Consider the following 144,179-nt stretch of genomic DNA (forward strand, 5'->3'; position numbering starts at 1 on the left):
CTCGAGGCTGCCCAGGGTCCCTGGGAGCCAGACGCAGCAGGGAGCCGAGCTGGCCGCCTGCTTTGAGGCCTGGGGCGGGCGCTCCCCTGGGGGCAGGCCCGGGGCCAGCTCTAACATCCCACATTCCTGCCCGTTGGGGCTGCAAGGATTCACTCCCAGTCACTCAAACAAAAGGGCTGATTCTAGGGCTGTGTGTGGACCAGGGACTGCTGCCTTGACACATGGGCCCCTGACTGGTCCTGTCTCTCCCGTCCCTTCCCACACTCAGACATGGCCACTCAGCCTTTCTGTGTCAGATGCTCTGCAGGCCACGGGGAGGCCAGGACAGGCACGGCCTGCTCCTCCTCCCAAACTGTGTGATCACAGTCGTCAGGGCCTCACCGCTGGACTGGTTCAGAAGGGCCTGCTGGTACGGGCCCCGTGTGCGTCCTGCGCATGCGTCCTCTGTGCTGTGGCCGGGCGAGGAGGTGCTCTGCAGGATGGCCAGCCGCCCCCACAGCCACCCGCCTTGCTTCTCAGTTCTGGCGGCCCTCGAGCACCACGCGCCTACGGACAGAGCACACGGGCGCACGACCATTCATGAACAAATCGTGACTTTCAGGGAGGCAAGGGGCCACTGTGGCTCAAAGGAAAACCCGGGCGAGGGTGAACCCAGGCAGTGGGGGCCCCTGCCACGCCGGGGACACCCACCGATGGCTGCAGCTACATCTTGCGGACACGCAATCGCCAGTGGTGCCTCCGACCCGCCTCACCTGGCGGCTCACTTGCCCGCTTCAGCTCAGAGCAGGGCCACCCGACCATCCAGCCTCCCAGCAGGGGAGCACAGGGCCCAGGCGTCTGGTGGGCACCTGTGCTAGTAGTGCTCCACGGTGTTTCTGGTTCCACACACACGCAGAACCCCAGTGGGGAGGTGCTGGTGCAAGTCATCCGTTGTTCTGATTTCCCGCCCTACCTCCGGCCCGCCTCTGCATGGCAGGCCAGGAACAGTGTGTCCCAGGGAATCCCAGACACGCCCATCTAAGAGGACTGTCAGTCCCCTGGGCTCAGATGGGGCTCACTGCTCATCACACCCGGCAATATGAGGCCACCTGCTGGTGGTGCTTCTTCAACCATTGCTTTTAGTCCATGACTCAGAAAAACACAGGATTTTAATGTTAACGAAACATGGAGGTATACCAAGTAGTGGAATGCAATGATTTCAACTTCTTGGGGGGAGGGAGGCTTAAACGCCAGGGTTCAGCTCTTGCACCCTCCCACGGCCATCAAAAAACAAGCCCAGACGAGCAGCACGCAGTGGAGAGGTCTATGTCCCCCCACCCAGAACACGTGCATCTGTGAGCAAGTGGGGCCGAGGGCCAGCAGAGCTGCCACTCCAAGCCTTCATCAGCCAGTCCTGATGTGTGATTGTCACATCAAGCCAGTGAGTTTTGAATGGTTACACGGAAACAGCAGAGCATGACCCTAGTTCTTCCAAATTTTCTAGGCCAGTGCTGTGCTAAAAAGCATACTCAGTAAATATTTCATCAATTTAACAAACATTTATTGAGCACCTGCCATGTTGCAGACAGTGTCCTAAGAACAGGGGATACAAAGGCGATTGGGATGGGCTCACTTCCTGCCTTCATAGAGCACACTGAATTACAACTGTGAGGAGTTCCATGAAAGAAGTTCCTAGCAACGCAGAATGATGGCTGGATGAAAGCCAACGGGGTCAGCAAAGAAACAGAACTACAGACAGTAATGAAGGGAGCACCTAGACAACATGCATGCATCTGTGGGGACTCCGCAAGTAACAAGTGTGGCATCACCCACCATGGAGAAATAACAAACCAGAGACCCTCCGTATGGCGAGCGTAGAATTAGGCTGTGACCCAGACCACACACGCACATCCAGGCCAACAATTCCAGATGGACTGCACGCACACACGCACGCATGCGCACGCACACATACAGATTATCTTTACGCCTATAGAGTAGGGAAATACTTCAGAAACAAGACCAAGACGCTAGAACCACAAAGGAGAAGGATAAATTTTACTACATGATCATCAAAAACTGTAAGATAAAACATACTCTAAAAAAGTTAAGACAACTGGTAGGGATTGAAGAGAAGTATTTGTAACATACATAACACACAAAGAGTTAGTAGCCCAAACAGATCAGGAACACCACGTCAGTGAAAAAAAGGGGAAAGGAAATGAACAGGCAGTTCACAGACGAGGAAAATCAGTCAATTGACATCAAAGCAGACCATCCGTGCCCCAAATCAATAATCTACTAAGCGGTTCATCCACCTGCAGCCTTGAGCGGCGCTGGCATCACCAGTATTTAGGAGTGAGTCAATTACTTTGTTTCTGAGGCTCACGTCTGATCTGAAAACCACAAGGACCCATCATCAAGTGACTCTATGGGAACATTGCACAGAGACAGGCCATTTAACACAAGCAACGGAAGATCCCGAGATCAGGGTATTTAGCTCCGTGGTAAATCCTGGATTCAATGCACTGCTCCCCCGAATGCCTGAGACCACTATGCCGACTGGGGGCCCCTCACGCTGCAGACGCTCAGAGCCTTGATAATCCAAACACCAGTTGGAGGCAACCACATTCCATTCTCATGTACACTGATAGGAAGAGACAAGAATTATTTTTTAAAAAGATGTATTCTTGAAGGAATTAATTAAAAAAAAAAATCAAAAGAAAAACTGCAACAGTGCCTAAATCTTTATTTTTCATAACCTACATTTTTTTCAAATTAGACAGTTTTACACTGAATGACACAAAAGGAAACTTAAATTATCAATAGTTTACACGTAAGCTTGATTCCAGTCTTAATGAAAAGAAGTAGAACAAAAACAAAGGCCCTCAAGAAAGCTTCCGTAGCACGTCCCGCTCGGCGGACTGGCGGCTGCTGGCTCTGCTTCTGACTTGGATTGTCTGCGGCACCCAGGGTGACAGGCCACGAAGCACACGAGCCCCCAAACGCAGCTCGCTGGTGGCGGGCACAGACACGCGCCTTCCTCACCCGCTGCCCCTGTAACAAACTGAACTGGCTTTGAAATGTAAACTGCGTGATCCTGGCTAACAGAGCCGCTGGAAGCACCTTCTGCCACCGCCAGTGACAATCAGTGATGCTGGGACAGGCGGGCCAGGCCAGGAACATCAGGACACCAACTCTTAAAAACAACTACTCTACTGGAAATTCATGTCTGGTGAAATGGGGCCAGATTCTCATCCCGCTATTTCCAAATTATAAGTATCCTCACACAATTTTACAAGTTAAAATGTCATTTGTGATTGCTGTATCTCTGATTCTACACCTGAGCTACTGCTGGGGGAAGGAAAGACTTCCGTTTCTACAACTGGACAAAAGCCCCCACCAGCTGTGGCTGCTCGTGCCAGAGCCACCGTCTCCGTGCCGCGTCCCAGGCTCCCTTCTCTTCTGTGAGGGGAAAATCTCACCGTGATCTCAGAAAGGTGGGGTTTGGGACATTATATAGCTATTTGGCGTATCATCGTTGCTTAATTAAAAAGGGTGCTATAAAAATCCCACCAGAGCGAGGTTGCAACTCTGGCTGCAACCGATGTGGGCCGCAGGGACAGGGGTTGCAGTGCGGCGAGCGGCACGGAGGCTGCAGGACCGCCAGGCCACGCCCCTCCCGCGCACTGGCCGCCCCCGCTCCCGGCTGTGCCCCATTGCTGTCACGAGTGACCCCCTTCGTCCAGCCGGCCGTGGACGGCTACGGCTGGCTCTAGCACACAGCCTGCCACCAGGGCAAGGATCTATCATTCCTGAAAACCAGTGTGTCAGCTCCACACAGGGTTTGCGGCCCGGGGGGGGGGGGGGGGGGGGGGCGGGTGACCAAGGCTGACCGCATCCGCTCCCTCCTCCAGCAAAGACTGCCACAGTAAGCACTTCCTGGGGCTTGCCTTTCCAGCTCTTCTTACAGTACTCATGAGATGGGGCGTCAGAGGTCAACTAATTCCTGATTTTTTAAGTCAGCAATCCCTCACCTCCAAAAAAAGAAATCCCCCTGTTCCTTTTACACTAGCACTGTGTACTCGTAGATGGTGAGTCCTGGCGGCTTCTCTGAAGGAGACGGTCAAGCGCACCAGGGTCGGCTCTCCTCTGGCAGTTAGGATTCTAAGTAGATTATCTTTTGCTTTCTCCTGAAGCTCCTGCCAGTTTCTGCTTCCTACATTATGCTTTCACATTAGCTATGATTAGTACATATTTACAGACTTGTGAGAAGAGCATGAAAACGTCGGAAGGCTTTGCTAGGACTTTCCATTTCCCTTCTGCAGCAGCAAAGAGGCAGAATCAGCCCAACACACCAGCATCAGAGAAAAAGAAAAACACCTCAACAAATTAAAATAATATTCAAACCACAACATTTAGTTTATCTACATCCAGCTCAATAGCAACATTTATAATATATCAATAATTTTTATCAGATTTTTCTCTTTAGGGTACCTTTTTAATATGTTCTGATTATTTACAACTGTACAAGCAAAGCACACACTCCCAAGTGCACATATTTAATACAGTATCGACTATTTGCATTTACAGGATTTCTGAACAATCTGAAGAAGGTCAACTGTTGAAGATCTTCAGGGTGTATTGCAGACACCACTGCCAGGCCCTGTGTTACAGAACGCTAGCTTGGGGACACCCGCGGCGGCAGCCCCACCAGACTGAGCAGCTCTGTACCCCTCGTGCCAACCCAGGGGCCAGTCTCCACCAACTCTAAGCTGTCTTATACAAAAGTTAAGGCAAAGTCATTTTCAAGTTTAAATAAAATTCAAGTCTTTAAATATTGGATGGAAATAATGTTTTTAAAAAGAACCCTCAGTCTTGTTAAATAACCTTTTGTGGAATAAACTGTATGGTTACATTTAGCAGGAAATGTTTTAATGTCTGCTGCTTAGAATACTTCAAGAAAAAATTTAGGCATTTTAAAACAAAATAATTTATATTTAACTTTATTATGAACCACTAGCGTTAGTGCATGCGCGTTCTTCGGAGTGCAGCACTTCCGGAAGGGGATCAGTGAGACCCTCGTCTGGGAGGGACTGTCAGCCTCACCACCGAGCCCCCCGCAGACTCCACTCCCTCACGACTTAAGCAACGCTTCCACTGCGGGCCGATGCGGAGCCACGGGAAGGCGCCCATGCAGCGGCTAACGCGGGGGAGCCACAGGGGCCACAGGGGCTCCCATGCCCTCCCGCCAGCTCTCGGGAGCAAGACAACATCAGGGTACATTTTTGTGGGGACACGTGAGTGGGCAACCAGGTTTATGTTTTCATTTAAGTTCTATTCACAATGTGCTTTGACTCTGTCTTACACAACAATCACTTGAGACAGGAGTGAGAGGCTGGTTACTTGCTTGCAGCACATCAAAACTCAAGGTTTCAGGGCTCTCTGGGGTGCATCTCGCCCAGTAGGTCAAAAACGGGCTGTATTTTTTTAAAAAACAAAAACAAAAACAAAACCACTAGCGTCACTTGCTAAGATTCTGAATGAAGTACAACTCCCAAGCCAGCGAGGGCGTGACCTGACCCCTCTCTTCTCCAGGCCACACTGACCGAGTCGCCTCCAACCTCGATCCCAGCGGTCTTCAGCCCACCCATCGGTCTGGACATCTCAAAGGAATGCACTTGCTAACCAGTTATTTTAAAAAATGAAGTAGCATAGTTCCGCTTAATTTAGAAAAACTCACTATATATAGCTTGCATTCATAGCCACATGGAGGCTTAATAAAAATATCAATTTGTTAGGATAAATGCATTTTCTATCCTGAAAAAAATCAGACTTATGCATCACCTCCAGTTAAGCACCAACCTAAAATAAGGTTTATATTAATTAAATCCTGAAAAATAGATTTTTTTCAAGAGGGGGAAAATCCGACTCATGGAAGAAAAACCACTTGCAGGCACCTCACCGGCCTTGTCTACGCTGCAAGCCCCTAACCAGCGGCTCATTCTTGGCCCCGAGTGGGACAGTGCTTAGTTGTGGCGACCCCAGCTCCTCACAGCCCTCCCAGACCTCGGCGCTCACTGAGGGGACTTGGGAGGGGTGCTCTGTTCTCTGTGTGGACGCTTCCCGGCGGCCGGGGGCGAGGGCCGGCGGCCTGGCGGCCTCCTCTGGTCTTTAGGTGGTCCCGGGTTGGACTTGGGGGCAGGGGGCTCTCTCTCGGCGAGCTTCTTTTCTTCCTTCCCACAACCAACAGCGTTGGGCTTTTGTTCTTTTGGGGGCTGCAACGGGGAAGACGGAGGCTCTCTACTCGTCCTCTGACAAATCTCCGCATAGCTGGGTTTTCGCAATTCCTGGGAAACAGACACAATGCTGGGATTACGTGCACAAAAGGACATCTCCAAATGTGTGAAAATGAGTTCACTTCAGGTAAAAGTGAACAATGTTTTCAGCGGGTGCTCAATTCCACACTCAAAAGTGCTGTCACTTGTAAAAGTTCATAAATTTCAACAAGTTTTGTTTCCCCTGCAGCACAAGGCTCCCTCCAAGACACTCTAGGAACATCTTATAAAAATGGATAAAACCAGAAAAGGTCCTGAGATATGCAGTGCCAGCCTCTGCACTCTAGAGTCACATGGAAGCCCTAAAAAAAGGTGTGAGAAAAGGTGCCCCTGGAAAGAGCCAGAAGCAGCATCTACCTCCTCCGCCCACACGTCCTTGCAAACACCCTCACGTCGCACAGCATGGGCTTCCTGGAACACCTGAACCATGCAGCCCATCACTTACCAAGAAGCTTCAAATAATGTCTGTGCCCATTTCAAACCACCAGAGGCTGGTGGTGTAGATTCAGGAAAGGTGAAGACAGTTAAAAACTTTTTTTAAAAAGTTAATTTTTCAGGTAAGTGGAAGCTTGAAGGCTAAATAACAGAAGAGAAACTTAAAACTATTTCACCTCCATAAGCCAATACTAACTTAAAAGTAACTAATCTATAAAAAACGTTTCCTTTAAAGATGCAACCTTATAGATAGGATTTAATTCCCAAATCTAAACGACAAAAGTTCACTGAATCAGAATAAACCAGGTTGGCTGCACCAAGGGGGAAGGAGGCAGGCAGAGGAGGTGGAGGGGGGCCTGCAGCCAGGACGGAGCCGCCCGGGTGGGAGCAGGTGGGGAGGGGTGGCGTGGCTTCTTCCCGATGTCCACTGGGACAAGTGATCGGAATCCATGCAGAACACGGGGCTGCAGTCTTGAGACTTCAAAAGACAACTTGGCTCAGCCAACAGTGAAATAAGAAGCCCCCAGGGTGGCGGCAATGAGAAATAACCAGGACACTCAGTGGGAAGTCAGCAGCCAATACTCAAGGTACTCGGTGAGGAAAGCACAGCACCTACACACGTAAAAAACCCAGCAAACCAGACTTCACTGAAAATAAGCTGACACAGAAAAGGAACACCATGCCCCTCCTCCCCGGGGCGGGAAGAGCGGCCAGGACACGTACCGTGGCAGCGCCGTTCACCTGCACTGATTTACTCGCCGTTGTAGTTAGGGCAGAAGGAAGTCTGTCCACACTCGAGGCTTCTCTCTGCTTCTCCACCACCTTGGGATCCCTGTAAAAATGCCACCCAAGGTCTGAATCTCCCACTCACGACAAGCAAGGGCAGTCCGACAACATGGAGGCTCGGCAGAAGGCGGTACTTACTCGGGCAGACAGGCCGGGGAGGGAGAGCGCCCATAGGCTGCGGACACAGCACTGGGAGCCGGCACCAAGGGCTCTCTGGGGCTCACCGCGGGGAGCGTGTTCGTGCTTACATCCGCGTTTAGGCTCTGAAAACCAGGGGAAGGACAGTTCAATGCAGGGAGAGACACAGCCCTCAGATTTCTGTCCTAATGACCTTAGACACACCAACAAAGGTCCCAGTCTGAACGACAAAGAGGCTTCCCGCCTTCCTCCTGGGGGCACCGGGGTCACTCTGCTGGGGCTGGAAGCATGGCCTCTACCAAGGGGAGCAACCAGCAGTGAGAGGAAACAGAGCCCTGCCTGTCCTCCAGGACGCTCCCCCACTGCCCGCAAACACCTCACACCCCTTGTGCGACTCGGGCCCCCCTCTGGGCCTTCACTTTCGTTGTCCACAAGCTTGTTTTCTCCACAGAATAAATATCAAAGGCATCTTATTCCTGACACCCCAATGCCTAGCACAGCCTGGCATATGATGAACCCTCAAATTTGTTAAATGTGGAATTCCCAGTCTAATTCCGTGTGGCTCCTTCTTGTAACTAAAATCAAAAAGATCGACACTTCCACACAGACATAAATGTGGGTGCTTCAAGGTGGGTGGCAGGTGTTGGCAGTTCCCAGCCCTGGAAGCAGGTGTAATTATTCCCAGTTTAACAGCCGAGGAGATGGAAGCTTGGAACATGGACATTAAATCTGTCCTCGGTCATGGGACAAAGACGTGAGTACCACCAGCTGCTCTTACTCCAGACAGCGCCCCCCACACAGCGGCAGTTCACCAGGGCAGTCTTCCTCGTGCCAGGTGATGAACACATCACTGGAAGTCAGCATGCGCACAAAGAACGCTTTCTTACAATTCTACTTTCAGAGCAGGTCAAAGGTTCAGCTGCAGACTGAACTGAGAACATCTAGAGGGAGCAAAGCGGGCGGGACGGCACCGTCTATGCCCTCTGCCCCTGGCGCTGTGGCCCTGCCACAGAACCAGACTCTTCACAAGTCCATGCTCAGCTGAAGGAAGCCAGGCTGGTGGGAAGGTGCGAGTGGAAAATGCCTCCTTTCTGTAAAGGTTCATTTACTCCAGGGTATGGTCTTGTCTTGCTGTGCCGGAGTGCAGACAGCAGCCAGCGTGACCCAGCTCCCTTCTGGGGACGAGCTGCCAAGCACCACCCCCCCCCCCCGAGCAGCTCCCACACTCAAGCGCCAAGGCAACAGAAAAAGCTGTTGCAGGGGGCCCACTGAGAAGCTATGACTCCCCGGGCTGTGGAATCCAGCTCAGACTTGTTAAGCAAGCATTCATGGAGACTCGAAATGTAAAAAATAGTAGTTGCTGCTTTTGGAGCGGGGTGGAGGCTAGCCTGTTCGCCCCCTGTGCCTGACACCAAGGGGAGTAAGGCCAGGGGGTCACTGGAAGTCAAGGCCCCTCAACCGCACTGACTCTAACATCACTGGAGAGAGGCAGCTGTAGCCCAGAGACTACTGTCTGAAAGTTTAAGACTTAAAATAATGCACAAGATGTGCCAAATGTACGTAGTATGTGATTGTTACTGTAATGTACAGTCCTGCAGTCTACCCCAGCGCAAAGGTTAACAACAGGAGCAGGGAGCATGCAGCAGCAGGACGAGGACTGGACGTGGCGCTTTATAAATCCCTCCTTGAGCCCTGTATTACATTAGGGTGTTTCCGGGCTCCTTGTTGTGGCATAGATCACTAAAAATTCTCATCACTTCTGTTGTAACTCAGATTTCTGTTTTATTTTGCAGACTTGTAAAATAAAGGCAGGTCCTGAATAACAACAATAAAAGTGCCATCTGAGCCTCGGGGTGACAGAGAGCATCTGTATGGCACACGATGCCAGTTTCCACCCCTGACCTTGGCAGACAGTAAGGGAATTAACAGAGAAGGTCTAGTCCTAGGTTCAAGTCTGACCCTACCACTCCAAATCCACGTGGCCTCTGCATCACTCACCCTCTCTGAAACTCTTCCACATAAGAAGACTGCCTGTATGAAGAGTGTGGCAGAGAGCCTGGTGCAAACTTGGCACTAGGCAAACATTCGCGGTATGTGTCTTACCCTTTCTTTTGAGGACCCTATTAACAAGCTAGACAGCCTGTTTTCAAAGAGGTCCTCTGTCTTCAGGTGGCCTGCTGCCCCAGGCAACGGAGGGAAGTTGGACAGTCCTAATTCGAAGCTCGGGGACGGGGGCTTTGGTGGCGTTGGAGACTGAGTTTGACTCCTCTGAAAGAGAACAACACCGTCATGTTGCAGAAGCATAGACCGTCCGATACTAAGACACAGCAGAAGAGTAAGGCAAACAATCCGTTCCAGCTTCTGATCTCCGTCTCTGTCTGAATACAGAGAGGTCTCCCAATGACCGCAACACTTCGTCATTTAAACAAAGGTCATTTATTAGGCAACTGTAACCATCAGGAGCACAGTTATAAAGCCGAACCCTCTTGAGGCTGCCACCGGCTGTATGGAGCTACCTCTCTGCGATGCCAAGACCGTCCGGTTCCCAGTCCATAGTCGGCCAACACAAACCAGGGGTACACAGGCATGCGGCTGAGCACAGCACAGAGGCATTGGATGGACAAGCGAGGGAGGCAAACTCAACCCCACCGGTCGAACACCACAACAGCCTGAGTATAGCCGCTGACCATACTCCTCTCCAGACAAGAATTGTGTTATTACCAGAGAGCCTGCCATCCAACTTATAAAGGAGATAGTGAAATAAAAAAATGCCACTCTGAACTCCCTGAAACTTATGTAAGAAATTTTACAAAGATTTCCATTAAAAAATAGTTTAAGAAGGGGGAAGGGACTTCAGTTATCTGAAACCTAATTTATTCACTTTATATTTTAAAATCACTATGTAAAAACATGGTTATTTCATGACAGATTTTTATCAGGTTCCTTGAGTTTGGTTTCTTCATAATAATATCCAAGAGTAATTTATAAACCCAAGATCCCACAAGAAAGGCAATGATGTATTTTGATTAAAAAATTAACAGAGCAACTTGCTTTAACAAGCTAGAGTCATACTGTGAATATCCAGTTCCTTGGAGAAGATAAGGAACAGAAGGGGGATAGTTATCTGGGTGGAAGTTAGGCTACTCTGACTGTAAACAATGCTTTCATGGGGCTCACGTAGCTGCAAAGGACCAACATTGCCCAGCAACTTATACCAACAGGAAGATGATTCCCTACAGAGGTAGAATCTGGAGAAAATCTGTTAGAACTCAAGAGACAGCAGGTTAAAGAGTGAAAAGGGACCCACGCTGACAAAAATCCCACTGTCTCTTGGGGGAATTCATCCCAAACCACAGAACAACGTAAGACCACAGCCAGAGATCTAAGCGAAACAGATATAATATGCTTGATAGAGAACTTAAAATAATGATAAGGATACTCACTGAGCTTGAGAAAAGAAGACATCAGAGAGACCCTTACCACAGAGATAAAAGAGCAAAAACAAAAACAATCGATCAGAGATGATGAGCACAATAAACAAAATTGGAAACAGGCTTGATGCAATGAACCTCAGGCTGGAAGAAACAGAGAAACAAATTAGTGACCTAGAAGATGAAGTAATGGAAACTAATGAAGCTGAACAAAAGAAAGGATTATGGAACATGAGAATAGACTCAGGGAACTCAGTGACTCTATCAAACATAACAACATTCTTATCACACGAGTCCCAGAAGAAGAGAGAAAAGGGGGCAGAAAGTTTATTTGAGGAAGTGACAACTGAAAACTTCCCTAATCTGGGATCCAGGAGGCAAAAAGAACTCCCATCAAAATCAACAAAAACAGGACAACCCCAAGACATACTGTAATTAAATCTGCAAAATACAGTGATAAAGAAAAAGTCTTAAAAGCACCAAGACAAAAGAAGTCATTAACTTACAAAGGAAGACCCGTAAGATTTTAGCTGGAGATTTCTCAACAGAAACCTGGCAAGGCAGAAGAGAGTGGAATGACATATTCAGTGTGCTGAATGGGAAAAATCTGCATCTAAGAACACTATATCCAGCAAGGCTATCTATCATTCAGGATAGGAGAGACAAAGGGTTTCCCAGACCAACAAAACCTAAAGAAGTTCATGACCACTATACCAGCCCTGCAAGAAATATTAAGGGGACTCTTTGAGGGGAAAAGAGATGGACCAAAAATGACAAAGACAGGAAAAGATCAGAGAAAATCTCCAGAAACAACAAAACAAGTAATAAAATGGCACTAAATATATACCTATCAACAATCACTCTGAACGTAAATGGATTAAATGCTCCAATCAAAAGACAAGGGGCATAAAAACAGATTTAAAAAAAGCAAGATCCATGTATGTGCTGCCTATGAGAGACTCATTTTAGACCCAAAGACACCTCCAGATTGAAAGTGAGGGGGTGGAGAACCATTTATCAAGCAAATGGATATCAAAGAAAGCCAGAGTAGCAATCCTTATAACAGACAATCTAGATTTTAAACCAAAGACTCTAACAAGAGATCAAAAAGGGCATTATATCATAGTAAAAGGGACAATCCAACAAGATCTAAAAATTGTATTTATGCACCCAACATGGGAGCACCCAAATATATAAACCAATTAATAACAAACATAAACATACTGGTGATAACACATAATAATAGTAGGGGACTTTCACACCCCACTCACAGCAATGGACAGATCATCTAATCAGCAAATCAACAAGGAAACAATGGCTTTGAATGATACAATGGAGCAGAAGGACTTAACAGATATATTCAGAACATTTCTAACACAGCAGAATACACATTCTTTTCAAGTGCACACGGGATATTCTCTAGAATAGATCACATATTAGGTCACAAAGCAGGCCTCAACAAGTACAAAAAGACTGAGATCATACCATGCATATTTTCAGACCACAAGGCTATGAAATTTAAAGTCAACCACAAGAAAAAATCTGGAAAGACCACAAATACATGGAGGTTAAACAACATGCTACTAAACAATGAATGAACGGGTCAACCAGGAAATCAAATAAGAAATAAACACATTGAAACAAATGAAGATGAAAACACAATGCTCCAAAACCTCTGGGATGCAGCACAAGCTGTTCTAAGAACAAAGTATAGAGCAATACAGGCCTACCTCAAGAAGCAAGAAAAATCTCAAATAGACAACCTAATCTTACACCTAAAAGAGCTAGAAAAAGAAAAACAAAGCCTAAAGCCAGCAGAAGGAAGAAAATAATAAAGATAGAGCAGAAATAAGTGATATAGAAACTAAAGAAAACAATAGATCAATGAAACCAGGAGCTGGTTCTTTGAAAAAACTAATAAAATTGATAAACCCCTAGCCAGACCTATCAAAAAGAAAAGAGAAAGGACCCTAAATAAATAAAATCACAAATGAGAGAGGAGAAATAACGACCAACACCACAGAAATACAAACAATAAGAGGATATCATAAAAAACTATATGCCAAAAAAATGGACAACTTGGAAGAAATAGATAAATTCCTAGAAACATATAATCCACCCAAACTGAAACAGAGAGAAATAGAAAATTTGAACAGACCGATAACCAGCAAAGAAACTGAATCAGTAATCAAAAACTCCCAACAAACAAAAGTCCAGGGCCTAATGGCTTCCCAGGGGAATTCTACCAGCATTATCCTAATTCCAAAATCAGATAAAGACTCCACTTAAAAAAGAGAACTTCAGGCCAATAGCCCTGATGAACACGGATGCAAAAATTCTCAATAAAATACTAGCAAACCAAATCCAATAATACATTAAAAAAAAAAAAAATCATTCACTACAATCAAGTGGGATTTATTCCTGGACTGCAAGTGTGGTTCAATATTCACAAATCAATCAACATGATTTACCACATTAATAAAAAAAAGGATAAAAACCATGACCATTTCAGTAGATGCAGACAAAGCACAATACCCATTCATGATAAAAACCCTCAACAAAGCAGGTATAGAGGGAACATACCTCAATATATAATAAAGGCCATCTATGAAAAACCCACAGCATCTTCAATGGGGAAAAAATGAGAGCTTTTCCTGTATGGTCAGGAACACGACAGGGATGTCTGCTCTCACCAGTGTTACTTAATATAGTACTGGAAGTCCTGGCCTCAGCAATCAGACAACAGAAAGAAATAAATGTCATCCAAATCGGCAAGGAAGAAGTCAACACTTCCACTATTTGCAGACGACATGATAGCCTATATGGAAAACTGGAAAGATTCTACCAAAAAACTGCTAGAACTGATACACGAATTCAGTAAAGTCACAGGTTACAAAATCAATGTATAGAAAAATCTTTTGCATATCTATACACCAATAATGAAGCGGCAGAAAGAGAAATTAAGGAATCAATTCCATTTATAACTGCACCAAAAACAGTTAAGATACCTAGGAATAAGCCTGACCAAACAGGTGAAAGACCTGTACACTCTGAAAACTATAAAACACTGATGAAAGAAATTGAAGATGACACAAAGAAATGAAAAGGCATTCCATGTTCATGATTGGAAGAACAAATATTGTGAAAATGTCTATATGACCCAAAGCAATCTACACATTTAATGCAATCCCTATCAAAATACCCACAGAATTTTTCACAGAGCTAGAACAAACAATCCTAAAATTTGTATGGAACCACAAAAGACCCTGAATAGGCAGAGCAGTCTTGAGAAAGAAAAAAAAGCTGGAAGCATAACAATTCCAGACTTCAAGCTCTTATTACGAAGCTGTAATCAAGATAGTGTGGTACTGGCACAGAAACAGACACATAAATCAGTGGAACAGAGTAGAGAACCCAGAAATGGACCTTCAACTCTATGGTCAACTCATCTTCGACAAAGCAGGAAAGAATATCCAATGGAAAAAAGATAGTCTCTTCAACAAATGATGTTGGGAAAACTGGACAGCCACATGCATAAGAATGAAACTAGACCACTTTCTTACACCATATACAAAAATAAATTCAAAATGGATCAGAGACCTAAATGTGACACCTGAAACCATAAAAATCCTAAAGAGAACACAGGCAGTAATTTCTCTGACAGTGGCAGTAGCAACTTCTTTCTTGGTATGTCCTCAAAAGCAAGGGAAACAAAAGCAAAAATGAACTACTGGGACTTCATCAAGACAAAAAGGTTCTGCACAGCAAAGGAAACAATCAACAAAACTAAAAGGCAACTTTTGGAACAGGAGAAGATATATGCAAATGATGTATCTAATAAAGGGTTAGTATTCAAAATACATAAAGAAGTTATAAAACCCAACACCCCACAAATGCATAGTCCTATTAAAAAATAGGCAGAAAATGTGAACAGACATTTCTCCAAAGATATCTGGAGAGCGAACAGACACATGAAAAGATGCTCAACATCACCCATCATCAAGGAAATGCAAATTAAAACCACAATGAGATAAAACATCACACCTGTCAGAATGACTAAAGTTAACAAGACAGGAAACAACAAATGTTGGAGAGAGGATCTGGAGAAAGGGGAACCCTCATGCACTGTTGGTGGGAATGCAAACTGGTGCAGCCACTCTGGAAAACAGTATGGAGGTTCCTCAAGAAGTTAAAAATAGAAGTACCCTGTGATCCAGCAATCAAACTACTGGGTATTTACCCAAAGCATACAAGAACACTAATTCAAAGGGATACATGCACCCCAATGTTTATTTACAATAGCAAAACTATGAAATCAGCCCAGCTATCCATCAACTGATAAACAGATAAAGAAGATACGGTATATATGTACAACGGAATATTACTCAGCCATCAAAAAGAATGAAATCTTGTCATTACATGGATGGAGCTAGAGAGTATGACGCTAAGTGAAATAAGTCAGAGAAAGACAAATACCATATGATTTCACTCATATGTAGAACTGAAGAAACAAAACAGATGGCAAGGGGAAAAGAGAGAGAGAGAGAAACCAAGAAATAGACTCTTCACTCTAGAGAACACACTGCTGGTCACCAGAGGGGAGGGGGCTGGGGGGGTGGGTGAACAGGTGATCAGTATGAAGGAGCGCACTTGCTGTGATGAGCACTGGTGACATATGGAAGCGCTGAATCACTACACTGTACACTAATGTTACACTGTGTTGACTAACTGGAATTGAAAACTTTTAAAAATAAATAAAACTCAATAGGAAGTTAAAAATATCAATCCCACTGTGTCTTTCTGGCACCCCTGCCGGTTTCTCACCTTTATCACGGTGCAGGTACCTGACGTTCAGCTCAGTTTCGGGAGTGACGTGCCCTCAGAAGTAAGCTCCCATTTACTCCACTCAGCCCCTCCATGCTTCGGTAACTCAGCAAGGCTCCAAGTTATGCACAGACCTATCGTCTCAAAGTCGTTCTCAGGGGCTTTAAACATCCGCATTTTTCTGAGGTGAACCCAGGTTTTCAGAAGACCACATTTCCAGGCATTCAAACGTCACAAAAATTTACTAAATCTTGAGTTTTTAGGAATTAGAGAGGCAGGCAACTGCCTAGATGCAGGAGTTACAGAACGGCAGCGCCTACATATGAGCTCTGATCTTGAACGCAGTGTTTAACATTTTTTAGGATTTGCATGGCTTGAGGTGAGGTACGAACTGGCCCTGGTCCCACAGCCTCGCTGGGCCAAGTGAGCACACGCTATTATCCATCTCCAAGTTCCAGAAGTCACCAGAATGTCCCAAGGCAGCCAAAGATGCACTCCCCTTAAGAAATTTACCTGCATCATGTGCCTGGCCTTCCAAGTGGCCAAAGGTAAGACCACGTGAGTCAGGAACACAAAATGTAACAGAGATGGCAATGGGAAGAAATGTCACCTCTACAGGTAATTTAGTAACCAAGGAGAATAATTCATTTAAGGTAACTAGTTAAGTGACAACCTCTCTTGTTAGTCCAAATGTTACAGGAACTCATTAATTCCAACTGTAATCAACCAATATAAATGACCTTACCAAAGGGTTCACCAAAAACCAGACTAAACTGACCAACAAGGTAGAACTATGGGTATTTTAGTAACTAATAATTCGTACTTTCAAGACAGAGAAAATAGATCTTTTTTAACGGGAGAGCACATACCCACTGGCTCAGGGGGCTGGACCAAGAATTTACTCCAGGTCTTTCTAGTCCTCCAAGTGTCAATGTCTACATCCTTCCTCCCACACGTCCACACACGCTACTAACTGCGCATACTTCGTGTGGAAACACACCAGATCCATCCCCACACCAGAGCTCGGCAGAAGCATTATCCATAGGAGGAACTTTTACGTAACCCCAGCAAATGTGGCCATGCCTCAGGTACTTAGCACTCACATGAGCCCACTCCTTATTCTTGGGTTTGTTCCAACCTTTTTTTTTTTTTTTTTTTAAGAGAGACAGAGAGCACAAGCAGGGGGAAAGGCAGAGGGAGAGGGAGAAGGAGACTTCTGCTGAGCTTGGAGCCCGACATGGGGCTCGATCCCAGGACCTGGAGATCATGACCTGAGCCGAAGGCAGACGCTTAACCATCTGAGCTACCCAGGTGCCCTGGCAGTAATGTTTTCTACATAGGGGATACAAGTTAAACGTTCTGAATAAAAAATACCAATGAATTAATTCCTACCGTTCAGTTAATTTCACTTGTACTGCACAGTCACCCACATAGAGAGAACTCATCTCAAAGTGTGCATAGACCACTGTGTGTGCACACTAGGTTCTCGGCTGTGCCCACCGCACAGCGCGTGCACATGGAGACACCAGGTGTCGACACTCCCAGAGACTCGTCAGCAACCAGCACTTCTACAGAATCGCCTCTAGCTTCTCTTCAGGCTGCCACGTTGGTTACCACCTGATGCTCATCACATTAAGAGAAAACCTCTTCTGAAAAGCTCCACACGTCTTAACCTTCATTCATGTAGTTAAATCTCACATTTGTTTAGTAACAATTAGGTTGAAAAGTCTTATAATAGTATCAAGGGCTGAATGTACTCACTGTCAGCTTCTCCTCCCGTTTCTTCCGGTAGCCAAAGGAATTCTTCCTAGACAAGAGGAAAGCAAAAGACTGTGAATTTTTTCCCACTTGGAAGGTTTTTCATTGAACACATGTATGTGCACACATAGTCTTTCTTACTTTGTAATCTGTTACAGTTGACTTTTGATTGCAAAATCCCAACCTTAGGAAGTATAAGCAAAACAAAAATTTTATAGTAAAAGACTAAAAGTAATGTCTAGATTTAAAAAAAAAAAAAAAAGAAAAACATTTACTGACAGAATTTTCCTAGTGGTCATTTAGAATTTTTGTTACAGAAACACTTGAATGTCCATTCAGTTGCAATGATGAGATATATAAAATCAGACAATGAGCTAACAGGTGAACTGTTAAACACTGCTAATGAAAATACATCAGGTTAATCATCGAAGTGGAAAGACCCAGAAGCAGGCTGGTGTGCTCTCACGCCCTCCCTCAGCCCTGACATGACTTCGCCAGCCCACTCCCGCTACCCCCCGGCTGGCAGCAGGGTTTCCAAGCCCCGGGAACCAGTGATACCAGCTTCTGGCTGCGTGCACAGGGCTCTAGATTTCTGGGGGCCAGCACCATGCCCGGCACTGAAGCAACAAACACCAACAGAGTGGCCAAGGCCCAGCAGGCCCTGAGGCCATATGCCTCAGACAGGCATGCCCCGGACAGGCTTCCGTGGCCTAACAGCCCACAAGCTAATTCTATTCCATAATATTTGTTTTAATTTACTTATCCCTTTGTTATTTCAACTGAATACACTGGTACTGTGTAAGCTGGAAAGGAGTTCAAAGAAGTAATCTTGACTGATTCCTTTACTTTACAGAAAACCTATAAGCAGTCTTGCCCAAGATGGCCTAACGAGCTTAGAGCTTAGGGCCCTCGTCTGTGATGTATTTGAAAATAACAATTATAAAACATGCCTAAATTGATGGAATTTGAAAACACTAATAACTTATTAGGACAGGTAGGTCGTAGCTGTCTGACAGCAGCTCTGAAGGACTCACCTCCCTCTCCCTAAGCCAGGAGGCGACTCCGCACTGCTCTGCTCCACTCGACCAGACCCAACCTCCCTCTTGGTGTAGGTTGGAGGATTCTGTATCCGTGTTCTAGGCTGACCTGTCTGCCGTGTTTGTGGGCTTCGAACACCATTAATTAGCCGGTCTGCAGTGAAGTTAAATATTGAAGGGCTTTCTAATAGCCCAGCTCCTCTCTCTGCACTGGGAATGGTGTGGCGTAGATGAGATTTACTAGGATTCCTGTAAACAAAAGGTTTGCAAACATTCAGTTATAATGCGATCATGGCATCCTAAAATGAGACTGCTAATATATGAATGTCTCAGCTAAAATGTGCTGTTTAGAAAAATATTAAAAACATTGCACATTGTGTCTGAGAGTGCAAATCTATGAAGTATCAATGTCCTGCTTAGCGGCAGTGCGAGCCCACATTAAAGGCAGACACACGCAGATACAAGCTGCAGAGAATCTGTAGGCACTCCGACACACATTTCAGGGGTTCCTCTCACAGAATGTCATTCTATGCCTCGAGCAGTTTGATCTGCACTGGTCCAACAAATCCCAACAGATCATCAGAAGCAGCTTCTTCACTTAGTAAAAGTGACTCGTGCGTGTGGTGAGGATTGCCAGGTTTAACACCATCTGTCCTGCTTTGCTGTTCGAGAACACACCGTGGCAGTGTCCCGTTACCACAAACCCCAGACAACCGCAGCATTTCAACCGCTCATGGAACTTGCCTGCTTCTTGGAGGGTACTGTCTGAGCGAAGTCAGAGGAGATGCTGCAGGTTTGAAGGTTGGAGACGTAAACCCATTTATAAATCCAGTATTTGGAAATGGAGTTACCTAGATTCATTAAAAACAAACACGTCAACAAGCCATAAACAGACCTGGAATTGGCTAACACTGTACGCACCTTGTGGTTGCCTGGGTTGTTTCTCGACATTGTATTCCATTTTATACTGAAAATATTCCCAGGCTGAAAAGAACATGGTGTTAGATCATTGCCAATGACCAGTATTTCCTGAGCCAGGCTGGGGGCTAAGACCTTTTTCTGGGCCGACTTGGGTGATCTTCCCACAGCAGCCTGCCAAGGAAGCCAACTGACACCTGTGCGGAGGCTATACCTGAGAACAAGCTGTGACAGAAAACGGATGTTAGGGACAGCGTAGGACCAAAAATTGTTGATTTAAAAAAAAAAGCAACAGAGGGGAAACTTTGGGGCAGAAAGATACCCTTGGGACTTTGTGAGAATCCTCAACGTATGTTTGAGAACAGCTCCCAGAGTCAGACTGTTTAAAAATGGATCAACCAGAACCAGATTCTGAAGATTGTAAACCATGCTAAGATCACCCATGACAAATCATTTCCTTTTACATACACAACTCTGGTATTTGCATTAATTGTGCTTAAGAGTTTAAAAAATAAATCAGTTCCTAACCCAATAATTTAACACGACTTGCTGAGAATTCACAGGCACTATATCTTCACATCTGCTCAAAATGACACGGTATGCTTTAAAGCAAGCAAAAAGCTTCACATGCCCACCCCCAAACCAGGATCAAAGGAACCCTCCTCAATGGCCAGACAACTGACCTCAGGTGCCAACGGCCCCTGCTCCAGGACGGATACGGGGCCGATTAGAGAAATGAGAGAAGTGACTCAAGAGGAACTGAACAGCACAAGCGTGGCGGCTAGCCTCCGTGGGGAGAAATTCTTTAACACAAGAGTTTAAGGACTCTATCTCCCTTGCAGGTTCTCTCATCATGTATCAGGCTACATGGCTGTTGGCACACTTACAGAAAGGAGCAAAGATTTCAAAAAAGTAGTGCATTATCAGGATTCCCTCTGAAGAGAGAAGCAACTCTGAATGACAGCACCTGTCTGCTAACTGCCCCCTGCCCCCACTGCGGTGGTTCTAGACCTCGGGGCTCTGCCAGCGCCCAAGGACCTCTCCTCACCCTTCCCCATCTGCCCTTCTCACGTCCCCTAAGCTACGGGCCAAAACCACACGCCCCAGGGCCCATTTAAGAAGCTGTACAGTTCTGTCTCCCAGTTCCCCGCCTCAGCCTCTGGGTCAGCTCAGAGATACCCACAATGCCACCCCCCCCCCCCCAGTGCCTCGGCACACGCTGCCCACTCTCCTGCAGCCCCTCTCCCTCCCACCCCTTCTGATAAGCTCAACAGAAGAGGACATAACAGCTGAAAAACCCCTAATTATAAGTTCCATAGTATTCGGTCCCATTTCCTCAATTATTGCCTGTTTGACGGACATCGTTTGTCTTCCAGGCCACATTCTTTCACAGACATCTCTTTACGTGTCAGTATGAAACAGGCACCAACCGTCCCAGCTGAGGCGATGCTCTTCTCCCCAGCTCACCCCCTTCAGTCAACATCCTCTTTCTACCATGAGTGGTAACGAGAGCCCCAGATAACATCCCCACATCCCCCACCTGACCTGAGCACCACACAACTGGCCCTGACTCGGTCCACAGCCGTATCCTCAAAGTCATTAACTCAACTCCTGCTTTCTGACCACGACCTTCCACACCCTCCACCTTCTCGCTCTCTGGTTCCAACGAAAGCTGCCCTGCAACCTCGGGTGCACCTGTCCATCAGTCCATCCCCACTGTCTCAGGTGGGAGGCCAACAGACTGGGGCTGATCAGACCAGTCCTGACTCTCACATCCCACACTCCACCGAGCTCATGCCAGTGCCCAGGCAGGGTGCACCTGACCTCTCTAACCCCTCCAGCAGCACAACTGGAGAAAAGCGACTAGATCCACTACACAGGCCAGCCAACTCTGGGGCTGGTGTGAGAAAAAAAGCTTGTAGGTCTTCTACTTGTCCTCAACTGTTAAAGTCTATTAAAACACCTCTGTCTCCTTAAAAGCATCTCTCCTTGCAAGCCCCCCATGCTCAGGCATAACCCAGGGATCCCAGACTTAGGATCACATTTTGTGCTTTACTGGGGATTACACAGCTTAGGAAGGTACTGCTATACAGGAGGGCAGGGGGACTGGGCCAAGGATCAATATGACAGTCTATGAAGGTTTTTTTTTTTTAAATGTACACAGCTGCGTATCGATCTCCCAATTAAGTTTAAATCCACAAAAGAACCTGAAGGTCTGTTTTACCATGGCAAACTGTCTGTGTACCTGGTTCCCCCACTACAACATCTCTATCCTTCCAAGCACCTCATGCAGTGTCCACAACGTCCTGCCGCACAAGCTCCACGTAAGGACAGGACTCACCAGGGGCGGATCGAGATAGCTGTGTGTTGCCGACCACGTCTGGGGGGCGATCAGGCTGTATAGGGGGAGCTGCTGCTGGGGGCTGTAGACGGGAGGTAAGTAAAAGGAGGCTGTGTAGCGCTGCTGCGCGTAAAGGCTCATGTCCAGAGGTCTAAATCCGTTCTTTGGCAAAAATGTGTTTATAGCTATTGCCTTTGCTTTTATCCGTGCCTGTTTGGGAATACAGAAATTTCTATCAGAATACTCAAGAACTGACTGGCAAGTAAAGAAAGTATAACCCATGGTCTTGCTTACCTTAATTGGTTTTCCTTGAAAAGTTTTCACTTCTTCTCGCAGATACTTGTAAGCCTGAGGGCAAAATCACCCAAAGTACCAGTGTTAATCTTATAAATAAGATGAACTGACAGTTAACTCAGGACCTTGAATAAGGAATGGTATAGTTAAAATATGAGGGACAAGACCTAGAACCTACTTTGGGTCACAGATTCCTTAAAAGAACCTCTAGGAGCTAAGGAGCCTCTAGCAAAAAATCTCATGAACAACATTTGCATACAATTCTTTTAGTATTAACAGATACCACAAAAGCCTCCCACAACCACAGGCTAAGGATCCTGACCTGGGGAAAATAATGGACACTACGCCCCTAACACTAAACCCCAGTTTGAAAATGGAATTGCACAGTTCAAGAGAGGGAAACATTCAGATTGCAGTATTTCTGCAGCTCCTTATTCTTCTCCAAAGTGCCCTCCCTAACTGGGAAGGCTCTGCGCCACCTGCCCTGACCTTGGCCTACCGCCCCCCGTCCTGGTGAGGAGTGCTGGCACCCGCCCCACTGACAAGACTCTGCTCGTCCCCCACCGCCCAGCCCTCCTGTGCCCTTTCCCTCCATCCCACTCAAACCCATCCTTCAGATGGCTGTTTCTCTCGTCTCAACTTCCCAGCATCCACATCACCTACCACTTAACACCGTACAGCTGACCCTTGAACAACACGGGTTTGAACTGCAAGGGTCCACTTATATGTGGACTTCTTTCGATAAACACAGGACAGTACAATGAACGTATTTTCTCCTGATTTTCTTCACAGTATTTTCTTTTCTCTAGCTTACTGTATTGTAAGAACACAGTATATAATAAAAACAACATACAAAACGTGTTGATTGTTGCTGTTATCAGTAAGGCTTCAGGTAGGTGAGCGGTAGACCATTAATAGTTCAGATGTGGGGAGTCCATAGTTCTACGTGGATTCCTCCCTGCATGGGGTCAGCATCCCCAACTCCCCTGCTGCTCAGGGGCCAACTGTACTGGCATTCCTGGAAGCATGTTAATGTTTCCCCCAAATAAGATTCCACCTTTAGGTCAGGGAGACCATCTTCACTCCTTGCTTCTCCTCACAGAGCTTCCCCAGGGCCTTTTCAACTATCTGACACACACAATGATGCCTTGTGAAACTTAAAATTATGTTCAAATTTCCCAGACACTTTCCAAATATTAAAACTTTCTCTACCCAGATGAAACAACAGAATTCATTTTCATGGGCTGCTTGTCTTACATGTCCTTAGAAAATAATGTCATATGCTTTACTGCTACAAAAACTGTCTTCACAAACACCTATTTCAGTTTCTATAACCTGATTTCCTCTGCATTTTAAAATCAAATTTAGGACCACCATGCAGTAGTAATCTCCAGGCCCCAATTTAGCGCCCTCCACATACTACTTGTGAAGTATGGATAACGCTGAGCTCCATGGGGTTGGGAACAGCTTACCTGCTGTGCATCAGCTTCGGTTTCAAATGTAATAAACCAATTATCATTATAGGCAAATTCACAGTTTATAAATTTCGGTAAATTGTCTCCTTTAAATAGTGCTTCTACTTCCTACAGGAAATAGAGATGTAGAAATTAATTCTCGACTACGCCACATTTGTCCTCACCAAGTAGAAAGGACGCATACACTCAAGGACAGATCCTTAGACAAAGAGTCCAACGTACGGACAGCTAGTAAGCCTCTTTCAGAAGAGCTGAGGAGCTGACTGGCACAGAAAATAAGTCCACAACTTATTGATAGCTTTTCTTTGTACACCAAGGTACCATGAAGCTAAATTAATGTGAAAATATCATATCACTCTACCAGAAAGCTGATAACTTACACAATTGGGGAACGAGGTGGTGGTGTGAGAAATTTAAACATTAGCTGAACTTTTGTTTCTGGCCAAGATGGACCAGATTTATCTTCCCATTGAAACAATTATATGAAAGAACAGTTTTAGACAGCAGAGCTCAGGCCATGCAGGGCATGTGAGCCTGGGGTGCCCATGGGGGCCCCACAGCCCCCCAGTGCCAGGGAGGTGAGCATGACCCGGCCGCACACGAGCAGGGCTCTCACGGGGTCTCCCACGGCACAGCATGCATAAACGGCCCCTGCAATGATTACAGGGAACAGCTGCAGCACTCACAGGGACAGGAGGTGTGTCTGCCCCCACCGGGCCGAGCAGAAAACACTCCCAATGCACAGGGGCTCAGGCACAGTGTGCAGAAGGGCACTGCTCTGGCGTGGGCAAGAACAGGCCCTGCAGTCATGTGGCCCTACTTCCGCCTGACAACACTCCTAAAGGGTCAAACTGAACCTCAAATAAAGCTCAACATCAGTTCCAAGAAATAATACAAAAACATTTAGTACTCAATAAAGTAAAATCCAAAATGCCTGGCATCCATTCAAAATTCACCGGGCGCACAAAGAAACAGAAAAATAAGACCTGAAGGAGAAAAAAAATCAATCAAATTAGGCCCAGAAATGATACAAATGATAGAATAAAAATGCAAGAATATTAAAATAGTTCTTAGATATGTATCCTATATTCAAAAAGGTAAGACTGAGCACGTTAAATAGAAACACAGAAGAGGAAAGAAACAAAGACCCAAAAAGAACTCCGGAATGAAAAATGCACTACGTTGCATTAGCAGTTAGTTAGGAACTTTGAAAAGAGAAGGGAGAAGAGAAAAAGTGCATGAAGAAATAACACCTCAGGAAACTTCCGTTCAAGAAACTCACAAGCTACATCAAGGGGTATCACCATCAAATTGCTTAAAATCTTCAAAGCACTGAGAAAAAGGGAGCCGTGCCGACATGCAGAGGAACAAAGACCAGAATGACAGACCAGCCCCAGAAACAACGCACACCAGAACACAGGCGAACAGCATCTTTAGATACAGGAAGGGAACACAAGCCTATAATCCTGAGTTCTACACCCGGAGAAAATAGCTTCCATGAATGAAGGCAAAATAAAGATTTTCTCAAAAAGAATGAATAAATAAAAGAAAAAAGAAAAAAATTTCTCAAACACACAAAAGCTGAAAAACCTCCCTGCCAGGAGAGCCGCACCACAAGAAATAAAGGATGAAACAGGCAGAAAGGAGGCCAGAGGAAGTGTAGACTTGAACACGGGCATGAAAAGCACTGTAAATTGTAAATACTGGATAAACAGGAAACACATTTTTCTTACTTTTAATCTCTTGAAAAGAAAACTAACTTGTTGGAAGCAAACATAACCAAGTCCTGTGTGGTTTAGGACTACCCAGCGTGCCCGCCAGGCTCAGGAGGTGGAGCGAGCCTCGGAAGGGGGAGCAGTGGGGCACTATTAACTACAGGCAGACGCGGACCAGCTGAACGTGTCACTACAAACCCTAAAAGCAGCCACTAAAACAAAGAGTTATATCTAATAAGCCAAAAAAGGAAACAAAAATAATGAATTTAACCCAAGTAGAAAGGGAGGCATGGAAAGAAAGGAAAATGAGGAACAGGACAAAGAGAAAACAAGCAGCAAGGTGGCAAATTTAAACCCAATCACATTACTGATCACTTACATGTGACCGGTCCAAACTCCCCACTCAGAAGGCAGAGAACTTCAGACTGGCTCAGAAAAGCAGGACCCAACTCTAGGCAGCCCACAAGAAGTCCACTCAAAACCCTGGGGTGGCGCCCCTGACACCACAGTCGATTCAAAGCAAAATGTCACCAGGGGATTGGGGCCATTTTATGAAAGACTATTAATCAACCAAATGAACTACAATTTAAAGAATTTTCCAACCACTGACAAGCACGGGGCTGCACTGAAACAGGAAGAGCGTTCTGAAGCCCCTGGGGCAGGGGGCGCCAGCCTGAGCAGAGGGGCTCTGTGTGCTCAGTGCTCCGCAGGCTTCCTGTCCTCTCATTCAGCTTGCGCCGCTTCCCCCACCCCTTTCTGTTTCAACTCTTAGTTTACTAAAAAAACTAAAAAACTTCCATGGTTCAAGTTTTACAACAGACATAGGGTGTGCCGTTTGGAATAATATAAATATACCAAGATCAATGTCTGCAGCTAAAAGTAGAAAATTCTTCTTGGTTAGTCCTTACAAATATTTCAAAGCACCTATGTGTTAAATATCATTGTGAGTTAGTAAAGACATCCAGATTGGTAGAAAGGAATAAGATATTTCATATTTAGAACCTTAAAAAAAAAGGGACAAAAAAATTCATTCCTAATTTCTTTTTCTTCACATATAATATAGAACTAGTAAAAACAGCCTCAGCTGAACAGGAAGTAAAACTTGCTAGAACAATGCCATACTCAAGAAGGGTGTAATTTCTTATCCTAGGCTTGTTAGAACCCTCACCTTTGGTACACTACACCAAGAAGTGTCCTTCATACACCCACACACACACTAACCGATTTCCTCTGCAGAGACGGCTCTGAGAATGTCCGCGGCCCGAGTCCCTCGGGCCTACACCTCACGGAAGACGCGTGACTGACAAAGCAAACTTCCTAGGGTCTCGAAGAAGAGTCCCCGCAGCAGTGAACTGCCACGCTCTACACAGGTCAAGGGCTGACTCTATCGGAGCCTCACACAAAAGCTCTTGTGCAACCACCAGGTTTTCAATACACAACGCACCTCAGTTTAAGTGTCTGTACAGGTAACATTGTACAGCAAAGCAGGAACTGTAGACGACTTTTCAGGACTCTGACACTATCAAATACTGTGGTTTCCTAAAATTACTGCCTAAGTTGGTACTTTTCTTTTTTATTTTATTTATTTGAGATAGAGTGAGAGAGAGCAAGCACAAGTGGGCAGAGGGAGAGGGAGAAGCAGACTTTCCCCCCCGAGCAGGGAGTCCGATCTGGGGCTCGATCCCAGGACCCTGAGATCATGACCTGAGCCAAAGGCAGACGCTTCACCGACTGAGCCACCCAGGCTTCCCTGCCTCTTCAGTATTTTTTAATGTGAAGTATATAATGGAGTTCTGAGACCAAAAAATTTGAGTACCACTCTTACAAATGAATCACACTGCAACTAACAGTGTGTAAATCCTGGGAAGAAAGTGTTACTATGAGTATTCTTTACAATACACCCTCTAAAAAACAAAGAAGTAAACAGAAATAAACAAAAACCCACAAAAGACGTCCAACCGCCCTTCTGAGGAGACTTACTTCTACAGGAGTGGACTCAGGTATTTCACGCAGGATCACAATGCAACGACTCTGATTTGGCCTTACTTTTTCTCCCTTCTCATCCACTTGGACTAAAGGTAAAGCTACAAAGAGAAGAAAAATGAAGGGTAAAATACAAATATTAAAACAAATCATTTGCATTCTAGTTATGACATAATATAGACACTCCAGTGTGATGTGCTACATTGTATTTACTTAACACAATGAAGACACCTATATACAGTGGGATACCGTAACACAAGCCATCAGAAGGTTTTACACCCATCCCTCAGGTTAAATTTCTCAAAACTAAGGAGCACAGGAATTTTAAAAAGTCCTTTAAGAGCTAGAATAAATTTAACACCATGAAACAAGGATTCTCAACAGCCCAACCGACATGTAGATTACAACTCAAGAGCTACTGGCTTGTTCTTTTCTATGAGCGCCTAACGTAAAATAATTTTCCGTCCTATTACGACTTATTTTGAACTCACAACAAGGTGCCATGTGCGCCCCACACAGCCCTTCCCAGTGGTGACGTCCTCCACAACCGCAGCCCACGGTCTACATAAGGAGGGTGGTGCTGGGACAACAGTGCTAACACAGGGACAGGCTGGATTCAGACCTCACAAGTTTTTACATACACTCCTTTTTGTGATGTTCTGTTCTGGTGTCAGGTCTATGAAACCGTATCATGTATAGATTGCAGTCACAACACAACCATGACCACAATCAGGGCTCAGAGCTGTCCACCCCCACAAAGACATGTTATCAACATCAGGAATGAAGACTGACTTCACTACAGGTTCTACTAGTATTGAAAGGACCTAAGGGAGTATCATGAAAAAGTTCCTGCTAATAAACATTAAGTTAGACAACTTACACGAAACAGAAACATCCTTAAAGACACACGCTACCAAAGCTCGCTCTAAGATGACGGTCACCAACACAGACCCAGATCTAGGAGAGAAAAGAAAACTCAAGGCACACACGGTGTCCTCAGAGAATCCTACCAAACGCTTAAGAGAATACACTCCAATTCCACCTATGAAGCCAGAAGCTCTCTGATATCCAAACTAAACAAAAACAACACAAAGCAAGAAAACTATAGACCAATATCCCTGTGAACACAGATCAAAAATTCTTACCAAATTTTGCCAAATCAAATCCCACAATATATAAAAATAGTAATAAATCATGACAAGTGGGGTTTATCTCAGTAATGAAAGGTTGGTTTACCAATCGAAAATTAAGCAATGTAATTCACATTAATGGACTAAAAAACAAAAAAACATACCACTACCTCACAGATGCAGACAAAGTATTTGGCAAAATCCAACATTCCTGAAAAAAATTCTCAGCAAATTAGGAATGGAAGGGAAACCTCCTTACTTAGGAAAAATCAGCATCTAGCATCCTTACTGATCCTTACTGAAGACAGGACAAAGCAAAAACACCGACTCTCTCCACTTCCGGTCAACACTGTACTGGAGGTTTAAGCCAGGGCAATAATGCAAGAAAAAGAAACTGAACGCACCCAGACTGGGTATAAAGAGGTAAAACTTTCCATTCATAGGCAATAAGCTTATTTCTATGTAGAAAATCTGAAAAAATTTCCCAAAAAACTAGAATTGAGGAGTTCAACAAAGTTTTAGTATACAAAATCAACATACAAAAGAGAATCGTATTTTTACATACTAGCACTGATGAAAATTGAAATAAAAACATTATTTAAAATTGTGTCAAAAACAGGAAATAGTTATAAATCTGTTAAGATACAGACGACCTGTACATTGAAAACTGCAGAACATTACCAAGAGAAAATTATAAAAGATGTAAATAAATGGAGAGATACTGTGTTCACTACTGTTATGATGTCAATTCTCCCCCAAATTGATTTACAGATTCAATGCAATCCCAATAAAAATGTTTTTGAAAAACTGACACGTTGATTCTAAAATTCATATGGAAACGCAAAGCACTTAGAAGAGCCAAAACAAAGTTGAGAGATTCTGCACCTACTTGAAGACTTCTTACAAAGCCAGACTAATCAAGACACTGAAGTGCAAGTGTCAAAACAGAGAAGCAGATCAAGGACACAGAGCCCAGAGATAAACCCGCAGTGTGGGGACAGATGATCCCAACAACAGCACCAAGTCCAACTCAGTGGAGAAGGGAGAGTCTTTCCAGCTAACGGTGCTGGAACAGTTGCATACCCACATGTGAGGGGGCAGAGAACTTAGATTCATACCTCAAACCACGTACAAAGATTAGCTTAAAATGGACCACAGACCTAAATATGTAAACCCTAAAACTATAAAACTTCTGGGAGAAAACCTCCATGACTTTGGATTAAGAACAGATTTCTTAGATACAACACCAAAAGCAAGATCCATAAAAGAAAAAAATTAATGAATTGGACTATACAAAAAATTCAGTACTGCGTTCTTCAAAAAATACTGTTACTAGCAGAATAAAAAAGAGAAGCTAGAGACCAGGAGAATGCAAATCATATACCCGATTAACAGCTTATATCCAGGACATAGATAATACAGTATTTCAAATCACACACACACCCCCTCAAACCTCAATTGTAAGGAAACTAATAAAAAGGTGGGCTGGAGGGCACACGAACAGACATTTCATCAAAGATAAAAGGAGAGCAAACAAGCAGATGAAAAGATTGTCTGGTGTCACCAGGCATTAGGCAAACAGAAATTAAAACAGCAATGAGATAAAACTAGAAAATCTGCAAGTAAAATGCCCGTGCACAGCAAGTGCTTGCAAGGGTGTGGAGCAATGGAGGCCGCATCAGCCCACTCTGGAGACCCGCAGGCAATTTCACAAGTTAAAATACACCTACCATACCATCCCAACTACTGACCCCGAGAGAAATGGAAGCCTCTGTGCACACTGAGACTTTCACACCAATGCTCATGGCACGTTATTTGTAGTCAAAACCTGGCAATAACCAAGTCTATCAACTGCGGGGTGAATAAACCAAATGTGGTCTATCTACTGAATGGGATAGGACTCAGCCATAAAAAGCTATAAGCTATTGATAGACTCAACAATAATTATAAGAAACCAGATCCTCCCCCCTCCCAAAAAGGCTATTGCATGATTGATTCCATTTACATAAAGTTTTCAGAAAATGTAGACTAAGGTACAGCGACAAAAAGCAGACGAGTGGTTGCCTGAAGCAGGAGGAAACTCTCGGGGGCGACAGTATGTTCATTATCTTCATTACAGTAGTTCCACGTGTGTATAAAGATGTCATAATTTAACAAATGTACATGTAAACCACGTGTAATTTAAGGTGTGTAAATTCTGCCTCAAGAAAGCTGTAAAAACAAAACAACAAACAGGGATTGGCGAAACTCTCCGCGCCTCTCATCCCCCAGTTTTGTCCCCATGTTTGTGTGCTCCCCATAACGTTCACCTTTAGTCAGGACAGTCAGTCCCACTCAGGTCTTTATACTCATATCTAAACTCTGTACAGACATTATCATTTTGTACATATGTAAAATAGGCTTTTGTATTCAGCATTACGATTTTAAAATGGATTCTTGTTGAAAATGTAGCCTAGTTCGTTTTATTTGTTCTAGTATTCACCGTGAGGCTCTATCACAATGTATTTATATCTGAGTCTATTTTTAAATTAGCAATTTCAACTATATTTAAAGTGTAAAAACAAAGCATTTGAATCAGACATTCTGTACCACGCACTACGTACCACATGTATTATGACACAAAAACATAATTTACGCAATTCAATCAACACTAGAGTTTTGGTGTTGTACCAGGGAATATTCAAATTAAAATAAAATGTTATCAAGTGTCTACTGTGTATCTAATGTTCTATGTGAGGCATTTTTGGGGATGGGGATAAGATTTAAACAGGAGATCTCTGCTCACAGAGGCTTATTTATGTCACCCTGCCCAGAACTACAACTAATACGCTAACTACACTCTGTTCATTAGGTTACTACATATGCACATATATTTCTGTCTACAACTGGAGTGAAAAGAAGCAATCAGACACTCAAGAGCTGAAGGCAGATGGACAGGAGGTACCACTACAACTGCAGACCCCCCCGCACTGAGACGGTACTGGCAGGGAAGGCAGAAGAAGGGTGGGGAGGGTGGCAGGGCTGTGGGTCCACGGGGAGAAGTGGCTCCCTGCAGCAACCACACAGGGCACAGGGCAATTCAACATCCTCGTGCTCTGCATGAAGACTCCTAGCCAGCAAGCATCAACCGAGAAATCATCCACGGGGCAGCCAAGTTTCCAAGGAATGCCTAAAAGAAATAACTACATCTGGGATTCCTAACAATAACCAAAGAATGTTAACTGGGTAAAGTGTTTTTTAGGTTAGGAAAGCCACTGGCCTTTATAAGTGGGTCAGACAGAACCACACTCAACCAATCCATCGAACAGATTTCTGTTCTGGAGTGTCAAAAACAAAGCAATGCTGGAAAGCGTAAAGCTATCTTATCTTGGGACAGTGGTTATAATTTTCAGAATTCAAACTTCATAGATTATGTCTGCTCATTTCTTCACCATCTGCTCCAATAATTTAATGACCTTACAAAATCTGCCTAGGAACAGAAAGTAGAGAACTTTTATTTGTGAATAGAAATCCAACTAAGTTTTAAGATAAGACGTTCACCTATTCTTCTACGAAGTCAAATGCACACAAGAAAAAATCATCACTACCTGTCAGCCACGCCAGGGAGAGTACGGAAGCACTGCTGCCTAAGTGTCAGTGACGGAAAGTCACAGTGCTGACACGGGGAAATGGGGTTTTAATTCTGGCACGATGGATGTCCCCTTACTTAGAAATATTTGGGGCGGGGGGACACAATGTATGCTGTGTTCTTTGTGAAGGACTCAGAGCAGCCCTGAGAAGGGAGACTACAGAAATAATCCATCTGGTACTTGCAGTCCTATTACAGAAAGTGACTCTTTATAATTAAAAACAATCCCATTTAAAAAGATATCCAATGTATTGTACACTGAATTTCAAACTCATCCCCAGGGAAGCCATCCTGGGTGGCAGGGAGAACTGGAAGCAGTACAAAGGCCCTCAGAAAACTGTGGGCAGTGATGGTTTCGCAGATGTACACCGAGGTCCACACTGACCCTGCCGTGCACTGCACACACATGCAGCGCAGCTCCCTGGACGTCAGTTATAACCTCGGTCAAATGGTGTCTTCAAAAACATACGACAAAGTGGTTAGGTTGCAGGCGCTTCACCCTTAAAGGCCCACAGTCCCCAAACCCCTGCAGGTCTGATGTAATGTTTAAACCTTCCTCTGATGCTGCCAAATGTCCAAGAAACAACTTCACTCACAATACCCTTTTAAAGAAAACCAGTCCTATTTCACCTTTCAAACTTTAGCAGGAAGTTGAAATTTAAAGAAGCCCTTTTTGTTGCTGGAATGCTAATGAAAATGCATTGTACTTTCCATCAAAGACGGTCATCTCCTGTGTATTTCACCAACATCCCAGCAGTTGTCCCTCTCTGTGGCAGCCTTTCTTAGGCCCACTCCCTGTGACGTGGCATATGCGGGGTCTGAGTTACGGAGCCCATCGACGCCCCTCACCAGACACGGGGGCCAGTCAGAGAGGTAGGAAGGTGAAAGAAGACCCCACTTGCCTTCAAGTACCTAAATGACTGGCTATGGACCTGAAGGGCCACACCGCTGCGAGACCACGTACGCGCCCGCCCAGACTGCCGTTTACTTACACCTCAGCACTTCCACGATCAAGTTCATGTCAGTACTGAGCTTCTTGACGTGCTCCAGGTTAGCTACCGTGGTGATTGGCACATACTGATCACTGTCCATCTGCGATATAAGGTACATGTCACTAGCAAGGTTCTCCCTGCAGAAAGAAGACAAGAACTTTTAGTGACTCCTCCTTTAAAAGGACGCTTCCAAAGAGGGCGAGCAAGGCACAGCACTGCTTCAGAGTTATATCAGACTTCCAACCCCATCTGTTTCTTGTCAGCTCTCTGACCTTAGGGGAAGTTTTGGGAGAGCAAAAATATAGTGCACCTTTTACAGTCACAATGAATGAGTGGGTAATCCCTTAAAAATGTATTTATAGCTTATCTTTGTTCTAAAAAGTGTTTGAGTAGCTTATTAAAAATACAAACACAGTTTTTTAGGTTAAGACAATCCAGCTGAAAGAACACAAAGCTAAGAAAGCTATGGAAAGGCCAGGAAAGGCTGGTGCCACGTGCCGTCTGGAACACATGCGGCCAGAATTACAGAGAAGGACACGTGACCAGTAACACAGGTGTGGGGTCACGGCAGGTAAGCTGCAGGCACCAGCAGCTCGGGGGAAGGTGAGCCACTTGCTGGTCTATGGCCTATGGTGATGCTCCTAATAAGAAGCCTCCATAAACAGGACAATGTGCTCGGAACATCTCAACACAGACACAATGGTCCCAGGGAAAGCCGAGGACAGTCTCCAAGATCCGCAGAGGGCAATGCTGCTCTGTCCCCACCACCTGTCAGGTAGCGCAAGAGGGACAGAGCGGAGCTTGTGAGAGGTGCAGACCCCCCTCTTCCACCTCACAGCCTCAGGGCAGAAGCTCTCCCTTTCAGAGCATGCCCTGAGGCCTGGTGCCGGGGCCTAACTGGGGAGGTGTGGGCCAGGAAGGCAAGCTGGGGTACCCGTCCCTCCCCACCCCTCCCCTCCATGCAGCCCCACAGTCTCTAGAGCGGCCCTCCTCAGACACTCTGTGAAAGTCTGAAGGCAGGCCCAAAGAAACAGTTGAAAAATCTCCATCACTGAGAGAAAATCTTCCACATGGCCCCTCAGTTATCATCGCACTCAAATAAAATTACATTTAACCCAATCCCATCTTCCTGTATGTATCGTTCTGCCATTTTGAACTTTAAAGGTTCTACTCCATTTGTCAAGAGAAAAGGTACTACTCAGGATAAAGGAACAACTAAACATACGAGCGGTACATACACAGAACAATTTGCTACTATAGGGTTTGGCACACTGGGAGAACTAAGATAGGAAATGTGTTCTCAAACTTCACTGTACTCAAGAATGTTTCTGCAAGGGACGCCTGGGTGGCTCACTCAGTGAAGCGTCTGCCTTCGGCTCAGGTCATGATCCCAGCGTCCTGGGATCGAGTCCCACATCGGGCTCCCTGCTCAGTGGGGAGTCTGCTTCTCCCTCTGCCTGCCGTTCCCCCTGCTTGTGCGCTCACTCTCTCTGACAAATAAATAAATAACATCTTTTTAAAAAATGAAATAAAATAAAAAATGTGGGGGGACCTCTGTGGCTCAGTCGGTTAAAGCGTCCGAGTCTTGGTTTCAGCTCAGGTCATGGTCTCATGGGTCATGGGATCGAGCCCCGCAGCAGGCTCCTTGCTCAGCGGGGAGCCTGCTTCTCCCTCTGCCTCTCCCCGTCTTGTGCTCATTCTCTCTCTCGCTCACTCTCTCTCTCAAAATAAATAAAATCTTAAAAAAAAAAAAAAAGTCTCTGTCAGACTGATGACCTGAGGCCCCACCCTCAGAGTCTGATTCCGTGGTATTGGGGGCGGGAGGTCGCGGCCAGGACTCTGAATTCCAAAAAGCAACCCAGGTAATGATCATAATGATGAATCTGTGGAGAACTGTGGGGAACACTGGCTTAGCTGATTCGTTTTGGTTCTCTACCATGTCAAAAAGACTACTGCTACTCTATATTCTCCATGTCCTATGAAGATATCAACAGATCTCTACCCCTTCTCTATAGTATCACATCTGTACATAATAGCTAGTGCAGAACACCTGAGACAGCAGGTACCAGAAAAACCATCGGCATCCTTACCTAGATAAGCAGAATTCCAATGTCTTTTTAAGTATTTCTCGGGGGTCCTCCTGGCTTTCCGGCTGAGACTCATTACCTCCTACATAAAAGAAATGATCAACTCAGGAAAAATGGCTTAAAATTTACCAAGCAGATGACTCAGCATGGTGATTCTCATGTTTTCAATATACATATTAATTCATCTACACTGTGCACAGACAGTAAGAAAATCACTATTTTACCTACTAAGAAAAGGAAATCAGAGGCAAAAAACTTAAAATCCCCTCTCCCTTAAACAAAAACAATAGTTTCAAAAATAATCTGAGGAGTAAGATTTATTACCAACGTTTAGAGGTCCTTCTTTCCCTCCCAGAAAAAAAGTTAAGTTTATGTAATACCTTGTCTCAATTCAAAAAGGACTTTCAGGTAGCCTACAAGAACACAGAATACTAAATAAGGAAAAGATAAATAAAGGCCAGAAAGATAAAGGCTGGGGATTCTGAGCACACAGGCCATAAGGACTACGCAGTCTCTACACTAGAGCCTTATGAACTTGCTCTTAAATGTCCAGGCAGTCAAAGCTACAGGTGGGAAGTGCTGTGCTTCAGAGACCCTACGGGAGAATACCAAGTAAGCAGAGAGGCTGGCACCAGCTTCTAGCAGAGATGTCCCCTAAGATGCCAGAGAGCACAGTGGGTGACATCTGAGCGTGTGTCCCACGAGGCAAGGTCACAGACCAGACAGTGAGCTGGAGCTCAGGGTAAGGCCCTGGCACCCCCAGCACCCACACACCGTGAGAGCAGGATTTTCATACTGGAGTTTGGGGTGAGGCCCCTGCTCTCCCCCTGGACTCTGCACACCAGGTGAGGACCCTGTTTTTAGGCGGCCAGGCTATCAAAGGCACCGAAACACGAAGAACTAACAGTTTTCCATACACTTCTACATAGATGTGCATAATCCTATATGTGGAATTTTCTGAGAAGAAACACTTAAATTTTAAAAGTCAAAGACCATCAAAAAGTAAGGACAAAGTAGGGCATTTATTAACAAATAAGGACAGAGAGCTTGTGCCTGTTTTATATAGAGCTTTAACAAAATCCACCCCCAACCAGCAAAAGCAAGCAAACAATAAAACAAAGCAAAAAAACCCCCAACCAACCCAAAACAACAAAATCAAACCAATGGACTTGATGAGGCTGGAAATTACAAATGGCCCTTGAAACACAATCTAATGTCATTCCTTTATCCAGAAAGGCCTCTCCTGAGCACTCATTTAAATTCACATTCCACCACAGATTTCAGACATGTCCTGTCTCCTGCATGCCAGGCACTCTCGCAACACTGTTTACTCAGCCTAAAGAAGGCAAACTCTCTGCTCATAGTGAGAGAGGCAATCCACAGTTGAATAAATAAACATTTAACATAAAGTCAGGTAGAATCAGACACAAAGGAGAATACCACAAGGCATGGTGAGAGCATGCCAGAGCTGCTCCAGACATGCCAGCCAGAGGGGTGCTGCTCCAGAGGAGGCACGGAGCAGAGCCCGATGGAGGAGACAGCAGGCCTGTCAGGGATCTGGGGGAGCACATTGTCTAGCAGGGGGTGCAAGTGCACAGGGGAACACCGCAGAATGAGGCCACACTGGCAGGGAGGGTGGCTGTCACATCCAGCAGGCCAGCTACAATGAGGACATGAGAATTCTAACCTAAATGTGACAGGAAGCCAAATTATATCTTGGAACGATTGCTCTGCTCTGTGCTGAAGACAGACAGTGAAGGCACAAGAGGGAGGCAAAGAGCCTAGTTAGGATGCCAATGCAACAATGCCAATGCAAACAATTAGGATAGACTAATATTTGCGACATTCTAGGTGAAGGGTGAGACTTGAGCCAAGAATAGAGCCGAGGTCTAGGACTGACCCCGGGGCATGCCAATCTCCTAAGGAAAACTGAGAGGACAGGGCGAGGAAGACAGGACATCGAGTCAGCAGGAAACAGAGGACACGGCAAGGTCAGGTGAGGGAAGACATGGGTTCCCCGCTCGGTCTGGCGGCACCACATCACTGGAGGCCTGGATAAAGGCAGTGCTGGTGATGAGGCTGGGGCAACAGTCCACCGGGACGGGGCTTGAAGTCGCAGGGGAGGTGAGCACAAAGAGGCAGCTGGTCCAGACGCTGCTTCTGGAGAGTTCTGGTGGAGGGAGACAGGATGTCCAAGGCAGTCTCATGTAACATAAGAGAGGACAGAGCTATGTGGAAGACTCCTCACAGAGCTGAGGAAGGGTCCCTTGTGAACACAGGAGTCTCTGGGGTCACAGACAGAGGATGTGAGACGTCCAGGTGGCAGGGTGTACTCTTCTGACAGCTCCAGTCCTCACAATTAAGACACAGACATGAGGTCATCTGCTTCTAGGCAAGACAGAACAACCAGCAAAACAGCTGGAAATGGAGAGGGAGTGCCACTAGCAAGATGGTGGAACAGGAGGTCCCCACTCAAGTGCCCCTCAGCAACAATCCGGCATCCATCCTCAGACAAAAATGCCCAATGGGAGCTCTGGCATCCAGGGAGGAGACTGAAACCTGGGTACAGTCCAAGGCTAAGCCAGGCCCTGCATCCAGGCAGCTGGCTTGCCAGAGGCCCCAGCTACAGACCCAGAAACGCTCTGCCCCCTAAGGACTCAGCTACAGCCCTGTTTGGCTTGGTCCTGTCCCCAACATCATCATCACTAACCATTAGGGAAATGCAAATCAAAACCACAGTGAGATATCACCTCATACCTGTTGGGATGGTTATCATCAAAAAACAAAGATAACAAGTGTTGGCAAGGATGTGAAGAAAAAGGAACTGCTGGTAGGAATGCAAACTGGGGCAGCCACTGTGGAAACCAGTATGGAAGGAAGTTCCTCATAAAGTTAAAAACAGAGCTACCCTATGACCCAGCAATCCCACTCTTGGGCATATATCCAAAGGCAATAATCAGTACCTTGAAGAGCTATCTGCGCTCCCGTGTTCACTGCAGCTCTACTCACAGTAGCCAAGACAGAGGAGCCACCTAAGCGGCGGTCCACAGACAAATGGATAAAGAAGATGTGATGTGTACACACACTGGGGTATTAGCCATAAATCCTGCCATTTGAGACAACGTGAGCACTGAGGCACTATGCTGACATAAGTCAGACAGAGAAAGAGAAAAACTACGTGATCTTACCTGTATGTGGAATCTAAAAAGTCAAAATCATACAACCAGAGGGTAGACCCATGGCTGGAAAGTGGGGACAATAGGGAGATGTTGGTCACAGGATACAAACTTTCAATTATCAGATGAATGAAGTTCTGGGGATCTCAGGTACAGCATGGTGACTATAGTTAACAATACTGTATTGTATACTTGAAACTTGCTAAGAGAGTACATCATAAGTGTTCTCAGCATACCAAGACCAGAAAAACAAAAACACTCTGTGAGGTAATGGATGTGTTAATTAGCTTGATTATAGTAATCATTTCACAGTGACTATGTAATATCAAATGATCAACGTTGGATACCTTAAATATATTGAATTTTTACTTGTCAATTACACCTCAATAAAGCTAGAAAAAATTGTAACCTTACCCCATCTTCCTTACGCTTTTGTCTTTTCTATTGTATTACCATCCCCTTACCTTATCTATCACAAACTTATTTATTATGTGTATTAGTAACTGTCTGTCTGCCAAACAGATGTAAGCTCTCGTAAAGCAGGGGCTCTCATCAGTTATGCTCACTGATGTATCCCAAGTAAATGGGGCACATGGTGCGTTCTGAATAAATAGCTTTTGAATGGAAAAACAAAACAGAGTAAATGAAACAAGTTTTCCAGGTATAGGAACATCAGTCCCATACAACTTTCCCAAGCCCGGGCTCAGAAAGTGGGACGGGAAGCCAGGAAGAAGTCGGTGGGCATGCTGGACTGAGAGGCACAGGAGAGGGTGCCAGGATAGGATGTACTGGGAGGGGGTCGACAGAGAGCTGCAGATGGCCTCTCAAGCAGGCACAAATGTCACCACTTCGGTGTGACGCAATCCCTGAAGTGGGGAAGAACCGCCCGGAAGGATGAGAAACAGCATGCATCCCTCCCTCACATAGGGCTGGAAGGAACGCCTGTTCCCACCAGCTGGACCAGAACACCACAGGTGCACAGAGTATGGGGTCTTGCCTTGGGGGTGGGAAGTAACCGGCCCCTGACTAAGCACCATTCCACTCCTGCCTAACAACTCTTAAAACAAGATGTAAAAGGATCAAACTGTTTCCAAGTCAGTTAGATGCATCCTGGAACAATACTCAAACTATTTAAAGAAAGAAATACAAAAACATTACGCACCCAACCAAAAATGACTATGAATGTCAAGCAAGAAAACTGACCCATTAACTAACAGCGACCCACCCAGAACAGTCGACACAGGTGTTAACACTAACTGACTGAGACATTATAATGGCAACTGTCCACATGCTTCAAAAGAAACATGAAAAATATTTAAAAGACCCAAATCGGATTTCTACAGATGAAAACTACAATGTCTGATATTAAAAATATACTTGATGGAATTAACAACAGATTAGACATTGTAGAAGACTAATGAATTTGAAGATACACCAGAAACTTTCCAAAATGAAACCAAGAAATAAGAATTTTTAAAAAGGACAGAGGATGGGGCACCTGGGTGGCTCAGTAGGTTAAGCATCTGTCTTCGGCTCAGGTCATGATCTCAGGGTCCTGGGATCGAGCCCCACATCAGGCTCCCTGTTCTGTGGGGAGTCTGCTTCTCCCTCTCCCTCTGTCCCTCCCCCCCCCCCGCCTTGTGCTATCGCTGTCAAATAAATAAAATCTTTAAAATATATATATTTTTAAAAAAAGGGAGAGAGATAAGGAGAGAGGAGAGAGGATCAGGGAGCTCTGGGACAACTTCAAGGGTGTTAGTAGAGGAATAGCCAGAGATTAAGAAAGAAAAGAAGTGGCCAGGGGGGGCACTGGGGCTGGAGCAACATTTGAAGAAATTATGCCCCAATTTTTCCAAGTCTGGTGAAAACATTTATAAATCACAGATTGAAGAAGCTCAATGAACACCTACCACAGAAACATAAAGACTGCTTTTAAGTTGCATCATAATCAAAATGCCCAAAACCACTGATAAAGAAAAAGGGCTTGACAAAAAAAATCTGACAACAGAGAATTCTATACGAAGCAAAAATGAATGTAAAATAAAGATGGTCTTGGATACACAAAAGCTGAAACAATCCGTCACAGCAGATCTGCACTACAAGAAACATTCCAGTCCTTTAGGTGGAAGCAAAAGGATACCAGAAGGAAGTCTGGATTTACAAACGAATGAAGACCACCAGAAGTGGTAACTACAGAGCATCCCCCTAACAAGAGCGAAATACACATTCTTCTCAAGGGCAAAGGGAACATGTACTAAGATGGCCCAGATTCTGGGCCACAGTACAAATCTTAATAAATTTAAAGGGATTCAAGTCATACGAATTATGTCCCATGACTATAAGGAGATTAAAATAGAAACCAATAAAAGAAAGTTCCCTGGAAAATCCCCAAATATTTGGAAACTAAATACCAGACTTCTAAATTACCCATGGATCAAAGAAAAAATAAATAAAAAAAGAAATCAGAGACAATTCTGAACTGAACTTTTTTTTAAAACCACACCCACAATATATCAGAATTTGTGAGACTGTGCTAAAAGAGGACTTTGGAGATTTATGGAAGTAAACAGCTACCTCAGAAAAGAAGAAATGCCTCCCATCAATGAGTTCGGTTTCCACTGCAAGACACTAGGAAAAAAAAATTAAACCCCAAGTAATGAAGAGAAAGTAGATTATACAGATCAGAGGAAAACCAAGGAAACAGGAAGGAGAAAAACAATGAAACCAACTACTGGTTCTTTCAGACATCAACAAAACTGACAAACCTCTACACAGATTCATTACGGGGGAGGGGGAGTGGACATGAATTACCAATAATAATAATGAATTATGTGACATTAGGTACAGATCCTACAGCGTGAATAAACACAGTATTATGAGCAATTCGAAGCAACCAAGTTGACACTTTAGATGAAGTGGACTGAATCTTTGTTAAGACCCAAGTAACAAACTCCCTCAGGAAGAAAACAGACAACCTGAGTAGCCCTACATAAAAAAAACAACTGTAGAGCCACCTGGGTGGCTCAGACGGTTGAGTGTCCAGCTTCCAGCTTCGGCTCAGGTCTTGGTGTCATGGTTGTAGGTTCCAGCCTCGCACTGGGCTCCGCGCTGGTGTGGAGCCTACTTACAAACAAACAAAAACTGTAGCTGAAAACTTTCCCTCACACAAAACCCTAGGCCCAGATGGCTCCACCTCTTCATTTAAAAGAGAAATGATAACCTCTTCCAAAAAAATCGCATAGGAGAGAATACATTGAAAACTACAGACCAACATGCCTCATGAACACAGGTATGAAAATTTTATGCAAAATTCTGGCCAACTTAAATCCAACAACTAATCAAAAGTGTGTTACATCATGACCCAGTGAAGCTTATCCCAGGAATGTAAGGTGTACTGAATACATGAAAAATCATCCTAACACTAAAAGAAAAGTATGATCACTGCCACAGATGGAGACAAAACCATGACAAATTCCAACAACCACTCCTTATAAAAACTCTCGGCAAACGTAACAGAAGGGCACCTCATGAACCTGATAAAGGTCAAGTACATAAAACCAAAACTAACATTACACTTACTGGTAAAATGGAATGTTTCTCCCCTATGATCAGTCAGATGTCTGCTCTCATGATCTGTTCACCTTTGTTTTTAAAATTTTTTTTCAAGATTTTATTTTTAAGTAATCCCTACACTCATCATGGGGCTTGAACTCACAACCCCGTACCAAGAGCCACACACTCCACTGACTGAGCCAGCCAGGTACCCCTCTGTTCACCTTTGTAATGATGGCTCTATCCAGGGCAATCAGGCAAGACAAAAAAGAGGGAAGGAAAGAAAGAAAGGAAAGAAAGGAAAGAAAGGAAGGAAAGGAAGGAAAGAAAGGAAAGAAAGGAAAGAAAGGAAAGAAAGGAAAGAAAGAAAGAAAGAAAGAAAGAGGTACCAGATTGGATAGGAAATAAAGCTGAATGTATTTACAATAAAGCTGAATGTAACATGACTGTCTATGTAGAAGATACGATGGATTCCACAAAAAGTTCCTACAACTAGTGAGCTTAACATGTTTCCAGAGAGTATCAATTTACAAAAATTATATTTCTATATACTATAATTCCAAATCAGATTTAAAAAAAAATCACAACAGCACCAAAAAAATATAAAATACTTAAGCACAAAAGATGTGGAAGACCAGTACACTGAAAAGTAAAAAATACAGCCAAGAGAAATTAAGGAAGACCTAACCAAGTGGAGACAATACAACAGCTCTTGCTCACCACATTAAAATGTCGTTTTTCTCCAATGACTCTATAGATTCAGTGCAATCCCAATAAAAATCTCACCATTTTGGAGATACTGACTAGGTCATTGTAACTTGTATGGAAATGAAAAGGAACTAGAATAGCCAAAATAATTCTGATAAAGAACAAAACTGGAAAGCTAACACCACCTGTTTTTTTTTTTTTTAAGATTTTATTTATTTGACAGCTAGATATAGCGAGAGAGGGAACACAAGCGGGGGTAGTGGGAGAGGGAGAAGCAGGCTTCCCGCGGAGCAGGGAGCCTGATGCGGGGCTCGATCCCAGGACCCTGGGATCATTACCTGAGCCGAAGGCAGATGCTTAACGACTGAGCCACCCAGGTGCCCCACACCACCTGCTTTTAAGAATTACTTACAGTAATCACAAGTGTGGCACTGTGTGAACAGAGATTTAACAGATGGGTGGAAAAGAAAGACACAGTCCCAGAGATAAACTGACACATGTAGGGACAAATGATCCGGATGACAACACAAAGACAGCTCAGTGGAAAAGGGGGAGTCTTTCCAGCAAACGGTGATACAACAGTTGCATACCTACACAAGTAAAAAAAACAAAAACAAAAACAAAAAAACTCTGCGGCTGTACCTCACATTATATACAACAATTAATTTAAAATGAGCCACAGACCTTAAAAATGTAAAATTTAAAATAATACAACCTCTGAGAGATCACCTTTGTGACTCTGGATTAAGCACAGATTTCTTAGGTACAAAACCAAGAGCAAGATCCATAAAAGAAAAAAAACCTGATAAACTAGACTATCTACAAAATTTAAAACTACTACTTTTCAAAAGATACTGTTAGAACAACAAAAGACAAGCCAAAGACTGAGAGAATGTATTTGCGATTATAAATCTGATAAGGACTTGTGTACAAAACATATGAAGAACTCCCAAAACTCAGTAATGAAATAACCCAATACAAAAATGGGCAGAACACCTGAACAGACCCTTCACCAAAATGGCAAATGCATATGGTAAGATGTCTGACACTATTAGTCATTAGGAAATACAAATTAAAACTACAATAAGATTCAACTACCTACCTTTTGAATGGCTAAATTAAAGGACCGATCACATCAAGTGTTGATGAGGACATGGAGCCACTGGGGCTTCAAACCCCAGTGACGCGCTTACAGAGGGCGCCATGATGGACCACAGCTCTACTGTTTCTTTCTTTCTTTCTTTCTTTTTTTAAAGATTTTATTTATTTGACAGAGACAGAGCGAGAGAGGGAACACAAGCAGGGGGAATGGGAGAGGGAGAAGCAGGCTTCCCGTGGAGCAGGGAGCCCGATGTGGGGCTGGATCCCAGGACCCTGGGATCATGACCTGAGCCGAAGGCAGACGCTTAACGACTAAGCCACCCAGGCGCCCCAGCTCTACTGTTTCTTAAGAAGATAAACCAACCGGATGATCCATCTATTCCATTCTTATGTATTTCCCCAAGAGAAATGAAAACGTACTTCTATACAAAGTCTTGCCTTATAAATGTTCACAGAAGCTTTATTGGTAATAGCCCCAAACTGGAAACACCCAGATATTCCTCACCAGGTGAATGGAAAAACAAACTGTGCCATAGGATGGGATGGAATACTGCTCAGAAACAGAGAAATGACCTATGAATGTTATGACATCAGTGAATCTCAAAATTAGTAAGCTAAGTAAAAGAAGCCTGACAGAAAGAGCACATGCCATAAAAATCTATTTATGTAAAAGTCTAGAAAATGCAAACTAACCTAGAGTGACAGAAAGCACATCAGTGGTTGCCTGGGGCAAGGAGAGGGCACGGGAAGCTTTTAGTGGTGACAGGTATGTTCCTGATCTTGATGGTGTTACAGGTATATACACATCTTACCAAATTTGGTAGAGGAATCAGTGTGGGAGTGGAGGAGTGAGCAAATCAACTCTATCATGCACTCAACGCTGTGCTCCAAAGCAGGGAAAATAAAACTTACAGAAAAGCTGGGATGCACTTCCAATACATGATGATTATTGTACATCAATGTACTGCTCTATACCCTCAAAAATGAAGAGGAGGGGAGTGCTAGGGTCTGAGAGAAAACAGAAGGCGCCATATGGCTATCCAGGAGCTCGGCCGCACCAGGCCCCATGGCAGCACTGTGGGGCTGTGCCGGGGGGCCAGCTGGGAGTTTGTAATCCCAAACTCAAAACGACAGCGTTCCACACACTACGTATTTTGTTCAGCCACCGTCGATCCGTTCAGGAACAGGCAGGCACATGGGAGGAGGAGAACTGATGGAAGGAAGTAACTGAGAAGAGGCTCTGGGTGACACAGGCAGAGGCGGGAAGGAGGGCGGGAGGGACGAGTGCCAGCAGGCACCGTGAAGGCAAGGTCATCACGGGGCTTGTCCTTTCAGGGAAAAACCAACATGGACACGCTGCTGTCCTATGGAAGTCTGTGGGCAATAGGTGCGAGAACATGTGTTAACAGACCGTCTCCTGGTAAGACCAGCGCAGCAATGTAGCGGGAAGGTGGGCCTTCCCTAACTCAAGTGTAGCTCCAGACCATCACCTGGGAGACCAAACACACTCCACATGCATCTGGTCTGCTTGATTAGCCAACTTCGGGCAGTTATTTCTCCCACTCAAGCTGCCCCATCCAGTCATTAATGATGCGAGTATAGCCCACCCCACAGTCTGCTGGAGCTTTACACTGTGGGTGGTCGTTTAGATGCAGGGGAACCAAACTCGAGGTAAGTCATCCACACCCATCACTCTGAAGTACTTCTACATCGGCCCAGAGCCTGGCCCCAAAGAGAACTGTTGTGTTCCCCCTGCTCTTTTTTTTCTTCTGAAAACAGCCTTAACTACTCCCTCCCTTTTTATGAAGAAGGACTTCAACACTAATGTTCCCTCTCTGCACTTTCAGAGACAACTCGCCCTCCAGTCCACCTTCCACTTCTCCCAATTAACCCAGACCCGCCTTTCAGGAACCGCTTGGATCTTCCACTCCCTGTGGCACCTTCCCGACCAGAACTCCTCATCTCCATGTCCACTTAAGGGGAATTTCAAGTAGAATCAAAGGAAGCAATCAAAGGCACAGTGTTTAGAGAAAGACAAGCTAAATTTTAAAAAGCAACATGAAAAAGCTCACACTCTACACAAAAATGAATTCATAAAATAGCTTTACCAGTCTCACTATTTTCAGGTGAAGATTCATGTTCTGAGCGATCCAGAGCCAAAGTGCTCCCAGCGGTTTGGTTTGACTCCTGCAAATCTGATAGTGCCACATTCTCATGACTTTTGTCATCATCGCCATTGGCATCCAATCCTGTAATTAGGAATTTTATCCCAAAAGGCAGAATTAGAAGAGTAACTTTCTCTTAAAACAAAACAAAATAAAAGCTTACAGTTGCAGTTACTTCAATTTTTTAACTTGACTATGACAGACCTCCTTGGCTCTTCAATACTGCAACAAACCATGACACAAATTTTAATTAGTAATTTCTTTTTTTAATTTTTTTTTTTTTTAAGTAGACTCCGTGCCCATGGCGGGCCTTGAGCTCACAACCCTGAAATCAAGAGTTGCATGCTCTACTAACTGAACCAGCCAGGTGCCCCAACTAGCAATTTCTTAAAGATGGGTTAAATGGGAACAAAGACAAAGCCTTGAGAGCAAAGGCGCTCCTCATCACAATCATGCTCATAACTCACCCTCCTGGCCGCAGTCTGTGCAAGGGCCCGACGGCTCCTCCCAGTCTGCACTCACACCGCCATCCGCTGCACTACCCTCTTCCAAATGCAGCACAGGAGTCCCCCACACTTTAGCATTAGGGTTTAGCTCCGAAACCTTGGCTGTCGGTACCTAGGGGAAAATGTGACAAACATTTGTATCCCAACTCCAATCAAAAACAATTTTACTTATTAATTCATACATGAAACACATCTGTGTGACAGAATTAGCCCAGAAAGGTGGAGTTTTATTTACGTGTATGCTGGGGATAAAATGTGGTGCAAAGTAACAAAAGTTGGTACACCAAGCTCAGCTTTATTCACCATCAGGCTCCTTAGTTCCTACTAAGCGGAAGGCTCTCCAGAAACTGCACGTGAAAGATGAGCTCCCTGCCTTCATGGACATTCAGTAAGTAACTGAGGATCTAACTGTCATCTCTGTTCTAGACACAATTCACAGATTTACAAATCTGAATAGAATGTAGATGGATAAAATTCTTAAATCTCAAACACTCATATAAGCAAAGGCTATAGACAACACAAGACCCTCGGAAGAACAAAGGTCTTCTAACGGGTTTGTCAGGCAGGGGCTTCGTGCTGCCTCTGCTTTGACCCTGCTCATGTCCAAGGATCCTGGCCTCCTTTCTGCTCCAACATGCTTGGCACTTTTGCTCCAAATGCTGTTTGTCCACAACACCCTCCCACAGTGTCCACAACATCCTCCCAGTGTCCACACACTCACACCTTCATTTCCTTTGGGGATAGGTGAGCTCTTTTCTGGTGTACCTAACTACCCCGATTTTTCTTCTCTTGCTCACAAACCTCAAGTGGATCCCTGAGTCTAAAGAAAAATCAACGTCTCTGGGACAGCTGCTCCCCCAACTAACTCCAGTTCATTGTCACAATTTTGTCAGCAAACCTAGCCAAATAATTTTCCTTTGCCTTGATACCACCATGCAGAGGTCAGAGCTTCCCAGGAGAGGGACAAGGGTCCTGGTCCCAGGAGCTCTCTGGGAATGCCAGGCAGGAGCCCTGAACTGGGAGGAGCCTCCCTGCATGACCCCTAAGTGCAGATGTTACCCAATACTGTCTCCAGGTGTGAAGAGGGTCAGGAAATATCATGATGAGCCATCAAGGACATGTGTGGATTCATCATCTTTACAAGACAGAATAAATTCATTCTGGCTGGGGTGATTAAGGCTTTGCAGTGAGAAACAAAACTCTGACACTGACAGGAGAGGCCCATGTGGTTAAACGAAGCATGCACTTTGTTCACACCTAAGAGGTGAGGGAGCCAAACAGCGCACCCACAGACCCAGATGCCTAAGTGAGGCCTCTGTGGGATTCTCTTTATGAAGCAGGGTTCCCCTTCTTTGGGAGCATCACACTCCAGAAGCACGGCTCTTCAGTCTCCCTTCCTATAGGACATCGAAACTGCCAGTTTGTTTCCAGTGCACTCTTGGTCTCTCTCCTCCCCGCATCTGTCCAGTAAATACTCCCTACATGCTCACTAAGCGCCAGTCCCAGTGCTCAGCAGTCAGGATAAAATGGTGAAGCAGACACAACCCCTGCCCTCCTGAGCAAAGAGAACGATACAGGAGACACTCCATATTTCAAAGACATCACTACCCTCCCTCAGCATCTACACAACTTCCATCTGTTTTTGTTTTTTATTTTGTTTTGTTTTGAACTCATGCCCCTTCCTCTTTCTTAGTCCAATGCTGCTATCAAGGCCTTTTTCTGATTGGACTCTCCACCATGCAACAACACACATCAAGCTTTCCCACACTACGGTATTCAACCCACTGCCATGGCCCCCTGACCTCAGGTACACACTACACATCCTCTAAGTTCCTACCACCCACTAACACAGGTCCTTCCCACTGTGAGCACCTTCTGCAGCTACCTGCACTGGAGCATTCCCAACACGGACTGCACGTCATACCAGGAGCACAGTGCCCGAAAGCAACCTCCTCAGAGCAAACGCAGGACTAGCCCTGCTACAGCACATCTGTCCTTCCCATTAGTCCATCAACTCTTGCATGGCCCTTTTGTTCGCCACTGTATCGCTAATACCTAGCAGCTCTGACCTCAGTACAGTCATGCCTGAGAAATATGCTCAAGGAATGAATGTTTAATAAAGCAACAACATAAAAAAACTGTATTTTCCACTATTGGACAAATGGTGCAAAAGTTTTATGCCACAACTGAATAGACACCTGTCCTTATGGGGGCGCCTGGGTGGCTCAGTCGTTAAGCGTCTGCCTTCAGCTCAGGTCGTGGTCCCAGGGTTCTGGGATCAAGCCCTGCAACGGGCTCACTGTTCCGTGGGGAGCCTGCTTCTCCCTCTCCCACTCCCCCTGCTTGTGTTCCCTCTCTCACTGTCTCTCTCTCTGTCAAATAAATAGTATCTTTGAGAAATCAAAAAAAAAAAAAGAAACCTATCCTTATGTAATCTACTACTTCTTAAGTGGTAAATACTCAAATCCAAGTCAAATATTTGGGACTTCACACAATTTTAAGCAGTTAACCAGTATTCAAGTGATACTCTTAAGTGACAAGGGATTAAAGAATGGAGACACGTACTTAGGAGCTGATGACACAACAACTACCTCGAGTCCACAAGGTACCAGGCACATTCCATGTACCTTCTTGAGCTTAGTCAAGACAACCCTATGAGGGTTTCAGAGAAGAAAACCAAGGCAGAGAGAGGTTCAGTAACACGCCCACAAAGACAGTAATTAGAAAACTGTTCTAACATCAGCAAAAACAAAACATTACCAAGAGTTCATTACCTTTTGTAATTCACATGAAAAATAACCTGTCTTGGTTGTATTTCTTTAAGGTGTGGGTCTTCTCTTGCAGTCATGTAGAACTCTAAGTGTCCATCAACAACTCAAGTTTCACCTGCTTGACTACGTGTCTTATTTTTCCACTGAAAATTCATGGCTACGCAGTGGTTATTAAAACCAAAAGTGAGCTGACCTTAACAGCCATGCCCTAGAGCAATTTTATATAAATGACCACCACCACTCTTTCGAAGTATAGCATCCATAAATTCTGACGCTCCTAAGAAACTCTACCCCCCAACACTAGGCTCCATTTAAAAAAAAACCCCAAAACCTAACAATTCATAAATCTGTGTTTTCTGGACATGAGAAAGAATGGTCCCACTGACAAGTTACTAAGTAGGAATCAGAGTAACTAGTATCAGAGAAGGGGACAAGGGAGCTGGGGAATAAAGTAGGTGAGACACTGAGGGAAAGAAACTTTCAAACTTTTTATTTCAAGTTAACACGGACTATTCCTAGAGTTGCCACCAAAGAAGATTAATCATTCAGAGCAGTCCACTGGCTCTTTATCTGCAAAATGGAGTAACAGCCACTACTAAGACTGGTATGAAAAAAAAGTCCGGACAAGAACTTTGAGAAATGAAATTGTGAAAAGAATGCACCTGCATTAAATGTACTCAAATCAGAACACCGCCCAGGCATATGTCACAATCGAAAAGGACACGCGTATCTCACGTAAATGGCAGCACCAGGGCCTGTGTGCGCACTACATGGATGAACCAAGCGTAGACACGGACAGCTGACTGGTAATCACACCCACTTATGTAAACAATTATGTGCGTATTACTTAAAGGCCTAATTTTGTAGTGTTTTGCCTCCACAACTACTTAAGAAACAAAAGCAATTAACTTGAATGTAACTCCTTTTGGCAAAAGTCCCAAATGTGGAAATGGAAAGGAGGTTAAGGAGTAATTCCCTAAGTTATAGGGTTACATTTATACTTATGTTCATATAATTGGCATTAACATTTGAATCACGTCTATCTCCTTACTACCATCAATCATTTTTCTTGCTTAATGCAACAAAAATCATAATAATAAACTATCATGGGGCACCTGGGTGGCTCAGTCGATTAAGCAGCTGCCTTCACCTCGCATCATGATCCCAGGGTCCTGGGATTGAGCCCCGTGTCAGGCTCCCTGCTCAGGGGGTAGTCTGCTTGTCTGTCTTTCCCTGCCTCTGCCCCCCTCCATTCGTGTGTGCATGTGCACGCACTCTCTCTCTCTTCTCTCAAACAAATAAAATCTTTAAGAAAAAATTTAAAAAACTATTATCAAAAAGATATGAAACAGTTAAGTGTTGGTGAGGATGCCGACAAGGAACATAGTACATTGTTGGCAGGAATGTAAAATGGTGCAGCCACTCTAGAAAACAGCATGGAGGGTCCTCAAAAAACTGAAAGGTGATCTAGCATTCCTACTTCTGGATATTTACCTGAAGGAAACAAAAAATACTAATTTGAAAAAAAATATCTGCACCCCATGTACACTGCAGCATTATCTACAAGAGCCAAGATATGGAAACAACCTAAGTTGTCTGCTGATGGATAAACAAGATGTGGTATATATGCAATGGAGTATTACTCAGTCATAAAAAAAGAATGAAATCTTGCCATTTCCAATAACGTGGATGGAACTACAGTGTATTTTGCTAAGTGAAGTCAGACAAATCCCTATGATCTCACTTATATGTAGAATTTAAAAACAAACAAATAAACCAAGCTCATAGAACAAATTGGTGGCTGCCAGAGGTGGGGGTGGGGGTTGGGAAAATGTGTTTTTGTTTTTCATTTTTTGTGGTGTGTTTTTTTTTTAAGATTTTTTATTTATTTGTTAGAGAGAGAGAGAGAGAGCAGAAGCAGGGGGAGCTGCAGGCAGAGGGTGAAGCAGACTCCCTGCTGAGCAAGGAGCCCAGTGTGGGACTCGATCCCAGGACCGGTCCTGGGATCATGACCTGAGCCAAAGGCAGACGCTTCACCAACTGAGCCACCCAGGCACCCCTGTTTTTAGTTAAAATAAACTGAATTTATAAATAAACTACTGGTTGAGTCAATGAGATTCTGCTGTTAGAAGTATGCCTTTCAATTATACATGTCCAAAAGGACTACTTTAAGGGCAAGACTAACTTCATGTTTGTTGAATGTTTGTGCTCATCACAGACTATCTAGAAAGATGCTCCACTTAGCTGCCTGCTGTGGCAGCATCTGTGAAGCTTTCTCCACATGAGCAGGGCCTGAGCACCATGGCTGGCAAGCTCTGCAGGTGCCTCTGGCTGACAGGAGACAGACTTCAGAGCCAGTTAAAAGCAGCAAATTTGTAGCAGAAAGCACAGATTTTGAGTCCTCTACTGTCCAATTGTGGCCTTTGTGAAAGGACTTTAAAATTCAATGGACAAATGCTTGCTCTGCTCCAACAAGGGGGTCGTGAGGAAGGACCCTGGCTGGACAGGGCAGCCCTCAGGAACACACAACGTCCACACACAGAAGAGGTCTGCACCAGCTGTGTCTGAGGGCCAGCAGTGCTGGGTTTAGTGCTAACAAGACTTGGCACACAAACTCTGGCCTAAATATACCAAACAGTAAATTGAGTCACACTCCCAGGTTGGAAATGGTTAAGCTGATGCTACAGTAACTCACAGCCTGACATAAACATTCAAATGACTGCCCATTATTTAGAACAAAACTTCGTGGAAGTTAAAAGCAATCAAAGTGAAACACTAGCATTTCACAGCACAATAATAAAAACTGGTAAAACATACTTACTAACTGTCCACCTCTATTTTGCCATCCCCAAATAACAGCATCTTCTGCCACTGGTAGCTGATAAGGGGGCTTCTCCATCCAGAATAGAGCGACCTCTAGGTCTGGTGGCTTCCTGTGCAGACACTCATTAGGTACCTGCTCCTCTTCTAAGGCATCTTTCCCAACTGTATGAGCCCACAGACAGCCCTCTTGAAACCCACCACAGCCATCGGCCAGTCCTTCAGAAAACGTCTGACTTGCAAACCCTCCCATTGGGTAATAGGCAAGTTCATTAAAAAACTGAGAGTACAATTCCTCTGGGAAGCTCTGCAAACCCCCTCTTGCCGGATTTTCAGGTATATTTACAGCATCTTCTGTGAGTGAGAAGATACGGTCCCCACAATGTGGTACTGCTATTTCTGCACTGTCCCCTGGGATGACAGGAACGACCTGCAGCACCTTGTGAGGAGGGTCTGTGTATCTGTCCACTTGGGCCACACAGGAATATCCCTCAAGAGTCTCACCTAATTCCATTTCTCTAAAAGTCACCTGTGGACTTCCCACAAAATCCACTCCACTGTTTAAGGCAGGTCCATTCAGCGCGGGTTTGGCATGTCTTTGCCTGACATGGTGTGCATGTGTGCTCATTCCACGCACGTCGATGTTGTCTCTCTCCCCTCCCTTACCTGTTGGTACTGGCTTGCTTGCCCCCGACGTGCCACCCCCTAAGGCATCAGAACTCTCCTCAGCTGACTCTGAGAAAACCTGCTCCAGTCCTGCATTTTCACCGCTGTTAACAGAGTCTTTCTCCTCTACTTGTGACCTCTGCTCACCTGGATTCGGACGTTGGTTTAGAGGTGGTGCAAGATCAAGATCCTTATGTCTGTAGTCACTCACTGCACAGGTTTCATCATTCTCTTCTATGTGACTGGTTCTGCAACCGGGCTGTTCTGTGCTGTCCGACCTACCGCGAGCCTGTACGTCCCGACTAGGCGCTGCCCTGCGGGGTGCTGTGCTTGTTTCCCCGTTAAAGGTGGTTTCAGCGTCAGACTTCACATCTCCTCTGTCATTCTTACTGGTCTCTCTGTGACTGGCTTTCAGTGACTCTTTTCCGGCACTTTCTAATCTTCGCTGGTCACTCTCTGCATTCTTCACACACATTTCATCTTCTGTTTTAAAATTCAGGCCAGTTTCACTTTCTTCTTCAGGCCAGGTGAAAGCAAATGCGGAGGAGATAAAGTTACCCTGAAAACAACTAAAGCCATCAAGAGACTTGCCACCTGGGGGCACTTCCTGGGAGCTTCTGAGTTCCGGGGTGCCCGTTCTTTGGAACACTCCCTCCGTGTCTGTCTTGCACAGCGTACCAGTTAAATCACAGATCTGTGCCTGAGCCCTGCTGGTCCCAGTATCTGCACACAGGTCTACCTGATGTGAAGATCTCCATTCAAAAGCCCTCTGTCCATGACTCTCTTCTTCAAAAATGCTCATTTTATCCTTATCTTGATAAGATGAACTATTTTCAGATTGCAAAGACAACTGTGCTTTGTTTGCAGGCTGGATGCTTCCAGGTTTCAGGCTGCAGACACCCTGCTGCTGCCCCTCGGCCATCGCTGCCCCCAGGAGGCGGTCCAGTCCAGGATCCCCAGGTCCCTTGGGGGCTACTTCTTGGAAACTGGCATGAATGGGAAGACGCTCATTTCTAAAGCTCAGGGAAGTGACACACCTTTCCAAACTTAAGTGAATCCTATCTAGACTCCGGGGAAGGAGACTACTTTCTGGTCTGCTAACATCAAAGCTGAAATAACCATTGTTTCTCAGCGGTCTGACAGAATTATCTTCTCTTTCCTTTTCAGAGTTTAAACTCTGACCTACACTAGCTGCTACAGCCCCAGATTCACCATTTCTTTCAACTTCGGAAGGGTTGGTAAGTAAATCAACAAGTGAATCACCCATTGGACCTACCTGTTCTAGACTACAGTTCTCACTTTCTTCAGGGACAGCGCACACACGTTCCAGGGAGCCAGTGTCTACGTTACTGTTAAATTCAGGGAGTACGCACACATTAGGTAATGCACTGCCTTCTGTGTAATCTTTAGGGAACCCGGTGTAAGTGTGAGCCCTTAAAGACACAGTCGTTAGTTCAAAACCAGGTTTAGTATTTTCCTTAAAAACTTCCTTCATTTCATTTGGACCGGGCATGCCCCGTGGGGACAGCTCTTCCTGCGGGGCGGCTGACTGTCCTGGGCCTTGTGCAGCCTTCCCTGGCAGCCAGGCCCCTCTGCAAACTCCCTCAGAGATGACAGCTGACCGACTGTCTCCCACAGCAGCTGCCCCGCACACGGGGGCACACAGCTCCTCGGCCACGTCCAGGCAGTCAGGATCTACAACACAAATACTGTAAAACTCGCTCTCTCTCCAAGCCCTTTGTGCTTTGTGCTCAGCATTCATCTCCCTACCAGATCTACCTGAAGAGTTATTACCACTACTGATTTGAACACCTACAGCCACTTCTTTCTCTGTGACGGACTTTATACAAGTGGCTGGGAAATGGCCAAGATGGCTCTGTACAAGGGCTCCTCCCCGCACGCCCTGGCCAGAAGGCACCAGGACGCATGAAAGAGACTCGTCACCTCTGGAACAAACATCTTCAGAGAAACCCCGTTTAATGACAGGGCTCACACAACGAGTGACTGAGACACTGTCACAACCCTGCTCAAGAGCAACCATTTCTGAATTCTTATCACTCTCATCTGAACTTTCATACCTAGTTAGGAACTGAGACACTGGAGAGGAAACAGAGTCTGATGACTGCCTCAGCCCCAGACCCTGCGGGTGCCCTGGCCTCACAAAAGCCCTCGTCCACAGATTAGTTCCGGCAGCTGCCCTGCTGCCTCCATGTCCAACACTGTGAAGCTCCTCACCTTCAAGGGTATCAAATAATGAAGACAAAGCTTTACTTATCTTGTTCTCTGACTCCGCCTCCTCCACAGATTCCGGCAACAGGCCAGCTTTTTCATTGTCACTGTCACTACTTAATTCTTTACTGAAGCAACAACCCATGTTCGAAAGCTCACAGAACCATGCCTGGTGTTTTCTGAGCCTCCATAAGTGCATCTCACGCTAACTTGCTATGATTTCTGACGAGAAGCCGACACCCAGATACCAAAAATAACCCCTTGCACAGCAGTCACATGTCCCTGCCACTCAAATCCAAAATCCAAACTACAACAGGCCCTGCCGAACAGCCATCCTCCTCCACGCACTAAAACCAAAAGCACGTGGAATCCAAAGATTCAGAAGAACAATACATAATTTTCATAGTACTTTTCCTATTCTCATAAACTCAATTAAAAAAAGAAGTCCCCACAATTGTTATCCCAGCCAGAACAAGACATTTCAGACTCCTGTGTTTTCCACACTGTTTCAGCATTCTCTGAATTACATATCATGGGATGCGGGCAACCCAAGAGGTTAGCATGTATATTCCCCAAGGAGAAACAACAATAAAGATGTGTTCTTGAGAACGTATAGGCAGTTACAGCTGCAGCTCATTTTCTGCTTTGAGAACGAAGTCCGCAGGGGTATGGAGGAATAACTACGAGGCATGACGTTGGAATGGTGTCCATGAGGGATGCACATTGGAGTGTTTATGGTGAACGGCACATCGTCTGGGATTTGCTTTAAAACACCCCAGCGAGTCAAGAAGTAAATACATACATATCATTTTTTTTTTTAAAGTGTGTGTGTAGAGGGAAGGAAGAGAGAAAATAAAAGTAGCAAAATGAGAGGGGTAACTCTTCAAGGTCACAACGGGCACATAGGGTTTACTTTATTATTCTAATTTGCACAGATGTCTACAAATTCTAAGACAAAGGAAAGAGCAAGAGAGATAAAAAGAAAATCTAACACTCACCAGGCCAATAGCAGTAAGTCCCTCGAAAGTTCCCAAAACCCCTCCTGGTCCAGGTTATCTGTTCAGGTATGAGGCTCAGTTCTACATGCATAAGCTTTGGCAAATCATCTAATCTCTGTATCAGTATTCTCACTTGTATAACAGGGCCAACAACAGCTATTTTAAAGAGTTGTCATGAAGACATTAAGTAAAATATTCAGATTAGAACCTTAATACCCATCCGAAGTCCTCACACTCTGGCCCCAGCCCACCTCTAGCATCACCTCTTACTCAATAATGCCACCCTCCTTACCTTCTCTATTTCATTCAAAGAACCCAACCAAACAACCCCAGCATGCTCATCTGTCATGTCTCCTAGCCATGCTTTCCCAATCTCACCATCCTTTGTAAGGCCATCCCTCCCAACTGTGTAAGATGACCATTTCCCATCCCCACTGGTCACTCTTTATGCCTCTAGGAAAGCATGCTAACAGCAAGTCTTAGTGCCTGTACCATCAACTACCTTAAACCGGAGTCTGTAGTGGCCTTAGAATCTGCAGGTGCTCTAAAAGGATTAAAAGATGCAAACACAGGGACATGTGGGTGGGCTCGGTCGGTTAAGCATCCAACTTTTGATTTCAGCTCATAATCTCAAGGTCATGGGATCAAGCCCTGTGTCAGGCTCCATGCTCAGTGTGGTCTCTGCTTGTCCCTCTCCCTCTGTTCCTCCCCACACTTGTGCATACTCTCTCACTTTCAAATAAATAAATAAATTTAATTTAATTTAAAAAGATGCAAACACAAAATCTTAAAGATAAGCCCATGTTTGCACCTAAGTTTAGGAGCACAGCAGCACCGTGCGACAATACTTATGAGACCAGTGCTCTAACCCCTGAGCTACGGAGCCTCGTGCGACAATACTTAAAGTGACCTGCTCTACTGAGAAAAGAGTTGGATTTATAATGTCCCAAATTCACTCATGCGTGGTGAGGGCCAAGCAACACCAGGTATGCGGTAGAAACAAACCGGCAGGGGCGCCTGGGTGGCTTAGTCATTAGGCGTCTTCCTTCGGCTCAGGTCATGATCCCAGGGTCCTAGGATCCAGCCCCGAATCGGGCTCCCTGCTCAGCAGGAAGCGTGCTTCTCCCTCTCCCACTCCCCCTGCTTGTGTTCCCTCTCTCACTGTGTCTCTCTCTCTGTCAAATAAATAAATAAAGTCTTAAAAACAAACAAACAAACAAACAAACTGGCAAAAGTCATGGGCAAGTTGTTCACATGGCGTTGAGGAGCTCAGGCTGTGGTAAACTCAAAGAAACCGTGGGTAACTAGTACCACAAGTACCTGGCGATGTAGCTTTAGTTCCAGCAAAACATCACCTGCCAGACTAAATGAATGTCATTAATTTGCATTTTACTGGTTTAGGCAATGAAGTTTTACATTTGTGTAAAAATTACATGCATGAAGAGTTTATCAGTAGTTCTCTATTATTAGAAAAACAATTTAATAACAACTTAGAAAAAGTTCTCATTTAAAAGGTTACAAAAGGTCGAGCAAAATCATGAACTAATAAGCAGTTCTAAGCTTTCATTCCCCTCAGAAATATCAAGAAAACAATCAAAAGGGATGCCTGGGTGGCTCAGTCGGTTAAGCGTCTGCCTTCAGCTCAGGTCATGATCCCAGGGTCCTGAATTGAGTCCGGCTCCCTGCTCAGCAGGGAGTCTGCTTCTCTCTCTCTCCCTCCACCTCTCCCCCTGCTCATCCTTGCACTCTCACTCGTGCTCTCTCTCTCTCACATAAATAAGATCTTTAAAAAAAAAAAAAAAAAAAAAAAAAAAAATTGAAAGTTTAAAATAAAAAAAGAACCATCTGAAGCCCACAAAAGCTAGGGTGAAACTCTTTGGGAAATCAGGGCAATCAAAAGCAGCCATGTATATGGGAAATTCCGAAAGCCACATCCAGGCAAGACAGATGCTCAAAACAGTCCTGAGAAGGCCTTAGGCTTTCACCCTGGGGTGATCCCCTAGTCTCTAAGCAAGCTGAGCTAATCAGGGAGGGTCTGTCTCAGAACAGAGTCAGTCTATGAAGACTGGGAAGGGTAGCTGTATTCTCTCTCCTGTTTTCTTCAGGGAGGAGGGGGTCTGGACTGTCTGTTTCAGTTCATGGCATTAACAGAAATCTCTGTCAAAGTATTAGCTGAACACAAGCTAAAGGAACAGAGGCCTTCAATGAACACATACATACGACGAGGAACAGTCTTCACAAAAATAACTTGGCAAAGTCTCAAAACAGTAAGACATTATACACATTATAAATAAAATCAAATGCCCAGTTCTCAGCAACAACAACAACAACAAAAATCACAAGGCATACAAAGAAACAGGAAAACATGACTCATTCAAAGGAACAAAATTCACTATCCCTGAGAAAGCGCAGACATGGGACTTATTCCACAAGGACTTTAAAACAACATTTTTAGGGCGCCTGGGTGGCTCAGATGGTTAAGCGTCTGCCTTCGGCTCAGGTCATGATCCCAGGGTCCTGGGATCGAGTCCCGCATCGGGCTCTCTGCTCCTTGGGAGCCTGCTTCTCCCTCTGCCTCTCTCTCTCTCTGTCTCTCATGAATAAATAAATAAAATCTTTAAAAAAAAAAACAAAAACAAAACATTTTTAAATATGCTCAAAGAACAAAGGAAAAACATGGACAAGGAACTAACGTTAATCAGTAAAACGATATATGAACAAATTGAGAATACCAACAAAGAGATAGATATTTATAAAAAGAACCAAAAAGAAATATTCTGGAGCTGAACAACAGTACAGTTACTGAATTGAAAAATTCACTAGAGGAGTTCAACAGCAGACTTGGATAGGCAGAAGAATCAGCAAATTTGAACAGGGGACAAATGAAATTATCTAGAGGAGTAAAAAAAATAAACAGAAAAGTGAGTGGAGCCTAAAGTGAGTGGACACCATCTATGTCCCATATGGACCAACACACTCAACGTGGGAGTCCCAGCAGGGGAAGGGCAAGAGAGAATATTTGAAGAAATAGTGGCCAAAAACTTCCCAATCATGATGAATACATAAATTTACAAATCCACAATCTCAATAAACTTCACGTAGGATAAACACAAAGAGACCCATACCAAGACACATTACAATCAAACTGCTAAAAAACCATCTTGAAAGCAGCAAGAAAAAAGCTACTTGTCAGGTACAAGAGCTCTTCAATAAGAATATCAGCCAGTTTATCATTAGAAACATTACAGGCTAAGAAGGCAGGGGCTGATATATTTAAAGCACTGAAAGAAAAAACCGTCCAATGAGAATTCCTTATCCAGCAAAACTGTCCTTCAAAACTGAAGAAGAAATTAAAACATTCCCAAATAAACAAAAGTTGAAATAGTTTGTTAACACCAGGTCTGCCCTGAAAGAAAGGCTAAAGGAGTCCTTCAGGTTGAAATGAAAAAACATGACACAGTAATTCGAAGCTGTATGAAGACATAAAGCTCTCTGATAAAGGTGAATGCATGGACAATTACAAAAACTATTATTGCTGTTTTGATTTACTGCTCCACTTTTTATTTTCTACAAATTTAAAAGGCAAATGCTTAAAAATAATTATAAATCTATGTTATTGGGCATATAGTAATAAAGATGTAAATTTGTGACTCCAGTAACACAAAGGAGGGGGAGAATTTTACAGGGAGTACAGTTTTTGTGTGCTATTAAGGTTAAGTAGGATCAATTTAAATTAGGCAGTTACAACTTCTGGATGTTATATGTAATTCCTATGGTAACCAGACATACGATTAGATAAAGATAAATTTTTAGAATAAACAACTAACTAAACTATCAATTATGCCATGCTGACAATGAAATTTTTCAATTTAGGTAAAGTATGCCTTGCAAAGAAGTATCAATGAAGTACATTACACGGTTTCCTGCCCTTATAGGTCTTAAAACTCCTGAGAGAAAACTAAGACATTTGAAACATAAATAATATAGAACATAATTTCTTAAATAAATTTTAATCAAATATCTAAGGAGTAATACAGGTGATTAGAAAAGGATGAATCAATGAAAAGAAAAGTTATAGCCAAGAATGCCCTTGCAGGACATAAAATCTGTCCAAGATAAGCAAAAAATTATAGAGGAAAAAAAAGGATTATAGTTGATTTTATTCCAAGTAATAACTCAATTACTTTTCAATTATATACCCCTAATCCATATGTACAATAGTTTTAATGGTCTTTTCCATATAATAAATTTATATAATAATAAATAATAAAACATCTATTTGTTTACTTCAAACTTCAAACATCTCAGGCTCCAACCCCTCCACTAAGGTCCAACTGGCCCCACCTGCCCACTTCACTGCCTGCCTGAATTTCTACCAGGTAGATTTCCCCTCCACAAATCTTTACCTCTCCAATTTTTTTCCATCTCATAATAAATGAAACCACTATCCATCAAGTTGTTCAACTATCCCTGATTTATCTTTCCCTCACCCCAACCTCTATATTCAATCCACAACTTGGTGTGGTTAAACCCACCTCCAAAATAATTTGAAATCCATTCATTCCTACTCTGATTCACCATCATCACTTCTAACCTTCATTCCTTAATAGTATTCTATTTGCTTTCTTTGCTCACTACAATCTATTATGTATAAAAACATACTGAGGCCAAAATAATCTTCCTAAAATGTAAGTCATGCTATTCCCCACCTAAAATCCTCCAGCTTTATCCCAAATGAATTTCATCCACTCAGAGACAATTCAAATAGGTTTTTGTTTGGGGTATTATTTTCTACTTGTTTCTTTTTTTAAATGAAATAACAGATACCAAAGAGGAGGTATCTCATCTTGAGTTTGGACTCGGAAGCCAGGTTGCCTGGGTCCAAATCATGGTTCTGCCACTCTGTAGTTAAGTAACCTTGGGGAAATTACTTAAGCCTCTCTGGGTCTTAGCCTCCTCTAGCTAAAGATCAATTTTTTGATGCTCACTGATTGGCTAGGGTTGTAAAGAGTTACTAGTCAGTAGGGTTTTTTTGGGGGGGGGGGGTAGGGGCGGAGGGAGCTGTATAATAAATATGATTAATATTACCACTGGATAAATGCAAGGCTGCTCCTGAATTATTCAGACATTTATTTGGGCATCACTATGGTAATTCTACTCACACCATATCCAGCTCAGGGGGAAAGACTGAACCTTCGAGAGACTACTTCCTGAATCAGCCTGCTAGACAGGCTCACTCAGCCATCGAAACACGTGCAGCCACTAAACCAACGACCACACCCTTATGCTCAGGCACACCATGAATGATGCCAGCTAGAAAGATATTCAGAGCAATGCCATTTATAGTAGCAGGAAAGAAATAACAATATAAATGCCCCCAAACCAAATGACTAAAGAACGACAGCACTACAACATAAAGAAAATACCACAATGGCAAGGACAAGGAGATACATAGATGAAATCATGCTGCATGGGAAAAGATGAGGTGAAATATATGTATGTTGATTACAACTACATAAAAATGTGTGTATTCTTTCATTTTCTGTAAAGATGCTCAAGTTTGTTGTAAATAAAGCTTTGTTAAAGGACACACACACACTATAAGCCCAGATGTCTCTCAGGGCACCTTCCAGCTTTAGTATGTAATGATCTTATGAAAACCTAAGTGTGCAACACCCTGTTAACACTGGCAAATAGTAGAGCCACATTTTACAAAACCTCACATCAGAGATGGGATGTGCCTGAGGGACACCAGGGGTCCTAAAGATCAAGGCCGAACCAAAAACTTGCCACACAGGGTCTATTATAGGACGTTAACTCTTAAAAGTGACAAAGCATGTGTAGGCAGTACTAGTTGCAAATTATTTCTGTATAGAAGTCCTGAATTCTGGCTCGAGTGTTTCAATTCTTTTCTAGATAGGTCTTACCTCAATACTTAGAAATAAAGTAATACAGGCCAAAAAAACAAAAAAAACCCAAAAAAACAAAGAATCCAAAATCTAGTTTCTATCCCTGCAATAAGTTTTTTTTTTTTTTTGAAGATTTTATTTATTTATTTGACAGAGAAAGAGATAGTAAGAGCAGGAACACAAGCAGGGGGAGTGGAGAGGGAGAAGCAGGCTTCTCGCCAAGCAGGGAGCCCGACGTGGGGCTCGATCCCAGGACCTGGGATCATGACCTGAGCCGAAGGCAGACGCTTAACTACTGAGCCACCCAGGTGCCCCTCCCTGCAATAAGTTTTAAAAAGATGTCTGAATATTATGTTGGACTGTAAATCAACCATGGGGAGGAAGAAGATTGGTCCTAAAAAAAATTTTTTTTTTTAATGATTTCTGTATAATTTCCCTCTTAGATTACTAAAGGTCTTATATTTGGATCTTAAATTACTTAAAATATTATAAAATTCATTTAAAAAATCAATGTAAAATACAATATACAAAAAAACCGTCCATATATAATAACAGCAATGAAATAACAATAGTTTGGAGGGAATTTTTCATTTTTAAAAATTCTACCTTATTAAAAGAGGAGCAGCAATCCAATCCCTCCTTCAATTTCTATATGAACTACTTGCAATTTAGGGGAAATTTACCATAAATTTTGTTAAGATTACTTTAGGAGTTTTTCTTTTATTTTTTAAATTGTGCCAGGTTTGTAAGATCACTTAGAAGACTGCCAAGCTAAGTGTGGAGTGGCTCCAAATGCACCTGACATATGCATATGCACATAAGCCAAAGACAGAGTTAAAAACCAACGCATCTCCATTTCCTTTTTCTTTCATTAACCACAGCCAAAATGTGAAACCAATTTTCTTAGTAAAAGTTTACTATGACTTGTGTACTTTAAAGCACAGGCTTTCAAAATGTAGAGCTAATCATATACAATCAACAGATTACCAGTGGACCATTAAGAACACTGTGATGAGTATTTGACACTGAATGAACACATGGCACACCCCGTCTGTAGAACCATACATGCAGCACACAGAGGTCAGAGGACACACAGTACTGAACACTTACACCCCACGTGGGGCTCTCCCCCCTCCATCACCCCCCTTAGTTGGAAACCTCAACATTTTCTAATTTTGTTACAATAAATATTTGTTGTAAGGCAGTGTGAGCCTCAGCTGTGACGGATCTGCAAGTGAATTACCTGACTCAAAGCTGGGATGGAGCTTGTCTGAGAAGTGGTTTGAGATATGGGACCATTCATCTGTAAAATTGAAAACATCAAACACACCATCATTACAATGTAAAGTAGCATTTTCAAACCACAGTAATTTACCAAAAACAAAACCCACTGAGAAAAACACATTTTTACATGACAAACAATATTCAGAACGATGTAGGAGCCTTGAAACCTAAAATATTATAAAATTCTGACCACCATAAGCAAAATTCCTTGTAGTTTCAATGGGGAAAATTAATAAAAATCTGCTTTGCTTGATAGGGTAAAAATCTTAAAAGCAGTCAAAAAATTTTACAATCCTAGTTAATTCTTTAAATACATACCAGTACAACAAGGTGTAATGTTATTACAGTATTTATAAATCGCCGCATTTTTCTTGGTGATCTAAACTCCAAAAGCTTTTAAGTGTCTAGAGATATGTTTTTTCTCTCCCCTACTACTGACAGCTTCCTCTTACTAGTAAGCTACCCATAAACTTACTCAGAATGTAACACCTATATTTAGGTTGTAAGATATGCCAGAGTTACTACTTTGATTTACTTAATAAATCCAACACAGCATCTGTGATCAGAAGAAGAGAGTGAGGCACCAGGCCAATTCTGGCCTCGACCCACACTCACCAGATGAGCGCTGTCTTTCCCTTCCTGGACTCGCTGGCCCTGCGGTTCAGCCACGACCTTAGTGTCCTGATCAGAAGTCATGAGCTGTTTACTTTGTGGCTGCACTGGGAGAAGCTGAATGGCAACCGTAGAATGCTGTAAAACAACAAAAGACAATACATCAGTAACCTGAAGTACAAAATACAATGGATTCTTAAAATTAAGTTACTAGGAAGTCTTAAAATTCTCAGGTTTTCCAGAACATGTGTTTATCCCTCTGGAGTCTAAATAGCTTATTTATTTATTTACTTATTTATTTTTAATTTGGGCTCCACTCCCAGCATGGAGCCCAACACAGGGCTTGAACTCATGAACCTGAGATCAAGAGCCCAGGAGACATCAAGAGCCAGCTGCCCAACTGACTGAGCCACCCAGGCGCCCCTGCAGTCTAAGTAGTTTAAAGAAATCTACCCATAGGGGCGCCTGGGTGGCTCAGTCGGTTAAGCGTCTGCCTTCGGCTCAGGTCATGATATCAGGGTACTGGGATCGAGCCCCACGTCGGTGGTCCCTGCTCAGCGGGGAGCCTCCTTCTCCCTCTCCCCACTGCTCGTTCTCTCTCTCTGTCTTAATAAAATCTTAAAAAAAAAAAAAAGGAATTTGCCCATAATTTACACCTTTGTACTAACCCAAGAATATACTAAGACTAGAAATCATGTGCTAACACATACAGACCCACTCATGCCCAGAAAACAGAAGATTATAAAATTAATAGAACTCCAATCTGTGATTTGATGAATCTCAAATTTATATATATCGTTTTGACTGGACCCATTAATTTCATTTTGTTCCAAGACAATAGTTTTAAAGAGAAATAAACAGTAATTAGTTAAAAAGGAATCCCTTCAAAATCCTGACCCACACAAACCGAAAACCACCTCAAGACAGCAGGACCAGTGCTGCAAAGCAGGCTTTCCAAAGCATTGGCTCAGCTCAACAGTTAAGAGACTGAACTTCAAACAAGAGATCTCATTTGATTTTCCCAAAAAGCGTAAATAATAACTCTTGTTCATGAGAGACAACAATATTCATGATTTCGTATGATCAGCATGAGAACCAGGGTTCCCAGACATCCGGGGCTGACCTCTGGTGTTTCCCTCTTTCTGCAGCAAGCTGAGCTGCCTCACAGCACCACTAGGACTGGCTTTAATCCAGGTACCTCTCAGGCTCTTCTGAAAACACAGCATCCACATGCCAGATACAGAGATTTAAAAGCTAGCTATTTCTGTCTCACAAGGTAACCATGCAGGTTTTTAGTTTCTACGATGTGCTCCCTACTCTCAGTAACCTGCTTAGGATAAATTCCCAAAACCCTTGTTAATGAAATAATCTGATGATCAAAGGTAATCTCATCCAACAGTCAACTCTATCATCAGCCACAAAAGCACAAAATCACTTCCGTGCTGTTTGACAGGTTTGGCAATATAAACTGCTAGAAGAAACCCTTGAAAACAAAATCAGTTTCACAGAGGTCAATGTCTTCCAAAACACAGGATGAGTATCAGGTGTTAAAACTGTACAAGTTTGCAATATGTGAAACTATCACAGAAACAGACATCGAGGGGCACCTGAGTGGCTCAGTTGCTGAAATGTCTGCCTTCAGCTCAGGTCATGATCCCGGGTTCCCTGCTTCTCCCTCCCCCTTCACTCCCCCCCACCACTTGGTTCTCTCTCTCAAATAAATAAATAAAACAAAGAAAGGGAGGGAGGGAGGGAGTGGGGGAGAGAGAGAGACAGAGAGAAACAAACAAATGGATATCGACTCTCCCCAAACACCAAATCCAGAAAATGAAGTCATGGGATGCTAACTAGACCGACAAGTCACAGAAGGTGTTATAGACACTTTTACCACTATGAACTTCTAGATTTGTAAGATTCTCAAAGAAAAACAATGTTTGGTTAAAAACAAGGTAAGATAGCCAAAAGGGGGAAAAATTCAACTGTAAGAATCCTTTATTACAACTACTACCTATATTTTTTTCAGTCAGTGATTCTGTGCCTCCTGATAGAACCAGCAGCAAGGCCAGGAAGTGGTCTTGCAAAACAAACAAACAAACAATATCCACAACCCAGGATGTGGTCTTATTACAAACTTAGAGCAAACAGGAGCACTGCGGATCACAGGGGTGCGGAATATCTGGACAAGCAGCCTGGCTTCCTCGACACCACAGGACACAAGATGCACATACTGGCCAAACCATGGCTTTACTTGGTTTGTATGGCTTTATTTGATTCAAACAAACAACAATCAGGGAAGCAGTACCGATGGGATTATTGATGGTATCAAAGAATTACTGTATTTTCTAAGATGTGAGAATGATGCTGTGGTTATATTTAATTATTAAAAAAAGAGGCCTTATAGAATTGCATATTGAAATAATTTACAGGGGCAATAAGACGACGTCTGGAATTTTCCTCAAAATAGTATATGGGGTAGAGACGTAGGAGTTTGTATTTGTTCCCCTTGGAAGAGGGGTATGTATGGGGGTTCAGGATTCGATCCAGTCTACTCATGCATGCTTGAAACGTTCCATGACAAAAGGTTAAAAAAGGCAGCATGGCAGTGTCCTAGTACAACAGACACGGCAGGCCTGGTCTGTCCCAGGCCTCCTATGCACAAACAAGTAATCCTGACGTCACACCACACGACCTCTTAATGACTGACCTAACATGAACTGTTTTTCAAAAGTCCTACACCTGGAAAGAGGGCTTACTGATCTCCACCTCGTTTAAGCAGCACAAAAAGTACAGAGCATTAAAATCAGACTTTATCAAATGTCTGAATCTAAAATAAGGACAGAGTACGATGATGCAACACTGACAACAGTTCAATAAATAACAAAACCACCTTTTCATTACTCATTCGAGAGACCAAAACCACCCTGAGACTTACACCATTTAAACTACTGCTTCCAGGAACGGCCAAAGAGCAGGTCTCTAGGTTTTAAAGAGAAATATGCAAGGGGTGGGGGGAGGGATGAGAGGAATTTATCACCAAAACAAAGCATTTGCCAGCGTAAGACCTAGGAGTTTGAAAACCTGATAGTGTTCAGAGGCAGCCTTCACAAAGCCTTCCTGAGCTGAACAAAAGGGCTTATTTCCCTGATTTGATTTCATCTCTCAATGTGAAAAGGCAAAGAGATGAAGTCAAAGGGCCCTCCCTCTTTTCCTGTGGTCTCTATGCTAGCCGGACAAAGCTACACCTAAAAGTTTAATCAATCTTATTAAACACTTGGGAGAGCATGGTTCTCTCAGAGCTGTTCCTACAGAATCCTTTCCCCATATACCAGAAATGTCTGTTTCATAACGAAACATTCATTAAGGTCTCGGGGGTCCCATCTACGACCTCCCATGGCATTCAGCGGTCACTTCTTCAAGCTGTGACAAGTCCTCAGTCTTTGCTCCTCTTTTCTGGGCACTTCCAAGAGTGCTGGTTACTGCTTCTGTCACACAAACCCGGGCCACCTCGCCATGAAAGCGAGGGCGTCAGTGAGCTCGCCTGCGGTGGCAGCACAGAAGCAACAGAAAAGGAAGGGCAGGGCTCTCGCGGCCACAGATAAGCAACGCGCAGAGCTTATAAAGAACCAACGGGTAACAAACTCGTTAGGATCCACACACCACACTGGTCACCTCTGGGGGTTCTCAGGACACCAACTCACTTTTCCAAAGATTTCTAAAGGCAAACAGTCATTAGTGTGCCTTTCCTGGATGACTACTGCTGCATAACCAAGTAGCTGGTCAGGGCAAGCTGCTCTCTATACAGGAGCCACAATTAATAAACAGTGAAAGACCAAATTAGAAAATCAAACTATCTGCAACATCTAATGAAATAACAAAGCAATAACCACTGATGTCTGCTAAAGCCTGGTGGAGAGCTGATGGAGAACTTCATAATGGTTGGATCAGATGGACACTAAAGCGACTTTTCAATCCCCATCAAAAAAGTGGAACTAGGTGTTATATTCTTCTTGATGTGAGGAAAGAGCACTGTTTATCAAGTATTCTTGCCAAAAAAAGAACCTGTAGCTAATCAAACCTCTAGATTGGGCTCCCAGTTTAAAGGAAATTCTGGGGCAATACATGTTAAATCACACCAACACAAAGCCATTAGCTAAACCCAAAATGTGGGGCATTCTAGATAGACAGATGACCTCATTTCTGCAGCAAACTGAAGACATGGGAAAATGGGAGAGATTTTTATTGCCACAAAATACAAAAGTTTTAACCAAAATAACTTTATGTGAGAACTGTATCTGGATTGAAATAAATTAACTTTAGAATGACATTTTTGACAGGAAAAATTGACTGTTGCCTAGGTAATAAAGGATATTATAGAATGATTATTAATTCCATTGGGCGCAATCCAGGTGCTGCGTCTGTTTAAAGGTCTTATCTGGGAGACATATAAACTAAAAGACAGATGACATTACATACCCAGAATTTGCTTTAAAATATGCTAACAATTTTTTTTTTTTTTTTTTGGTAAATTTAAGAGAAGAAACAAAAACACAAGAATGCAGCAAGTGGCTGGCAGCTGAAGCCAGATGACGGGCACACAGAGGGCTGCTCCACCACCCACCCTCTCTACTTCTGTGGTTAAAAACTCCCACAATGAAAAGTAAAAAGAAAAATCTGACTAGGACTGGTGCAGTTACAGAGAAGAATGGCCAAGGTTATATGAAAAGACTATTTAAACACTCCTCACTTTTCAAACTATGTATTTGTGTAAGGTCAGATTTCCTTCTCATCCTTCAACCAAAATAATGTATCACTAACAGATCAAATGCAGAAACAGAGAATTCACCTGAAAGTCTATTAGACATTGAAGAGATTTATAAAAATATAAAACAATGCCATTCTCCTCATTAAATTATTTTTTGTTTTGGAAAAGATTGTTACCTTTTCATAACCAATGTTATTTATATTACATGTAATGGCTTTGTTATTATTGCCAAAGAAAAATTTCTTTTTAAATTTGAGTCTTAATTTTTAATACAAATACACAGATAAGTCCTATAAACTAAAGTTCTTAAAGATCCTCAATAATGTTTCAAAGTGCAAAGAGGCCCCAAGACCACAATGTTTGAGAACCACCAACAGGAGACAAAACTAGTCCTGATGTACAGATGCCTGGTGTTCATGGAGAGGAGACACCCTATGTTCACGGATGGGAAGACATGGTATTCTGACGACAACACTCCCCACGTCTACAGAGTCAATGCAATCCCTATCAAAATCTCCCCTGCCTTTTCTGCAGAAATTGATGAGCTGATTCTAAAATTCCTATGGAAATGCAAGGGACCCAGAATAGCCAAATAATCTTGCAAAGGACAAAGTTGGAAGACTCACACTTCCTAATTTCAAAACTTACTACAAAACCATAGCAATTAAGATAGTGGGTACTGGCATAAGGAGAGACCTACAGATCAACAGACAGAATTGAGAGCCCAGAAATAAACCCTCACATTTATGGCCAGTTAATTTTCAAATTGGTACCAAGACCATTTGATGGGGAAAGAAAACTCTTTTCAACAAATGGTGCTAGAAAAACTGGGTATCTACATGCAAAAGAATGAAGGTGGACCTCTATATCACTCTATTTATAAAAATTAATTCAAAATGGATCAAACACCTAAATATGGGGCACCTGCCTGGTTCAGTGGGTGGAGCGTGTAACTCTTGATCGCAGGGTTGTGAGTTTGAGCCCCACGCTGGGTATAGAGATTACTAAAGAGTAAAATAAACTCAAAAAAAAAAAAAACCAAAAAACAAAAACCCCCACCTACATGTAAGAGCTAGAACTACAAAGCTCAGAAGAAAACATAGGAGTAAATCGTGAGCCTGGATCAGGCAATATCTTCTTAGACAGGACACCAAAACCACAAGCAACAGAAAAAAAAATAAATTGGTCTTTATCAAAATAAAAAACTTTTGGGCTTTAAAGCACACCACCAACAAAGTGAAAAGATAACCCAAGAGAATGGAAAAAAATATTTGCAAATTACATACTTCATAAAGGATATGTGTATATATACAGAGAAAGAGAAGAGTGTGTTCTTAAAACTCAATTATAAGAGAAAATAAGTAAAAAAAACTGGCAAAGAGTCTGAACTGACATTTTCCCAAAAACATACAAATGGCCAATAAGTACATGAAAAGATGCTCAACATCATTAGTCATTAGGGAAATGCAAATCAAAACATGAAATACCACTTCAAACTCATTGGAATGGATATAATCAAACACACAAATAACAAGTGTTGGCAAGGACTAAAGAACTGGGCTCTTAATACAGTGCTGGTGGGAATGTAAGATGGCACAGCCACTCTGGTAAACAGTTCCAGATGTTGAACACAAAGTTATCATATGACCCAGCAATCCCATACCTAGGTACATACCCAAGAGGACAGAAACCACATATCATCACCAAAACTTGTAAGTGAATATTCACAGCAACATAACAGCCAGAAAGTGGAAATAACTCAAACAGTAAACTATTAGAGGTTAAGGTCCTTATTTTCATACATGTGCTTGGCTTACTTCAGTGGATCTGCGAATAACAATGATAGAATCATAGTTTGAGAATTTGGTAATTTCTAAAACAATCAAAGATATCATTCTCCTGAACATGAATTTTTTTTTCCTGCTTACAAGAGGGTGGTGTGTAAACAGACGATTTGTTTGTGTATCAGAAATCCAAAAAGGGAAAGTATTAGCATTTGGATCTCTGTTATGCAATGATTACTCTAAGTGCTTTACAGGTTACTGAGTCAACTTCAATTCTCTTAGTGAGGTCTCCTGCCCACTTAGCAGACTGGGAAAATGAGTTCCGAGATGACTCAGTCAAGTTCACAGAGGTGCTTAAGTCCAGTGAGCTAATCCATATACACACATAATTTCTGCTCTTCAACTCTCTGTGCCCACAAAGGAATTCGGCAGTGCAGGCAGCTCACCCTATCAATCCACACCAATGTGCATGCCCACCATGACACGACCTCAAAGTACCTGCAGTTTCCTTAGCTGGTCTTCATTCCTTCTTCCCTTCTATGGGGATAATTCATATTGTACCAGTGCACAGATTATGATTTTAGCATTTAAAATAAGCACTTTTTAAAAAAACAACATGGTGCATAAATATAAGCCAAATACTTCATCTTTTTATACAACAGTGACCTGATTCAATGCCAAAAGAAAAATTCACTGTGTTGAGATATGATTTGTTGCACCTTACTGGGGAATTTTGTAGTGTATAGATCATTTTTTGCTTTATCAGTTGACCTTGAAATGTAAACATTTCATATGAGATGAAATTCTACCATATGGGGGCCAAATAAAAGACCCCTTTTCTCAGTCTAAAAACATTCTTCTGAAGTCAAGAAGTCTCCACTTCTACAGACCACCCTCCATTCTCTATATTCAATACTTCCCTGTCTCTCTTTGCACATTCTCTTCTCCTTGTCTGGAACATTCCTCCCTCCTTGAAGGCATTCAACATTCCTCTCTCACTCCTTCTCCATGTACTCACAGCCTTCTCTGTTCTTCAGGGCACTGACCACATCTGTGCTTCTCCCCTACTATCCTCAGTCTCTTTAAGGAATCCATGTGTTTCATCTCCTTACCTATTAGGATACAACAGAAATATGTATCCCACCAATGATATGTTACAATTTACCCCCAAGAGAGTCCTTTTGTCAGTAACACTCATATACAGGTGGTTTAGCTGCAGTGTTGTCTAAACACTCTTGCTTCTGTATTTGCATCCACAAAATGAGGGAAAAGTCAAGTTTGCTAAGGTATCTTCTAATTCCACTAGTCTGCAGTTGAGAGCAAGAAGTTCAGGGACAGAGCCTGAGCAAAGGAGCTGGACAGTACAAGATGCTACCACACAGACATGCCTTCTAAGAACTCCCACATTAACAGCTAGGACTGTTTTACAAAAAACAGTAAATGAATATTCAACTAGATAAGTCAACAGTTTTATCCAAATATGGAAAATGGGCGGTTAAGAACTTTAAGAGTCTCATGCTCTACCGACTGAGCTAGCCGGGCAGTTGGTTAAGAACTTTAGAGACTGCCCTAATTAAGTACTATATGGGTTTGAGAATCAATTAGAAATCCCTTTCAGAATCAATTAGAAAAGCCAAAATCTGTTACTTGCAATGTCTAAACATACTTAGTAGAAAGACAGTTTACCTACCAGACCTCTGAACCTGAAACTCATTGGAAAAAACAGAAATGGGCAAAGAAGCTAAATCAAATCATTAAAGCACAATCACAGCATTTGCGGATTTGGAAGGGCATTTGTTAGTAACTTTCTTTTAGGAACTCAATATGCACACCTCTAAATGTAAGTGTAAGAAAATAAAATAACATGATAGGAATTACAGCTCCTCATTCACTCGCTCTATGCTGCAGGTTGCATTATATCATTTATCTCGCGGCTGAGCGGCTGCCTGCATCGCTCTGTAATATTTAAAATGCATATTCCTGTCTTCAGGGAGATTAGTCTGTGTACCTTCCACAGCACCTTACAAAGATCACATATTCAACGGCATCTGCAGGCTTGAAGAGTGAGGACATTTATAGAGCAACAGCTGTTTCCAGGAGAGCAGTTACTCTGGCTCTTTGTTTTCTCAGATTCAGTATCTCCATGACAGTCCATTTCTTTCCAGAGCTTTCTCCCACTAACTGTGGCACTCAAAGACACAGACGAATGAAAGAAAGAATCCAACCTTGGTAGAGTGGTTGTTCAATTACACATTTAAACTGGCACCCGGTAGGGAAATAGTCTTAAACAGATGCTGCCAGTAAGCTTCCAGATTAATTTTTTAAATGTCCTTTTACACGTGTACACCTGTACTTCTACTGAAAGAGATGGCAGTGGGAAAAGGTAACTTATTTTTTACAGTTCCATCTGATTCTGCTCCTAGAGAGGGCATAAAATCAGACACAAGACACACTTATTTCTAAGACAAACAGGACTGGAGAAGTACCTACATGAGAAGTAAACCCCAAAAGTTACATTTAAAAATTTTCCCACTAATTGCTTTTTAAAATTTATTTAGAAATTCCACACACAATCAGAAAGGTCCCTTCCAGCTTTATGAATAAACTGGTTCGTGGCAGGACGCCTGGGTAGGTCAGCCGGTGCAGCGCCGACACTTGATTTCAGCTCAGATCATGATCTCAGGATTGTGAGATGGAACCCTACACTGGGCTCCCCGCTGGGCATGGAGTCTGATTAAGATTCTTTCTCTCCCTCTCCCTCTGCCCCTCCCCCTACTACCTCAAAAAAAAAAAAAATTGGTTCATGACATGTTACCTCACCCTGGAGAGGTCAATTATTTGAAAAGATCATTTTAGCTGGAATTCTTATTAAAATACAATACAAAACAGAGTTTAGGTCATCTCATTAACTCTCTGGTTACAAGCATTTTTGACAAAGTCCAAACTACCAGTCCAATACTTGGTTATAAAGAAGCCTAAATAAAATATTATTTGGAACAAGGGAAACAATACGAAGATAAAAAATCCTATCTCTTACTTTGCATGTGAATGTGATGGTTATTTTGTAAAAGAGGGCACAAAGCTGAGGTGGGCTATCATATCCTTAGAGATAGGGCCTTTCTGCCCTCAAAGTAGCATTTCTTCCTCTGACCATGAGTCATTCCTTTCCAGTAGAAGACCATCTCCTAAAACAGATACACACCTTTTCCCCCAAGGGAAGCAGATGGAAAGGGTAACCACGTTAGGCCTATCTATAGAGGGCGCAAGTTCAGCTAATCCACACACCTGCCTAAACACTACCGGAAGTGCTACACCAAACCTGCGGCCTCCACAGGACAAAATGCAGCCTGTCTACTTCATGTAACCTAAAATGGAAGGAGTAAAATAGAAGAACAATTTTTCACAAAGATGTCCAATTCCATAGATGAAAAGCTAACTGTCCTGAGTCCAGCCTGTTTAGAATGTATTCTGACCTCCATCTGTCTATCCACCATTTTCCCATTAAAAACCACTTCCCGGGGCGCCTGGGTGGCTCAGTTGGTTGAGCGACTGCCTTCGGCTCAGGTCATGATCCTGGAGTCCCGGGATCGAGTCCCACATCGGGCTCCCTGCTCGGCGGGGAGTCTGCTTCTCCCTTTGACCCTCCCCCCTCTCATGTGCTCTCTCTCATTCTCTCTCTCTCAAATAAATAAATAAAATCTTAAAAAAAAAAAAAAAAAAAAAAAACCACTTCCCATGTTGCAAACCATAAGCCTGGGCTGCCACAGGAGCGGGCCAGGCTGACAGCCCACTGAACCGCTCTGGCCTTATTCAGGCCCCCTCAGTCCCGGGATCAGTCGGCTCGTCAGCTGCACAGGCTCTTTCGGGTCGATGTGCTCCTCTTCTGCCATCTCTTTACCACACACAACCTCCTGATAGCAGGCCAAGTGTGTCTAGAGTCCAGAGGAGAAAAAAACAGCTTACTGCTGGCATTTCGTCTGCATTATCACCTCACGGACAAAGAGCAGAACTGCCTCATTCAATCTCTTGCAGAATTTATTCCCTGGGGAACTGCATATGTGTAGCTCTCCCTTGTTTTTGTTAACTTCATTTTGAACATGGGATCATTCTCCTGAGATGATCCATACTCTTCCTAAGAATCCTCACTTTCTCTCATTTACATTTGAACACAAAAAATGCTGCCAGCCAAAAGTAGTATCAATGTATACCTGCACCAAGGAAAGGTCAGAATCAACACCACAAAAAAGTCTTTGAAGAGACCTAGAAGTCCTCTTCAGAAAAAAAAAAACTCTGGCTAGGACGTTGCTTCAACCCTTTTCAAAAGAAAAGTCTCCATTCACCTCAGCGTTCTCGCCCATCTTTCATTTCTCTGAGGACTGCCGATCACATTTTATCACCCTTTCCAATCTACTGTCACATAACTACAACTTTTCAACTGAAAGTGGATGACACGGTGGTGGTGAGCAACCTTAGAAGTGAGCATGCTGGCCAAGGTCCGAGCTGGACAGCGGCTCAGAGCGCACTTAACCCTGTGCTGATCTGACTACGCATGCTGATTACGCCCAGGAGGGCGCCAAAGAGTCAGAACTAGATGCGATAAAATTGTCTCAAGTCCGGAACTATACAGAAAGTGGTTTACTTTAAAAAAAAAATTAAATTTAAGAAAAACCAACACAGCGGGGCGCCTGGGGGGCTCAGTCGTTAAGCACCTGCCTTCGGCTCAGGTCATGAATCTCAGGGTCCTGGGATCAAGCCCCACATCGGGCTCCCTGCTCCGCGGGAAGACTGCTTCTCCCTCCCCCACTCCCCCTGCTTGTGTTCCCTCTCTCGCTGTGTCTCTGTCAAATAAATAAATAAAATCTTTAAAAAAATAAATATAATTTTATACGTCAATTATATCTCAATAAAGGCAGACGCTTAACCATCTGAGCCACCCAGGCGCCCAAGGATGTTAAATTTTAAAAAAAGCTTTACTTTGGGAAAAGGTACTTCTGACCTATGTTAATCAATAACCAATTAATCAAAACAAAGCAAGAACATCCTAAATGTGTAGTGTTTCTCCAAATGAAGGATAATGAAATTCAGTGAGTCGTGAAAACATTCCCAAGCGTGTGCAGGGCTCTAAGTCAAGAGCTGTTTGAGCCAACAGATGGTAGTGATAAAGATGACAACAGGAGCACCTGGGTGGCTCAGTCAGTCAAGTGTCTGCCTTTGGCTCAGGTCATGATCTCAGGGTCCTGGGATCGAGCCCCGCATTGGGCTCCCTGCTCAGCAGGGAGTCTGCTTCTCCATCTCCTTCTGCTGCTCCCCCTGCTTGTTGCTCTCTCTCACTCTGTCAAATAAAATCTTAAAAAAAAAAAAAAGGATGACAACTTACCTTCCCCAAGTCCTCACTACAGACCTACAGACATTCCCTAAAATCCTGCTATGTGAATAGGCAAATCATCTTCCTTAAAAATTAAAAGCCATGGGGTGCCTGGGTGGCTCTGGGTTAAGCGCCCGACTCTGTATTTTGGCTCAGGTCATGATCTCAGGGTCCTGGGATGGAACCCCACATCAGACTCTGACCTCAGCAGGGAGTCTGAAGATTCTCTCTCCCTCTCCCTCTGCCCCTCCACTGCTCAAGCTGTCTTGCTGTCTTTTTCTTTCTCAAATAAATAAGTCTTTAAAAAAAAAAAATTAAAAGCCATTTAACAGCTTTCTAAGTGGTGATAAAATATGCCTTATTTCAAGACCTACATTAATGTGCATCCCTCCTTTCTTGAATTTAGTATTCCTAACAAACGTATATTTCTTAGCACTTTGGTGAAAGAGAGGGAAATACTCTGTAACAATTATAATCCCACATAGCTCTTGAAAATCAGACCTCCTAAATCAACGCTAGGGACCCAAATACAACCTGAACATAAGACAACTTGAAAAAACTTCATGAAAATAACCAAGTTTTTCTCAGTAGTTTCTACATCAAAGGTTTGGAGTGGGGCGCCTGAGTGGCTTAGTCAATTAATCGTCTGCCTTTGGCTCAGGTCATAATCTCAGGGTCCTGGGATGGAGCACCACGTCAGGAGTCGGCTTCTCCCTCTCCCTCTGCCTCTGCCCCTCCCCTGGCTCATGTTCTCTCTCCCACTCATGCTCTCACTCACACTCTTGCTCTGTCTCTCTCAAATAAATAAATCTTAAAAAAAAAAAAAAAAGGTTTGGAGAAAAAACAACATATTAACTGAAGGAGCACTGGTTATCTATCTGTGGTCTGGATCCCATTTCCTCCTCTTTTCCTGTATCTTCACTTCTTCCTCCCATCACTGTTCAAACATGCCTTGCCTAGGCTGTCTCTGAAGACAGAACACACAAGGGAGATGAGTGGAAACCTCAGAGAAGCAGGGACAGGGAAGGATAAAAGCGAGGGGCTGGGGGCCTCCCAGGCAGGATGCAGCCTCTCTGAGGACGCCATTCTGCCAGGATGGCCAGCTGCCTGCTTGCTACTAAAGACATACCCCATGGCCTCTGCACACTCTCTTCCTCAGCCTTGGGCAACACTTAAACTCACACATGCCTGCTCCCACCCCCACCCCCTCCCCTGGCTTCTCATCCGCCATGGAGGCTCTTCCTCCGCACTAAGTGCAGTAAAAGCTCTCTTGCCCTATGTGATTGGAAGTAACTGTAAATTAAAGTAGGTAATTCTAAAAACCCATACATGAACTCTTAACCATTTTAACTTGTATATGCTCCTTCACTTGGGTTTTTTTCTTAGGCTGAGCCAGTCTATCAAAGCCTTCTTTTCTTCTCACATAAACCATAATGCATCACCTAAAACTTTCACTTTCTCTCTTTAAAGTACAACTTATTTTAAAAATGTGAGTGGTACAGTCCTTCTAAAATAATTATTCTCCAATTTTTTATAATTGTCTTACCCATAGACCTAAGTTAATAGTTTTCTTAGTGATTTGTTTTTACTGAGACACTCCAAAGTTTTCAAATTAGTTTTCCTATGAATGTTTTTGCACTATTTTTATCAATTTATATTAGTTAAATCATGTAACTGCAGTAAGGAGTACAACTGCCCTGAACGAGTTTGGGAACGCATTGAACTGGCTTTTGTAAGCCGACAACCTAACTGGCAGGGAGAGAAAGAGGGCGGCGGAAGCAGACAGCGCCCCACCTCACCGGGCCTGAGCCATGCTCCCCTGCACTCTGTGTTCATTGGCTTCAGTGAACACCACAGGCTGAGTATCAGTGCAACTAAGCAAATATCCGCTGACCATTTTTTGACCTAGAGACTCCTCAAAATCAATTGTTTAAAAAAATCCATTCCCACCACCCTTCTTATTTAAGACAAATAAACAAAAACTGACAATCCCTCCATCTCAAGGAAAGAGAGCATATCATCTATCCAGCTGCCCAAAACCAGAAACCTACACATACATTTTTAACCTCTTCCTCTCAAATAAGCCTTTATCTATCTCTCGATCTCTATTACTGATAAATTGCTCAGATAACCATCATCTCTGAACCAGATCACTACCCCAACTTCTTATGTATCTCCAACCCCACCAATTCTTCACAGCTGACCTTTCTTAAACAGGAGACTGTCTTCCACCCTGTAGTTGACATCCCCGAAGGCCTGCACTTGGGACTCCCCATCTTCCCCACTGCCTGGGGTGCAAACCCTTGACACCCAGTGACAGAGTGTGTCAAATGCACACTGTCTCTCTCCAATGCTGGGGGGGGCAGGAATGTCTACCTTCTTGGCCACTGTATTCCTGACACAGCACCTAAGGGAGTAAAATCTCAGCAAATATGTGTTTTTTAGTCACTGTGTCTGTCACGCAATAAACATGTGGGAATAAATTCTTGGTATTTAAAATGATGATTCCAAGTAAAAGCCTCTGTTGCTGCATACTACAAATAATATGTTAACGTGGGAAAAGGCAGTATTTTTAGGTTGGGGTAAAATTACTGTGGGTTCATTTTCATTTCATTTCAGATACTCTCTAGGTGCTGTATGTATGTGTGCATATGTATGTTCTTGGAATCTAACCATACAGAAGAGTTAAATACAAAGTGATGTTGACAATAAAAAATTACAATTAATTACCAAAATAACAACAAATCCTTGAAGTTCCCACGTGGCAAACATACTAAAACTATTGCTTGTATTGAAGGTAGAGGTTATTAAAGATCTTTTTGAAAATCTGCTAAAAGCTGAGTCCTTCCACTGGAAAAAGAGACATGTACCAGAAATGTTACACACAGACTCAGAAGTTCAAGGATCCCCCAATCTACCTTATGAACAACAAGCTGGGCATCTGAGGAGGAGGTCAAAAGCAGGGGCTCGAGGCACACCCAGCACCCGGACTCCCCCACTAACCAGGTAGTGATGCTGGGCACACCCACCTTACCTGCTGTGAGCATGTTTAGGGCAGGTACAGCACAGAGCATGATTAAACCAATGCAGTCATTACTAATTACTAGGCAGCCAGAGACCCAACCCAGGGAGCCACGAAGCACCACAGTGACTCACAAAGTAGCAGCCAGAGCCCAAGACCAGGGCTCAAATGCCAGGTATGACAACTGAACATGCTTTCACATTTCCCAACATGACCATGCTAATCAGATAATACTGAAATACAATGAATACCACCTAACATGAAGTGTTCCTTATAAAAGTGACACTACTCTTAAAAAAAGAATTTAAGTTCCATAGTTATGGGTTCAAAAATACTACTTTAGATCATCTTTCAGTCTGATATACAAAGGATGTGTTTCCTAGGCATAATACCATTTCCATTTTAGAAATAACTGGATCACAACTCCTCAGGAGTATAGCTCAACAGATGAACATAACAACACCATAAAAGTTCCAAGCAACCTATCAGAGTCAGCATCAGCTCCAGTAATTCTGAATGACTGTACAGCAAGGTAAATGACTTCTCTCAGTCTTGGGATGTGGGGAGCCCCTGACCCCAATGACACTCACTATAAAAAGTACTATTAAAACTTTCTGGTTAAAACCAGCATTTCTGAAGCTTAGCTGGGCTGTGTGGCATTAGCCACAGATATATCAGGTTACTTGGACCTAACGCATAGGTAGGACACCTAAACTGTCCAAGAGTTGGCTCCTGTTTGCAATGGACTTAGAAGAAACTATATAGACCCCATTTTCTGCTCTTCATCATGTCATGTAAAGCAAACTGTCTCCAGGCCTCAGTTTTCCAAACAGCAAAACAGGTGTTCTGAAAAACAAAAACAAGCAAGGATTTTGGGTCCTCTGAATTCCAAGCCAAATACATTGCTGAGGGTGAGAACTGTGGCAATCTGCATTCATTTCTCACATTTTGTAGGCAAGCGAAAGGCTGTTAAAATCTGAAGTCATTGCACACAGCAGGAAGCAAGCAAAAACAGTTGTTGAGGATAGTAAACTAAAAGCCAGGAGAGGTGGTACAGTGCTCACCTAAGTAACCCTCTCTCAGGTCTGAGCTCCTCTTCACAAAAAGGTGAGGAGTATGAACACAGGGGCTGACACTTCCAGAGCCTAAACATGAAGCCCTGCACAGTAGTGTGGATATCAAGGTTTAAAACCGTCTGTGCGGTTTAGGAAGGAAACCACCAAATTTATAGGAATTTCCTCAAACTATTTCCCAAAGACAATATGTAAACTGCAGTCTTTAATATATGATGCAAATTGGAAGACCTATTAGTGCCTTCCAAAGTTGATTTAAAGCCACTAAGTTAAATTATCTAAAATGACAAATATCCTTACTTTTCTTAAAATAAATGTTATTTCAATGTTTTTAAAAACAGTTTAATAGCAGCTTTAAGATTCTGCTTTATAAACGTAAAATGCCAACTTAAAATTCTGTAGCATACATAAAGTTAACGCTTCCACCAATTTCAGTTTTTCTTTTGAAATCCCAGTGTTAAGCATCTTACGTTGAGTTCTGTAATTAAGAGTGCAATGCAGGACTGAGCTCAGAGAGGACACCAAAGGCACAAGGCCTCTGACACTTGCTAACTAGCTGCAGTCTGCATTAACTTTATACTACTGTGGGCTTCAGTATGAGTCCTTAAAGCTCCAAAATCCTATTTCCTGGTAGTTATTTCAGAAACAAGTTAACATATCTTAGTTAATAAAATAAAGTAGACCAAAACTCAGTCTCAGACAATGACTGTCCTACTCCAAACTGTTACTACACTCACACAGAACATTGTAGGAATAGTGTAAAAGAAGGAAAGCTTTCCCTCTCAGTCTTCTAACTCCACAGTGAACAATGGTGCTGATGAAAACAAAATTCTCCCTGCAACTGGATTAGGGCTGATTAAATGTACTATAATTATTATTAAACACTTGGTAAATACATTGTTCACAAGTTTTCCATAAACTTACCTAACCGCACCAACACACCAAAATGTAAATTGGAAGTTAATGATCCACTTTTATTTGCTCTGCTCATAAAATCACCTAGTAATACAATTTGTGGCCATAAACGACCCCCAGAAAACATCTGACCTATGACTTTTTACCTTGAGCTGTAATCTTGCATTTTCATGAAAAACAGTGAGTTAACAGATCAAAAACCTCCACAGTGACAAGCACTCTCAATGTTAACTTTTTTTTTTTTAAAAGATTTTATTTATTTATTTGACAGAGTTAGCGAGAGCAGAAACACAAACGGGGAGAGGGAGAAGCAGATGTGGGGCTCGATCCCAGGACCTGGGATCATGACCTGAGCTGAAGGCAGGCGTTTAACGACTGAGCCACCCAGGTGCCCCTCAATATTCTGAACTTCAAAGGCAAAGTGCCAAGAATGTCCCGGGGCCTGACTCAAACCACTAAAACTTATGGTCATTTAGGACCTCAAGGCATTCTTGTGCAGGAAGACACTTCACTCTGAAGTGGAGTTTCACCAGGTCACAAAGACTTAAATTCTGCACGCCTGGCTGCTTCTGCAGTTTTGTGTGGTGAATGTATTTTCTTTTTTCTTTTTTAATTACTTGACAGAGAGAGAGAGCACAAGTAGGCAGAGCGGCAGGCAGAGGGAGAAGGAGAAGCAGGCTCCCCGCTGAGCAGGGAGCCCAACACGGGGCTCAATCCCAAGACCCCAGGCTCATGACCTGAGCGGAAGGCAGACGCTTAACCAACTGAGCCACCCAGGTGCCGGCAAATGTATTTTCTTCCCTCAGTCCATTCACCCTTAGGGTTAACTCTCCTGCACAGAGGCCTGAAAGGTAATCATTTCAGCAGAAGAAATGGAAACACATCAACATATACAAAGAAGTGTAAAGAGCTGCATGCACAAACAGCAACTACTGTGAACTACTATAGTCATTTCACCTTTGGTCTTCACTGATGGTCCCCACCCCCGTATTTAAGGTGTGAAGAAGGAAATACTGCTGATTCATCAGTTACTCATTTGTACAATGGTCTGTACTCAAGTGACCCGTTGAAGGGAAACCGGAAACAGCATTAGACTGGAGATACAGATATTAATCAAAAAGGAACATGGGACTTCCAATAATCCCAAGGAAAGTTTCTTCCAAAAAGGTTTTCACACTAAACTTCTGCACTAAATGACAACCAACATACTATCAATTATTTGAATGTTTTTACCTCCTAAAAACACAAGAGAAAATGGTTTTGCATTCTAAATGCCTAGATTTCTAAAAGGTAACTTTCCACAGGGACTTCAAGTCTACTTTCAAAGGTTCCTGCTATTCTATGACTGCAGAATTGGGAAAAGCCAGGCAGCAATGGATTACAGTACTGTACATTCTGTGGGGATATATATATATATATACACACACACAGACACACACACACACACACACACACACACGGTAAGGCAGAAATTACACAGATAATAAGATTTAAGAACGAGATAGAGATAACGTAATCAACAAAGAGAGAAATGTTCAGAAAGTAGTCTTTAAAGAACAGGTTTTAAAGGACATGATATTTTCAGGAAAAAAATATTTGAAAAGGGGATGTTTAATATGTTCAGAGAGCTAAAAGGCAACTTGTAAATCTGTATCACATTAATCACTATGTTTTTATCCTTATATTTTGAGCTTTGACAATAAAACAAAGCTTTTTGAAATCTGAAAACAGGATGTTCTCATTTTTCAGCGATGTTTCTAAAAAAGGAATCTGTCAATTAGTCTACCTTAATAAAAACTGGAATAACAAATATTACAACTGATAAATACTAGCAAATTTAAGGCATATTTTTAAACTATTATTTTAAACATTCTGTGTAATACAAATGAAGGAGTTTCTAAGCAAACTATTCTTCATTTAGGCCAGGGCTTGGCCTTTTCCCCTGTGATGAACACAAGCATAAACACCAGGGCCCTCCATCTCGGGTCGAGTAACACCTGTCCATGTGTGCCCTTTCCTTCCTCTCCATGCCACTCTCCATAAAGCAGAATAATCACTTAAAAAGGTCATCTAATTCTCCTGCTGAAAACCCTCCAAGTGCTTTCAACTGTTCTTAGGATACAGAGCAAAATTCTCACCTATACTGAGATGTTTCACACCCTGTATGATCCAGCTGCTACCTTGACTGGCCCTTCTTTACTGAGCCTCATTCAGATTATTCCTCCAAATCCCTGTGCTCAGAATCGTTGACACTCATCCTGTTTGCCTACCAGGCTGACTCTACCCCACCACACTCTTCCTTAGGGAGCCTCCTGGCCCCTTAAGGCCTACAAGGCCAGCACAATGTATGGCTCTCATATGCGGTTATTTGGTCATCCACCTGCCTCTGTGGACCATGAGCTCCAAAAAGGAGGGCAATCCATCCCTTTTGTTCACCATTATAACCCTAGGATTTATTCATGAATTATTTAGTGAATACTCTGTACCACTGAAAGGTCTGGGTTCCTGTCAATGAACAAAATAGAAACCCTCAACCTCACAGAGTTAATTCAAGCCCCAGAAGACAGACCGTACATAAAATACGGAAATTACATGGTATGTTATAATGTAATAAGAGCTACAAAGAAAAATAAGGCAGGGAAGGGAGATGAGAGGGCCTGCCACAGGATGTGCTATAGTAATACAACTCTAAGAGCGAAACCACTCGAGGGAGTGTGGTGCTGAGAGCTATCAACAAGTTTTGTGGATGGAAGTTTCAAGAATCCAAATGCCTGTCTGCTTTACTTTAAATAAAACAATGCACTTTCCTAATCCCTTCTAGACCACAAGCCTTACAGAAAAGTTCTGGCATCATTCGTCTTTGCATTGCTAGTGTCTTACTGATCAAAAACACCTGCTCAAGGAAGGCATGAACCCTTGTCTTTCCTTTCAGTGGCTTTCATCCCTACCAGACCCTGTAGCAAAGACTCTCACAGGGAATGAAAAATGGAAAAATCCACTGAAGTTTAAAAATACATTTTCACTATTGTAATTGATTTGTTTTAGGTTAATATAATGTTTTAATTTTAAAGCCAAAGAAACGTTTGTTATTAAAAGGGAGCAAGTTTTTAAAGACTGAGAGAGTACAATCCAGGTCACATGATCAAATGATGCCATCCAAAACACGACACACACTAGGTTATCGCTATCAAATCACTAACATTTTGTAAGTATAACCGTGCATTTTCTATTGCACTCATTTCAAGTGAAGATTTTTATGTTTGTTTACGAAGGCATGCAACTGTACAATCTGCAAATCATTTCCCTACAACCAAAATGAGAGGTGTCTTTAGACATGCCTTTTTCCATCTAGTTGAACAAAGTTTACTAAACATCTACAGATGGTCCCCAATTTACGATGGTTCGACTTACAATTTTTCAACTTCACAGTGGTGCAAAAGCGATACACATTCAGTGGAAACCATACCTCAAATTTTGAATTTCGATCTTGCCCCAGCTAGCAAGCTCCCTCCCAGTCAGCCCCGCAATCATGGGAGTAACAACTGATACACTGACAACTGTCCTGCACCCATTCAGCCATTTTGTCTGTCACTTTCAGTACAGTATTCAATGAATTACATGGGATACTCAACACTTCATAAACAAATAGGCTTTGTGTTAGATGATTTTGCCCTAACTGCAGGCTAATGTAACTGTTCTGAGCATGTTTAAAGTAAACAAGGCTAAGCTGTGATGTTCAAGGTTAGGTGTACGAAACCCACTTTCAACTTAACAATATTTTCAACCTACAGCAGGTATACCGGGGCATAACCCCATCACAAGTCGAGGAAGATCTGTACAGGGCACCTGGAACTGAGCTGGGCAAGGAGGTTACAAACAAAAAAGGATCTCATCCACAAGGAGCTTATGGTAATTCATTAGGTGTTGTGCCTGAGGTGCTACAGAAACAGAGAAGCACTAAGTACGACCTTAGAAATTAAGGCAAGGATTCCTGAATAACTCCTAGCAATATCTTTATAAAGATGGATTAAAGAGCAAAGACATTCAATTTCAGGCAAAGAACTACCGGGAGCAAAGGCAACACCATTTGCAACTCCATGGTTCTGAGGGAGAGAGGTAGTGGTCAGTTTAGGCCAAGGGAAGGCGGCCCAGCCAGCAAGGAGGAAGCAGAAATGCCAAGGCCCCTGGAGCCAGGCCCCTGGGCGTTTCTCATTTAGACAGGGGACAGTCACGGAGGAGTTTTTTAAAAGGGCCTAACAATCAGGATATGCCTGTAAAGCAACCTCTGGTGTAGTGTGACTAAAATGGTGTGTTGTAAATAAAAGACATTTTATTTTTATCACACAAATACTATCCTAATTTGTAAGTTTTCAAGCCCATACGTTTGCATATCAGATTTCATAAAGAACACTTTCAGTGAAGTCTCAGCTCAATGATTATTAAACTCTCTCTAAAAATCAAGTAGGATGACTTCAAATTTTAGTTAAATATGAAATGTCCTTAGTGTTACACAATGCACTCCGTGACCTAGGTCTCACTATCAGGGAAGTAGGGAGCACACTGAAGAAAAAAACGAACCGTGACAGAAGACGCAAAAGTGATGGCATCACTCACCTGCAGCCCTTATTAACTGAGCCATGAGAGCTTAACAGAAAAATGGTGAAAAGACAGTTTATGAAAGTATTAAAGGGACAAAAGGGGCTTTAGGGTGGGAGAAGATAAGAAGGAAAGGAAACATGAGCCGACTTAATACTCGTCTTCACTGTTCCTGAGATGAGACATTTACATGCAGGGAAAATAAAGTGCTGGAATGTTAGGGAAAAAAACATTTCCACATTGGAGTTATCTTCCTTCTAATAAGAGAACCTAATGGCTTTCCACTTTACAATTCCATATTCCTTTTTTTTTTTTAAGACTTTATTTGAGAGTGAGAGCACAAGCAGGGGGAGGGGCAGGGAGAGGGAGAAGCAGGTTCCCCGCTGAGCAGGGAGCCAGGGCTCCATCCCAGGACCCCAGGATCATGACCTGAGCCGAAGGCAGATGCTTAATGACTGAGCCACCCAGTCACCCCTACAATTTCATATTCCTATAAAGAAATTCATTTTCGAATCCAGAGAACTCCAGGAGTCGAGTCGCTCCAGGGAGATCAACAAGTGCAACAATTAGCAGCAAAAGTCTGAGCTGAACTAAACTAAACTAAAATCAGATCTGGTGAGTGGAGCGCTCTCAAAAGGCAGTGCCTCATTTACTGCGGACTCCAAAATTAGCTCTTACAGAAAAGAGAACTCTTTACAGGAATAAAGTTTTACAACACAGCATAAGCAACAATGCCCAGGAACGGTGTCTGTTTTTAACAATGTATTTTCCATAAAAACAACTTCAGTGTTTGTTTTCTTCTGTCCATTAGAAAAAGGTTGAGTCAATGACTTTATAGGAGGAATTACAATATACTGATTTTCTTGCCTTTACCTATCTGAAAAAATCCTTAAGTATGAGAGAACTCTGCGAGAGTACAACCATGGGTTATGAAAGCATATTTAAAACTTGTGCCTTTAACATGAGGACACTAACAAACGGAATTTTTTTTTTTAAGATTTTATTTATTTATTTGACAGAGACACAGTGAGAGAGGGAACACAAGCAGGGGGAGTTGGAGAGGGAGAAGCAGGCTTCCGGCAGAGCAGGGAGCCCGATGCGGGGCTCGATCCCAGGACCCTGGGATCATGACCTGAGCCGAAGGCAGACGCTTAACGACTGAGCCACCCAGGTGTCCCAACAAATGGAATTTAAAGGAACATATATCTATACAGTTTAACAATCTCCAGGGACCATCATAAAGATAGCACATGTTCCTAAAATTAGAAGACCTAAATAATAATCCTACTTATCACTATGGAAAGTATGAACTCCAGCATGACATGGAAATAACAGTGGAAGAAGTCTGTCAGCCACTTCCCACTTGGTAACATGGACCTCAGGTCTCCCACTACAAAAACTTGTAAATACTGTTGCAAATCCACTTTACAGTCGTGGGGCTCCTTGAAGGCACTGCTTATTGTATTACTGTTAACAACCTGGTGCTCCCAACTTGCACTTCACATTTTAGAATTATGTTTTATGATATGTGAAGACTGCTTCATAAAAACAAGTGACTAGAATGTTTCTACAGTTTAAATACGTATTTGTCAAAATTTGTGCCTCCTTGTGGAAATCATATTAAGTTCGATAAATTCTCCAACTCCCAACTTTTTTTTTAAAACACAATCTCTAGGAACCCTAAATAAAATCAAATACCTCCCTCAATGTGCTGCCATTTAATTTCAGCTACTCTTCTACAAAACCTGTTAAATGAATGCTAACACTCATATTATCATCCATTTTCTCTCTGGCTCCCACTCAAATATAGTAGAATTCCTTTCTCAAAATACCCATTTTGTCCTCAGAACTGCTTCCTCTGCCCAAATACATGCAATCAAGCAAAAACAAAACCCCCCAAAATAAAAACTGTCTATCAAATTAAAATTGACAATCACAGAAAGAATACTGAAAACAGTAATGAGGTAAACACCATTTTCAAGTTTTAATAAGAAATTCAGTAATAAAAATAAACAGTAAAAACAGCCAGCATCGACTTGGTTAGGACAGCCCTATGAGACTGACATTACTAACCCCTCTTAGAGATGAAGAAAGTGAAGCACCAGGAGGGTAAGTCCTTTCAGTAAGAAGCCACACCATTCTTTCATGTAAACAAATCAACTCACATTAACGGGTCAAAATACAGAATGAAATTTATTTCTAACCAAAGGCAAGTTTCAAAGGGAAGTACACAAATCAACTTTATGGTTGAATAATAAACTTGCTATAATCTGATGCCTTTAGCAACACAAGCAAACTTGAGTCAAGAGATCACTCACAGCTTGAGTATAAAACTGCCTCTCCGTACACTAAATACAGAGGAAAGTTGAAAAGCCGCAACCATTTCAACTTCTGTAAATTACCCCGACTGTAAATTAGAGGGAGCCACGCAGGTGGGGGAAGTATGGAAATTGCACATTGCACAGGCAGTGCACCACAGAGAAGGGAACATCACTCTTCCCCTCCCCCCTTTGGCAAACGACAACTTAGCACCTATTTCAAGTGCGTTTCAAATTCTTAACACACTCAAGAGACCAGCTAAATATTACAAGAGGAAAAAAAACTTTCAAAAGGAAAAATAACTTGTATACTTACAATATTCGTCCTCAAGCTGGCATTATCCTTTTAAAAAACCTTCACACTTACCAACTAACTTCCCTGCAGGAAAATCCTTCTGTTTCCTCAGTCATCCAAAACTTCAAACTTCCACTTACGATTAGGACAAATTACACTGCAGCCAGGAAGAGGGTCTCGAACGCTTAAGAACTACCCTACAGATCATTTTCTCGTTGCATCTCATCCAAAATTAAAGGCCATCTCACATAAAAAACAAGGAGAAATCAAGATGCAGTACAAAACTGCGCTGAAATCTTAAGTTTACGTTCTGATTGGACACGACTGAGACGCAGGTGGTAGGAGACTGCTGACCTGTCCTTTTCACCACCGTGGATCCTGGTCCTATTTCGAACACAAGGCATCCTTAGATTTGATTTTTTTTCTAATTCCTTCAGAACCCGCCTCTGCTCCAGCCTACCGAGAGGAGAACGGGAGCTCCCCAGACACACCCGTAGCAACAGGATCCCCACTTCCTGGTCCCAATGACCCCGTCCCCTCCCCGCTCCGCCGGCCGGCGGGCCCGGGCCCGGGGCGGAGGGCAGGGCGAGGCCTCCGCAGTGCGGGCCGGACGGCGGCGCGGCCCGGCCCGGCCCCAGACCCCGGCCCTGCCCCCGCCCGGCCCCCCGGCGCCGCCCGGCCCGCCCCGCACTCGGGCCCTGCCACTCACTCGGGCCCTACAGCCCGGCGCGGCCCCGCCACCGCGGCCCTTCCCGCCGCCCGGCCCGGTCCGGCCCGCACTCCGCCCGCCGCGTCCTCCGGGAAGATGGCGGCCCGTGACAGGCGGGCGCGGCGCGGGTCCGAGAAGGCGGCCCAGCACGGAGCAGGGACCGAGGGGCCCGCCCGTCGCCCGCGGCGCTCACCTGTCAGCAGCGCCGCCGCCGCCCGGCCGCCGGCCGCCGCAGCCCCGGTGCCCGGCGACCGCGCCACACGCGGACGGGCCGAGAGGGAGGGGCGGGGAGGGCGCGGCCGGCCCGGACGAGCGGCGGGGGCGGCGCGGCGCGGGCTGGCGGCGGGCGGCGGCGGCTCCTTCCCGTTTCGGGCCCGAAAATGTCTCAACCTCGCGACTCCGGCGCCCCAACGCTCCTTCCCGTTCGCATGAGAACACACAGCTCCCGCTTCCGGGGCTCGGCGGAAGTCCCGCCTGGCGCGCCCGCGCGCCCGCGCGCCCGCGTACTCACCGGCCCGGCCTGCCGACTGGCGCTCTGAGCCCGGGAGAGCCTCACGTCATGGCGGCGTGGCACCCCGATTGGCTGCGCGCGAAGCCCGGCCCGCCCCTCTGCTTCCCGGCCTTTCCGTGCGCGCGCCCCTCCCGGCGGCGCTTGTGATTGGCGCGGACGCGCACGCAACCCCGCCCCGTACCGCGCACGCTTCCCGGCCCTGCCCCGCAGTCCCCACCGCCCCGCCGTCCCCACCGCCCCGCCGTCCCCACCGCCCTCGCTGCGACCTGAGCAGGAGGCCCGGCCCCAGCGTAGGGCGACCCCTTCCCGGCCTCCAGATTGCCGCCTGCCAGCCGCCGCCGCAACCCCCCCCTCCCCGGCCCCAGGGACCGTATCCTCCGCCTCCTTCACCTCGGGACAGCGATACACACAGCCCTGCCCCCCACCTCTGGGACCGCGATCCCCGCCCCCCTCAACCTGGGACCGCGACACACACTCCCCAGACTCCTGCCTTCCACCCCCGGGACTGCGACCCCCGCCCCCCTCACCCTGGGACCGCGACACACTCCCCAGACCCCTGCCTTCCACCCCCGGGACCGCGATCCCCGGCCCCCTCACCCTGGGACAGAGACACACTCCCCAGACCCTTGCTTTCCACCCCCGGGACCGCGACCCCAGCCCCCCCCTCACCCCGTGATTGGCGCGGGCGCGCACGCAACCCCGCCCCGTCCCGCGCACGCTTTCCTCACCTCCGGACAGCGACACACACTCCAGACCCTTGCTCTCCTTCCTCGGGACCCCTTCCACCGGGGCAGAGACACCCCCGTCCCCGAGCGGCCCTGGGCCACGGCAGAGGTCGGGCCCAGGAGAGGCCCCCGGGCGCGCCCAGGGCAGGCGGCTTTGGGGTCAGCTCTCTTCTCCGTGGTCGCCGTGGTCTCAGGGGACGCCGAAGATCTGTCCACCTCCTTGAAGCTTGCTGCCTGGTTTCCTGTACGTCTGCTCCTACTGAGTATTGATTATATAGACATACATTTGAATTGGTCCCAGTGGTAGGCATTAACACCCTTTAGAAAGTCTTTTCTGGGTCACTGTGCCCAGACCCATCCCTGCACCTGTGGCTCTCCTGGGTCCTACTGACGGGGTCAAATGCTGGCAAGTCTGCGTTTTCCACTTCCGTGTATTGATTGCCGTCCGTGTTGGGTGCCTCTTGCATTGTGATACGATGTCACATCCTAGCTCTAAGAAGCTTACAGGTTAAATAATGATATTCATAGCAATGACTTTAAAAATAATAGACACCTAAGAGTGAAATTTCCTGTAGTATGGAAAGCACGGACTTCTAGCATTTAAAGCTCACTTCCGGAGAGGACTGGTGGGCCATGTGGAGAGCCCTTGTCAGGTGCAGCCAGTACGGGTCCCTGCACTTGTAATCTTCTGGACCCAGTCCCCTCCTCTCCACTGCTGAAATCACTCCTAGCCCAGTGAGATGGACCACCTTGGAAAGACCACCAAAGTTGGTGGTTAGACTTTCATCGTTTTTGCCTATATCTACACTCAGGCAGACATTTTGATACACAGATAAGTTCCTAAATTACAGAAAAGGCCAGTAACCTAAGCGATATGGGAATACTTTATATTGAAATGACATCTTTATACTGAAATGACATCTCCTGTTTTGTACTCACATTGTGTAATCCTTCCTCAATCAAAACTGGCTCTTTGTAGGTATCACTCACACCTGTCAGAATGGCTAAAATCAGCAACACAAAAAACAACAGGTGTTGGCGAGGATGTGGAGAAAGGGGAACCCTCATGCACTGTTGGTGGGAATGCAAGTTCGTACAACCACTCTGGAAAACAGTATGGAGGTTCCTCAAAAAGTTAAAAATAGAGCTACCATACGACCCAGCAATTGCACTACTAGGTATTTATCCCAAAGGATACAAACATAGTGATCTGAAGGGACACTGGCACCCCAATGTTTATAGCAGCAATGTCCACAATAGCCAAACTATGGAGTGAGCCCAAGTGTCTACTGATGGATAAAGATGTGGTGTATATACAATGGAATATTACTCAGCCATCAAAAAGATTGAAATCTTGCCATTTGCAACAACAGGGATGGAGCTAAAGGATACTATGCCAAGTGAAATAAGTCAGAGAAAGACAAATACCATATGATTTCACTTATATATGGAATTTAAGAAACAAAACAAAGAAAAAAAAGACAAACCAAGAAACGGACTCTTCACTCTAGAAAACACACTGCTGGTCACCAGCAGGGAGGTGGTGGGGGATGGGGGAAATGGGTGATGGGGATGAAGGAGAGCACTTGTGATGAGCACCGGGTGATGGATGAAAGTGTTGAATCACTATATTGTACACCTGAAACTAATATTACACTGTATGTTACCTATGCTGGAATTAAAATACAAATAAAATAAAATTTACAAAATAAAAGAAAAACTGTTTTTTTGTTCCCCTTTGTGTGTGTGTGTGTGTGTGTGTGTGTGTGTGTGTGTTTACCTGTGTTTCAAAAGAAATAATCCATTTTCACCTTGGAATATGAGGTTATTACATAAAACACATTTTTATGGTATCTCTGCTTAGAAAGATAAGATCAATTTTAAAAAAACATTTTATTTTTTTAAAATATTTTATTTATTTATTTGAGAGAGAGAGCACAAGCAGGGGGAGTGGCAGGCAGAGGGAGAAGCAGACTCCCCACTGAGCAGGGAGCCTGATGTGGGACTCAATCCCAGGACCCCGAGAGCATGACCTGAGCCGAAGGCAGACGCTTAACCAACTGACCCACCCGGGCGCCCCTAAAAAAGAATTTTAGTATAAATTTCTCCAATCCACGTCCCCCTCACTTCCCATGTCATGCAGTTACAAGTTCTACCTATTCTACCTAAAAAATCCTTCATTCCTCCCCCTTAGGATGGTTTTGCTTGCTGTTTCCTCTCTCCTGATTATAGCATGGTGGCTGGTCTGTTTCACATCTGTTCACCCCACCACTCATTGTGCCAACACACATTTCCTTAAAAGGCCTCCTCACCATGTCCCTCTGATTGTTGGCCCTGGAGGGTGAAGTCCAGGTTGTGTTTTATGGACCAGAAGGCCCTTCACAAATTGGTCCTTGATGCAGCTCCTTCCTTACATCTCTTTTCCTGCCCTAGGTTTAGACACCTGACCTTCATCACATGCACTTGACAAACATTTCTTAAGACACCTGGGGAGTCACTGGGTGTAGTCATGAATAAAGTACGGGCTTTACACTGTAGGATGGTACCACTGAGTGACAGCCCTTTTAAAAAGATTTTACTTATTTATCTGTCAGAGAGCGAGCACAAGCAGGGGGAGCGGCAGACAGAGGGAGAAGCAGGCTCCCCGCTGAGCAAGGAGCTCAATATGGGGGGGGCTCCCTGTGGACTCAATCCCAGGACCCCGGGATCATGACCTGAGCCGACGGAGCCACCCAGGCGCCCCTGACAGTCCTTTTAAAGAACAGAGCAGGAGGAGCATGGGCTCCCAGAAGTCTGCTGCTTGCAAAGTTGAGCCTGGAGGCTCTTTTCACTTCTGAGCACTTGGGTTCTTTCGTGCCCTCCATCTGTTCTCTGCCCTCTGCCTGGACTGTCCTTTCTCTCTTCCACTTCTGGTAAAATCAGGCTTCATTTTCAAGGTACCGCTCAAAGTCTACCATTTAAATCTTTTCCTATTCGACGGTTGGTTTCCTTTCTGGGTCGTCATAGTGCTCTATTCATAGCTCAATGGACGCTGCTCGAATTTGCCACGGACATGCCGGTCAGCCCCGACAGTGGTCAGTTGCACAGGGCAGAAACGGTCTGTGGTATGTGGCGGGGGGGGGAGGGGGGGTTGTGCATAGTACCTCCTTAATGTCAGTTGAATTACCCAATGAAAAAAACGAACATATTTTTCTCTTAGTAAAGGCCTAAATTTCAGCTAGTATCTGAGAACATTTTCTTTTATTCTCCCAGCATTTTCTGTAAAAAATGAACACTTTTTCTCCACTGTGTAGATCATCACTGAAAATTACCTCTATGTTAGCAAGTTCATTTGTGCCTTAACCACACTGCTCAAGCTTTATTCCTAACGGTTTAGAACTATTCACTTATTAATTAAACAGGTCCTCACCGGGTACCTGCTCCCCACTCCGGGGCTGTGCGAAGTGCTGGGGAGACAGCACAGGGGAACACAGCTCCAGAGGCAAGTGGACAGACAGTAGGGGATAGTGAGGGATAAGTTTCCTAAGGTGTGTGCATAGACCTGCCGGGGCAGGGTGGGGTGGGGGGGGTGGGGGTGGTAACAAATCCAGGAGGGGCCAGAGCCAGCTTGCAGGGAGAATCTGAGAAAGTGATACATAAGCCAAGGCTGAGGAGACAAGAGTGGAGAGGCTGCTGATAAGGATCCTGGCAGGGAGGGGGAAGCTAGTACAAGTCAAAACAGAAGTATTGGAGCGTGACAAAGCAAAAAGGCAAGTCGGTGAGGTGGGTGGAGGGCACAGGAGCCTAGAGGGGCAAGCAAGGAAGAACCCCAGGGGTCTCATGAGCCACTTAGGATATTTGGATTTGACAGTGAGTGGAGATGTTATTATGAGGCAAGAGGGGACTCAAAAAAGGTGTTAAGCTCTGGTGGATCTCTGTCCCCAAAAAAGCCACCCAAATAGAAATACAATCAGGAATGAGCTTAGTCAAATTAGGTGGGAGTATCGAAAGGAATAATGACAGTAATACATCAGAATACGTTGGGGGGTAAAAAAGAATGCATGAGTTCATACTAAGAAATGCAAATAAATGGGTAAGTAAAAAAATACTAGAGATGAGGAAGGAAAGGGGAAAGCTTTTCTTTACAGAATGCTGACTAACAAATTGAAAAGGAATTATTTAACACATCACCACGTGGCCGAGGTCATGGGATCTGGGCAGGAGTCATCCATGAAGGCTAAAGGCATCGGGGGAAGGTTGTTGAGGAACAGGTTGTGTTGCCATTTCACAGCTCATTAATTGCTTATGCTTAAGTGATTTCAAGGGGGGACAGGGTGTTTTTACGGTGGATACTTATAAGGACCCCATCTGAATCAAGTGTTGAACATTGGCGTCCCCAATAATGGTGGCCTACTGACATCAGGTGACATGACCTCAGCTATGTGGCGTTCCTGCCCAAAGTGCACAAACTAACAAGAGGGAACAATCACAAATGTAAAGTGAAGACATAGACAAAACAGCGGGCCCATAATCCTCAAAAATATCAAGGTCATAAACGACAGTGAAAGGTTGAGGAAATTTTTTCCAAGTTAAAGGCAACAGAGGAGATATGACAAGTGAATGTGGTGTGTGACCCTATGCCAGGTGCTTGATCAGAGTGACATTTGCTATGATGGACATGGTCAGAACTCTAGTATGGACCCTATCCCAGTCTTATAATCAAGGTTGTTTCCTGAACTGGATTTATTCATAAACTTGTTTTATGGCTGTGTAAGAGAATCTCTTTGGGGGCACCTGGGCGGCTCAGTCAGTAAGCACCCCACTCTTGATTTTGGTTCAGGTCATGATCTCAGGGTTGTGAGATCAAGCCCTGTGTTGGAGCTCTGCACTGAGCAATGGAGCCTGCTAGGGATTCTCTCCCTCTGCACACCCCCCACTCTCACATGCTTGCGTGTACTCTCTCTCTAAAAAAAGAAAAAAGAGAGAGAGAGAATCTCTCTGGTCACAGGAGCTATAAACTGAAGTATTTAGGGGTGACAGGTGAAGATATCTGCAAGTTTCTCTCAGATGGTTTAGTGAAAGGCGTGCACGCACATGCACACAGAATGAGAATATGACAAAATCTTACTTGGTAAGTCTAGGTGTAGAATATGTAAGTGGTTGCAACTTGTCTGTGAATTTGGAACTCTTGAAAATGGAGATCTATTTTTAGAGATACATACTGAAGTATTGATGAATGACATGATAGTATGTCTAGGATTTCCTTCCAAATCATCGAAAAGGGAGGTGGCCAGCAGGAATATGTAAACAATAACGGGACAGGCTAGTGAGTGGAGAGCTGCAGGATGGACACCTTGCGTGGGGGCTCCTAAAACTCCTCCCCACTTCTGGATGTGTTTTAAATTCCCCCAAGATAATAAAAATGTAGTGATGAGATGGAGGGTTTCAAGTCCTCTTCCATATCCCATGAGCATGTTCTGCTCAAAAGCAGTGAGAGAGGACTGCTTCCCAGGCTGTGCCACAGCGTTCTGGCTAGAGGAATGGGGTCCTGGGCGAGATCGCCCCAACCCCCCCCCCCCCATCTCCAGGCTGCAAAGGCTGGGCAAGTGGGTGGGATGTTGGCAGCCGCCAGCCCAGGGTCAGAGGCCTCAGGGCAGGGAGCAGGAGGGGGAGAGTCACGTGCCTGAGGGCCTGCAAGGGAGGTGCAGGGCTTACGGCAGTTCGGAATTCTGGAAAGAGATTATTACATAAAACACATTTTTACAGCATCTCTGCTTAGAAAGATAAGATCAATTAAAAAATTATTTTTTATTTTTTTTAAATATGTTATTTATTTATTTGACAGAGAGAGAGAGAGCACAAGCAGACAGTCACATGCCTGAAGGCCTGCAAGGGTCTCGCCCAGGACCCCTGTTGCATATCTCCAGAAAGTTTCTGAGAAACTTCTGTGCAGTGTGCTTTGTTATGCCCTCAGGCTAGCTCCTTTGTGAAAACCCACAGTGAAGACCCAGGCTGGTCCTTCAAGGCTTCTGTGGTTGGATCTGTGTTCCCTTTGAAAGGAACTCGGTCAGGGTGGAGGATACCGCCTGGAACTGCAGCTAAATTCACACGATTTCTAGCGGCTCTCTTCCGGGATGGTTGACCTCCACAGTGCCTAGCTGCCTCTAGGCCTGGGAAGAGATTGCATCCCCACCACGATTGCCTGCCGGACTGCAGCCCTCATAGAAAGAAGGGTGAATTGATGAGACAGACATTTTGGAGCCACTTCCCAACTTGGATGTTTCAGGCAGAGGACTGGACTTAATAAGCACCTTTTTAAATTAACTTGAGAGACCTGGCACACTGGACATTTCTTTTTAACCCAACATCTGTGGACACTCAACTTCGTAAGAAATGAGAGGCATCCCTCCAAGGGGTGAGAAAGCCACTGTCTAGACAGCGCTGCCTGTGTCCTGAGCCTGGAGTGTGCATGGCAACCACCAGCTTCCCTCCTGTTTCTCCCAGGCAGTCCCTCCCTGCTTCCACAACCCCCTGCCCCAGGCCCCCCCCAAAGACTGAGCAGGAGCGGTGCCGGGTGCCCTGGGCTGCGCTCCCACAAGTCTCCTGAGATGCGGGCTCCTCCCCCCACAACTTCCCTAATGAAGACTCTCTGCCTCATTATTTTGTGAAATGGACACCCCCACCCAGTCATCAAGGATGTGTACCTCCTGCCGCTCACCGGCAGCGAAGAGCTTGCAAAGAAGGGAGAAACCGAATAACCCAGGCTCCATCTTTAAATGTTAACCACAACCACCTGATGGGGCTTGAAATTTCCCCTCCCTGATTACAAACCAGCCAGTCTCCCTGAGCACACCAAGCTGTCCGAACCTCTGTGTGTTTCCCCTTCTAGACGTCTCTCCCCTCTTCCTTCCAGCAAGTAGTTATCTGTTCTTTCCAACACGGAACGCGGAGGCTCAGACCTCCTCCGGGAAGCCTTCCCCGAATACCCACCTCCAACCCATTGTTGCCGGCTGGATCGAGTCGCCCTTCAAGCTCCAGCCCCATGCAGGGTGCACCCGTAACACCAGCTCCTACTGCAAGGCATAGAAAGCCCGGTTATGTGGTGTTCTTTCCCTTCTGCTCATTATAAACTTTGCAAAGGCAGGAACTAGATCTTACAATTTGTATCCTCATCATTTTCCACAGTGACTGGTATTAGTGAATGTGTGCTGAACCGAAGTCATCCCAACTTTGCTAACTCACCCACCAGCCTCCTATAGGCTTCTGTCAATTCTTACGAGCTGCCTTTATTTTTAACACTGTTCACTACAGTGAATCCAGTTGACTTGGAGTTCTTATCCTTTGTACTTTTCCCCCCCGCATTCCATGGGGATGGCTATTTCTGTTGCTTTGTTTGTTTTGACAACTTTATAACCTTAGATACCACATACCAGACTTGAGGGAATTATAATTTTCCATACATCGGCATTATCACAAGGGTGTTTTCCTCTGGATATATTTTAGTCACTCTGATTAGACGTAGGACACACTGTTTCCTGAATCCACTCTGTGAAACCCTGGAGTCTCCTGGTGACACAAAACGGGCGCCACAGTTGTGGCTGCCACCGCAGAAGGCAATTCAGCCACTTTCTGCCCATCGTTCCCACCCTCGGTGACACAGGACAACACTTCCCGACCTCCCCCTGACTCTGGGGGTCTCACTCTCTGAGTACGGTCCCTGTGCATTCGTTGTATGAACAAATGCGGAACACCCACAAAGACAAATATGCATTTCAAATTTTTCATTATGTCAAATATCTGAATTTATCCTCTTCTTCAGAATCATCTCCTCATCTTTAGAGGGTTTCTCTATGCCTCAGGCTCCACTGGAGTCTCAGAGTTAGTGAAATTTCTATCATTTTGCATATGTGAAGAGGGAGCTAATGCAGGGTTTTCATGCTTTTTGAAAAAACCATGACCCGAAGTAAGAAATACATTTTATATTAGAGCCCACCACACACACACACACACGCACACACGCACACACACACACACGTGTGTGTGTGCGCGTGCATGGCGGGAGTTTCGTGAAATATTCGTGATGGTAGCGCAACATTGTCAATGTGCTTAATGCCACTTCAAAAGGGTTAAAATGGTAGATTTTATGTTATGTATATCCTGCCACAATTTTTTAAAGTTTTGTGAAATAATATTTCCCCTACTCTGTGCAGTTTTCTCTGACGTCCTCTATCCTGGTTTATTTTTGCTCATTCTAGGTGCAACATTTAAATCAATTTATGACTCACCATGGTCGTAACCTCCTTTCACTGGTGAACCCCTGAGCTGAGTGAGGGCAAGACAACAGTGCTTATTCCTTGATTTTCACACAGTTCTTGGGGTCCTTTGCTTTTCCAAAGCATTCAAAGCAACGTGATAAAAAAGAGTAAAACAAGCTAATAATTCCCTATATATGCACATAGAATTCACTGTTTAAAGGCTCAGTTTGGAACATATTTAGAAAATATGGCTTAGGGGCGCCTGGGTGGTTCAGTCGTTAAGCGTCTGCCTTTGGCTCAGGTCATGATCCCAGGGTCCTGGGATCGAGCCCCGCATCGGGCTCCCTGCTCAGCGGGGAGCCTGCTTCTCCCTCTCCCACTCCCCCTGCTTGTGTTCCCTCTCTCGCTGTGTCTCTCTCTGTCAAATAAATAAATAAAATATTTAAAATAATAATAAAAATTAAAAAAAGAAAAGAAAATATGGCCTAATTGTATGCCTGTAAATTATATCTTAGGGGCACCTGGGTGGCTCAGTTGGTTAAGCGACTGCCTTCGGCTCAGGTCATGATCCTGGAGTCCCTGGATCGAGTCCTGCATCGGGCTCCCCGCTCAGCAAGGAGCCTGCTTCTCCCTCTAACCCTCCCCCTGTCATGTACTCTCTCTCACTCTCTCAAATAAATAAATCTTTAAAAAAAAAAAGAAATTATATCTTAATGTGCACATCTTTCCTTCCTCTATTTGAAATTTCTAAGTATGTGATTCTTTCGGTGACTGGTTTTATCTTTCATGCAGACAGTTACCGTAAGTGTGTGAACTGCGTGGATGGGCTCTACTCTGTAGAGACAAGCACCCAACTGCTGCGTCCACGGCCAGAGCTGGAGGTCTCCACTACAAAGAATCGTTTCAAGAAGTTTGGCTGTGAAGGCCACCACAGGAAAAGAAATGGCAGGATCACGGAGTGAGGGTAGGGAGAGGGGAGAGCTTTCTTAGGCAGGAAAGACTGAGCATGCAGCCTGGGAGTGTGGGGGTGCTGCGGCCGTGTACAGAACAATTTTTATTATTATTATTTTAAATATTTTATTTATTTATTTATTTGACAGAGAGAGACACAGCGAGAGAGGAAACACAAGCAGGGGCGTGTGCAAACCGGGCGACCCTGTTCTCAGGCTGTCATCTGTCCTATTACACAGGATCCTCCAGCCATCCAAAGTGCTTTCATGTAATAATATTTTTATTATAATAATTATTAATTTATATTATATTATATTAATTTATATTATTATAATAATTATTAAATTATAGATTTATAAATAGAAGTTTATAAATTATAAATAGCGTTTCTTTACTACTTCGAATTACAGAATCTCCTCTCCCTACAATAACATTGGAATGTGAACTACCACCCTTCTATTTTACTGATAAGGAACGTGCACCCCAGAGATGCAAAGTAATCTGCCCAAGGTGCTGGTGCTAGTGAGTAGACCCCGGGCTAGAAGTCCAGCATCTGTGCATTTTCCACGACCCCATACTGTGTTCCGTGTGCTGTCAGCACAGGGGAAATCCCATTATGGGGACGTCACATTTCACTCACTGGAAATGTGTTTGCTATACCTTGTTTCACATGGCAAAGTGGAAGACAAGTAGCTTTCCACATAAAGAATTAACCAGACTTAATATGTTGCTCTCTGATAAAATTCAGTCGGACTGAGACAACTTTGCTCAGAGAAGAATAACATCACTTCTCCCGGAAGACGTTAGCGTGTCCTGGGGGTCCAGCTCTGGTTATATAACCTTTACTGAAAGAAGATGCAGGTTATTTTAGATCTGCTTGAAATTAGGATTCTTTCAGTCCTGAGATCCCCGCATCCTAGTGTGTTTGCTTACATGCAGGTGAATGTGGCTCTTCTTGATATTCTCCCCCTTCTTCCCCCCAAGAAACAAGACCATTCATTGAACACCGGCAAAGTCCCTATTTTGATCTTGAGCATGATGTTATTTGTTAAGGGGTATAAAACCAAATGCTTATTTTTTTTTTGTAGGTATACAAAGGAAATACTACATATGATATGGGCTGTGTTCTCGAAGATACTGCAGTATTTGGGGGGAGATGAGACACTTATGAACCAGACAATATGTAACAAAATGATAAATAATCAGAAGAGAAAATGTGTCAAAAATAAGTGGTATAAATACCAGGGGGTAGAAAGAGGGTCAGGAAAAAAACCTGGTCCTGCTATAGAATTCTTTTTATAGAAGCTGAATTCTACGTGCTATTTTGTTATGAATTTTTGCATTTGCATTTATGAGGTCTACAGGGCTTTGGGGGTTTTCGTTTTTTGTTTTGTTTGTACTGTCTTTGTCTGATTTTGGTATCAGGATGATACCAGCCCGTGAAATACTACTTTCATGACATGAATTGAGAGGTGTTCCCTCCTTTCCTGTGTCCTGGCAGAGATTATGCAGAATTGGAATTAATTCATTAAATGTTCGGTAGAATGCGGCAGTGAAAATGTCTGGGCCGGAGATGTTAATATTTGGGGCACAGTGCTTGCTTTCCATGTATGGCCCGATGGGGGGCGGGCAGTGACAGACACTCACAAAATGGGTCATCTGAAGTTGGGACAGATGAGTGCTCGCTTCGGCAGCACATATACTGAAGTTGGGACAGATGAACTTGCTGAAGCTTTCGTTATTCTCTGAATTTCCCACGGTGAGGTAGTGTTCATGCACACACACTTCAGTGGGTCATCATATCAATGTTGTGAAATCAAAAGGGCGGGATTATCCTCACCTTTTAATTGTATTTCAGTTCAAGACACAGGCTCCAAGGTTGACTGACTCATCCATGCTCACCTAATAAGGTAGAAGGAGCAAAGGCATTTTGTTTCGTGCTGGGTGGTGTGAGTTTGAGTTAGACTGGAGTTAAACACTAAGCTCTCCTGGGAGAGGAAGTGTGTTAGTCCACAGAGGGCTTGTTGTTTCTACCTGTTGGGACAGGCGTGCTGGGGGATGTTTGAGCCCAGAAGCCCAAAAACCCTAGGGACACAGGTTTGTACTGTGGTCTTAACCTGTCGTTCACATATGGCTTTTATGAGACAAGAGGTCTGGCCCCGTCTAGTCCCCAGGAAGCATCCCCCAGGAGGAAGGTTAACTCCACCCGAAACTGTGGCGTCTCACCTTGTCTACTAAGCACCTCCTACTCTCTGGAGGCCGGCAGGAAGAGAACGTTCCGTCCTCCACACACAGCCCGCCCTCGCCTGGGCGTCTGAGATCATGGGATGGTTCAGAAGAGGAGCAAGTAGTCGGTAGTTCTAGCGACACTTAACAAAATGGGAGGAAAAGCCGGGAAGTGCCAGCTTACCCCCCTTGCCCTGCACCACACACACACTCAGAGTTTCCGAATCTCACCCATCTTTCGAAGTGTGGCCGAGCGCCAGCATTAGAGTTTCCGCATGCTGCTTTACGTGGTTGCATGGGTTGTGACTCTGCATAGAGGGTAAGCTCTGGGCTTCTGGGATCTGACCCTTCACGAGTTTCTGCACGGTCCGGCCCGGTGCATGGAAGCAGCAGGTGCACAGGTCAGTGTCGGGCCAAGTGGCCCACTTGCCAGGCCCTGGCCAAGCCCCGTCCATTCCCAACCCAGGTCTTACCTCTGCCTAGAAAGTCCTCCTCAGTCCCACCAACCTCGCCCTGGGAGCTCGGCTCAGGCCCCACTGCATGCTTGGGGCCTTCCTTGACCCCCAGGCCATGGCCGGCCGGCCTTCCGCAGCCCCTGTCAGCGGCCTACGACTTCATGTTCAGTCTCAGAACGGGTTCCTAACAAGGGCAGAGCGATGTCAGGGAGCAAGGATGGGCCCTACTGAGCCATGACTGGCGCCAGCAGCAGGGAGGGAGGGTGGAAGGTGAGCTGGGGCTGGGGCTGGAGGGGCTTGATGGATTCCCTCCCACCACTTTGTGCGAACACCTTCAAATGTAGTGCAGCACCGAAGGTATGGCGTCAGTGGCCCCCGCGGCCCCTCCGCGGCCCCTCCACGGCCCCTCCCGCGTTCCCCTGTCTGTTATAGGCCATTTACTTTGCCTTATGTACACGATTCCTTCTCAATCCAAGCAGCACAAATGAAAGCATTTGTACAAGCAGTCCTGGGGCCGGGCCCAGACCTGGCACCGTGGCCAGTGGGGTGAGGGGATGCTTGGGCATCTGAGCCCGGCTTGGCTGCAGCCTCGGCCCCAGCCTCTGTCTTCACTTCCTTCTGGAATCAGTTTTGCCCAGAAACCTGGCCTATTTGGCGACAGCCGTGACTCCTTTGCCAGTCTTGCTCACCATCCCCGTCCTCCCTGTCCCTTCCTCCATTCCCGGAACTGGAACCACGCAGGTGCCTCCCTGCCCCTCTGAGCACCACCGCTGTTTGGTTTTGCTGCCATGACCCATGTTCTCGCTGGGCTCTTCTGGGGAGCGAGTTTCCGCCTCGGTCAGCTCTGAACACTGCACACTGGACGCTGGGGCCGACCCCCTCCTCCCAGGCCCTGGTCTCCTCCTCGTCCTCAGCTCCCCAGGGCCCGTGACTCTGGCCCCCGCAGGTGCAGAAACGGAGCCAATAGGGGTTTGCACAGAGCAGAGCCATTCCTCTGAGCTGCCGTGAACATCATGAACGTGGCCCCGCTCTGTCCCTTCCCGCAATAGTTACCCCAAAACACCTTGTTTCCCTCACCAGACCTGAACCTCTAGGCGGCACAGACAGCACCCCACACGTGAGCAAGCATTCCTGGATTTCCGGCACTGATCGGATGGGTTCACTGGTGTGACTAGAGAGGAAGAGCCGTGTGACCTTAGATAGACTTGAAGGTTTGTGGTGGGAATTTATTTATGACTCACAAGTACAGGGTTTCATGGTCACATGGGCAAGCGGCTCCCATACGGCATGATTTAGCGACTGAAAGACAGACAGCCTCAGAAGAGACAAGCACAGATTCTCATGAGGAGCCCCTGCCACACAGGGAGGGAACCGGGCCATGCTGCAAAGAAGGGCAGAGGCATCCTCAGTAGGAAGTGGGGACATTTACTTCTAACTAGAATGCTCTCCAGAACAACGTAGTACAACCTGATCCGCAGACGAGGGTCTCTAGTCCAAAACATCTCAGCAGACTATGCAAGGAGCCCATGTCTCTTCCAAGGTGGCCTGGTTGGCCCGGCTCACGAGCCGACTTAGAGGAAGGGGCCTACGGTGCCTCCGACCAGGCCGCTGTGGCGGGCAGATGTGGACCGTGAGAGAAGCTGTAGTTCCAGAGCGGAGCACACGCAGAGCACCTCCAGGACCTCTGCTTCCCCACATCCCGCTGTCCACACCTGCTGTGGTTCAGCGGGGTGCACCTGCTGGCAGATGCCCTGTGAGCATGTGGCCGCCCTTCTGAGGAGGTTCAGTCCACTCCCGTCGAGACAGTAGGTGCTGGGGGAGGGAGGCAGTTGTTGAGAGGGAAAGAGAGCCCTTTGGGGTGGGAACACGCGTGGCAGTGTGGAGGGGGTCTTGGGCAATGTGTCACATGAGAGGAAGATGTGCACAAAAGGAGGGTCAGGGTCAGCACTCTGTACCGCACCCAGCTCTGCATGAGGGAGGCCAGGGAACGTCTCTCCACGGCCCCCTCCTCCCTGAGCACCCGCCCGCAGGACCCAGCTTCGGGCCAGAACAGCGGCAGAATCCTACATGCAGCCGTGCAGGCTGGCGTGATGACTGACGGCCTGGCTTGGGCCACACTGCCCTGCCCTGGCTACTCACTGCGACTGTGAATGCGACGGAGTCGCTTGCGCTTTCCCAACCCCAGGGTGCCCATCTGCAAAATGGGGATTCTAACACCCACCTCAGGCACCCCACATACGCCACTGTTACTGTATTCAACAGCCAGGATTCCTCATTACCATTTGTGAGCTCTTCCGTGTGCCTTACGCATGCAAAGATGCTTTGAAAGACCTAGGATCGGCCCTCAGTTGTATTTGGTGAGTCCGCTGGGAAAGGAACCCCCGAGCAGTGTGTCAGGAAACACCTCGGTCAGAAGTAGAAAATCTCCGACAATAACCTAGGTCCTTCCTGTTTCTAGAAGCCTGCGTTCAACACCGCGGGAAACAGTTCTAGGTGAAACCCCCATGCAGTCTTCTGCCTTGGGCAGTTTATTCGCGGAGTACAGTGCTCACCGAGTGCCGAAATGTTGCGACCTTGGATTTCGTGACAACTACTCCAGGTCTCCCTTCCTCACTTAATTATGGCATAATAGTAACCGTAGCATTCACGATACACTGAGCAGATGCGTTCATCTTCTGCTCTCGGTGGGAAATGCCTGAGGAGAAGATGGGTGTTTGCTTGCAGGGCTCTGGGGGCTGTAGGCAGACGGCAGCGTATGGAGCTCTGGAGTTAGCTGTGCTGGGATGCCCTTCTGTCTTTCCTCTGCCATGTGTTCAGTTTGCACGCGCCCCTCGGTCCAGGACGCACATGCATCCAGGGGACTGCGCACCTGCAGCCGGCTGTGTGAAACGTCACTGATTTATTGGACCTGCTCGCCAGGACTGTGTTCCTAGAATCCCACCTGAAGGGAGAAAGATTTAGCCCGGAGAGAGAAGTAGTACAGAATTAAAACATAAACACAGACACAGTCATGATACAGAAACACTCTCCTCATTAACACACTGAACGCTCATTTTATCTGTGGGCTTTTTTCATCTGTGCAGAGTTTGGTCTCTGCCCGAAGTTGCTCTGCAGGACCAAGAGACAGTGACCCTCAGAGCTGAAGCTCAGACTACCCTGTAGACTGCAGGGAGGAGAAGGAAGACGGCAGAGTCAGCAGCCACTGGGCTGCAGAGAAATCCCACATCAGCCACAAAGAGAGAGACCTCACTGTACTGTCCCTCTGGCCTCCGAGCACCTCATGCGTAAGGCGCAAGTGCCGATGGCAGGACTAGAATAATCAGCCCCAGGTAGAAAGCTGCTAATTCAGAAATTGGCAAAACCTGAAAAAAAAAAAAAAAGTGAACCTAATAGATCCTTCAGAAACATGCAGGACAATATTGCAACCATCAAGCAAGAATAGACTGCCAGTAGGAACGCCAGGACACGTGAGAGTTGTAAGGAATTTAAAATACAATTTTTAAAAGAAATAAATTATAAAACTCAGGGACCCAACTGCATCACAGAATGGACTCAAGTGTCTAACCTACGGGCTGTGTTTGAGGAAATCTCCAGGAACATACACTAAAAACACAGAGACAGGACAAAGGTTCTGCTTCCAGTGATGATGGGCTGGCTGATTGTGACCAATCCTCCCCCAAACACCCGAAGAGGAAGCAAATTAAGATCTGCTTCTGAAAAACACCCAGGGACTAAATGAGATCCGGGGAAGGAGGCGAATTTGCTTCAGCTATGCAGGTGTTGCTGGAAGAGGCGGCTGGGAAGGTGGGGCAGGTTCTGACGCAGCCGGCAGCACCCAGGCCTGCCATCACAGTGAGCCAGGAGCAAATCAGACTGCTGTGGCTACAGCTATTCTTAATATTTTGTCTCTTAACTTTTATATTCGGGTTGAAAATAATTCATACACCACCATTACAGCGTTCCAGTGTTCTGTACTTGTCTGCATACTTACCTTTGCCAGTGAGAGTTATGCTTTGCTGTGCTTTCGTGTTGTGCTGTTTAGAGTGTTTTCATTTCAGTTTGAGTAACCTCTTTAAGCATGTTTGGTAAAGCAGATCTCATGGTGACGAAATCCCTCAATTTTTTGCTTCTCTGGCAAAGACTTTGTCTGCCCTTCATTGTTAAAGAATAGTTTTGTGAGATATAGTATTCTTGCGTGCCAGGTGTTTCCTTTCCATACTTTTATATATATTATCCTACTCTTTCCTGGCCTGTGAGGTTTCTGCTGAGAAATTTGCCTATAGTCTTCTGAGGGGTTCCTTATATGCAACATGTCATTTTTCTCTTACTGCTCTCAAAATTCCTTATCTTCGACTTTTGACAATTTAATAATAATGTGTCTTGGTGTAGACCTCTTTGTCTTCAACCTATTTGGCATCCTTTGGGCTTCATGAATCTGGATGTCTAGTTGTCTATTTTATTCCCCAGATTTGGGAATAAGGGGCCATTATTTCTTTAAATAAGCTTTCCACTCCTTTCTCTCCTCCTTCTCAGACTCTCATAATGCATATACAGTAGTCTCCCCTTATCCATAGGGGATCCATTCCAAGACTCTTAGTGGATTCCTGAACCACAGATAGTACCAAATCCCACATATGCTATGTTTTTTCCTATATATATGTACCTATGATAAAGTTTAATTTATAGATTAAGCACAATAACAGATTGATAACAATAGCTAATAAATAGAACAATTATTACAATATACTGCAATAAAAGTTATGTGAATGGGTTCTTTCTCTCAAAATCTTATCGTTGATATTCACCTCTCTTCTTGTAATGACGTGAGATGATAAAATGCCTACGTGGTGAGATAAAGTGAGGTGAATGACACAGGCCCTGTGACCTAGCGTGAGGCTACTATTGACTTGCTGATGACACTTCAGAAGAAGGATCATCTGCTTCCAGACTGTTGGCCACAGGTAACTGAAACCGTGGATGAGGAGGACACTAGTGTCCTGGTGACTTTGATGGTGCTCCGTAAATCCCATAGGCTTTCTTCACTCTTCTTCATTCTGTTTTGTCTTTGCAGCTCTGACTAGATCATTTCAAATGGCTTGTCTTAGACTTCACCGATTCTTTCTTCTGCTTGATCAGATCTGCTGTGGGAGCTCTCTAGTGAATTCTTCAGTCGTTGTCTTCTTCAGCTCCAAAGTTTTGGGGTTGTTTGTTTGTTTGTTTTAATGATTTCTATCTCAGGACGCCTGGGTGGCTCAGTCAGTTAAGCGTCTGCCTTCAGCTCAGGTCATGATCTCCAGGTCCTGGGATTGAGCCCTGCATCGGACTCCCTGCTTAGCAGGGAGTCTGCGTCTCCCTCTCCCTCTGCCCCCCCTGCTCATGTTATCCCCACCCCATCAAATAAATAAATAAAATCTTTAAAAAATACTATTATTTTGAATTCTTTGTCATGTAATTCATAGATCTCCATTTCTTTGGGCTCAGTTAATGGAAATGTATTGTGTTCCTTTGGTGGTAGCATGTCTTCCTGAATTTTTGTGTACCTTGTAGCCTTGTTGGTGTGGGTGTCCGCACACTTGAAGAAAAAATCACTTCTTCCAAACTTGACAGACTGGCTTCAGTGAGGCCATTTGCTGGGGCAGGTGCACAGCAGCACTGGGACTGGGGAGGGGGAGGTGTGCCAGGTCTGGTGGGCATGCAGGACTCCTGGGTCTAGCAGGCACATGGGGGTGCAAGGTCCAAGGCAGGTGCACAGCAGCAAGACAGCAAGATGGCTGGGCATGTGCGTGGTGGCAGCCCTGGGTCTGCGGAAGGGCACAATGGTAGCATCTCTGGGGGATGAGCAGGGGTCCAGCTCTGAGGGGGCACGTGGTGTGGGTCCTGGCAATGGGAGTCTATGTTAGTCAAGACTGTGGGGTCTTTGGCAGTGACAAGGGCTGAAGGCCCTCAGGGTCTTCCTGCTCTTCCTTTTCTGTGTGGAGGAACTCACTCTGAGGGGGAGTCCTTTTGGCACTGAGATGTGCCGGTCTGGGGCATGGGATGACGCACATAAAATGCTTCCATGCCTTTTTTACGTGGCCATCATCGGTTTTTGTGGGTTTTTTTTTTTTTTTTGCGTTCCACTGGGTTGCTTCAGTTTCTTAGCTGCCCTCCAGAGCTCTCCGAGGGGTGTTACCATCCAAGGATAGTTGTTACATCATCGTTTTGGGGTTGGGGACGCCATCTTGCTGTCATCACCTGCACTCCTCTCTTCCATAACCCACCAGGACTGTAGCCTGTGGGGGAGTCCCACAGCACAGGCACCGGGCAGGGCCCTAGAGATACTACCAGATTCTTCTTCCCGGGCCCCAACACCTCAGGAGAGGAGAAGTGCCTTTCTAGCACACGTGCGTCTCCTGAAAGGACCCCCCTCCCTCTGGTGTTGGTGCTGACTGAACGGTACCAGTAAGCGATACACCTCTGCAGTTTTACTCACCCGATGCTGTTATTACTCTTTGTGATTAAAGAAGCGCTTTGACCCAGGTCATTGCTTTTCAGTAAAATATTTTACCGCTCAGGCAACATGAGTCTTTACCTGTTGCCCAGGATGTGTATCTGATGTTTTCTTACTCCGTGGATGAACTTCTCGAACCTGCCTGACTTACTGGAAAATCTGAGAGCTTAATACTCCTTGTGCTTGAAGTTGTAGCAGGAAATAAGCAAAGTAAACACTATGGAATAACTGGAATAACTTGAAACTGCACTGTTAATTTTTTAAAAATATAATCCCTTGAAAACGCTGGCAAGAAGGAAAATGTGTGAGGGTGTTTGGAACCTCAGATTTTAATTTCCGCCTTAATCCTGCCTGACGTGGACTGTTCCTGGCTGGCCTACAGATCTCTCCCTCCCCGCTCGGGTCCCCACGTGTGCTTCCTCCCACCTCACGTCCACACCACGCCTGCCCCACAGCCCCGCAGATAAGGTGCTCACACACACCACTCTGCAGAAGACGCTCCGGGCCAGATTTCTGGCCTGGCCACCAAGCCAGTGCCTTCTTTGTACAGCTGCCCTGGGAGCTGACTCAGGCAACATTCTGCTCCCAAACTGCTGACCCCATGAACCCTGACAGATTGAATCAAATTATATATGCACCAACCCCTAAAGCTCAGTGTAATAGCGGCTTGGAGCTTGACTTACACCACAAGCTACAAACTATGTAGTTATGTTACCGGACTACTTACAGAGCTCCTGTCGGTATGCCCAGTGCACTAAGGAGCATCATCTAAAGAATCGTTCCCTTACAATTTCGTTCAGCCTAAAACAACAAGAACTAAGCAGGTTCCAACTGGACCGCGTCCCTGTGGATGGTGGGCTGTGGGCTGCAAGCTCGACATTTTCAAGACCCTGGTATTTACATCTCTGGCTTCATCTGTAGCCTGAGCTATGCTGCACGTTTTGTTCCTTTAGAGTCTGTCATTTGGTGAAGAGAATAAACTCCAAATCAAAATATAACGAAGCCTAAACTCCCCAGCCTTCAGACTGTTCTTAAACATTCTTGACAATGGGAGAGCAAAAGCTGGTCTTTGTGGTGAATCTGGAAATACCCCTTCTCCCATCCGCTACCTACCGCTCTCCTCGGCTGCAAGTCAGCCCGCCTGATTTCCTGCATAAGTCACTACAGCACCCCGTTGGCTATGACACTTCCCCCCTTATCCTGAAATGCTTTTAATGGATTTTCCTGATCACAAGAGCAGGACATAGTCATCACCATTCATATGGAAAACATAGAAAAGCCCAAAGCAGAAAATAAAACCTTTCTGTATCTACCGCCAAGAAACAAACATTGTTCAGTTGTTGATATAAGCCCTTCTGAGGATGTGTGTGTTTGTTGTCCTGGGCATATGATGCTTGCAAAGTGGCCTTTTCACTGTCTGTGATACCTGGGGCTTTAGAAGTGGGACAGGTTGTGTGGCCGTTTCTGGACGTTCTCCTCAGAAGTCCACTTGAAACCAGGAGGATGAAGCCACCCCATAAGGATGGAGGGACATCAAGGGAACCTAGGTCCCTGAGGATTTCCTAGAGCAGTAGAACCGGCGGCCAGGACTGCTCACCTCCCTGCTTCTCCAGGAGAGAAAATGCTCTTGTCCTGCATTTCTCACTCTCTTCCAACCCAATCCTGTTATCTGCTATACTTGCCTGTCAAACACACAAGAACACCTGCCTTAGCTCCTCACATTTCTGGTTGCCTCTTCTTCTTTTCCCTATCCACAGATCTTTATTTAGCACCCACTTTTGTTCACTGCCAGTCAGGGCCCCGGGGAAACCATCGTGAGCAAGACAGCCGAGGTCCTTGTCCGTGTGGAGTTAGCCTGCAGAGCAGGGAGACGCTGCAAAAGTGAATAGATGAGACTATTCTGGGTGGTAATGAGTACGGTGGAGTAACCAAAATGCAGGGTGTATTATTTTCCTTTTACTGCTGTACCAAATTATCACAAACTTAGTGGCTTAAACAACACACATTTATCACCTTACAGTTCTGGAGGTCAGAAGTCTGACATGGACCTCACGGGGTTAAAATCAGGGTGCCCTTTCTGGAGGCCCAAAGGGAGAACCTGTTCTTGCCTCTTCCATATAATGTAGGACACCCACACTAGTTGGCTTATGGCTCCTTCCTCCACCTTCAATGCTAGCAGGGGTGGATTGCGTCTTTCTGATGCCCCATCCACCAGACACTGACTATCCTGCCTCTCTCTTCCACTTTTAAGGACCCTTGTGATTACATGGGCCCCACCCAGGTAATCCCAAATAATCTCTCCATTTTAAGGTCAGCTGATTGGCAGCCTTTAATCCACCTGCTATCAAAATCACCCTTTGCAACATACAAGGGTTCCATGGGTTCCAGGAATTAAGAGGAGGACATCTTTGTGAGCTTTATTCTGCCTGCCATGGGACATGTGGTGAATGGACCCGGACATACGGGGTGTCCTTCAGGTGAAGGGAGGCCTCTGCAAGGAGCTGCATCCACTGGTAAGAGTAGGCCTCCCAGAATTCAACCAGGTATACCAGATGCTCTGAGGCTGGACCGAGACCCTGCTGTGTGGAAGAACAGAGTGGGACCTACTGGGTGCAGGGAGTATCCAAGGTGAGGCGGGAGGTGCACAGAGGCCCCTGGACTTGGATCTTCTCTCTGTGAAGTGGAACCAATCAGAGGTTTTGAACAGCAATGTGATGTCATGTAGTGTGCAATGTAAAGATCACTTTGTTGCCACGTAGACCATGGCTTGTAGAGAGCAGCAGAGTAAATAAGGAGAGTGAACCATGAGGGAGTTGCAGTAATGGGTTAAAGAAAATTGATCAGGGTGGTACTGTTAGACTTTGGGAAATGAGAGTGGGCTCAGGATATAGCCTAAAGAGAGAGGCCACTGAATTGGCTAATATGAACTAGTTGTGGTGAGTGAGGAAAGAGAAAAATTGAGAGTGAATCTGGGAATTTTGGCTCAAGGAACTGATTGGCTGATCACAGTACTTACTGAAAAGCAGAGAAGTGGGTGAGAAATGGATTTGCAGTGGGAGCCAAGAGTCTGCGTGGGTTGGGGTAAGCGTGAGGTATCTAGTAGGGTTCCCAGTGAGGCGATGAGGTTTGTGCAAGTCTGCTTGGCGGCCTTAACAACACACCTCAGATGTGCAACTTGGACAACCAACATTTTTTTCCCTCACAGTTCTGGGTGCTCGAAGTCGGTGAGAAGGTCCCAGGGTTGGTTTCTAGAGAGGCCCCTTCTCACTGTGTCCTTACATGATGCTTCCTGTGTGAGCATGAAGAGAGAGAGATGGCGCCTCCTCCTCTTCTAAAAGGACACCAGTCCTATCAGAGTGGGGCACCCAGAGCCCTTCCTGATCTGGCTCCTTTTCCTTCTTCACACTCACCTCTTCCCGCTTCCTACTCTACCCACAGCGGACCCTTCCTGTTTCTCAAGTGGTCACGCCATAGCTCAACTTCGGACGTACACAAATGCTGTTCCTTCACCAATAGCACCTTCCTCTACCTGAAGCATAGATGCGAGCCAACAAGGGCCAATCAATGGGTGGGGTAGAAAGGAAAGAACAGTCGGGACAGAGCCAAGGTCTTCAGGCAGGAAGATGTCTGCTCTGAGAAGAACAAGAACAACATCATGGGACAGGTCAGATGATGCCACCAATGCTAAGAATTGGGTCTTGACCATGGATGTTAGAAAGAAGGGCATTTCAGGGGTGGCTGGGGGGCTCAGTTGGTTGAGCGTCTGACTCTTGGTTTCGGCTCAGGTCATGATTTCACAGTCGTGGGATCGAGCCCCGCGTCCGGCTCTGAGCTCAGCGTGGAGTCTGCTTCAGATTCTCCTCTGCCTCTCCATCCTGCTCATTCTCTCTCTCAAGTAAATAAACAAAATCTTCTAAAGAAAAAGAGAAAAGAAAGAAGGACGTTTCATTGATCAGCAGTGACATAAAGAGGAGGGGTTGGCATGGGTGAAAGAATGCAGAAACCACACTGGGGAACCTGCTGGACCACTCTGGCTAGACACAGACTCTGTCTAGGAAGTACAGAGAGTATCTGGCAAGAAAGTCCTCCTTTCTCTTGAACCTGCCTCCATGACATCTCCTTATCTGTGAAGTGCATTTGGCCTAAATGATACTGATGGCTCTTCTCCACGTTCATTGTTCTCACCTGTGAAAGAGCACTTGTACTCCAAACCAGGAAATGCAGCACTAAATTACATACTTTGTCCTCCAATCCTTCCATATGCCTTTGTTTTAAATCCCAAACCAGCAGGCGCTAAAACGTCGGTTATTCAGCAATTTGCTTTTGGAGCACATACAATGTGTCCAACACCTGCCTGGTGAAGTTCATGAGGAGGGAATGGTCAGCAGTGTTCGAGGTGAGTGAGCAAGGAACACAGGGGCAGAAAAACGTCCTCCGCATTTAGCAACCAGGAAGTTCTTGATGAGCTTGCTGATTGATCTGTGGCTTGATGGCAAATAAAATAAATGAGGAAAAAAAGTTCATGATGGGAAAATTCTCTCTGTGATGTGTTGAAGAATTTGGGGTTAATTAGCCCAAAAAGAAGAAAACAAATTTAGAAGTTGTTCTACAATATGTTTATTTGCTTTTATGTTCAAAATACTTTTGTTCTTATTGCAAAATAATAAAACATGAAAAACAAAACAAAACATACACGTAAGAGTAATCAATAAAAGTAATCTATAATTACACCACCAAGAAAGAGGCAAGAGGCACAGTAAACATTTTGTTATATGTCCTTCCAGACTTCTAGCTACACATCATTATTATTTTAAACAAAATAGTATCACGTCGTTTATACTGTTTTTAAAAAATGATAGCTTTATTGAGATATAATTCACATATCAGTACAATTCATCCATTTGAAGTATAAAATTCAGTGGTTTTTAACACATTCACGGATGTGTCCAAGCATCTCCACAGTCAGTTTTAGAACATTTTCACCACCTCAAGAAGAAAAACGGTACCATTTAGCTATCGTCCTCTTCCCCTAGCCCTAAGCAACCACTAATTGACTATCTAGATTTCCCTGTCCTGGACATTCCACATGCATTGGATCATGTGGTCTGTTGTCACTTAGCATGTGTTTCACGTTCATCCATGTGGACACATATGTCCGTACTTCATTCCTTTTTATGGTGAAATAAAATTTCACTGTATGAATATACCACGTTTTGTCTACTCATTTGCCAGTTGATGGACATTTAAATTGTTTTGACTTTTTGGTTATTATGAATACTGCTTCTGTGAACTTTCATGAGCAAGGTTTTGTGTGGACATGTTTTCATCTCTCTCAGATGTGTACCAGGAGTGGAAGCGCTGGGTCATACGGTAACTCTATGTTTGATCATTTGAGGAACGGCCAGACTGTTTTCCAGAATAAATGCACCATTTTCCAGTCTCACTAGCAGTGTATGAGGGTTCTGATTCCTCTACATCCTTGTCAACACTTGTCATTATCTGTCTTTTTTACTCAAGGCCACGAGGATTTAGTCCTGTATTTTCTTCTAAGAGTTTTATAGTTTTAGCACTTATATTTATGTCTTTGGTCCTTTTTGAGTTAACTTGTGTATAAGATGGGAGATAAGGATGTGATTGCACTATTTTGCGTGTGGCTATCCTGTTGTCCCGGCACCATTTGCTATAAAGACTATCCTTTCCCCATAGAGATGTCTTGGCACCCTAGCAAGAAATCAGTTGATCATAGATATGTGGGTTTATTTCTGGACTCTCATTTTTATTCTGTTGACCTATATGTCAATCCTCATGCCAGCACCACACTATCTCAATTACAAAATTGGAAAATGTGCATTCTCTTACTTCGTTCTTTGTTAGGATTGTTTTTGTCTATTCTGAGTCCTTTGCAATTCCAAGTGGATTTCACACTTATCTTGTCAGTTTCTACAAAGAAGCCAACTGAGATTCTGTTAAGGATTACATTGAGTCTATAAATCAATTCGGAGAGTATTGCCATTTTAACAATATTGCTTTCCAGTTCACGAACATGGGATATATTTCCATTTATTTAGATCTTATTTAATTTCTCTCAATAACATTTTATAATTTTCAGAGTATAAGTTCTAAATTTCATGTTATTACTAAGTATTTTTGATCCTATCATAAATGGAATTTTAACATGTTTTTATTGTCCCGTGCACGTATATAGAAATAGTTGATTTTTGTATATCGACCTTATATTCTGCAAACTTGCTGAATTCATTTATAGGTTCTAATAGTTTTTTAGTGATTCCTTAAGATTTTCTATATATGATATCATGTCCTCCATGAATAGAGATAGTTTTACTTCTGCCTTTTATTTCTTTTTCCTTCCTAATTGCCCTGGCAAGGACCTCTGGTGCAATGTTGAATAAGCAAGAGTGGACATCCTTGTTTTCTGTCTGATCTTAGCATGAAACATCTAATCTTTTACCAGTAAGTGTAATGTTAACTACGGGTTTTGGGTTTTTTAGTATTCTTTACCAGGTTGAAGAATTTCCCTTCTTTCATAGTTTGTTCACTGTTTTTATTATGAAGTCGTTTAATTTTCTCAAATGATTTTTCTGTATCTGTTGAGATGATCATGTGATTTGAAGTTTCTTTTTTTATTCTACTGATATGGTTTATTACATTAATTGATTTTCTTTTCTTTTTTTAAAAAGATTTTATTTATTTATTTGACAGAGAGACACAACGACAGAGGGAACACAAGCAGGGGGAGTGGGAGAGGGAGAAGCAGGCTTCCCACTGAGCAGGGAGCCCAATGCGGGGCTCGATCCCAGGACCCTGGGATCATGACCTGGGCCGAAGGCAGACGCTTAACGAATGAGCCCCCCAGGTGCCCCACATTAATTGATTTTCAAAAGTTAAACCAACCTTATGTCCTTGGAATAAATCCCCCTTGATCATGGTGTATAATTCTTTTTATAGGTTTTTGTATTTCACTTACTAAAAAGTACTATCTTGTTGAGAATTTTTACATCCTTATTCATAAGAGATATTGATCTATATTTTCTTGTGATGTCTGTCTGGTTTTGGTATCAGGGTAATATTGCCTTCACAGATTAAGTTGAGATGTATTCCTTCATCTTCTACTTTTTGAAAGAATTTTTGCAGAATTGGTATTAGTCCTTCCTTAAATATTTAGTAGAATTCACCAGTGAAGCCATTTGGACCCAGGCTTTGCTTTGTGGGTAGTTTGTGAATACTGATTCAGTCTCCTTACTTGTTATAGATATACTCACATGATGGGGCACCTGGGTGGCACAGTCAGTTGGGCGTCTGCCTTCAGCTCAAGTCATGATCTCAGGGTCCTGGGATCAAGCCCCACGTGGGGCTCTCTGCTTGGTGGGGAGTCTCCCTTTGCCCCTCCCCCTGGCTTGTGCGCTCTCTCTCTCTCTGTCTCTAAAATAAATAAGTAATTAAAAAAAAAGATATACTCACATGGTCTATTTCTTCTTGAGTCAATTTTGGTAGTTTGTATCTTTTAGGAATGTTCCCATTTCACCTAAGTTATCTAATTTATTGGTGAAAAATTGTTCATAGTATTCCTTTACAGCCCTTTTTATTTCTGTAAAGTCAGTCATTATATCCCCCATCATTCACATCTGAATGTAGTAATATGAGTATTCCTTTTTTTCTTGGTAAATCTAGACAAAGACTTGTCAATCTTATTGATATTTTCAAAGAACCAGCTTTTGTTTTCATTGATTTTCTTGATTTTTAAATATTTTTCTATTTCATTCATTTTCATTCTAATCTTTATTTCCTTCTTTCTGCCTGCTTTAGCTTTAGTTTGCCCCTCTTTTTCTGGTATGTAAGGTGCGAGGTAGTTTACATATTTGAAATCATTCTTCTTTTTTTAATACAAACATTTCCAGCTATAAATTTCCTTCCAAATACTGTTTTAGTTGCATCCCTTAAGTTTTGGTATGTCTCATCTTCATTTTCATTTTTCTCAAAGTATTTACAAATTTCCCTTGGGATTTCTTCTTTAACTCTTTGGTTATTTAGGAGTGTGTTGTTTAATTTCCACATACTTGTGAGTTTATCAAATTTCTGTTATTGATTTATAATTTTATTCCATTGTGGTCAAAGAACTTTGTATTTATTGAGGTTTGTTTTATGGTTTAACTTATGGTCTATCCTGGAGAATGTTTTATGTGCACTTGAGAAGAATGGCTCAGGTGAGAAGAATGGCTCAGGTGTTTTATAGATGTCTGTTAGGTCTCTCTGGTGTATCCTACTGTTCAAGTCTTCTATTTCCTTGTTTATCTTTGTCTAGTTTTTCTATTCATTGTTGGAAATGAGTACTGAAGTTTCCAACTATCATTGTTGAATTGCTTATTTCTCTATTTCTGTCAATTTTTGTTTTATGTATTTTGGTGTTTTGTTGTTAGGTGTATATATGTTTATAATTGTTTCTTCCTAATGGATTGACTCTTTTATCACTTTAAATGTCTCTAGCTCCAGGGGCACCTGGGTGGCTCAGTCAGTTAGGCATCCAACTCTTGATCTCAGCTCAGGTCATGATCTCAGGGTTGTGAGATCGAGGCCTACATCAGGCTCCTCACTCAGAGGAGAGTCTGCCTGAGATTCTCTCCCTCTCCCTGTGCCACTTTCCCTGCTCATTCTTTCTCACTCTCTCTGAAATAAATAAATAAATAAATAAATAAATAAATAAATAAATAAATCTTTAAATGTCTATATCTCCAGGGGCATGTGGGTGGCTTAGTTGGCCAAACCTCTGACTTTGGCTCAAGTCATGATCTCAGGGTCCTGGAATCAAGCCCCATGTTGGGTTCTGTGCTTAGCCGGGAGTCTGCTTCTTCCTCTCCCTTTTCCCCACCCCCACTCATGCTCTTTCTCTCTCTCAAATAAATGAATAAATCTTTTTTTTAAATAAATAAATAAATATCTCTAGCCCCAGTAACATTTTTGTCTTAGAGTCTATTTTGTCAGACATTTCATGTTCATGGATCAGAAGAACAAATATTGTTAAAATGTCTATACTACCCAAAGCAGTCTACACATTTAATGCAATCTCTATCAAAATACCAATAGCATTTTTCACAGAGCTAGAGCAAATGATCCTAAAATTTGTATGGGACCACAAAAGACCCCACATAGCCAAAGCAACCTTGAAAAAGAAAAGCTGAAGGCATCACATTCTGGACTTCAAGTTATATTACAAAGCTATAGTGATCAAAACAGTATGGTACAAGCACAAAAATAGACACATAGATCAACAGAACAGAATAGAAAACCCAGAAATAAACCCACATTTATATGGTCAATTAATCTTTGACAAAACAGGAAAGAATATCCAATGGGAAAAAGAATGTCTCTTCAACAGTGGTGTTGGGAATACTGGACAGTCACATGTAAAAGAAGGAAACTGAACCACATTTTTAGATCATACACAAAAATAAATCAAAATAGATGAAAGACCTAAAGATAAGACCTGAAACCATAAAAGTCCTAGAAGAGAAAACAGCTCAGGTCATGATCCCAGGGTCCTGGGATGGAGCCCTGCATCAGGCTCCCTGCTCAACAGGGAGCCTGCTTCTCCCTCTCCCACTCCCCCTGCTGTGTTCCCAGCCTTGCTGTGTCTCTCTCTGTCAAATAAATAAATAAAAATTTTTAAAAAAAATGAAGTCCATTTTGTCTAATGTTAGTGTAGCCACTCCAGCTTTCTATGGTTACTGTTTGCATAATATATCTTTTTCCATTATTTTACTTTCAATCTATTTCTATCTTTGAATCTAAAATGAGTCTCTGTGACAGCATAAAATTGGATCTTGCTTTTTAACATGTAATTTGACGAGATGTTTATTGCCTTTTTTTACTGGATTGTGTATCCATTCATATTTAACGTTACTATTGATATAGTTGGATTTACGTCTACCATTTTGCTTTTTGTTTTATATGCGTCTCATATCTTCTTTGTTACACTGTTACTCCTTTAATGTTTTCTTTTGCATTGAGTAAATTTTTCTAAGGTAGCATTAATTTTTTTAAGATTTTCATTGTATATTTTTGATTTATATCCTTAATGGTTGCTCTAGGGTTTACCATATGCATCTTATCAGAATCTGCTTCAGATTTATATTTTTAATTCCAGTGAGATATAAACATGTTCCTCCTGTATAGTTCTATTCCCTATCCTTCCTTTTCGTTGTATAAGTTATATGCATGTTATTTGTGTAAACCTCACAGACCCAACAACACCTAGTTATTATTATCCCTTTATAATATTTTAAGTATTTTATTTATTTATTTATTTATTTATTTTTTAAAGATTTTATTTCTTTATTTGACAGAGAGAGAGAGCGAGAGAGGGAACACAAGCAGGGGGAGTGGGAGAGGGAGAAGCAGGCTTCCCGCGGAGCAGGGAGCCCGATGCGGGGCTCGATCCCAGGATCCTGGGATCATGACCTGGGCCGAAGGCAGACGCTTAACGACTGAGCCACCCAGGCGCCCCATATAATATTTTAAGTATTTTAAAGCCTAAATAAGAAGAGTGATCATAAATTTATAGCTTTTGTTATATTAGGCTTTTTATTTATCATTTCTGATTATCTTCATTTTTTCTGATTGAGTTCAGATTACTATATGGAAATATTTCCTGAGCTCAATACAGCTTTGCTGCAACTCATCTCTTTTGTGCTGTTATTGGCAAATATATTACATTTTTATATGTTGTAGGCCTAACAATATATCATATACATATTTTTATATACTTGCTTTTTAAATAGTTAAAAAAGGAAAGTAAATATGCATTTATACTATTATAATTACATAATTATCTTCACTATGCTCTATGGTTTTTGTGTGTATGTGGATTTGAATTACCATCTGGGATCACTAGCTTTCAAGACCTCCTTTAGTATTTCTTGTAAGGTGATCCACAGACAACAAATTCTCTCAGCTTTTGTTCATTTGGGAATGTCTTTATTTCACCTCCATCTGTGAAAGATAGCTTTACTAGATAGAGGAATCCTGGTTGACATGTTTTTCTTGGAGCACTTTGAAAATGCACTTCTTCAGGGGCGCCTGGGTGGCTCAGTCGGTTAAGCGTCTGCCTTCGGCTCAGGTCATGATCCCAGGGTCCTGGGATCGAGCCCCACGTCGGGCTCCCTGCTCCACAGAGAGCCTGCTTCTCCCTCTCCCTTTGCCTCTGCTTGTGCTCTCTCTCACTATCTCTGTCACTATCTGTCTCTCTCTGTCAAATAAATAAATGAAATCTTACAAAAAAAAAAAAAAAGAAAATGCACTTCTTCTGACTTCCATTGCCTCTGGTGAGAAATCAGCTGTCAATCTTATTGGGGTTCTCTTGTAAGTGATGAGTTGTTTTTGTGCTTTCAAGATTTTCTCCTTGTCTTTAGCCTTCAGCATTTTTAGTAGGATGTGTCTGTTCTGGAGCTCTTTGTATTTATTCCATTTGGAATTTATTGAGCTTCCTGGATTGTTTTTTAATAACTTTGGGAAGTTTTCAGCCATTATTTCTTGGAATATTCTTTTTACTCCTTTCTTTTTTCTCCTTCTAACTCTGTTACATGTATGTCGGTACCCTCAATATTGTCCCACAAATTTTGCAAGACTGTATTCATATCTCTTCATTTTTCTTTCTCTGTTGTTTGCATGTTTTGATTGAATGATCATTATTGATCTACCTTAAAGTGTGCTCACTTTTTTCTGCCAGTTCAAATTTACTCTCCAGTGAATGTTTCATTTTAGTTGTTGTAGTTTCAACTTCAAAATTGCCATTTTTTCAAATAATTTCTGGCTCCTTATTGATATTTTCTCTTTGATGGCACTGTAATCATACCATCCTTTACTTTGTAAATTATGGTTCCACGTAGTTCTGTGAATATATTTATAATGGCTACTTTAGAATCTTAGTTAACATCTGGTCTTTTCATTCTCATGGGCAGTTTCTGTTGTTTTCTTTTCTTTTCTTTCTTTTTTCTTTTTCTTTTCTTTCTTTCTCTTTTTTTTCCTTTGGCTTCTGGGTCATATTTGCCTTTGCACATGTTTTAATTGTGATTTCAATTTGTCTGTTTTTTTTAATCCTTCTTTATTTTTTCATTTAGCCACATAACATTTTTTCCCATGTCAGTGAAAGAGTCTTCTATGATGTGATTTTATATGGCCGTAGAATACAATATTTATTTATTTACTTATTTATTTTATTTTTTTTTATTTATTTGACAGAGAGAGACACAGCAAGAGAGGGAACACAAGCAGGGGGAGTGAGAGGGAGAGGGAGAAGCAGGCTTTCTGCTGAGTAGGGAACCTGATGCGGGGCTTGATCCCAGGACCCTGGGATCATGACCTGAGCCGAAGGCAGATGCTTAACCATCTGAGCCACCCAGGCGCCCCGTAGAATACAATATTTAAGGATCGGCACTCCAATTTATTAAACCTGTACTCTGTATATGGATCTTTCCCACTCTAAGTTTTCACTAAGCAAACTTATTTTCTATGTACTTGTATTTTCCACGAATACAAAAACAGATGATCAGCTGTCCTCTTCCCTTCTTCAAACAGAATAAAAAATTATGGTTTTAAGGTGTAACAAAGATTATATAATTTAGACATTGGGAAAACTATGTAATTATAGAATATCAATATTGATATACGTGTTTAAGAGACTTGTTCGATCCTTTTTTCTTTCCTTCTGGATTCTCAGACATGGCTTTGTTTCTCAAAGGGGATGTTAATGGCATTCCAGATGAGGCCATGTGTCCCTGTGTGGTGTTGTGCTGCACGTTGCAGGACATTTAGCAGCCCTCACCCTTCCACTGAAGTCGGTACTGCTTCCCAGCTACTTCTAGTCTGTGCCTCAGGCTGCTGGTGCAGCTCAGAGGCAGGGTTCCAAGTACTCACCCAGCAAACAAGCCTATGAGATAGGTGACCCTTCAACATGGTACATGTGAGGAGACTGAGGCTCAGCGGCAAGGAAATGCCCAGAGCTATGGAGCTGTGGCCTCTGATCTGTGAGGTGGAGGCCCCATGCCCACCAGCACCACTGCCCCCAGACACACGGTGAAGACGAACATAAAAGATGGAACATATAAGAGGAGGTATCCAGGATTTGTTGCTGATGTTGTGTTTCTTTCTCTGAGAGGTTATTACATGGGTGTTCATCATTACTGATATTCATATATATGTTATGCTTCAAAGTAAAAAAAACAAACAAACAAAAGGAAAAAGGGTGTGTTTGTATAGAACCATTTTGTAAAGGTCTGATCATAAGTTGAGAAGAGAGAAAGGACTCAAAGTATCAAAACCATAATAAGATCAAAGCCTCGGGGCACCTGGTGGCTCAGTCAGTTAAGCGTCCAACTCTTGATATCAGCTCAGGTCATGATCTCAGGGTTGTGGGATCGAGCCCTGCATTGGGCTCCCCTGCTCAGCGGGGAGTCTGCTTGAGATTCTCTCTCTCTCTCTCCCTCCACCCCTACCCCCTGCTCACCTGCTCTCTCTCTCTCAATCTCTCTTAAAAAAAAAAAAATCAAAGCCTAGAAAACCAAGTTCTAAAGGGGTAGAACTTGGGTACTTAAGAGGATTAGGAAGATGTTTGCTTCTCATCGCACTTAATTTCTTTATTTGTGGGACATAACTAATGTTCCTCCTGAACTAAATTATCCTCTTTTAAAACACTTCTTTTGTTTTCTCAACTTCTGAAGGTGTTAACACGGCATCTCCACAGCTGTATTAGCATTTTTTTTCTCTAATTTTTTTCAACCTTAATTTTTCTTACTGTTCCACAATCAGAAGGTGGGAGTGCTTTGTTCCTCACTCCTCTGGTCATGCATGTTTCAACAAGCTGCTCCCTAAGATCCAGTCCTGAAGTGAGGTCCTGTGCAGCATGGCTCCTGGAGGCCTGAGGGGAAAGAGAGTGACGTGGTTTGGGAACATAGGTGAGGTTGGGTGGGGTGGAGTCTTGAGCCGAGGACCAAGAAAGAATTCTTGAGATGTCTTTGGTACAAAATGGTGGTTTCTTAAAGCACAGGACAGGACCCATGGACAGAAAGTTGCTGCACCCGGGTCTTGAGGAGTGGTTGATTATATACTCAGGAATTGGGGAAGTAAGGAAAAGGGAGGTTTGAAAATGATTTTCTTCTTTTTTAATTTTATTTTATTATGTTATGTTAGTCACCATATAATACATCATTAGTTTTTGATGTAGTGATCCATGATCCATGTTTTCCTATAACACCCAGTGCTCCATGCAGTGCATGCCCTCCTTAATACCCATCACCAGGCTTTTATATGCTAAAGAGGACCTACAGGATACCAGAGGCCTTGCCATTGTCAAGTTAAGGTCGTTGACCCCTCTAGTAAGGCATTAACATTAAGATAGTTGGGAACTTCCTGGAAGAATGTCACACGTATCCCACCCAGGAGTGGGGGGTTGGGGGGGAGATTGTAGGGTGTTCGCTTATGGGCTTTTGCTTTGTCCTCAGCTTGCCTTCTGCTCCCTCAGCAAGAGTAGCTGCCTGCTCACCATCCTCCACTCAAGGAGAGCTGTGCTGGGGCTTGGTGCTGTAAGAAGATTCTTGGATAGGCTTGGCGATCCTATCCTGAACACTCTGATTGCTAATGGGGAGGAAGACAGATTAGAAGAGCAGGGAGTGCTGTGTGTCCCAACCCTGACGGTGGCTTTCCCTCTGTGACCATGTCTACTGTCCAGACCGTCAGGTGTGTCGTGAGGGTGGTGTGACACCCAGCCTGGGTGGACTCCTCCTTCCGTCTTCAGCAGTGCGGGAGCACAGCTCTGCCTCTTCCATGTCTGACTCTCACTGGGGCTCTTTCCTCGCACCTGTGGCTTTGCAAGTATTAAAATACCCGACTTAAGGCAGTAGTCACGTGACTGTTCTGGCTACCGCTCACCAAAGATGCAGCCCTAAAATAACCGAATTTTGAGAACCACAGATAGACTCAATGCTTGAGCAGGATGAAGACATTTTCTTCACTGAAAGTAAAAGGAAGTTTATCTCCCATTTTTTTAGGTTTCCCCCAAATGGAAATAAGTTGTGCCTGCCCAACAGGGTATCTCTAGGCTGCATTGATACATATTTATCTGAAAGCCTTGAGTTGTATTCAGCACGGATGGAATTTAGGAAGGTACTCAAGATAAGTACCCCCCCCACCTCTGGGTGGGGAAACTGACTCCCACCCAGAGACAATCATGAGGAAACTTCCCCTCTTTAAGGCAGAAAACTGACATTTTAAATAACTAATTATCAGCTCATAAGGCATAACAGTTTCCTTATCAGGAAATGAATGTCCTTGGGGTGCCTGGGGGGCTCAGTCGGTGAAGAGTCTGTCTTCGGCTCAGGTCATGATCCCGGAGTCCCAGGATCGAGCCCCACATCAGGCTCCCCGTTCTGCGGGAGGCCTGCTTCTCCCTCTCCCTTCTCCACTCCCCCTGCTTGTGCTCTCTTGCTGTCAAATAAATAAATAATAAATCTTTAAATATATATATATATATATATATATATATATATTTTTTTTTTTTTTTTAAGGAAATGAATGTCCTTGCTCACATGGGTGAGCTCACTTTCTCACAAACAAGAACTTTACTCTTCAGGATTCAGTTCACTTTTGCCAACAATTATATCTGCAGTGAGATAGTGCTCCGGTAGCTTTAGAGCTGACTTGAAATAAATGGACATCTCTTTCTAGGGAGCATGGATTGGAATACATTTATAGTATCTTTCCCACCAACCACTGCACTGTCATTAGAAGATAATTATACTCTCGACAGGCATCCACTTCTTTACTTTCTTTTTAAAACCAGAAAAGAGTTTGAGACTCTTGGGGGGACCCACTCAGAACCCCAGAATTAGTATGAAGGTTATTTTAAACTCAAGACATTAGATCCAACAGATGCAGAAAGAAGCCTTCTCAAAGCTTGCCTTACCTGACTAAAAGCAGCATCTTCTGGGAAAAGGAGGACTGCCATTATTTCCCTCTCTGGGATGAGCAGAGAGATCAAGATCCCAGCAGAGAGATCAAGAGTAAACCTACTATAAACCCCCTCTGTGGGAGAGTCTCAGGGCCATGAAGAAGACAGAAAGACCACTCATACCTGCATAAACGAACATTATCCCATACTTTCTTATCTCCTGTTTGTTTTCCTAAAAACACATTTATCTTTCCTACAGAAACCTATATTTTCTTCCCCTGGAAGCTTTTCTCCCCCACCCTTTCCCCTACTAAGTTAGGTACACAAGCCCCAAGTTCTAACTGCCCCTTGGAAGCCTCCCGTGGTATGCAGTTTGCAGGAATAAAGAAACTCTTCTTTTCTTTTGCTAATCTGTCTTTTGTCCGTTTCATTCATAGGCCTCCAGGAAAAGTTTTTCCTCTCCAGCAAGACTAATCTGAGCTTTGCACATCCAGAGGTCTTTAGGTGCCATTTCAATCTCGTGAAGGGAAATGCACAGGCATGTTCTAAATGGGGCAGGGAGGCAGAAGCAGGCCAACTCCATGGAGCTTGATTTCCAGAGAGGTCCTGAATTCACAAGTGACCCTGGATTTCTAGCATGCCCCATTTTCTTCCTCAGTGTGTGCTCTGAGGACCCCCTGTCCCACATTGCTTAGGGAGCTTGATAAAATACACCTCACTAGGCCCTGCCTCAGACATACAGAACAGAATCACCTGCAAGGGGCCTGGGGATTTGCATGCGTTATGCGTTCTCCAGGTAACTCTTGGGTATATGGAAATGTAATAATTAGTCTGACATGACAAGGGGCGCCTGGGTAGCTCAGTTGGTTAAGCGACTGCCTTCGGCTCAGGTCATGATCCTGGAGTCTCGGGATCGAGTCCCGCATCGGACTCCCTGCTCAGCGGGGAGTCTGCTTCTCCCTCTGATCCTCCCCCCTCTCATGTTCTTTCTCTCTGTCTCATTCTCTCTCTCAAATAAATAAATAAAATCTTTAAAAAAAAAAATAATTAGTCTGACATGTGGAAAGGACTTTAAGAAATATAAAGATGAAAGTGCCGTGGTCCCCACCCTCTAGGAGTTCACGAATTCACCTAACAAAGAAGAAAAGATGTGCAGAACGTCAGCAGAGGGGAGAATGTTGGTAAGTCCCGTTGAAGTCCCATGAAGACATGGTAAGTCCCATGTCTCTACAGAAACAAAAGTGTGGATGCCCACATTTATAAACTTGTCCACAAGCCAAGATCTGGTTAGTGTTTTAAAATGCAATTTCAGGGGCGCCTGGGTGGCACAGTCGGCTGGGCATCTGTCTTCGGCTCAGGTCATGATCCCGGGGTCCTGAGATCAAGCCCCGCATTGCACTCCCTGCTCCGCGGGAAGCCTGCTTCTCCTCGTGCTTGTTCTCTCTGACAAATAAATAAAATCTTTGGAAAAAAAATAAATAAAACAAATAAAAAATAAGATACAATTTCAGGGGCACCTGGGTGGCTCAGTTGGTTGAGCATCAGACTCTTGGTTTCGGCTCAGATTGTGATCTCAGGGTGGTGGGATCGAGCTCCGAGTCAGGCCCATGCACAGCGGGGAGTCTGCTTGAGACTCTCTCTCTCTTCCCTCTGCCCTTCCCCCACTCGTGTGCGTGCGCTCTCTCTCTCTCAAATAAATAAATAGATCTTTAAAAAAAATAAATAAAATAAGATTTCAGTAGCCCTGAATACAGACTGCGTTTTTGCCGTAGGCTAGGACATAGCTCCAGAAATCTGTGGACTAAGGCCAAGGTCAGGTGCAATAACCTGAAACCAGGATGTCCAATATTGTTGCAGCAAATAATCAATTTGGGCCAAATACAAACTGGCTGTTACTGAAGTCAGCCAGAGCCCTGGCTCCAGAGACAAGACAGGAGTCAAAGCCAAGTCAGGCCACGGCCAGGGAGACTCCTAGTGTGCAGGCAGCTGGGGGCACAGCAGCAGGGTGGGTGTGACCGGGGCTGGGCTGCTGGGCACGGACAGCCCTCCAGGGAAGGTACAGATGTTGGGAAGAGTGGAATGGGGAGAAGCCCACCGGAGGCTCCAGAAAGGAAGGTCAGGAAACACTGATATGCAGTCAGCCCCTCCTCCCTTGTCCCCTGCCTTGCAGGCCGAGCCCAGAGGTAGCCCCTGTCGGGCGGGTCAGCGGTGGGCGGGAGGGTGTGAGCATGCTGAGCAGAACTTGTCTGTACCGGGCTGGTTTCTGGGGGAGAACCAGTCCTTCCTCTGTCTTGTCTTGGTGGCGGTGCCCTGAGCTGCATGGACATTCGTGACCGAGGGAGGGCGTGAGGACCGGCATGGCTCCTGGCCCCTCGCTGTCTGGCCGACTCTTTGGGAGTCTCTGGAGGACAGCACACAGCGGTGCCGGCTCATTTCTGGGGAAGATCAGAGACCATGTTCTCGTCCCGACTCTCAGCCCCAAGACGATTAGGGCTCCTCGTTGACCTCATTTCCAGCCACAGTCCATCTTCGTCTTGCGACTCATGCCACACAGGGCTCGTTGATGATCCCAGGACGTCTGTTTGTGCCTCCCTGTGTCATGATTCTGTGATTCTAAGACAGCTTACAATGTAGTCAGAGACCAAAAATGCAGCAGAAGATATGAGGGACTTAGCAAATCAGATATTTGTATGTAAGCAAAAGAAAACCAAAGAAGACAAATGACTCATTCTGAGTCGTCACTGCACTAGCCAGTTGTTGAGGAGTCAGGTAACAGATAAGGTCCTTGTGGAGCACCTGCTAGCTGCTGGACCCTGAAGATCAGAAGGGATGTGGGGGCGTCGCTGAACTGGGGGCCCACTGTCATCCTCTGTTACGGGAGATGTGAGAGCTACGAGGACAGAACCACCTGCCTGTCCCCGTCAGACAACCAACAGAAGGAGCTGGGGGGACACACAGCTCCAGCCCTGTCCTCAGCAGTGGAAGGGATCCACTCACCGTGTGATTCACCCTGAGTTTGGAGCACAGTGTTGCTTGAAGAGTAAAAGGGGGCCCAGGAGCTTTCTTTGTTCCTGTCTGAATCTCTTTAAGATGACCCTGGAGGTGGAGAGGGACGAGAAGGAGGAAGAGAAGGAAAAGGGGAAAGAAGAATGTGGTGCAGATCCTCACGGACAAAGGGGCCAGAAGGCAGGAGCAAGGACAGCATGGGGGCTGGGAAGCAGACAGAGGAGCAATGACCAGTTCCTCAGGCCCAGCAAAGCTGAGAGTGGGGGGGGGGGCGGCAGGTGAGCGCACAGCCCTGCAGCACCACAGGGCAGCACAGAGTGGACCGGCAGGGGTCCGGGAAAGCAGGGAGAAGGCCAGCCTAAAGATAAAAGGCTCCTGGGAAGCTCAAAGCCCCTTCCCTCCACGTCCTCAGAGTAAGCCACTGAGAGCTGGAGAAAGCTGGCGATCTGGATGACGTCTCAGACAGGGTCTCTCCTGGAGTGGGTTCAGCGAGCAGCCTCAGGACTGTGGCATCCAGACAAGATGCTTTCCTGTGAAGAGACTTGCTAGTCCTCAAGAAACGTCCACAGATGCCAAGTGAGGAGCTCCATGGCGCCTTCCCAGCCGTGCACTTAATGGTCAGCCCGTTAGAGCCCGGAACCACCAGACTCTGGGGGACAGCACCCAATATTGCATTCAGACCCTGGAACAAACAGAAGAAGGAAACAAACATCCAGAGGAATAGACACGTTGTGGGGGGAAGGCAACCTCAAGAAACGGAAATGCAAGAATTGGCCTCCTCAGAGAGAAAGGTAGCTAGTGCCTCCGTGAAACAGCGCAGAATGCCTTTTTTTAACTGAGGCTTACTTATTTATTTATTTTTAGAGAGACAGGGTGTGTGTGCAAGGGCGGCAGGCAGATGGAGAGGGAGAGAATTTTTTAAAAAGATTCATTTATTTTATTTTTAGAGAGAGAGCACACATGCACGGGAGTGGGGGGAGGGGCAGAGGGAGAGAAGGAGAGAATCTCAGGCATACTCTACACTGAGCATAGAGTCTGACCCTGAGATCATGACTTGAGCCAAAATCAAGAGCTGGATGCTCAACCGACTGAGCCACCCAGGTGGCCCAGAGCTGAATGCCTTAAAAAGGAAAACATTGAAGGTGGGGAAAGCTTTTGTAAGAAAACAAAAACAAACCAGAAAAACCAATCACAATAGTATAAATGCCAATCTCAGCAGAACGGTGGGAAGATGAATTTTTTTAAAACTCTCAAAATCCAAAAGGGAAAGAGATGAAAATCGGAGATAAAATAAGATACACCTGTGCTTCTGCAAATAGTGAAACTTCTAAGGAAACAGGAGCTCCAGCCAGAACAATGAAGCACATCCGCCCAAGGAGCGCCGCCAGGCATCTGGAACTCAGGCTGGGGTGGTCCCGAGTGCAGAATTGGAAATGAGGTCCCCAGCTACTCAAAAGCAGCACTGGATGTCAGGAGAGCATGAGCAAGGCCCAGGCAGTCCAGGGTTCCTTACCTAGACCCAACTAGCGAGGGAGGGTCTTCCAGCATTGACTCTCATGCACTCTCTCAGGAAGCCAATGGAAAGATGAGAGAGCAAACAAGCACAAAGACACCAGCTCCAGGGAAGAAAAGTCCAACACAGGAGAGAAGGAAAAAACGCGGGGATTCCTGGGGCAGGTCCTAAGCAAAACCACGCAGACTGGGGCAGGCCAACACCCAGACGAGGGGACACCAGACAGCCGATGTGTCTGTGGCCATCAAGGAGACTGCTATGCTCATGGTGGAGAGTGTGGGGAGAATTCATGGTAAGTGCATGGAGAGTTAAACAGATGAAAGACCAATGCAATTATTCCCTTTAGGGAGAAAAAATGCAGGAGAAAGGAAAAGGAATCAGTTTTCAGTGTGAATGGTGTTTACATAGATACAAGGCAAGTAACCAAATATTTAGGATGGAGTGTGTTGAGAATTGATGGCTGAGGCGTATGTGCCTGTGCGTGTGCATGCATGTGTGCACCTGTGCGTGTGTGCGTGTGTGCACGGGTACGTGTGTGTGCATGTGTGTGCAGCTATGTGTGCAGTGCACGTGTGCACATGTGCATGTGAGCCTGTGCATGCACGTGTGCATGTACACTGTACATGTGTGCGTGTGCATGGGTGTGTGTACTGTGTGTGTGTGCATGTCTGTGTGTGTGCATGTCTGTGCATGTCTGTGCGTGTGCACGTCTGTGCGTGTGCACGTCTGTGTGTGTGCATGTCTGTGCATGTCTGTGTGTGTGCACGTCTGTGTGTGTGCATGTGTGTGCATGTCTGTGTGTGTGCACGTCTGTGTGTGCACGTGTGCACGTCTCTGTGCACGAGTGCGCAGGTATGTGTGCATGTGCATCTATGTGTGTGCACGTCTGTGTGTGTGCATGTCTGTGTGTGTGCATGTGTGTGCACGTCTCTGTGTGTGCACGTCTGTGTGTGTGCACGTCTCTGTGTGTGCATGTGTGTGCATGTCTGTGTGTGTGCACGTCTGTGTGTGCACGTGTGCACGTCTCTGTGCATGCGTGCGCAGGTATGTGTGCATGTGCATCTATGTGTGTGCACGTCTGTGTGTGTGCATGTGTGTGCATGTCTGTGTGTGTGCACATCTGTGTGTGCGCATGTTGTGTGTGTGCACGTCTGTGTGCGCGTGTGCACGTCTCTGTGCATGTGTGCGCAGGTATGTGTGCATGTGCATCTATGTGTGTGCACGTCTGTGTGCCTGTGCATGTATGTGTGTGTATACATCTGTGTGTGTGCATGTGTGTGCACGTCTGTGTGTGGGCACGTCTGTGTGTGTGCGTGTGCACGTCTCTGTGTGTGTGTGCACGTCTCTGTGTGTGTGTGCATGCGGTGGTAAGCAGCAGCTAGCAGTGAACAGCCAAAACCCTAGTGCACAAAATGAAAGTTGGTGGGAAAAGCCTGAAACAAAAGAAGCAGGAGGTAGCACCATAAACCTATTTTCAGAGTTAAATCAGGTGAATTGGCCTTATTGGTCCCGATGTGGCCCAGATGTCCCCGTGTTTAAAGCTCTCAAGTAATTCTATGTGCAGCCAAGATTAAGAACCCGGTTCAGGACACCTGGGGGGCTCAGTCGGTGAAGCGTCTGCCTTCAGCTCAGGTCATGATCCCAGGGTCCTGGGATCGAGCCCCGCATTGGGCTCTCTGCTCAGCAGGGTCTGCTTCTTCTTCTCCCTCTGCTCACCCCCCTCCCAGCTCGTTCTCTCTCTCTCAAATAAATAAGTAAAATCTTTAAAAAAAATAAAAGAGCCCAGTTGAGAGCAGAGATTTCCAGTGGGCCGGTGCCAGGGTGGCCTGTGTTTCCCTCTGACGTGCCTTCACAGGGGGAAGAGTGTCCAGGTCTTGGATGGAGGCATCCCAGTCCCTTGATTTGATCGGGAAGGGAGGGGTCAGAGACAATCCGTTGTTACTGATCACCTGCATGGGCCGAGCACTGCGTTGGGTGTTCCGCACACAGCACTCGCCGTAGGAGATTTCCAGGAAGAAAAGTCGGGGATGGGGTGCAGAGACACAGGGTCCAGGCCAACAGTCGGAGCCTGGCCCGCGGGCTCTCCGCAGGTGCGCCCTGACCCCTGAGCGCCGGGAGGACTGGTTGCCACCCAGGAAGGACAGGGGCTGCGGGATGGTTAGCGAGAGCGGGCAGCTGTGCCGGCCTGGGACCTGCTCCCTGGCCCAGGGACCTGGCGCTGCCTAGTCTGTGGGGAAAAGTCGTCAGAAGAGTGGGCTACAGCCTCCTTGCGCACTGTTTCCTCTGAGGCAGGGAGGTGGAAATCACCCCGAGAAAGATTTCGACTCAATTAAAATAAATACATTTCTCCCTCTCCCCTTCTGTCTCCCTTTCTCTCCACATATCACGTTAAGATAGAGATACACTTAACATATTACATTGTCCTTGCTCAGGAAAAATATTCAGGCAGAGGCTTTTAGCCATGGGTAGAAATTAGATTCAATATCCTCTGAGGTTTTCTCTGTCTCCAAGACCCTGTAATCCTGAGGGCATGAAAACCTCATTAAGACGGAACCTGGTAATTTGTAGCGGTCATACCGGGCTCGAGCAGTAGTACACCTTTGAGCTAATAAAAAGGCTTTCTAGAGCAAGTAATGCTACTTGAGAGCAAGATGAGGCCAAACATGACAGCTGTTCCAGACCAACAATTTGTGTGCTAATTAAAATAATTCTTAGAAAGTTTCCAAAGAATTTTGTTCTCCTTAGCAACCCTTTATTAGCATATTTTGGTTACTAAATGTACTTGACTTTCCTCCAATTAGTCAAACTGATAGGGTTTTGCTGCATGTGGGCATGCTGACTAGCTGCAGGAAGGAGATTTAGTGAGTCTCTTAATCACACCAACATAAAGACGGCTCATCACTGAGGATGGAGAGGCCGACTGCCCAGCCAGCCGCCGTCAGTCTGATGCTCCTGAAAGCCCAGCCTCTGACAGCTCCCTTTGCCGCCTTGGTGACTGCTCCGAAAGCTGAAATTCCTCCCAACCTAAGGAAGACTGTGGCTGGAGGCACCTTTTCTCCCTAGAGTGGTGGCCACTGCGGAGAGGTCCTTCCCACGGCCTGCCTCGGGGAATGCCTGCTGGGGAAAGTGCTAGAAGGAGAAAGTGCTAGAAGGGGAAAGCACTAGAAGGGGAAAGCGCTAGAAGGAAGGGGAAGGCACTAGAAGGAAGGGGAAAGTGCTAGAAGGGGAAAGTGTTAGAAGGAAGGGGAAGGCGCTAGAAGGAAGGGGAAAGCGCTAGAAAGAAGAGGAAAGTGCTAGAAGGGGAAAGTGCTAGAAGGAAAGGGAAAGCGCTAGAAGGGGAAAGCGCTAGAAGGAGAACGCACAGCTGCAGAGGGAGGATGGGCGTCTGCATGAGGGGCCTGGGGGAACAGATGCTAACTCACGCTCCCCAGAGCTCGGACTGGCCAGGCCTGGCAGGTCTCGTCCTTGGTCAGACCACACCGGGGCTCCGTGTTTAGGTCTTGGCACAGTATTTTAGGAAAGACTGGGACAAACGGTGGTGGGGTGAGACAGGGATGGAAAACCTGGAAACTGGGGGAATCATTGAAGGAAACAGGAATGGTTCCTGAATTTGAGGCAAATGTGATCAATAGTTCAAATATTTGGAAGGAAAATTTTTTTTAAAGATTTTGTTCATTTATTTGACAGAGAGAGAGAGAGAGAGCACAAGCAGGGGGAGTGGGAGAGGGAGAAACAGGCTCCCCACTGAGCAGAGAGCTGGACACAACCTGAGCTGAAGGCAGACCCTTAACCGACTGAGCCACCCAGCCACCCCTGGAAGGAAATTTTTAAAAAAGTGATTCATTTTTACTTGGTGTGGCAGATGAGGCTTGTGTTTGGTCCTCCTGTGTTTGCCTTCCTTTCTGTCTTCCTGCCACCCCACCACAGCCGGCCCGTGTTCAAGGGGAGTTCCTGCCTGGGGGCTCTGCCAGGAGACTTGAGGACAAGGGCCCTCCCTGACTTTTATAAAAGCTTGTAAGAAAGCAGTTGCAAGTGGTGGGGTACAGAAAGTAGTGGTATTTTTAAGAATTAGGAGACAAAGATATTCTGGGAGGAAGGGGATGGATGTAGGTGACTTGCCCACAGTGAGTGACCTCACTCCCTTCCATGAAGGCGCCCCGGAAGGTGGGAGGGCCTGGGGGTGGCTGAGCGGCCGCACCCCACAACAGCCCCTGCGGGCATTCCAGTGGTCACAGGCATGAGTGAACTAAAATAGGAATGTCCCTGAGTGTTTGGCTCTGCATAGGCCCATGGGAACTTTTCACTGCCCTGCAGTTGTCCGGTGTTGGCTGGGAACTTTATCATCACTGACTTTGAGTGTTGACACTGACCGCCCTGGAGGGAGGCACGGATGTGAATGTAAGTTGACTTAAAGAAAGAAATTGCCATTTCTTCCATGTCCGTATTTATAGATTAGGTGACGATACGTTTGTAGAGCTCAATGACAGAGCAAGGTCCAGGGAGTACAGGGTTCCGAAAGGAGGTTACTATGTCAGTAAATGTCAGGAAGCAATTTCTTAGCACTGACACTGCCCAGCGATAGCATGGACCGATGCGAGAAACCATGAACTCTGGGGTCAGAGCTGGGACTGGAGGGCTGTCTTTCAAGGGTATTTTGAAGGAGAATCTCTTGATGGTCAGTACAAATCTGATTAAGTAATCTCTTCTGCCCCTTCCAAATCTGGGGTTCTATGATTCTGTCAATCAGTGGAGTCCGTGCCTCAGAGTGAGCTCAGGATGGAGATTCCAAGTAGCTTGTAAATATTTACCCCCGAGTCCTTGGGAAACAGTGGCTGGACTTCTGTATCCTAGCAGAAGGATAGCAGGTGACAGAGCCCATTTTCAGAGGAAAGGACAGCTGAGTCATCTCTGACTGTTCTCAAACTTGCTGTGTATTTTGTTTCTTCCTTGATGTCTGAGGAATGTGTTTTCCTTTCCTTTGTTGTTGTTGTTGTTTTTAATGGTAACTATCAGACTGTGCTGAGCATCAAGAGAGAAGAAACTTCATGTAGAAACTGGAAACAACCCTGGAGGAATTAGGGGCAAAGGAAATGAAAGACACAGATTGCCAAGAGAGAGTGGAAACAGTGAGTATCATTCCCAAGCCAAGCTGCGAGTTTTATTACAGGATGTGTCTAAGCCCCAGTGTTGGGTTTGGCTCGACTGTCCTCCGGCAACACTCTGCTCTGTGTCAGATGAACTTGGGGTTTGCAGATGCCACTGCAGTGACTCTTGAGTGCACACGCGTGTGCTCGGCTGCCCCAGCAGTGCTCACGCCCGGTTCTCGGGCAGCTACCCAACCCACCCATCGTTGTACAAAACATTATTTGAGCAAGCTTTTGGGGCAGAAATTAGTTCTTTAATTTTAATTATCTTTCGTTTTATTGAAAACTTAAAGAATTCCATCAGTTTAAATATTGGTTCCAATATCAGTGTGGAAAAGTAACTTCTCCTTCCTGTTTTTGATAAGCTTATGAAAATTATTTTCGTCACTCCTAGTTGAACTACTAGCAAGTTCTGTGTGATGCTACATCCATTAAACACAGGGAAGGGAAGCTGTGTGTGAGAAAAGATCACTCTGCTTTAAGTACAGAATGTGTCAAGTCAATTACAACTATTTGTGTTATATAATTTAGGGATACTAGGAAGCAGAGGTGACAAAAATTATTTTGTAACAACTGGGGAAATATTGTTTTCTCAATTGGTAAGGATTTCTGATCTCGATTGCACATCAGGAAAATATTTTGGAAAATCTGTTTGGGGCCATGGCAGAGTTGCTTTAATTGAACTAACTTTCCTGCCAATAACCATGGTAAACTCTGTATTAAGTATTAACAGCAATGGTTTGAAGGCATCAGCGGCAAGCAGAAGCAGACAGAAGCTGGAAGGACACAAGCCTTAAAATAAGGAAAGAAAACTAGCAAATGTCCTTTTAGCCACATTCATCTGACTTCTCCCCTGATGATACTTCCCAGCTCCCTCAGGACACATGAGACTCAAGCAAAAAGTGGCAATTTTACCAAGATGAAGAGACAGAATTTGGAGGTCGATGCTGCCAGAGTGGCTGGGAACTGAAGAGAAAATCCTAGGAGGGAGGGATGCACAGAATGGGCATCTCCTAAATTTCTGCAAAAACCTGTTTCATGGTCTTGGCTGGCTCCTAACTACACATGTATAGTTAGGACCCCCCACCTGCCTGCCCCCTCCACCCCCAGAAATCAGCAGCTGGAAAGCTGAATGGTTGAGGAGGCACTGGGCTGCCCAGTGCTGGAGATGGTTTGGAGTTCAAGTTCCATCAAGTCAGAAGGACTTGATAGACCCTGTAGCTTTCCCAGAAGGGACACACCTGGGGGTGTCACATTTCAGGACTAAGGTTGTTCTCTGCTCTTCTTTGGTGAGTGCAGCCACAAGAAGACATACAGGAGAGACTCAGGAAAGAACAAAGTTCATTATGCTCACGGGCCCCAGAAATGGAAGGCACAATGCCATGTGGAGCCACATGGGGAAGCACCAGGTGGTCAGGATCAAGGGAAACCAAAATCAAGACCTTTACTTGGATTTCTGTGGGAAAGAAAGGCAAGATGGGGCAGGGCAAATGGCTTAGGACTGGCTAGTTTGAATAATTCCATCAGGCTCTGAGCTATAGGCAATGTCCCTGGCTCTGAAATGAAGACAGAGGAATACTACCTTCTGGAGTACAGGGCCAGGTAGGGGAGGTCTGGCTCCAGATTGGTTAGTTTGCCTATCAAAGGTGTGCTTCCTGCTGAGCCTTTTAGCATCTCTAAGGATCAGCTGGCCTTGGAACAGGCAGTCTCTCCTGAGAGAAAAGTTGTAAAGATGTCAAAATATCATAATATACAAAAAAATTAAAAATATAAACAATACAAAAGGGTATATTCCAGACCAAAGAGGAAAACCAAAGCAGACCTATCTTAACAAAGATTAAAACCAACCTTCCACAGGATCAAAGTAATCTACCACTAATTTAACTGCTTATCAGAAAAACAACTGTCAATTCTTTTTAGAGGAAGATAACAAAATCCAGAGTTTCTACAGTGTATCATCCACAATGTCAAGTATACAGTGAAAACCACTAGATATGCCAAGAAATATGAGACATGGGGCACCTGGGTGGCTCATTTGTTAAGCGTCTGCCTTCGGCTCAGGTCGTGATCTCAGGATCCTGGGATCGAGCTCCACATCGGGCTCCCTGCTCGGCGGGAAGCCTGCTTCTCCCTCTCCCACTCCCCCTGTTTGTGTTCCCTCTCTTGCTGTGTCTCTCTCTGTCAAATAAATAAATAAAATCTTAAAAAAAAAAAAAAGAAATATGAGACATGATCAAGAAAAGAGTCTATAGAAGCAGATCAACAGATGGTCTGGATGTTGGAATTAGCAGATTAAGACTTTAAAATAACTATTAGAAATATAAAAAACAATTTATGAAAACAAATATGAAAAGATGGACAGAACAGGTGAGCAAATGAAAATTCTCACCAGAGAAATTGAAAGTATAAAAAAATGGGATGAACAGGTGAGCAAATGAAAATTCTCACCAGAGAAATTGAAAGTATAAAAAAATGGGATGAAATTTCTGGAAGTCAAAAAATACAATATCTGAAATGAAAAACTCGATAAGTAGACTTAACAGCATAATGGATACAGGAAAAAAAAGGATCAGTTAATTTGAAGATACTTCATTAGAAAGTATCCAAATTAAACAGGAAAGAATGGAAAAAATAAAAGAACATCCAGGATGTGTGGAATTATAAATTTGTTAAAAATACATGTTAGCTTCAGAAAGAGGAGAGAGGGAATGGGGCAAAATAAAGAGAGATAATAAAATATAGAGCCATCTCTTCCATATTTGAAGAGATAATGGACAAGATTTTCTATAACATAAAAAATACAAACTCACAGATCTGAGAAACTCAGTGAATCCCAGTCAGAATAAACATAAACCACTCCTAGACATATGATAGTTAGATTACTGAAAAACAGATAAAGAGTAAATCTTAAATATAGCTGGAGGAAGACTGCCCATTACATTCAGGGGAACAACTATAAAATGATAGCTGATTTCTCATCAGAAACAGTGAAGGCCATAAAACAATGTAATGGCATCTTTGAAGTTCTATATGTACTCACAAAATAAAAAAAGAAAGAAAAAAAGGAAAAAAACCCTAGCAACCTAAATTCTGTACCCAGTGGAAATTTCTTCAAAATGAAGGAAAAATAAAGATGCTTTAGAAGAAAAAAATTCTCACAGAATTTTGCACCAATGGACCTGCACTATAAGAAATGCTAAAGGAAGTTCTTAAAGCTTAAGGGAAAGTATTCAAGGGGCGCCTGAGTGGCTCAGTCATTAAATGTCTGCCTTAGGCTCAGGTCATGATCCCAGGGTCATGGGATCGAGCCCTGCATCGGGCTCCCTGCTCAGTGGGAAGCCTGCTTCTCCCTCCCCACTCCCCCTGTTTGTGTTCCCTCTCTCACTGTCTCTCTCTGTCAAAAAATAAATAAAATTAAAAAAAAAGTATTCAAGATGGAAATCTGGATCTGCAAGACAGAATGAAAAGTATCAGAAATTCAATATATAGGTAAGTGTAAAAAATTATTCTTTCATAATTTTTTAAAGTCTCCTTGAAGGAATAGTAATGATGATGGTGATGATGATAATGATGATGATGACATATTGTGGGGTTTATGACACACATAGAAGTAAAAACAACAATAACACAATGTGCTAAGGGATAAATGAATATTATATTGTGAGTTTCTTACATTGAATGTGAAGTTTGATAACATTAAAGTAGACTGTGATAAACTAAAGGTGCATACTATAATCACTAGAATTACCACTAAAAGATATTTAAAAAGAGGGACAACTGGGTGTCTCAGTCAGTTAAGCATCTGCCTTCAGCTCAGGTCATGATCCCAGGGTCCTGGGATTGAGCCCCACATTGGGCTCCCTGCTCCGCGGGAGGCCTGCTTCTCCCTCTCCCACTCCCACTGCTTGTGTTCCTGCCCTCGCTATCTCTGTCTCTGTCAAATAAATAAATAAAAAATAAAATAAAAAATAAAAACAAAAGATATTTAAAAATAGATGCAGCTAAAAAGTTAATAGAAACAGTAAACGAAATCCCAACAATTACCTATTAATGAAAAAGAAGGGAGGAAAGGAAGAATAAAGAACAAATAGAAAACAAAGAGCAAGATGGTAGACTTACACCCAACTATATCAAGAATTACATTAAATATAACTTGTCTGAATATTCTAATAGAATCATTAGACTGGGAGAAAACCAAATCTAATGATCTGCTACTTATATGAGCATATTTTAAATTTAAAGACAAAGATGGATCGAAAGTAAAAGGACGGAGAAAGGGCAACCCTCTTGGTTTCCTTCCTTCCTCGGGAGCTTTGTATTATCACTTTGCTATTGCTCAATTAACCTTGCTTTGCTGCCCACCACTCCATCTGGTCTACCTCTTCATTCTTCGAAGTGGCGTGACCAAGAACCACGGGCACGGACAGAGGAAAAAATCCTGTAACATTTATGAGGGTTCATCCAGGATCTCCACCATTGTTAAAGACAACTAACCATGAGTAGTGGGCAGCAAGTCTCTCTCTCTCTGCCTCTCTCCCTCTCTCTCTTTTTCTCCATTTTGTTTGTTGAAACAATGGGCACCCATCAGCCATGTAAGAGTGATTAGCGTGCCTGCCATTCTCAAGTCTTGGGTGATAGACTCTCTGGGCTCCTTTTTGACTGACCCCCCAACAGAAGTTCGGAATGTCAGTTTGGTGAGGGCTCAGAACTCTTTTCAGTGCAGATCACCAGATGTGAGAGACCTAGGGAAAACCAAGCAGCAATTGAGGGGCCTGACCAAGGCTACCTTTCGGTGGACACACGAGGGCTCTTGGAAGGACCTGGTTCCTTACTTACTTGTCCAGGCATCCGAAGAAAAAACCCTCTACTACTCTTTTCTCAACTGGTTCCTCCCCCAGGAGAACAAGTGGGAAAGCCCAGGATGGTCCCCTGGACATTCTCCTGTAAGTGGTTTGGGTGGCCTCCAAGGGATCTCGCTCACAGTTCCCTGTTATGGTGAGGAACAGTCTCCTGTTTCTGACTCCTCCTATGCTGGGCATTACTAGGACACCCCTCAGACTGGCTACACCACCTATGTGAAGGAATAGCCAAGCAGGGCAAAAGACTTAAGATCTAAGGGATCCCCCCAACTTTTCGGTCCCATTGGGGCTTATCCCAGTTGGATTTCTCCTCCCTGGGTGCTCCATCTTGTCCCTCCATGTGGCTATGCCAGACAGAACAACTCTACTAAAAGGAGTCTAGAGTATCCACTGACCTCTGAGGGAGTCTTAAGGGTGGGGAAATCAGGGTCACTCTCTGGAGGTACGACCAAGCCTGGGTAAGCGCAACTACTCCCAGCACCTCGCAGAGAGGACAGAGATTCTGGCTGTCAGTCACATGATTAGCAAGGGCCACACATCAGGAAAAGATGAGGAGGAAATGAGGTAGAGGACACCTTTTCCTCTTTTCCCAAGTCTCCCTGATCAACTATAAGAAACTGAGATAAGGGATGCCTTTTCCTCTCTTCTTGTAGATGGGTAATTCCCTGACCAAGACCCTTACTCAGGCTTGTAAATCACTCATTATCATTTACTTGGTGCCTTCCCGGTCTTAACTGGACAAAGGCAACTCATTTTGCTTTGTTCTGGGGCATGGCCACAATACAAGTTGGAGGACCAGACATGCCACCTGAGGGACTTTGTCTTCCTGGTTTTAATTGGGAGGAAGGTGGCTCATTTTCTTTTGTTCTGATCTCAGCAATGTAGGATTGATCTCATCCTCCTGGCTGCTTTCTTCCAGACCCCACCCCTGGATGGCGGGGGCGGGGGCGGGGGGGAGGAACAAAGGAACACCACATCCACATCAAAAGTTAATAGACAAATGGAGTCCGCAGGGGAATCTCCACCCTGGCTCCATGCTTCCTAAGGTTAAGATCAGGTCCCCTTACCTGTCCTGCCCTATCCTGGAACCCCTGCCAGTGCTCGAGGGCTTTACCCTCTGCAAGAATAAGTAGTGTTTGAAGGGGGATCAGGGGGAGGTGCTGCTATAAGATCTGAGACTAAGGGGGACTTAAAAGTTTTCCAGACTTGGATGAATGCTTCTGTTAAATCAGACCCTCTCCAAAGCAGAAAGACATGGAGTTCTGGGCACTGCTGAAAGATCAGGAGATCAAGGACAGGTGAGCCCATGGGTGGCTTCAGTTTCCAACTGGAGCCCAGACTGTACCTCCTCAAGACCCCAATTGGGATCTTCTCAAGACCCCAATTAGAATCCTAACTACCCCGTTGGAAACTGGTATTGTTGTCACTTCCAAGCCTGTATCACAGAGGGATTGAGCAGTACATAGGGGCTTCTCCCTCATTTGTTTTCCTGGGTTAATGGCTATAATTGGAGCCAAACTGTGGTTAGTCTACCTCAGGACAGAGAATTAAGGAATATTCCCAAGCAGCTGCCGAAACTCCCTTTGTTTCAGGGAAATTCCCTGTGTTCTCTAGCCTGACATGGACTGCATATTTCCACTTTGGTGAAAAAACATGGCATCTGCTCATCTGTCAAGCTGCTGAGATTTAGAACCTGGAATGATTCTATCTACATTTGCTGAAGGCCAAATAAAATGGCGGTTAATACTGTCTGTCTCAAAGTTTTCATGGGTAAGTTCTTTGGATGTCTAGGTCTTTCCCAAATAGGATAAAGTGCTAAAACATTGATTAGGTTTGTGCTTTTGAAGGATATTTGGGTCTGTTGGTAAACAAAGTTTTCATAGGTATTTGTTAAGCAAGCTTTCAAAGTCTCTGGTAAAGGAAAACAACAGTTTTCTTAGAAATATTGAGATAGGCTCTCATTAAATACACAGCTATCTCCCCCAGTTCTCCCGAGGCTGAGAGAGAGCGTGAGAGAGAGAGAGCACGAACAGGGCGGGGAGGGGCAGACGGAGAGGGAGAAGCAGGCTTCCTGCTGAGCAGGGAGCCTGATGTGGGGCTCGATCCGGGGACCCTGGGATCGTGACCCGAGCCGAAGGCAGACACGTAGCCAACTGAACGACTGAATCACCAGGTGCCCCCGAGGTCATTCTTAAAGGCCCAATTGGCCCCAGATATTCGGAAAAAACTGCAGAAGTTGGCTGTTGGCCCTGAGGGGACCCCAGAAGAGGCTCTAAGGAGCTGCGAGCGGGTCTGTTACAATCGGGACCAAGAGCAGAGTGAGGAACAGGAGCTAAAGAGGAAATCTGAGGCTTTAGTTGCAGCCTTGAACGCTGTCGCCAGCTCAGCCTCCCAAGGCTCTGGCCTCCGTGGCCGCCCAGGACACAGGAAGTGAGAATGTCCCCAGTGACAAAAACCAAGGCCCTGGAACCTTGTCCCGCTTGTGGAGGGGGTCACTGGAAATCTGAATGCCCTTGGGGACCTCAGTCCGCCACGGCTCAGGTCACCAGCGCCCCTGATCGGGACTGATGGGGCCCGGGGCTCTCCGTGGTGGTTCCTCCAAAGCAGCCCACCATGGGGAACCCAGTGCCTCAGGCAATTTTGGAAACAGAAGGAAAACCAGTCGATTTCCTTCTTGATACCGGAGCCGACTTTTCTGTGCTACTCTCTGCCCTGGGACCAACTGTTGAACCACAGTGTTGTCGTTAGGCTGTCACTGGGCAACCCACAGCCAAATTCTTTTCTCACCTTCTGGGATGCACCTGGGAGACCTCATTTTCTCTCACTCTTTCTTAATGCCTGAGGGTCCCACAGCTCTCTTAGGTAGAGATATTAACTCTCATAGTCTGGAAGTGACAAGACACAGATAATGTTACTTTCCCTATAGCCCATCAAAATCATAATCCTCATTGCATTCCTTTCACCCACCCTCTCCTTACAGTACATGGGTAGTTCACTAAAATATCCTCTATCTCTCGCCGGCCGCCTGGCTGTACTTGGTCTTGCATTGTACTTGGGCCTTACCTCCTAAATGCCCTAACCTGCTTTATATCTTCCTGAATAAAGGTCATCAAACTCCAAATTGCGGTTCAGATCAAGACTCACATGGAGGTCAAAGCAGACTTACAGGGGACCCCTTGATAGATCAGGATGAGAGGAGCGCTGAGTGTTGCCCCATCCAATGCCCCGACCAGCAGGAAGTAGTTAGGGTTACCTCTTCAAAGCGGGGGGGAATGATGAAGGATAGCTGGAAGGCAGGCAGGCAGGGACACGGGGCCCCGCCCTAAGAGGAAACCACCCTTAAAAAGATTTTACGCCACCCTGGTAGGAGCCCTCCACCCTTTCCCATGTCAAAGATAGGTGACAAAAACCTGCCTGGATGGCAGGTGCAGGGAGGGTTCATCAGATTAAAACAGCCCGCTAACAAGCCCATAAAAACTCCTAGACTTAGAAACTCTGGTGGCAACCCTCTTGGGTCCCCTCCCTCCTCCGGATCTTTGTACTATCACTTTGCTATCGCTCAATAAACCTTGCTTTGCTGCTTGATATAGGAAAGACATAAGGAAAAAAAAAAAAAAAAGGAAAGACATTACGGTTCGAAGCCGGCGGCCAAGAAAGATTTCTTGAGACGCCTTTGGTGCAAAAAGATGGTTTTATTAAAGCATGGGGACAGGACCCGTGGGCAGAAAGAGCTGCACCGGGGTCATGAGGAGTGGCCTGTGATATACTTTCAAGTTGGGACGGGGTTGGGGATAGCATGTCTCTAAGAAATTTTGGAAACAAGGTTTCCAGGACGTTGAGGGGGCTAGTATTGTTGGGAAAAGGTTATTTATACTGTCTAGTAAAACCTGAGTCATGAGACCCTTCAGATGTATATCGGTGGGCCATATGCTTGGGGGGAGGGGGTGATTGCCAACACGCATCTTGAGGAGTTTAGGGATAAAGGAAATTTCTAAAGGAATTTTTATATGTTAAAGTAGACTCACAGGATCCTGGGGGTTGGGCAAATGTTGCCTTTTGTTTGCCCTTAACAAAGTATTAACTTCGAGGCAGCTGAGCTCCTAGAGGAAGGTCACTCTGCCTCTTTCAAGGACTTGTCAATGAACTGTAGAGAGTAAGGAAAATTTCTCTTCTGCCTTTGTTTCCCACATCACTGCCCACCAAAATAAATAAATAAATAAATGACAGAGAAAGACACACCATGCAAAATATAATTTCAAAAATGCTCATGTGGCTGTATTAATATCAAAAATGTTATAAAATTTTATAAACTTATATAAAGTACATAGACATGCAAAAAGAATACACTTTAGAGAGGAATGGAGGTGCAAATTACTTTTTTTCAGGTATTTTGCAACTACATAATAGAAGCAATTTATTCTTTTGGAAAAAGAATAGTTCTGCATAATGGTTGTAGTAAACAGTATTCAGATTTGGGTTTAAGCATCAAAATGTATGACATGGGTCTTAAAAAGGAAATGTTTTGGGGGAAGCAATGATCATCAAAAGGAAACCTGAAATTTGATACCTATCTTTATTGTATAATTTTTGCAATATTACATCCCTAAAAGGACTTCTTTAATTAAGCTGAATTAAGTATAACTTCAAGAACTTTTGGAAGATATGTTGAAACCCTTCGAAATAATTGAAGTGATATTCCAAGGTGTTACAAAACTAGGAATGGGAAATATTTTTTAATAAATACATTTAGGTAGGTGATTGCATTTATTCCAGAGTATACCAAATTTAGTTATGTAGAAAGGTATATTCACCTCATCCTTGGAATTTATTTTAAAAGGCCAGGATTAAAAAAATTGAAAGTTATCAGATTATAATGATACCAAAACCAGATATAGACATTGGAAGAAAACTATAGACCACCATCTCTTATGAATATTGATGCAAAAATCCTCAACAAAATACTAGCACACTGAATTCAGCACCATATTAGAAAGATCACACACCATTTCCATGTAGCATTTGTCCCTAGATTGCAAGAATGTTTCAACATATGAAAATTAATTAGTGAAATATGATACATCAATAGAATGAAGGAAAAAAAACCACATGATCATCTTAATGCAGAAAAGAATTTGATAAAATTCAATGCCCTTTCATGATGGAAATGCTCAATAAACTGGGGATAGAAGGAAACTTTCTCAACATGGCCCATATATGAAAAATCTACAACTAAAATCGTACTCAATGGTTATAGAGTGAAAGCTTTAAAGTCGATACCCATTCATGATAAATACTCTCAACAGAGTACAGAAGGAATGTACCTTGACATCATAAAGGCCATTTACAAGAGACCCACCATCATCCTCAATGGTGAAAAGCTGAGAGATTTTCCAATGAGATCAGGAACAAGACAAGGGTGTCCACTCTCACTTTATTGAACACGGTACTGGAATTCCTAGCCACAGCAATCAGACAAGAAAAAGAAATA

At 44.5% G+C, this 144,179-nt stretch overlaps 1 protein-coding gene across 2 annotated transcripts; it reads right to left on the reverse strand.

Moving 5' to 3' along the window:
* Positions 1 to 1,423: 1,423 nt before the first annotated feature.
* LARP4B (La ribonucleoprotein 4B) lies at positions 1,424 to 89,207 on the reverse strand. Of its 2 annotated transcripts, none has more exons than XM_032425546.1 (18): positions 89,134 to 89,207; positions 63,787 to 63,921; positions 63,131 to 63,190; positions 46,456 to 46,606; positions 45,932 to 46,072; positions 35,290 to 35,368; positions 33,200 to 33,336; positions 27,447 to 27,550; positions 23,749 to 23,859; positions 22,277 to 22,330; positions 21,983 to 22,192; positions 19,468 to 19,574; positions 18,721 to 18,972; positions 17,690 to 17,735; positions 9,777 to 9,941; positions 7,674 to 7,798; positions 7,473 to 7,581; positions 1,424 to 6,326 (listed from the first exon to the last, which is right to left on the reverse strand). In XM_032425546.1, exons 2-18 carry the CDS (start codon positions 63,865 to 63,867, stop codon positions 6,054 to 6,056), a joined length of 2,205 nt encoding a protein of 734 aa, XP_032281437.1. In that variant the 5' UTR covers positions 63,868 to 63,921; positions 89,134 to 89,207; the 3' UTR covers positions 1,424 to 6,053. The 2 variants fall into 2 exon arrangements, with proteins under 2 accessions (XP_032281437.1, XP_032281438.1); XM_032425547.1 differs by lacking the exon at positions 89,134 to 89,207 and adding an exon at positions 89,013 to 89,063.
* Positions 89,208 to 144,179: the final 54,972 nt, after the last annotated feature.

This window comes from Phoca vitulina, unplaced genomic scaffold, assembly GCF_004348235.1.
Source record: "Phoca vitulina isolate PV1807 unplaced genomic scaffold, GSC_HSeal_1.0 scaffold33, whole genome shotgun sequence".
NCBI classification, from domain to species: Eukaryota; Metazoa; Chordata; class Mammalia; order Carnivora; family Phocidae; genus Phoca; species Phoca vitulina.

Coding starts and splice junctions, on each gene's coding strand:
- LARP4B (XM_032425546.1), bottom strand. CDS start 63,867: ATGACTTCTGATCAGGACACTAAGGTCGTGGCTGAACCGCAGGGCCAG. Junction 46,073..46,455: donor CACAGACTGCGGCCAGGAGG/GTGAGTTATGAG, acceptor TCCTAATTACAG/GATTGGATGCCAATGGCGAT. Junction 9,942..17,689: donor AACGGGAGGAGAAGCTGACA/GTGAGTACATTC, acceptor GTTCTCTTTCAG/AGGAGTCAAACTCAGTCTCC.